Source organism: Pseudonaja textilis, chromosome 14 (genome assembly GCF_049901715.1).
Source record: "Pseudonaja textilis isolate UNSWEBS1 chromosome 14, rPseTex1.2, whole genome shotgun sequence".
Classification (NCBI taxonomy): Eukaryota; Metazoa; Chordata; class Lepidosauria; order Squamata; family Elapidae; genus Pseudonaja; species Pseudonaja textilis.
Window position 1 is genome coordinate 1868039 of NC_142003.1, and position 139418 is coordinate 2007456.

Here is a 139418-nt window from a genome sequence, read left to right on the forward strand (position 1 = left end):
CTAGAACTACGCCGCCTTCAGTCCGATCTAAATATAGCATATAAAATCATACATTGCAATGTCCTACCTGTCAATGAATACTTCAGCTTCAACCACAACAACACAAGAGCACACAATAGATACAAACTCAAGGTAAACCACATCAAATTGATTGCAGGAAATACGACTTCAGCAATAACAGAGTGGTCAATGTCTGGAATCCTCTACCTGACTCTGTGGTTTCTTCCCCAAACCCCAAAAACTTTAACCTTAGACAGTCTACTATTGACCTCACACACTTCCTAAGAGGCCTGTAGGGGGCGTGCATAAGCACACCATTTCGTGCCTACCGTCCCTGTCCTATGGTTTCTTTTATTTTTCTTATATGTATCCATTTCACGTATTCATAACTATGTTTATACTTATACCTATTATCTTGTAAGCGATTGACAAATCCAATAAATAAAATAAATAAATAAAAATAAACCTTCTCACACCTGGTTTTCACTGCAGGGTTTAACGCCGCCGCCGTTCCATCCACCTTCTCGTCCTCATTAAAAGGGGCGCTTTGGCACAGTCGGAAAAGAATCTCCTTTCCAACCCTGGCTCCAAGGAGTTGCAGACCGGCCAGGCCACGGAAACTCAACGGGGAGGCCCGTCTCCTTCTCCAGGACATTCCATTCCTCCGGCCCTCGACCCACGCACAGAGACTATGGGTGGTCCAGGCCTCCTTCCTTCTCACAAACACATCTGGGAGCCTTTTGCTTCCCCACAACAATCGCCTTTCCCAGGCACTCCGCGCTCCAGGATCTCAGGTTTCCAAAACCAGAGTAAGGAAGGGGGACGGAGGAGGGTCTGATTTCCAGACATGTATTTCAGGAGGCAGCCGTATCCGGACAAGGGAGCCCAACAGACTGGAGAGAAGCCAGGGGTGAAAGGACGGGGAATCTACAGAAATCCAATCTTTGGTTTTTCAAGGAGGACCCTTGGATCATTGGAAATCTGACCTGCTTCTGGGGAGAAGAGCAGAAGGGGATGGAGATGGAGAGATGGTGACGGAGACAGAGATGGAGAGATGTACAGAGAGGGAGGGAGAGGGAAAAACAGGAGATGGGAGAAGAATGGAAGATGATGAGATGGGGATGGAGAAACCGAGGCATCGACCGAGAAAGAAAAAAGGGAGGGAAATGGATAGATGGAAATAAAGAGAGAAAGAAATGGATAGAGAAATAGATGAAGATGGATAAATAGATAGATGGAGGGAGGGAGAGGCAGGGAGAGGGAGAGATATGCATCAAGACTCTCTCCCCTTGTAAAACCTGCATTCAAGAATTTAAACTTCCATAAATCTGTACCTGTATTCGTATCATGTTTCACAACGTTCCCCTCCACCCCAAATTACATCTCTCTCTCTCTCTCTCTCTCTCTATCTATCTATCTCTATCTATCTCTATCTATCTATCTATCATCTCTCTCTCTCTCTCTCTCTCTCTCTCTCTCTCTATCTATCTATCTATCTACCTACCTCTCTCTCTCTCTCTCAGCAGTTTGTGGGCCACATGGATGGAGCAAGGCTACCCTGCAGAACCACAAAACGCAGGCGCAGAACCCAAGACTAAGCTAGCATAAGTTAAGTCACCAGCCATTGTTCCACCTCAACTTGGTCCGATCCAGATCAATCAGCAACCCCAGCAGCCATGCTGTTGCCAAAATGGGGCTCAGGAGGGCAGCTGCTGTTGGTGCTTTGGGCGGTGCAGACGTTGATCGAAAGGTCCTCAATCCTATAGCACAACTTTCCCTCCGTGCAAATCGAGGGTGCTGGAAATCTTGCCAAACCGGTTTTTCTAGACTCTGCCTTGAACCGAAGGCAAAAGTGAGTCCACTTTCAAGATTAACCCACCAGATCTGCCCCTTATTTGCAAGATTTGACCTCTTCCAGGTAGTCTTTGGGGTTCCCTTCAGGCCTCCAACCTGGAGCCCATCCATATCCATAGTGTCTCAAGGGCCCCAAACCAGATATTTAACCTGCTCCACCAACTCAGCTCATGAACGTTGCAAACAAACAGAAAGGGCCCAGGGAAAAATTGAGTAATTCTATTATTAAGGAAAGTTAAAGGTGTTGAGTATTTGTTTTATGATCTGTTTGTTCTGATCAAATCTACCTGAGGTCAAGGTGCGCGGGAAAAAGAGACGGGAGGGGAAAATGGCCTTGAGGGAAATGAAGAGGAAGTGAAAGAGAAGAAAAAAAAAACACCTTACCAGAGCATTATTCTCAAAGACGTTTTCCTTGCTCAGGGAAGTGAAATCTCTGAAATAGAAAAAAGCAAAAGCAAAAGTTATAGAGAAACAAGTAACAACAAGCCAGGATTCCTTGCTGGACCATGGTGCCTGCCAGGCCAAACTTTCTCCCTAACAGCTCACAAGCCAGCTTTTCCACCATCGAAGCATGCAGCATATTCTTAATTTTAGGATGTTTTCCCCTAACATTCTCCTTGAATCTTCCTTTCCTGGAACTTAGATTCCTTATGATGATGGAAGACAAACTTTGTCAATAAAGACGATTAGGGGGCTGGAGACTAAAACATACGATGGACAGTTGCAGGAACCGGGCATGGCTAGTCTAGGGAAGAGAAGGACCAGGGGAGACAGGAGAGCAGTCTTCCAATATTTGAGGGGCTGCCACAGAGAGGAGGAGGGGGTCAAGCTATTCTCCAAGGCACCCAAAGGCCAGACAAGGAACAACAGATGGAAGGAAAAAAATCCAACCTAGAATTAAGGAGGGATTTCCTGACTGTGAGAACAATGAATCCATTTGCCTCCAGAAGTTGTGGGTGTGTTGTCACTGGAGGCTTTTAAGAGATTGGACAGAAATTTGTTCAGAATGGTCTATGGTTTCCTGCTTGAGCATTGGGTTGGACTAGGAGATCTCTAAGGCCCCTTCCAACTCTGTTATTCTGTAAGTCTGAATGTTTTTGAAGTTGAGACACAACTCAGCAGTCTTTGCAACCACGTGGAAAATTTCTCCTGTAACGATCATGACTCAGTTCAAATATCTGCAGGAATCTACCTGCCCTTACACGGCTATTTAAAAAGAAAAAAGATCCAGTGTCAACTTCTAATTAACAATTTCCACATGCCTGCTGAAGGTTTCTAAGATCCAGATCTACCTTCTGGGAAATCTCATCCATCCACAAAGCAATCAGGGGGTTTGGAAGCTAATTGTACCCATATTCACGGCTGCCTCAAAGGGGTGCTTTTGCGAGTATCCTAAACCCCGTCATGCAGAGAGGAACTGAACTAGCTGGCTTTCTCCCTAGCATGCATTGAGTTATTAAAACCACCTGGAACCCAGAAAAATCCGCCTCCTGTGTCATTACGATCTCCTTGTTGTTAATAGAAGAAAAACTAAAGATCCAACTTCGAAGATTTGGACAATACAGGCTTGTTTGTTTGTTTGTTTGCTGCAACAGCATTCATGCAAATAAAAATTAAACACAGGCTGTGAAGAGGGCAAAAAACAATTCAACAGAATTTAAATCAAATGCCCGCAGGAGGTTTGAACAGTCAGATCTCTTGGGTAACAACCAGGAAGATACACCTGGAAGACGTATGAGAAGGAATTTGGAGGGAATTTCCAGTCTCATTTTTGGCAATGTGAACAAGAAACCTAAAGAGACGGGGAATAAACGTATATATATATTCATGTGTATGTATGTGTGTGTGTGTGTGTGTGTGTGTGTGTGTGTGTGTGTGTGTGTGTATACACACACACACACACACACACACACACACACACACGAAAGAACATCTTATGGAATTCTTGGAGCTCCGGATTTTACAGGGAGCCCCAGCCCAAATGTGACTAATATTCTGATTTACAACCATAGTCCCAGACTCAGGGCCGTTCTGCCAATACAGAAAGAGTAAGCCAGCTACTCTTTTGAAAGGAGTTGGCACATTATTTTTATTATGACTTGACAATGAGCCAAGTGGGCCATGAAGTCCTGATTTAAATCTCACATCTGCCAGAAATTCGCCAGAAACAATTTGGAGGATTGACACTGACGCTCCTTCGGTCTCCTAGAACAGGGGTCTCCAACCTTTGCTGGCTGAGGAATTCTGGGAGATGAAGTCCAAAAGTCTTAAAGTTGCCAAAAGTTGGGAGAGCCCTGTTCTAGAACAACCTCAGCTTGCTCCACGTAAGGAAAACCAGGAGAACAGACCTGAAGTTCTTGAGCTCCTTCTTCTACCAACCTCAAGTTGCTTCAGGTAAGGAAAACCCAGGAAAGCAAACTCAACATTCTTGAGCTACTTAGGCACATGCCTGCAACTTCCCAACACCAAGGAGCTGATTATGAAATGGTGACACCCCAACATCCAACAAGTGTTGGCACCACAACATTATCTTCACAACCAGGACTTCTGCTCATTGGAGCTTCAGCCTAGGACAGTGATGACTAATCTTTTCAGCACCAAGCACCAAAGCGCATGCGCCGCACCCAGAAAATGCAACATGTGCATTTGTGCAACATGTGCACGCATGCCCTCTGTGCATGTGCCCCACCCACCCCTTTGCATGTGCATGCACCCCCAGGCATGCATACACAACTCCCACGCATGCACCCTGCCCCTGAGCAGGCATGCATGCCCGTCCAAATGTGCACTGCCCCCTGGGTAGAAATCTGAAGACCAGCTGGCTGGTGAGAGGTGGTGCACACATGCGTGGAGAGGCTGAGCTGGGACGACGGTTCATGTGCCCACAGAGAATGCTGTGTGTGCCATCTCTGGCACGTGTGCCATAGGTTCCCCATCATAGGTTTAGGAGATGTCTGACCTCCAAATGCAGTGTTGCATGGGGCAGCCCAGGGGTGAGATTCTACCAGTTCGCACCTATTTGCTAGAACCTGTTGTTAACATTCTAAGCAGTTCAGAGAACCGGTTGTTAGAAGAAATTACTGGCCTAATCCTGTAAGGAAGGCAGGAAGGAAACATTCTGGTGTTGCTGACAGAAACTGCCTCTCCGTTAACCCTTATTACATTCTTGGCAGGACTAGACTTCCTGTCTCTGGAACGTCTCTGGAGCTTTTCCCCCCTCCTTTGCTGGTACTTTGCTTGTGTGGAGTGACCATTCAAAGTTACAATGGCACTGAAAAAAGTGACTGATGACCATTTTTCACACTTAAAGACTGTTGCAGCTTCCCCACAGTCACGAGAGGCCAGGCGAGGAGATGCGTGCCTCGATGTGAGTGGCCAATAACATGACCACCAAGCCATGTCCACCCAGTCACATGACCACCAAGCCATGCCAACTAAGCCACGCCCACAGAACTGGCTGTTAAAAAATTTGAATCCCACCCCTGGGGCAGCCCCATTGTGCTGAGACCTGAACCGGATGCTGAAAATTCCGCTCCGGTTTGATGCACAGCTCTGGGGAAGACACGAGGGGGGTGGGCTCCCTCCAGCCATGCTCACCCCAGACACGACAGCGATGAGAGTTTAAGGAGAGGAGGGACTCTCCCCTCCCCACTGATCAGCTCCATTCCTCCATTCCACCCTCTCCCTCGCCTGCTTTGCTCACAAACCCCGTCACATCTAAATGTAAACAGCCAACAGTTGTCAGGCCTGTTAGCGGAAGACATCTAAACATCAGCTGGGAGAGGCAGAGCGTTTCCATCCCCGACAAACCCTTGTTTGTTTTAAACCCGCCTTTCCAAGTGTCATTGCAAACATCTGTTCTGAAATAGATGTGTGTGTGTTTTTTATTTTATTATTATTTCAAGACAAAACAAGAAAAAAGGGGCTTCCCAGTTATTTTTCACTGAGCCGAGACAGATTTCCGTGCAGGCAGCGATGGTCTGGAGCACTAAGGACTGGGTGGCCTATCAAGGCAGGGCCCAGAGGTCAAAAACTTCAAGATGGTGCCTGCAAAGCCCATAAAAAGTAGGTGGGACCGTTGTGGCATCCATGTTGAATTTATGGACCTCCTTGGGAGACCCTCCCGAAATCAGGGACAACCACAAAATAACATCAGAAGATCTGAGAAAATTCATTTTTATTCATTTATTCAACATCTAAAGCCACCCAATCAAGAGACTCTGGGCAGCTAATAATTCTAAAATAATAAAACAATTTAAAGATTTTTTAAAAATGCTGGTTGCCCCCTTTACGCTTTGGTTTCCTCTTATTTTCTCCCTTTCCCCCTCTCCATCTTCCCATTTCTGTAAGTTACTAGCTGAAGACAAGCTAGAAAAACTCACCATAGCTGAACCCAAAATTATATAGAAGGTGCCACATTTGATCAACAGGGCAACGGACTTTCTCCAGAATCACATTCTCAACCCAAATATTATGAATTGCATTTTGAAAAGTATCAGCAAGTCATCAGAGTTTAGTTTTCTGCCAACTTTCTAACCTTCCAGAAGTTTCATATGGGAGATACATTTTATTTATTTATATATTAAATTTCTTTGCTGCCTATCTTCCAATCCATCCCCATGTGCAGAAACCTAGCACATCAAGGGAAAACTTTCTGACAGAATTCTGCTGGGGATTTAATTTCATTTTAATCGATTTAGGCCCTGCCCAAGCCAGAGCCAGCTTTTTTTTTTTCCAAAGGTTGTTCTAGATAAGACCCATTCAACCACATCAGCTGTGATTAAATGTTATTTTATGGTGTCTGAGTTTAATGATTTCCCCATTGGTGAAATGTTATGTTCTTTTCCTGTAGTTAATGTGTGTTTTTGTGTTTTGGGTCTGTTTTTTTTTTCTTTTCTCTTATTCCTTTTTTGTATGAGAAAGAAAGAAACAAGAAGAAAAAAGAAAAATGGAAAGAAAGAGAGAGAGAGAGAAAGAAAAAGGAAAGAAAGAAAGAAAAAGGCAGAGAGAGGGAGAGAGAAAAAGAAAGCAGAGTAAGAAAGAAGGAAAGAAAGAGGAAGCAAGGAAGGAAGAAAAAAGAAAGAGACGGAAAGAAGGAGAGAGAGAGAGAGAGAAATGGCTTTCTTAAAGAGATACAAACCAGAGACAAGAATGATAGCTTTGTTCCCAGCGGTCTTAGCCTTCCATAGGGGATGGTCGTTTCTTCACTGGGGTCAGTCACATGGAAGGAAATGACACATATGTATCCAGCCACAGCGAGTTTGCCTGTTGCTCACAAACTCTTGACTCCGTGGTTGCACTGAGAATGACGTCAGATGGTGAAATTCGGTGGGGAAAATTGGGAAATAAATGAGTTTTCTGTCTGGTTCTCATTGCGAAGGGGACCCACGTAGAATGTGTAAAGAAGGGACAAATACTTGCTAGCTCTTTTTAACTGATTTTTAAAATTATTATTTAGGGGAAAATACTATTCCAGATAATGGGTGTTATTATATTGGACTTGGTTCTAACTGGGAAAATTCAAAGTTCACCCTGGATTCAGAGGAGATATTTGGATCAAGCAGTAATCTGATTGGTCTGTTTTACAAGATTTGTGTCAGAAGAGTTAAGATTCTATCTATCTATCCATCCATCCATCCATCCATCCATCCATCTCTTCATCTATCTACCTGTCTATCTATCTATCCTTCTATCTATCCATCTCTCTCTCCATCCATCTATTCATCCATCCCTCTATCTATCTATCCATCCATCATCCACCTATCCATCCATCCATCCATCCATCCATCCATCCATCTACCTACCTACCTATCATCCATCCATCCAATATAATCTTATTTTTATATGTATAAAATTCATGTGTGTGTGTGTGTGTGTGTGTGTGTGTATGTGCATGTATATATGTATATGTATATGTATGTATGTATGTATATATGTATATGTATATGTGTATGCATGTAGATATATATATGTGTATGTATGTATATATGTATGTGTATATATCAGAAAATAGAAACACATTTGAATATTTAATGGAATTTATATACTGTAAATAAACTGTTTATGGGACCTGGCTTTTGGTACGTCCTGTAATGTTTGAGCAGCTCCTTTCATCCTTGGCTGTTTTCAGAAAACAAAATAAAGCCAATACAGACATCCGGTGCCACACATAGAAATAAGGCCACACCAAAAGTGCCCTGCCAACCCTTTGAGGAAAATGTCTGGGCAAATCTTTTCAATGCAACCTTTTCAAAAAAATAATAATAATAAAGGCGAGACCCAAATAAAATGAAAGAAATGCACCAATCCAATGCAAACTCCTTCCTAAATACACCCTGCACCCCAAGACGGTTCTTTGTGGCACCTAAACATCAAACCACACCTAAACAAACACACACAGACACACCTCTTTCTGCAAAGGTTTATCCCAAACTGGGAGCTCCCCCCTCCACCCCGCTTAATTCCGAAAGGCAGAGGATGGGGCTGAGACTGCACCTTCTAGGAGATGCCCAACAGCCTGGGCATCGGTCCTGCCAAGAAAGCGCAAGAGCGACCAAGGATCTCCAGCTTTTGAGGTTTTTTAGGGGTAGACTGCCCGGGGAGCTGGAAGCTCCCCTTAAGTTCCGCGTGGGGAAAAACGAGCGGTCCTCCTTCCCCCTCCTTCCATGCTTCCCCCCTCCCCCTCCCAGGAAGGGGACACCCTCCCCCCCCCCCCCCCCGCGTTACTCACATGAGGTCCGGCCTGTGGCGGTGCAGAATGGCGCAAAAGGCCAGCCCGTCCCGGAACGAGGTGGTCATGTTGGTGACGGAGACGTCTTTGTAGCCTTCGCACTGTTGCTTGCACCAGAGTTGGAGGGCTTGGATGGGCGACATCCTGAATTGCGCGCGCGGGGCGGGGGGGGGAGCGCAAGAGGAGAGCGGGGCAAGGGGGGGGGAGGGAACGAGCAGGAAAGAGGGATGGGGAGAAAAGCAGGAAGGAGGAGTGGGGGAGGATCGAGCAGGCAAGAGGGATGGAAAGAAAAGAGGGAAGGAGGAACAGGAAAGAGGGATAGGGAGAAAAGCAGGAAAGGAGGAGTGGGAACAAGGCAGCGAGAGGCGCCGGGCTGTTCTTTCGGGAGAGGAAAAGGCTGAGTGGGAAAAGAGAGGAGGGGGCGGCGGCCTTTTCCCCCTTTCCAAGAGAAAGAAGAAGGAAAAGAAAAAAGGAAGGAAGGAAGGAAGGAAGGAACCAGAACTTTTCTCCGCGGACAGCGCGAACTTTACTTTCCCCCGGGACCTTCACGCCTCCTGCAAGTCGCCGCCCCCGCCTCGCCTCGCCTCCCGGCCGGAGGGGCCGCCTTGCAGCGGGGAGGCTCCCCCGGCCCAGCCCCGGCCGCCATCCAGCCGGCCAGCGCGCATCTCCCTCGGAGGATCCCCCGCAGCCCCGAGCAGGACCCAGGAGGCGGCGGCGTTGGCGGCGTGAAACGGAGCCGCGCGGAGCTCTCCCGACGCCCAGCCCGGCGCTGTCCAAGCGGAGCCCCGGAGGCTCCGGATCTGCTGACCGGCCGAGCCGGGAAGGGCGCGCCGCCAATGGCCGCGGCTGGGCGGGAGCGGCCGGGCCCGGCCGAGAAGCGCCGGCTCCGCCTTCCGACGCGGGGAAGGGCAGCCGAGCCGCGTTCCCACGACCCCGTTCCCAGCTTGGGTTTGCTAGAGGGGCTCCAGACGAGCCCCGTCCTCTCTGAAGCGAGGGGGGCTCGGGGGTGGGAGGGGGCTGATGGGGAGGGTCGATGCGGGGCTGGGAAGGGCGGGGCGGGCCAGTTTGGGCCAGTTTGCTGGAGCGCAGCTGTAAAAAAAACGGCACTGGGAGGTCCTGGGGCCAGAAGAGGCAGATGAGGGAGGGTCCGCCCCCGTCCACCCAGCTTGGCGAGCCCGCCCCGAGCGGAAGGCTTTGCAAAAGGGATCCCGGAGCGACTCCAGCCTCGCCGGTAGCTGCTGGCGCTGCTCTTCCCTCCCCAGTTGACTAGTTGAAAAACGTGCATGTAAGAACCCGCCCCGGGAAGCGGGGTCGCCGTTGGGATTCTGCATGAAAGCCCAGTTCTGACCCCAGGCCCTTTGGGGGCAGGGGGGAGGAGGAGGAGGAGAGGAAGAAGAGGAGGGGGGGGGGAATAATAATAATGAGGAGGAGGAGGAAGAAGAGGAGGAGGAAGGGGAGGAGGAGGAGGAGGAGAGGAGAGAAGAAGAGGGGGAGGGGGAATAATAATAATGAGGAGGAGGAGGAGGAGGAGGAAGGGGAGGGAGGAGGAGGAGGAGGAGGAGGAGAGGAAGAAGAGGGGGGAGGGGGGAATAATAATAATGAGGAGGAGGAGGAGGAGGAGGAGGAGGAAGGGGAGGAGGAGGAGGAGGAGGAGGAGGAGGAGAGAAGAAGAGGGGGGAGGGGGGAATAATAATAATGAGGAGGAGGAGGAGGAGGAGGAGGAGAGGAAGAAGAAGAGGAGGAGGAGGAGGAGGAGGAGGATACATCACACAGTCCTAAACGCTTGGGAAGGGTTCAACTAATGATTTGTGATACAAAACCCAGCATAGTCATCTTGTTTGCTGTGTACACTGTTGTTTTTGTGTATGATGATGGTGGTGGTGGTGATGTGGGGTCTTTGATGCTCTCTGAGTTTGGTTGTTTTCTTCCCAACGTTTCATGACCCAACTAGGTAACGCTATCAGTGCTAGAAGGGAATGGGGATTGTGGAGAGGAGGGTTGTTGTTTTTCTAAGAAGCGAAGGTATCTACCACGCTTTCCTCCTCCTCTTTTCTCCACAACAACCCTGGGAGGTAGTTTGGGAAGAGCGTGAGAGGTTGGCCCGAAGTCAGGCAGCTGTCTTTCAGGTCTAAGGCGGGACTAGAACTCACAGTCTCCAAATCTGATTGGCCCAAAGTCACCCAGCCAGATTTCATGTCCAGTCCAGGGCAGGACTAGAACTCGCATCCCCCTCCCTGCTTTCTAGTGCGGGGCCTTAACCTCTGGAGACGGGACAGGCTAATATAAGAGAGACGCGTGAAGCGCCCCACTCGGACCATGTTTCCTCGAAGGGGATCTTGTCAGTTGTTGCGTCCCAATCGCACAAGGAAGCAATGATGGCTGCTGTGAACAGGCCTCCACTGCAAACGCCCCCACCACCCCCCGCCCAGAACTTTGGGGGTGAAACGTTTTAGCGGAAAGTTCCTTGGCTGGAGCTGAAAATGGAAGAGCATCCGACGACTTATGACCATCGCAGGCAAGGAACCACACCAGCTCATGGTTGGAGACGGCGGTTCCTTATATTACACGCGGTGGTCGTAAGTGTGAGGACTGGATGTTGCCAGTGCTGCTCCATGTCTTACTATGGGGGGGTAAAAGAAGGAGGGAGAGAGAGGGAGGGAGGGGAGAGAGGGAGAGAAAGGGAGACAGGGAAGGAGGGAGAGGGAGAGAGAGAGGAAAAGTGAAGGAGGGAGAGAAAGGGAGTGGGAGAAAAAGAGAGAGAGGGAGAGAAAGGGAGGGAGAGGAGGAGGAGGAGAAGGGAGAGAGAAAGGGAGAGAAAGAGAGGGAAGGAGGGAGAGAGGAAAAGTGAAAGAGGGAGAGAAAGGGAGTGGGAGAAAAAGAGAGAGAGGAGGGAGAGGGAGGGAAGGAGGGAGAGAGGAAAAGTGAAAGAGGGAGGGAGAGAAAGGGGAGTGGGAGAAAAGGGAGAGAGGGAGGGAGAGAAAGGGAGACAGGGAAGGAGGGAGAGGGGGAGAGAGAGGAAAAGTGAAGGAGGGAGAGAAAGGGAGTGGGAGAAAAAGAGAGGGAGAGAAAGGGAGGGAGAGGAGGAGGAGGAGAAGGAAGAGAGAAAGGGAGAGAAAGAGAGGGAAGGAGGGAGAGAGGAAAAGTGAAAGAGGGAGGGAGAGAAAGGGAGTGGGAGAAAAAGGGAGACAGAGGGAGGGAGGGGGAGGCAGAGAGATGCCCATCATATAAATCAGCTACCCAGAGTTTCTTGACAGGCGGCATATAAATTTAAGTAATAAAATAAAACAAACTATAGGGCTTTCCTCTCCTCCCTTCCCTCTCAGGTCTGATTCTCTGCTCCCAGCCAAGGAGCCCAGAGCCACTTTTGGCCACTGCAGTGTGGAAGGAGAGAAAAGAAGGGCGGAAAAAAAAAAAAAACCGTCGGATTTTTGCAATTCCGAGAAAAGGTCAGGGGGAAAAAAAGGCCCAGCGGAAGAGGGTGGAAGGCCAGCCTCCTCGCCTCCTGCCTGGGCCGTGGCAGGCGGAATGACACCTTCCGAAGAGCGGCAGACTATAAATTGGCTGGAAAGGATTAATAATACATGCCATATAATATATTCATGATAGTTCTATGGGCATGCTATGGATAATATACATTAATATATAACCAGCCTTACAAATAATTCACAGTGTTGTCTCCCTTCTAATTACTGGACACCAGGCAGCCTATTTATTTTGTGGCAGGGATTAGAAAAGGCATTAATGACTGTCGGGCCTACCCCAAACTTCCTTCCTTTCCTTTCCTCCTTCCCTTCCTTCCTCTTTCCTCCCTTTCCTTCTTCTCTTCCCTTCCTCCCTTTCTATTCCTTCCTTCCTTCTCATATATTTTCTCTTCTCTCCCGTTTTCTCTTCCCTCCTTCCTTCTATTTCTTTTCCTCCTTCCCTTCCTCCTTCCCTCCCTTTTCTTCCTTTCCTTCTTTCCTTCCTTTCTACTCCTTCCTTCTTTCCTTCCTTCCTTCTCATATATCTTTTCTCTCTGTTTTTCTCTTCCCTCCCTCCATTTCTTTTCCTTCTTTCCTTCCCTTCTCCCTCCCTTTCTTTCTTTCCTTCCTTCCTCTCCCTTCATTTGTCTTTTTCTTTTTGTCTCTTTCTTTCTTTCTCTTTCCCCTCTCTCTCCTTCCTCCCTTCCTTCTTTTGTAAAGCAGCCCCGTTCATTGGATTATTAATGGATTCCCAAACAGTCCTGGCGCAAACAACGCGACATGAATATTTGATAGGCCATCCAGAGCCGGCCCATTCATCATTTATAACAGGCTGCAAAAACACGATAAAACATTTATTATGTGTTTATAGATCACTTCATACCAAAGCAAAGTTGTGTTATAAATGCATTATTAATCCTCCACGCCGTTTATAGGAATCTGTTGTAATAAGGATTTACCATATGTTGCTCTACAACGGGGATAATAAATAGGATGTCGGCAGCTGACGGAAAATAGATGGACACCCAAGACTTTTTTTCCTCTGCAGCCGGTTCTGGCGAGGTAAAGGAAGATAGTCACATCAGCCGACCTTGAGATAAAACTCGGAAACGCAGAGAAGAGGTGGGCAAAAGACCGGGAAGGAAAACTCACCAGAGTTTTTAGCTCAGGACTGGCCTTAAACCAATAAAACTTTGCAAGTTTTGGGCCACCTTAAAGGATCTGGTCCAGCCCAGCACTGGACCTGAGGCATTTAACAGATTAAAGGGACCTTGTAGGTCGTCTAGTCCAGTGGTCACCACTGGTAGTCCGCAAGAAAATCTTGGTGGTCCACAGAGAAATGTCACCCCCAAAGCAATTAATCCAAGCTGCGCGGGAACGCAAGGCTGAGCCACCCACAGGGCCCACGGGAACACAAGGCTTGCGTTGCTTGCATTGTGAACGAGGTAGTGAGGGGAGGGGGAAAGGGTGGAGTGGGGGAACTTGCCCCACACGCCTCACCTGGCCACTGGGCTGCTTCTTTCTGCCTCTTTCTTCTTCTGCTTTTGGCTGCATGCAAGGAAAGCAGCAGAAGTCTTTCTTTCTCTCCCCCAAACTCCGCCAGAAATGAGTCTTTGGGACCCCGCAAGGCCTCCTGCTCCAAGGGGCTGCGCCAGCAAAGACTCATTTCTGGTGGAGTTTGGGGGAGAGAAAGAAAGACTTCTGCGGCTTCTGCTGCTTTCCTTGCATTAAGCCAAAAGTCTCTCTCTCTCCCCCGCAGAGAACGGAGCTGGAGACGGTATCCTGCGATCCCCAATAAAGAACAATCGATCGATAGGAAAACGGGTGGGGAATTTTCCTGCAGACTTTTTGAGGGATTTTCCCAGGGTCTCTGGTCTGCGAGATTTAAAAGGATGCGTTGGGTGGTCCCTGAGGTCTAAAAGGTTGGCGAACCCTGATCTAGTCCAACCCGCTACCCGAGCGGGTGACCCTACACCATTTCTGACAAAATCAATTCCTCCCACCAGTCCTTGTAATAATGGCTTTCGCCTTCCTCCTTCAAGATCACCTCCCAGTCTTTGAAATTTGCCTCGCAAATCATGATCGAGGAAGTGGCAATTAAAAGCCTGTGTGTGTGTGTGTGTAATTGTGGGCCAGTAATAAACCAGAATTGTTATGTTTAGTGGCTGCTTGGCTTCAGATCACCCTCCAATATGAACCAATTAACCTCTTCTGCTCTGATGCAGGAGCTAAATTAATATGATGAGGTCAAGCTGGCTGGCAGCTGACGGCTTTTGCCAAAGACGAGCCAAGGCTTTGCAAAAGGAAAGATTTGCTTTGAGAGAAAATGTCACCCGGCTTGGCGGCCCATATTGAAGGTGCCACGGACAGGAGATTCTCCTTGGACCCTTTTTCTGAGCCCCTCCAAATAGGCCAAACTTAGTTCAATTTGTTGTTTTTTTTAATAAAGAGAAACCTCTCTCGGGTATGTCGATTTAACGTTAATAAATGGAGCCTCTTCCCTTTGATCCAGAATTTCCAAACTTTTAACTGGGCATCTGGTCTGGATTCCTCCAAATGGGATCTCTTTTACAAGGAGGATACATACATTCAGCACCACTTCCTGGTGAAAAGTAGATTAGGTTTCCAGGTACAATATTTTCAAAGACAAAGAAGGCTCCAGGCCAACAATTCCAAATTTCTGGGCTTTTAATTCTTACCGAGAAGGCTCAGTGTTTTGGGCTCCTTCAATTTGTTGGTTTTTAAAAAAAAATAAGAATAGCATCAACTAAAAAAATACTTCTTTGGTCTTTTTAGTTGCCAGCAGAAAAGCAGTGCATTCCTTAAATGCTTCAGATAATCGCCTTGGCAGCCGAAGCTGTTGGCACGCAAGATTATTACTGGAGAGCATGATTGATGACTCTTGGTTGTGGATGTGTCTCATTGGAGAATATACATCCAGGGGGTGGGGGAAGACAGAAGCTGACAGGTTAGAACAGCACAGAGAAAAAGTGACCGGCGACTCATTTTTTCACACTTACAACTGCTATAGGATCACAGTCACATGATCCAAATTCAGCTGCTTGGCCACTGACTCATATTTACGATGGTTTGCAGGATCCCGGGGTTGTGGGATCCCCTTTTGCGACCTTCTGATGAGCAAAGCCAAAGGGGCAGCCTAACAACCGTGTCACTAACTTAACACCTGCGGCGATTCGTTTAGCGACTGTGGGAAGAGGAGTCGTAAAATGGACCAAAGTTCGCTTAATAATGGTCTCACTTAGCCACGGAAATTTTAAGCTCAATTCTGGTTGTAACTTGAGGAATACCTGTATTATTTAGCTGCGATTCTACATGGAGCAAAACCTTTTCTTCAAACTTGGTGTCTAAGTTCGCTGCCCCTTTGCACTAAATTTATTGGCAAAAATCTCAATTCTTTCTTTTAGGCCGTTGTTTTTCTTCCCTTCCTTTTCACCCCCTTTTCTCTCTCTCTCTTCTTCCTTGGCTGTCCTTCCTTCTCTCTTTCTCTTGCTCCTCTTTCCAGGAAACCCGAGCCCTGCAAGAAAGAAACTCAGAAAAAAAAAGAAGTGCCTGGCAACAATTAAGAATTTCATTATGATACAATAGGACAGTTATTACACCAGCATAATTATTAAGCCATAATTGCTAATTGTCTTATTAGCATTTAACAATTATGCAAATAAGGGCAAACAGGCTGTAATAGCAATAAAATGACTCCTTTTATTTTTACACTAATAAAAAGAGATTGCAGATTGCGTTGGTGATGGCCGTTTTGCTCTTTGGGAGTTTTATTGGAAATGGCTAAGGAGCCAAACCAAGCACCGGAGCGATCCCAGGGGGCTCGGGGGGTGGTCAGGGGGCTTTGGGGGGGTGGGAGAGCCAGGGTAAAAGCAACCACATTAAACCTCAGATGATAATGTGCTTGGGATTCTCGCGGTGGGCCCAGAGGTGGCATTCAGCAGGTACTGACCGGTTTTGGAGAACCGGGAGCAGAAATTTTGAGTCGTTGGGAGAACCGGCCAATCCCGCCTCTGACTGGCCCCGCCAACCCCATCTCTTCTCCGACTCCCGTTGAGTCCCAGCTGATCGGGAGAGGCACTGATCTACCTATGTGGAACCTTCTGGTCAGCTGTACTGGCTTTCCTAGGATTCCTCTCTCAGCTTGGAAGCAGAAGGATCCGCCCAAGATGGTCAAAAAAGTCAAGATGGCAGCCCCAAGAATATAATCAAAGCTTCTGGCCTTGTTTTCACGCAACTCGCCAACGGTTGGACTGGGTTGAGGCAGCCTCTATGAGCCCCTCCAGATTCACTGGGGGCCCCGTTTCGCTTCAGCAAATAAATCAATAAATTTGCAAAATAAATGTGCTAATAAAAACCTGCGAGGAAGCCATCAAATGCAGAGAGAGAGAGAGAGAGAGAGACTCCTTTCGTGCAGGGCTTCGCAGATGCAAATTCTTGTGTGATGCGGGGGCCCAACACCCCACCCCCACCCCCACAAAAAACCCCATCATGGATGCAGTTCAAATCCTGGAAGACAAGTTCTGCAATTGGAATAAATTATGCCTGGGGAACTCTTGAAAGTGTTGTGCCTTATTTGAAATTCTACACTCTGATTCGTCTACAGAATCAAGAATATTATAAAGAATAAAGAATATGGCATTAATATTCTAAAAATATTCTAATCTGTTGTTCTATTTTATTCTGAATTCCATTCCATTTTCTATTCTAACCTTTTTTGTATTCTATTCTATTCCATTCCTATTCTATTCTTTCCTATTCTATTCTTTCCTATTCCATTCCATTCCTATTCTATTCTATTCTATTCCATTCCATTCCATTCCATTCCTATTCTATGCTATTCTATTCTAATTCTATTCTAATTCTATTCTATTCTAAATATTTTCCCTAGGAATCCTGCAAAGAAGGGAGACAAGATGGAAGGAATTAAATTCAGATTCCATCCCTGAAGGCCCATTTCTGCAATTGGAATCAATTAAGAAGCCCTGAATAATTTTGTTTTTACCATATTTGGACTTCTTCACTGATGCTTCCAACTTGGAACTATTTTCCCCAGGAATTCTTCAAAGGGGGGAGGGGGAGGCTGGGAGAGAGGAACGAAGCAGCTGAATTCCAGCTTTTTTTTTTCTCTCCCCCCGATTTTCTCGGAAAGCAAACCAAGCCAGGCGCCAAGACAGCAGCGCTCACAAATCTGGCCGGTCGTTGGCCCGAGTCAGCGCTTAAAAGCCACTCGGTGGCTGGTTAAGCCAAATTCATCATCCTTAAGCTGCCCGGGGAAAACCACTCCGTGATTAGCCTCGGATTTCATTTCAGGCCCTCTGTGGCCACTAAAGCCACGTGCCGAAGCCGAGGCGGCCGGATATAAACGGTCCGTTCCTTCTCTCTCCAGAGGTGGAAGCAATTTCCGAGGTGAGAAGCTGGTGGCTTGAGGGGGATTTTGAAGCTCTGGCCGAAGTGGAGACGGAGAGAGAGAGAGAGAAAAAGAGAGAGAGAGAGAGAAAGAGAGAGAGAGAGAGAGAGAGAGAAAGAGGCTGGGAAGGCAGGTACATCCTCCTGGGAGCCTCACCTGGTCCTCCCCAAGGTGCTTCAAGGGCAGCCGGAGGGGCCGTTGGCTTGCCCAGCGGAACCGACTGGAGATCCATTTGTTCTGAAATAGCAGCATAGGCTTAAAGCAGGGGGTTGGACTAGAAGATCTCCAAGGTCCCTTCTGACTCTGCAGCTCTATTCTAAGATAGAGTGCCCCTAAATAAAGGTGCTCCATCTGCTAGGGTGACGATTGGCTAATTCCATCTCTTGGGGGTGGTGGTGGGGCGGGCAGGTTTTAATTTTGGCACAATGGATTGTTACTAATAATTCTTCCCAATTTACTCCTTATACTGTCCTCGACTCACAACAGTTTCACTGAGTGACCGTGACTTAAAGTGACTTGGGACCGTTTCTCAGTTATGACCTTCGCGGCAGCCCCACGGTTTCACGTGATCAAAACTGACTGACTCATACTTACGACCGTTGCTATGCCCCAAGGTCACGCCATCCCTCTTTTGTGACCTCTGGCAAGCGAAGGTGGATGGGGGGAAAGCCCGATTTCGCTTAACAACCGGGTTATTGGCTTATCGAATGCTGCGATTCGCTTAACGACACGAGGCGAGGAAGGCCGTAAAAACGGGGCAAAACTCACTCAGCAAGTGTCTCACTTAACCACAGGTTGGTCTCAGTTGTGGTTGTAAGTTGAGGATGACGATCCGTATTATTTAGCCGCAATGGAGCAACCCGCCCCCCCAAAAAACCCAGCGGAAAATCAAAAGGAAGAGTTGTATATTTTTTGGAAAGAGCACGAAACACAATGTTTTAATTTTAAAAAGGGGTAAGAAAAGGAGACCGTTTGGACGTTCTACTGCCAAAGTTTCCAACCTTGGCCAACTTTGAAGTCTTGCGGGCTTCAATTTCCCCGAATTCTTGGAGTTGAAGCCCACAAGCCTTTAAAAAGCTGCCAAGGTTTGTCACCCCTGTTCTATGGGACGGAATCTGATCCCCAGGAAGGGTTTAACAAAGCACCCCCAATATCTGTTTTTTTTTTAAAGCTCTGTATCCTCAAAATCAAATCACTCCTCCTGCTCGGCCTGTGACCACCGTGGATGAAGGAATGTGAGGATGGGGAAACATCTTCCTTCTCGATCAAGCCAGGATCCAGAAGGGAAACCCATCCTGGGATCCTTCCAAGTCTCTTCTTCCGTCGGAAAACTTCCAGCTCGTGGATGTTGGCCTTGTCCACAGAAGGGCCAGCCGGCCACCTGAGACAACGTCCGCCTTTGGATCTGCTGCTCCACCCTTCACATCATGGCCTCCATGTGCAAAATCTTCAGGGCTTCTGAGATCTGGGTGCTGGTGTCCATCTGTCCGTACATGCCCACCAGGAAGGCCCTCTGCAGCAGGGCAGCCGCGTGTTCTGGGGCCGGGGGGCAGGGGGGGGAGGAGAAGAGGGGAAAGGAAAGGTTAGAGTGAAACGAGACACCTGAACGCTCCTCTTTAGCTCAAGGGTGTCTCTCCTTAGGATATTCCAAGGCGCCTGGGATGGTCCCCCCACAGGTGCAGCAGAAGCAGTTAGATGGCTACCTTCCGGAGGTAATGGAGTTGTAACGTGGGACACATTGCAATTCTATGGCTTCGTTTGGTGGTGGTTTTATTATGCTTTTATCTTCATTTAAAATTTTATCTCCTATATTGTATTAGCCACATATTATATACCTCTCTCTCTCTCCCCTTCTCCATTTATCTATCATCTACCTCTATTTCTATCTATCTCTCTATCTCTATCTATCATCTATATTTCTTTCTACCTATCTACCTATCATCCATCTATCTCTGCCATCTATCTACCTACCTACCTACCTATCATCTATCCATCCATCCATCCATCATCTACCTCTATTTCTCTCTCCCTATCATCTATTTCTCTCTCTCTCTACCTACCTGCCTACCTATCATCCATCTATCTACTTATCATCCATCTATTTACCTACCTATCATCTACCTCTATTTCTATCTATCTCTCTATCTCTACCTATCATCTATATTTCTCTCTCTACCTATCTACCTATCATCCATCTACCTCTGCCATCTATCTACCTACCTACCTATCATTTATCTATCCATCCATCATCCGGCTCTATTTCTCTCTCTCCCTATCATCTATCTCTTTCTACCTATCTACCTATCACCCATCTATCTACTTATCATCCATCTATCTCTGCCATCTATCTATCTACCTACCTATCATTTATCTATCCATCCATCCTATTTCTCTCTCTCCCTATCATCTATCTCTTTCTACCTATCTACCTATCACCCATCTATCTACTTATCATCCATCTATCTACCTAGCTACCTACCCACCTATCATTTACCTCCATTTCTCTCTCTCTCTCTACCTATCATCTATATTTCTACCTACCCACCTACCATCCATCTACCAATCATCTACCTACCTACCTAATCTATCATCTACATCTACTTCTCTCTCTCTACATACCTATCATCTACCTACCTACCTACCTGTCCGTTCATCCATCCATCTATCCTAATGCTTTATTTAAACTAACTTTGTGTATCAGTGATTGGATAACGTCCGTAAAGGCCGCACGCTAAATAAATAAATAACTCCTCCTTTTAAAACAAGAATCGTTTACGACCGATGGATCACAACCGTTCAATGTTACGACAGACCTGCCTTTATTAACGGATGCATGGTTTATCCCGATGCTGTATTTCAGCGTTTTCTCTCACCCACCTCAAGCCTTCCCATATTCTAGATAACAATTCCCATTACCCAGATGATCGATGGTGAGGAGTTATGGGACATTGTAGCTCAGCTCACCCAGGGAGCCACCTTCTCTTTAGGACCCCTTTGCAAGGCTGGGGCTTTGGGTGCCAGGTCAGATGAGAGTCTGGACTCACCTTGGCAGAGCAGGGTGTATTCGGGCAGGTTTCTCAGGGCGGTCTGGACAACTTCGAAGTCGCAGCTGCCAAGGCAGTACATGAAGGTGGGCAGGAAATCAGCTGCAATGCTGCAGGTTTGCAAAAAGGAAAGGAGGAGAGAAAAAAAGAGACGTACACACACAAAAAAGGAACGGAGGAGGGTAAGAATCGAAGGTAACCTTTGCTACCTCAGGCCGGCCAGACGGAGGGTTAGAGGTCTTTTCTGGGGCTGGGGGTTTCTCCTCAGAGCTGAGCCCTGACCTCCTCTTAGCCCCCTCCCCTCTGGGCCCCAGTACCTGGGATTATTCTGAATGGAGCGCAGAGCGAGGTTGAAAGCCAGATTCCGGCAAGCTTCCTCTTCGGAGTTCATCAGTTTTTGCAAGTGAGTCTGAGAAGGGAAGAAAAGGGAGGGAGGGAGGGGGGAAACACCTGGTGAGCATTGCCAAGCCCTTGTGCCGAGTTCGATTCTTGGGTTGTTTGCAGAAGTTTCACAAGACAACTAGGGATGATCATCAGTGCTTGACAGGAGGGGGATTTGCAGAGGGGAGGAGGAGGAGGAGGAGGAGGAGGAGGAGGAGGAGGAGGAGGAGGAGGAGGAAGCCTGCTGGAGTTTTGGTGGTCTTTGAGCTTTCTTGCAGATATTTCAGTACCCAACTAGGTAACATCATGTGCTAGAAGGGAGTGGGGTTTGCAGAAAGGAGGAGGAGGGGGAGGAAGAGGAAGAGGAGTGGGAGGAGGAAGAGGAAGAGGAGGGGGAGGAGGTGGTGGTGGAGGAGGAGGAGGAGGAGGGAGGAGGACTGTTGGGTCCTTAGTATTCTTTGAATTTGGCTATTTTCTTCATTATCCTGCTAGGTGACAACTTCAGTGCTAGAAAGGAGTGGGCTTTGCTCTCTTTTTACAAGCGGCTTGCCCTGTCAGAGTTGGGGGTGTGTGTGGTTTTCTCCTCGGTAGTTTTAGCAAATTCTATTTGAATGTAATATATTAAACAGACCCGTAAACTACATTTACACGCCATTCGGAAGAGACAATAAAAAGCTAAAAAGGGGACAACAAGACCAGAACGCATCTTATCCAGCAACCAACAGACAAGCAGGGATTAACCCCAGACAAACAACCAATCAAGCAGAATACGATACTCTAATCAAGGCGCCACCAAAGGGAAAATAGCACCCCTACCAAAACTGCCATGGACCCGGGGGGGGGGGAAATCCCACAGGAGAAACCCCCAACCAAAAACAGAGGAGGAGGAGGAGGAAGACGAGGAGAGTTGACCTACAGAGAAAAAAGCAAGGATTTCCGGCCTCCGCCGAGCCATCTCGTCGATGTCGGTCAGAACCTCCAAGATATCTAAGAAATGGAAGGGAAAGAAGGGAACAATTTGAAAGCGATAAAAAACCCAAAGAAAATGGCGGGGGGCGGGGGTGCTGTCGATTCACAGGCCTCTTTGGGATGCTCAAAAAAAAAAAAACAGTGCCAATTTACAACGGGCTGCCTCATCGGTTGGCAGCTTTTATTGGCTGTAGACAGACTTCATCAAGGCAGTGTTTGTCGGCCTTGGTTGTTTTAAGAGGTGTGGACTTCAACTCCCAGAATTCCCCAGCCAAGCGGGGCTCGCTTTCACTTACCCTCGACGTTCTGACCCCTGGACAGGCTCTTCATGTAGGGGGCCATTTCAGCCGGGGTGAGTGGCGTGAAGAGGGAGACGCTGACCAGGGGCAAAGATCCAGCTGCGGCCTCATCTGAAACCACACGACGGCGGTAGAGAAGTCTAAGTGCTACCGCCGGCTGACTCTGCCCACTGCCAGCAGTTTGATCCTGACTGGCTCAAGAGTGATTCAGCCTTCCGTCCTTCCAAGGTCGGTAAAATGAGGACCCAGATTGCTGGGGGCAAGAGGCTGACTCTGTAAACGGCTTAGAGGGGGCTGTAAAGCAGTATATAAGCCTTAGGGCTGTTGCCCTCCCTTCCTTCCTTCCCTTCCCTTCCCTCCCAGAGGTTAGAATGCAATATTACAGGCTAACTCTGCCCACCGCCAGAGGTTCGATCCTGACTGGCTCAAGGTTGACTCAGCCTTCCGTCCTTCCAAGATTGGTAAAATGAGGACCCAGATTGCTGGGGGCAAGAGGCCGACTCTGTAAACCGCTTAGGGAGAACTGCAAAGAACTGGGAAGCGATATATAAGTCTATGGGCTATTGCTAGGTACTTCCTAGAGCAACTAACTTCCACTCCATTGTACTGGTGAGGGATCTGGTTTGTACACAAACCAAGTGTCCTTCGATCACTCAAGAGCTCCACTGGCAAATCCACCAGGGTTATGTGCTTTAGAACCAATGAGGTGACTCACCTCCCAACCATCTGCCCACAAAGACCCCGAGACTCACCGTTCTTTTCATCTTCAGCTCCCCGATCCGAAGCGCCAGCCCGACTGGGCAGGCTGAGACCAGCCAGAAGAGATTTCAGCATCGCCAGGTCGTTGTTGTCCGAGGAAAGGTCACTGCAGAGAAGCCAAAGGTAAGTGTGGAGGCCTTGAGCAAAACTGCCCCAGCTCTTGGGCTTAGCCTGTCAGCTTTGGGAGCCGTATTGAGACCAGAGGCTCCCACACTGCCACATTTTGAGCATAGGAAAATGGGAAGGGGGAATTTCTTGGACTGTATGTGGTTAGACGTAATAGCATTCTTTTTCTAAGTCAAGGTCATGTTATTTCTGCACCTGGGTGAGGGGAAGTCTCATTGGGATGGATGGTGAATTGGCGCATGTGATGTGATGATGGGGGCAGGGGGTGGATTTATAGTGTTTTTTTTTTCTTATTGCAAGGAAACCCAGAACTTTCAGATTTGGGATTCCCCAGATGTGCCAGTTTTCTATCCAAATAAAAAAAAAAGAACTTTTGAGAAGATGCCTGTCTCGGAGTTATTGGTTGGAGTGGAGGTTTTCTGGAATGCGGACACAGCCATCAACGCCCAACTGGGACCCAGACAGGAGACTTACTGGAGGGGACTGGAGTGCTTCTGCAGGAAGGAGACGGCGGCCGGAGCATTGGAAGTGATGTACTTGTGAATGAACTGCACGAATTTGGTGATGAAGCAGGCCAGGTGGCGAGAAGACTTCCGGTAGCTCTGAAGCAAAAAAAGAAAGACCGAGCACAGGTGAGGGGCCTCTGAAGCAACCTGGGGAGAACTAGGATCTTCTCAGGACTGTCCCACACAGACAGACAACCTGGGTTTGGCCTGGACCACTTCTGAGGAGCCTTGGTTGTGTGCAGAATGTTCGCCTTTTTAAGAATGAAACCCGTTTCTCCAAAGAGAGATGTCCCAAGTCCTGCTCAGAAGTAACCAGGATTCCCGGCTTCTATGAACTTTGCCTAGGAAATGAGAAGAACTGTGGGAGGTCAGGCCAGGTGCCCTTCTGGGGAGGCCTTGGTGCTATCTCAGCTTGGCTCATGTGATTTCTATGGTTTATGGTGTTGCTTAGTTGGGTCATGGAAGGTCTGCAAGAAAACCACCAAGCTCAGAGAGGACTAAGGACCCCATAGCCCTCCTCCTCCTATCCTCCTCCTCTTCCTCTCCTTTTCCTCTCCTCCTCCTCCTTTCTCTTCTCCTTCTCCATCCGCAAGCCCACTCCTCTCTAGCACTGATAACATTCCCTAGTTGGATCATGAAAACCACCAAACTCAAGAGAGCACTAAGGACCCCATAGTCCTCCTCCTCCTCCTCCCCTTTTCCTCCTCCTCTCCTCCTCCTCTTCCTCTCCTTTTCCTCTCCTCCTCCTCCTTTCTCTTTTCCTTCTCCATCCGCAAGCCCACTCCTCTCTAGCACTGATAACATTCCCTAGTTGGACCATGAAAACCGCCAAGCTCAGAGAGCACCAAGACCCCCACAATTCGACCTTGAGCCCCAGAGATTCTCTTCCAAATGTCGTCCTAGAACGGCAGGCAGACAGTCTGCCCCCGGACCTGCTCGGAGCTATCACCCAACCCTGCTGGAGACGATGCCGCCACCTTCCGGGTGATTGTCCTTCTCTGAAGTGGGCTCCTGGGAAGGTGCGCTCTGCTATCCTGGCGCAGGTGTTGGTGTCTGTCTGTCTGTCTGTCTGTCTGCAGGATGTAGCCCCCCCCCCTCCCAAAGCCGCAGCCCCTCCCCTACCAGAAGCAACTGAATGAAGGAAAGGAGACAGTCCCACATCGCCCCCTGGTGCTCGTTCTGGAAAACTTGAGGCTGCAGGAGCTCCAGGATGCCCAACACGTGGAGGAAGAAGGCGAGGTGCTTCTGCTGGCGGAATTCCTGGAAATTGAGGTGGATCCGGCCATGCAGCAGAGCGGCAATCATCGGCAGGTGCCTGGGGAGGGACACGGGAGGAAGAGGAGCCACCTTAGGAGGGCTTTCTGGCAGGGGGGTGGTAGGGCACACTGTGCCGTGGAGTCGGGTGGCTGAATAAGTTTGATAATAACTTTTTTAAAAAACCCACTGCAATCTTAAAAATATCTGGAGTGCCACTTGAACGAAACCCCCATCGGTATTTTGTTGACATTGACAAAACCGTCCTCGGTCAATTGCAAAAGGCAGCTTGGCTCGGAACAGCTTACATCCTGCGATGAGACCCTGGATCCCATCAAACATCCAGACCTGCCTGGCATCCCAGTTCCTGGGAGGGCCTTTGTAGGTGGACCAAAGTGCCAAATCCAGTCTAAACGTCTGGCTGGCTGTGTGACAAACCGTAACGATAGACGACTGACACCCTCGGCATTGACAAAAACCCCCATCGGTCAATCGCAAAAGGCAGCTTGAACAGCTTACATCCTGCGACGAGACTCTTAATTCCATCGAACGCCCACATCGGCCTATCCCAGGCCCTTGGCAAGGACTCGATACGTGGATAAAACGATGCAAAATCCAGTTTAAACATCTGACTGGCTGTGCGACCAGTCATAATAAAAACATGTGTGGGGGGGGAGGAGCTCCTTTTTTTGAGCTTTCCTGCTCTTTCACACATTCCAAGATCCAAAGAAAGGGGAAAAGGGAGGGCTCCGGCTTGGAGCAGAAAGGACAAAGTCACACAATCACACCCACGCCCACAAACACACCTGCAACCTGAAGATGCTAACAAGGCTGAGTGGGGGGTTGCGACAGAGGTAACGCCTCCCGGTCTTTGTGTGGCCAAAAACCTCTTGAAAAAAAAACAACCCCCCCACGTGCCAAGGGGCCACGCACCTGAGCAGGAGGATGGGGTGAGCCACGGCCAGCTTCCGACATGCCATATTGGCGTCCCAGAGCCGGCCTTCGCTCATCTTCACATCGCCGGCATCGGCCAGGAGGGTGATGAACCGGTGGATCAGGCTGTCCAGCTGCAAAGACACGGGCGCATTAAACAGGTAACAGGTAAGAACAAAGTGGAACAACGACTGATGGGCTCCTTTTACTGGCCCACAATAGAAAGCGTCCTCCCACGGCGGTGTGGTATACTGGCTTGAGAGCCGCAGACGGAAAGACTCTACAGAGGGCGGTGAGCACAGCACAAAACACTGTGCGCTGTTCCCTGACACCGCTAGATGACCTCGCTGGGGCTCACTGCCTTAGAAGAGGGAGGAAAATCCTCAGGGACCACTCACACCCTGGTCAGCCCTTCTTCACTCTCCTACCATCGGGTGGGAGATAGAGAAGCCAGCCACACCAACAGGCTGAAGGAGAGTTTCTACCCGTGGCGGTCAAGACTCCTGGATGGAAAATAACTTCCTGTCAACATAGTAAGACAGACTTGCCCAGGGCGTTGTGCAATAAATTCACACGATGCAATAAGATTGTGTTTTTGTTAGGGAGATTCACTGGGTTAGGGACTTTCTGTCTTCGCTGTGAGTTGTGTTGGGTGTGTGTGTGTGTGCACGAAGGGAGGCTCAGCCAATCTCATTGTACACGTTGTACTCTGTCAATAAAGGTTGATTGATTGATTAACCCAGGGCTGTCCAACCTTGGCGACTTTTACTATTATTACCTTTATTGTCAGAGTTAAGGGTGGTGAGCTTCACCTCCCAGAATTCCCCAGGGTCTGTAGATATTCTCACAGCCCCCTTTTTGACTTTCACAGCCCTCCTGGGAAGGAGACATTGGCTTCTAAACTTGGGGAGAGCAACACAAAAACCCCTGCAGGACTCCGCTGCAAACTTCTGTGCCCAACCGGAGCAACGTTACCTTGCAGGGGCTGCTGTCGGTGGCCCCTTCGCAGGACAAGAGAGTCTCGGGCCTCGGTACCAAGAGCTCCGGCAGCTGAAGGTACATTTGTAGCAGGAGGTCTTGGCAGTGTCTTCCCATGGAGCTGAAACGAGAGGGGAGGATTGGAGGGCGGCGCTTCCGGCAAATCAACACGGAGCTTGCAGATTTTAGCAGCGCTGCCCCTCCCGTCCAAGGCCGAGTTCAGCTGCTGGGCTTTGCAAAAAAGACATGACATTTATTCCCTTGGAGGCCAAGCACATCTGGACGAAGGACCGCAGAAGGATCAGAAAGCAGTTTGGGGATTAATCAGCTGCGGCCCAGAATAGGCCGCCTCGGAGAGGATTTCAGAGAGACAAGAGATAGGTAGAGAGTCACTAAAGTCCAGATAACATTCAGAAGACTCGGGTAGATAGGAGGAGGAGGAGGAGGAGGAGGAGGAAGGGGAGAAGAAGGGGAGAAGGGAGAGGAGAAGGAAGAAGAGGAGGAGGAGAAGGGGAGAAGAGGGAGAGGAGGAAGACGAGAGGGGAAGGGGAGGAAGAGGAGAAGGGGAGGAAGAGAAGGCAGGGGAGGGGAGGAGGAGGAGGGGAGAAGAAGGGGAGGAGGGAGAGGAGGAAGGAAGGAGGAGGAGGAGAAGGGAGGAGAAGAGGGAGAGGGGGAAGAAAAAGGGGAGGAGGAGGAGTAGGAAGAGAAGAGGGGAGGAGGAAGGGGAGGAGAAGGGGGGCGGAGGAAGAGGAGAGGGGAAGGGGAGGAAGGAGGAGGAGAAGGGGAGGAAGAGGAGAGGGCAGGGGGAGGGGAGGAGGAAGGGGAGGAGGAGGAGGAAGGGGAGAAGAAGGGAGGAGGGAGAGGTCAAGGAAGAAGAGGAGGAGGAGAAGGGGAGGAGAAGAGGGAGAGGAGGAAGACGAGAGGGGAAGGGGAGGAAGAGGAGAAGGGGAGGAAGAGAAGGCAGGGGAGGGGGAGGAGGAAGGGGAGAAGAAGGGGAGGAGGGAGAGGAGAAGGAAGGAGGAGGAGGAGAAGGGGAGGAGAAGAGGGAGAGGGGGAAGAAAAAGGGGAGGAGGAGGAGTAGGAAGAGAAGAGTGGGAGGAGGAAGGGGAGGCGAAGGGGGAGCGGAGGAAGAGGAGAGGGGAAGGGGAGGAAGAGGAGGAGAAAGGGAGGAAGAGGAGAGGGCAGGGGGAGGGGGAGGAGGAAGGGGAGGAGGAGGAGGAGGAGGAGATTCAGCTCAATCAGACTTGCAAGACTCACTTACTGTTGCCCATCTCAAAAGTGGCCAACCTTCCGCAGGAAGGATTTCCTGTTCTGGTCTCCCGACACGCCAGTCGAAAGAGCCCACTCCCCTTTTTTTACTTATGGGGTCTCCCTTCAAGGCAGGCCCACCTCTTTCCCCACTTCTGGATGGAGGAGATCAGGTGCTCGGTGACTTTCTGGATCCTCTGCGTGTTCCCATGGCAGCAACTCAGGAGCAGCGGCAGCCGGGACTGGGTGACGGAGCAGCCGGTCTCCTTGGGGTTCGTGGACCGGCTTTCCGATTCCGCCAGGATGAGCTCCACCAAGCTCAGCAGTTCGGGGCTCTTCAGGCGCAGCACGAACTCTTCTCGGCGTTTCTACCCCGCGGCCAGAAGGGACGGATCAGGCCGGATCGGTGCGGAAGATCCAAACGGATCCAATGAAGACTCCGTTCGGACCAAAACAAAGTCAACGAACTGGATCCGGGTCTTTAAAAAGTAGGGCGGGGGTCCCCAAACTTGGCCACTTTTAAGACTTGTGGACTTCAACTCCCAGAATTCTCCAGCACGCCAGCACCCAGAAGGCAATGCGCCCCCCCCACACACCCCGCGCATGCGTGCGCAATCCCCCCTCCACCGCCCTCTTACCTGCACTGCGCCTCACAGCTGATTTTCAGCTGGTTTGAGGCCTTTTTCGGCCTCCCGGAGGGTTGAAAAAAGCCTCTGCAGGCTTTGCAGGCCAACTAATAGGCCCGTTTCGTCACTTACGGTGTTTACAGGCGCACACACGTACCTGTGGGATCCTTTGGTCTCTCCCTTGCCAGATCCGGGGCATATGAATGCAGGCCCACAAGAAATCCAAGGAAGCCGTTGGGTCAAAACTGTTTGGAGAGATCAACGTGAGGATCCAGCACCCAAAAGGGCTGCTCATTAAACAATGGTCTCTTTTGCCCAAGTCTCACTTCCCAGACCCAACCGCGCACTGCACCGCCTTTCGCTTGGGAGGCTGTTTTCTAAACCAGAACATGAGCCAGCGGTGTGCTGCAGCTGACAAAAAGCCCAACGCCATCCTAAGCTGCATGGAGGAAGGATAGAATCAAGATCATGGGAAGTGATTCTACTGCTTTATAACGCCTTGGTATGGCCACACTTGGAATACAGCATCCAGTTTTGGTCTCCACAATATAAGAAAAGATGTTGAGACTCAGGAAAAAGCGCAGAGAAAAGCGACAAACACAATTAGCGGGCTGGAGGCTAAAACATATAAAGAACGGTTGCAGGAACTGGGTATGTCTAGTTTAATGAAAAGATGGACTGGGGTGATAAGACAGCAGACTTTCAATATTTGAGGGGCTGCCCCAAATAAGACGGCGGTCAAGCTATTCCTCAAAGCACCTGAAGGCAACACAAGAAGCAACGGATAGAAACTAATCAAGGAGAGAAGCAACCTAGAACTAAGGAGGAATTTACTCAAAGTGAGAACAATAAACCAGTGGAACTGCTTCCCTTCAGACGTTGCGGGTGATTCAACACTGGAGGTTTTCAGGAAGAGGCTGGGCAGCCATTTGTGTGAAATGTTACCTATTTGGAGTTGCACTAGAAGACTTCCTAGACCCCTTCCGACTCTGTTCTTGTTTAAGAAAACCACGGAAGGGGAGCTGGGTTGGCGGAAACCCAATCCCACCCATGAAATCCACATCCGCCTGTTTGCTCTCTCCCTCACCCTCTTGTTAACCTGTCTTTCCAAAAGACCAGCCGTAGCTAAGTTGGAGAAAACAATCGAAGATCTGCTGGCACCTTCAGGGTTAAGGCAAGGATTGTGGCCTAAAGTCATGCCTGCCACGGGGTTGTAAATCACCAAAGCTGAGGCAGCAACACACACACAAGAGTTTTCTCACGACTTTGGGGAATCAAAGGCCAACTTGGACGATGAAATAGAAGAATGTTCAGAAACCGCCCGCTTTCCAACCTGCAACAAGGCCCTTCTTGACGGTTCCACCATAGAGCGAATGCCGGCTTCTTCTACCAAGTAGAACTTTCTACCAGCTCACTGGATCAGACTGTGGATTATTGGCCGGGTCCTCTACACAGGGGCGATCCTGGCAGCCTTACCTGCACTCTTGGCTTCTGCAGAGCAGAGTCCTGATGCAACAGTGAAGCGTGGTCCAGCTGGACTGGTGCGTCAGGAGCGCCAGAAGGTACGGACGGAAGGAGAGGGGCTCCGATTCAGAGGAATCTTTACCCTGCGGAGGGAAAAGGAAAGGCTAGAAAAGGGGCACCGACAAGCCAGCAGAAGCGTCCATCGGGCAAAGCAAAGATCCCATCTCTGGAACGGATCCCAATTCAACACCCCAAATGGTTCCTGCACCTTCAGTTCTGGGTCCATGCGTGGAACCAAGTTTCTTTCTATGTTTTCTGAAAAGAATCTGCATCGGGCTGCCCAGTTCTTCCTTCTGTCAACTCATAAAACATTCCTAGGCCTGTTTTAGCAGTTGCCGTAAAAAAGTGGGGGGAGGAAGGAACTCTTGGAAGAGCAGCTGAAAGCGAAAGTACATTCCAACTCTTCTCTTTAAAAGACTGTAGCTAAACTCCCGGAGCTTTTGCCCGCAAACATATTGAATTGGAGAACGTGAAAGATGACACCCAGCCTGTGAACGTGCTCAACTGGAGAATCTGGTTTGTGAGGCACCCGGCGGGGAGGGGGGAAACAGGGTCACAGGGGACCGTAAATGACGTAGGCCAGAGTTGGCTTCATACAGGGCAGGGCCAGTAGGTCACCTCTAACGAATCCTTGGAAGTTTTTTGAAGTTTGGCTCGAGAATCATGATTTAATTAGAGCGATTGCTGGAATCCTGACACCTTCCTCAACTTGCTTCAGATCCAAAAGACATTCGCTTGTGAGAAAGTTAAGGATTCTAAACTGATGACTTGCTTGACTCCGCCCTCGGGATCTGCCTCTTCTCCGCCTACACTAATCTCTTGACAGATTTCTGCAGCATCTGCTCCCAGAGATGGTGGTCTGGACCAGGCAGATTCTGCTTACACATCCTCAAAATTGCAAGAAGCCCACATCCTGCACTTGAGGGACGGCCATTTCTCAACAGATGTTGACCGATGTTCCAGACCAATCCTCACCTTATCCCGGGAGAACAGCAGCTTCTGCTGGAGGTCAGGGCAGCTGCTGACAACTTCTGGATCCAGCAACTCCAACCAGTCGATGAAGAGACCAGAGGCGCTTTCCACACTGAAGGGAGAAAACAGCCGCAGGTGGAACGATGGAACAAAGTCCCCGGAGGAGACAGGAAGGAACTGAAGACCAAGAACCCAACCAGAAGAGTCAACCCAACCTGGAGTTCTCGGCTTCTTTCTTAAGGCAGCTTTCCTGTCTGCACTGGAGCAGTAGGGATGTCACCACCGAGATGGGCCCAGAAGTAGGGAAATGGGGCGTCATCTCCGTGGCCACGGAGAAGAGGGTCACCAGCAGCTCCTCCAGATATGGCGAGCGTGTTTTGGTCAGGCCTTCGAGGACTGGAAGGGAAGTAACAAAAGGGTTCTGAGACTCAAAAGGAGAAGGACAGGCAGGGCAGGAGAAATGGGAAGAGAGGGGCAACCCTACCTTTGCTGACAAGCTCTGGATCCACATTCCACCTTTTGCTGGACTTCAAGGTGCTCACGATGGCGCGGACGGTGGAGCCGATGACTTCAGAGTTGTGGCAGAAGGCCAGCGCGTCCGCCAGGTGCAAGAACCCCACCTGGGCTGTAGTTACAGAAAAGAAAGGGCTGTGAAGGGGCACGGAAGGAAGATGGGCTCCGCATGGCAAGGGCCCCTGGTTCCATGCCTGCTAAAAAGGCTCAGAGTTGTTAAATTCGTGTGGACTTCCAACTCCTGGCTGGCTGGGGAATTCTGGGAGTTGGAAGTCCACAGATCTTGATTTGGCCAAAGTTGAGAGAAACACTGTAGAACACGAATAAAATGCAGAGTCTGAACCGAGAGCCTGACTCAAGACTGTTGAGACAGGGCTCAGACGAGGATGTTTGTTCCCCTCTTGGCCAACTGGGTCTCTTTCAGATTCTGGTCTCCCACCTTATTCCTGTTTCAGGATGGTGCATGGACCCTGTCCCTTAGAGAGCCAGATTTAAGGGCTGCATTCACAAAACACCCAAAACTTCATTCAGATTTGGGTGGGTTTCCCCTTTGTGTGAAGCAGCCCGCTGGGTCAGGTCAATGTACCGCCTGAAGACAGAAAAGTAGTCAATGTAGTCCCTGGAGAGGCTCTGGAGAGTGACCACAGGGAAGATTCAAGAGTTGCCAACCAAAAGTATTTAAATGGAAAGTTATCCGCTACTCCCCGCCCCAAAATCCTTTCCATGTTCTTCCTACCGTCGCTGATCCTATGTTGGGATGAAAACTGAACCGCGAAGGACTTGAGCTGCGTCCGGAGAAGACTATCTTCCACCCCTGGGCTCTCCAGCCACTGCAACATCTGCATGAGGACTTTGAAAAACAGCGAGGAGAAGGCCTCGTCTTGGGGAGCGTGGCGCTGGCAGGAGGGAGAGGAAGAGGAGTTATACAGGTAGAACTGCTGAGCTCCAAAAGGGGCCTTCAAAAGGCCTGGGAAGAACGTCCTACTCCTTGGTAAGCCTTCCCCGGGCGAAGATCCCAAGTGCTGAAGTCCTCCACTACCAGGAGAGAATCGCCTTTACGGCCCAAGGGGCTTTGAAACGGGACGTTTGGCCACAGGAGCAGCACAGGGTCGCGTAGCCGTGAGAAGGATGGCATATACATTTAAAAAAAATAAAATAAAATCACAAAATAAAATACAATAAATACAATAAAATCATAAAATAAAATACAATAAATACAATAAAATCATAAAATAAAATAAATACAATAAAATCGTAAAATAAAATACAATAAATACAATAAATACAATAAAATCATAAAATAAAATACAATAAATACAATAAAATCATAAAATAAAATACAATAAAATCATAAAATAAAATACAATAAATACAATAAAATCATAAAATAAAATACAATAAAATCATAAAATAAAATACAATAAATACAATAAAATCATAAAATAAAATACAATATACAATAAAATCATAAAATACAATACAATCAAATCAAATCAAAAATCAAATCAAATCATCAGATCAAATCAAAAATCAAATAATAACACCCAATAATAAGATAAATCAAAGGAAATCAGGTCAGATTTAAATAATCAAATCAAAAATATCAAACCATTAAATCAAATAGAAAAAAACCAAATCAAATAATAACATCCAATTATAAAATAAAGCAAAGCAAAGCAAATCCGATTAAAATAATCAAATCAAACCACTGCGTGCCACTTCATTATGCCCCTTCCTGGCTGTGCCTGCCCCTCCTCTCCCCCCCCCTCGGCCTCCCCCCCCTCAGCCTTCCCCCCACCCCCCCCAGGCGTTATTCCAGACAAGGCTCACACAGACCCACTTCTTATATTCCGGATTATCCAAACTTTCCTACTCCTCATTCCTTTGGCAAGGGGTGTGTGTAGGGGGGGGGGAGAATCTCATTTGCCCCTTCCGATCCGTCAACCTTAGACCAGGAGCCCCTCCCAATACGAGCCCCTTCTCCCCGCCCCCTTAGGGAGGAGGGTCTTCCTGGCCCCTTATGGCCTCAACCGCAGGGCCACGAGACCAAACGAGAGCTCCCGAGAGCCCTTGCTCCTGTCCCGAAGGGCATCAAAAGTGACCCTGGGACGTGGCCACCGTCATAAATACAAGCCGGTGGCCGAGCGTCTGAATTTGGATCGCGCACGCAACCCTGGGGGATGCTGCGAGGGTCATAAGTGTGGGAAAACGGTCACAAATCCCCCTTTTTTTTTCAGTGCCACCATCGGAAGTTCCAACGGTTGAGAAGCCGAGGATATTTCGATGGACGGAAACCTCTTTCATCTCGGGGTCTTCTCCCCGCCCCGCCCAGGATCTGAGTTATTCCGGCCCCCGGCCGAGAGGGAGCCTCACCTGGTGCTGCCACAGCAGGCGCAGGAGTGGGCAGGCCACGACGTGGCTGTGGTGCATGGCCATCACCAGGGCTCCTCCGTGGGGCGAGTTCAAGAGGGCCGCCAGGGCCTTGAGAAGCCGCGCCGCCGTCGTCTTGGGCGAGACGCCTCCTCCCGGCCGCGGGGGAGCCAGCTCCTGGCCGAGGCTCTGCTGCAAAGCCAGGGCGAGGGGCCGCGGGTTCGAGTTCTGCCAGCGGGGGTCCGGAGCCAGCGGGAACAACTGAACAGGCCGGAGGAAAGAGAGACGGTCGGTAAAGGGAGGACGCTGTTTCGCTCACTGCTGAATTAGGGGTGCCTGTTCCTTAAAAGATTCCCATCACTCCAGAGGATAGTCTCTTTCAGGCCGTCCTCGACTTATGACCGTTAACGGAACCTGCCTTTTACGGTCAGAAGTGGCGACGGCTGTAAAGCAGGTGGCCCACGTGACTGGCCTGATTTTATTTGGGTTTTTTTTTTGCAGTAACTATTAAGCAAATCACCCCAAGTTCCTTAAGTGAATCCAGGGCCCATTAAGAGAAAAGGCCTGTGATGACATCAAAGGGGCGTGGCACAAAAGCAACAAAGTCCCAAAAGTAGGTCAAGTCCCTTGAATTCCTCCAACTTGGCCCCCAATGTCCAGTTATCATCGGCTGGAGAGAAAAAAACTCTCCCCAGAACAGTTTTTAAAGGGAAGAAATTCCATCCAAACCCAAAGTACGTATAGATTATAAATAAAAGCCAACGCAAACCACAACTGCAGCAATGAACGAGACAGGGCAGGATAAGGAATGGCACACTTCAAAAGATAACGAAACACACAACACACTTGGGAGGACGACAGAACCCAGATAAGACTTGACAAACCAAGATAATGCGCACTTTACTTCCAGCAAGGTGCTGTGCGCAATCGCCCTTTTTAAATCCTGTTTTCCCAGCTAATGAAAGGGGATCAGGGCCCTTTCCTCCCCCATAAAAAAAAAAAAAAACTTCCAAGGATTTGTTAGAGGCGACATCCTGGCCCTGCCCTGTATGAAGCCAACTCTGACCCACGTCATTTACAGTCCCCTGTGACCCTGTTTCCCCCTCCCCCCCCCAGGTGTCTCCTAAACCAGATTCTCCAACTGAGCACCTTCGCGGTGTCATCAATCACATTCTCCAATTAAATATATTCTCAGGCAAAATCTCTGGTAGTTTAGTTACACTCTTTTAAAGATAAAGAGTTGGAATGTATTTGCAATTTCAAACTGCTGCACTGCCCTTCCAGATTTCTTTCCTCCCCCCACCCCACCCTTTTATTTTTATGGCAACTACTAAAAGAAGCCTAGGAACGTTTGATGAGTTGACCCGCCCGTTACCTGGAGAAGGATACCCGCCAGGTCAGCTTCGGGATCGACGATCGGGAACTGGGCTAAGGCTCGGCTCCTTCCTTGCCCTTGGGGGACCTCAAGGCTGGATTTGATGCGTGGGGCATCGTCGCTCTCTGAACAGCGAGGTAGAGGAAACCTTGTCAGTGGGATGTATTCAAGGCCCTGGGGATCTAGAGCCCCTCTCCTCTCTATCTGTCTCTCTCTTTCTCTCCCTCTTTCTCTCTCTCTCTCTTTCTCTCTCTGTCTCTCTCTTTCTCTCCCTCTTTCTCTCTCTGTATCTGCCTCTCTCTCTCTCTCTCCCTCTCTCTCTCTTTCTCTCCCTCTTTCTCTCTCTGTATCTGCCTCTCTCTCTCTCTCTCTCTCTTTCTCTCCCTCTTTCTCTCTCTGTATCTGCCTCTCTCTCTCTCTCTGTCTCTCTCTTTCTCTCCCTCTCTCTCACACACACACAGAGTTCCCCCCAGAGCAATGTTTATGCAGATTCTCAACCATCCAGGTCATCGTTGTCCCAAAGGTGCTTTTTCAAGAGACAACTGGACTTTTCTTTTTCTTTGAAGATGTTTCCCTTCTCATCCAAGGAGCTTCTTCAGTTCATGAACAGTCCCAACCCTGTTTAGCTTTCCATAAAGATTTAAAAATGCCTTTGCTCCCAAATTTGGGGCATTGCATGAACCAAGGAACACCGCCACCCTCCCCCCGATCTCCTGGCTAGTTGGTTAACGGACCCGGTATCTTGTTTTCGTGCCTCCTTTGAATTAGGTGCCTTAATGCTGATGAGATAAGACCCAAATGGCTCTCAGAAGCCAAATACCGAACCTTGGTGAGATGGAAGGGAGGCGGTGAGGAGGGAGTGGAAGGTCTGCCCGCCGGTGGCTCCTCTTTCATGCTGCACTTCCACGAGATGGGCCATGTAGTCTGTAAGGGGGGAGAGAAGAAAGCTCCATCGGAGGTGTGTCCTATAGAGCTTGGGCCGAATCCCAGAAGAATGCCCGCAAGAGTCTCGCAGGGCGGGCGGGCGAAGGAAGGGAAAACCCAACCCGGGGTTACTCTTACTCTTGTCCATGATGTTCTGCTCCAGTGTCTGAGGGTCGTGAGACACAGCTTGGTCCAGATACTGCAGAAGTTTGCTCATGCTGGACACCGGGATGCCAAAGGACTGGACGAACAGCAGCAGTTGTTGGGGTTCGAGGTCTTGCAACGCTGGAATAAAAAAACACCCCCCCCAAATTCAACACACCCTCCAGGAGGAGATTTTCTTTCCATATCCGTATTTACGAAGCCATCCTGCCGCTGTTTCTTCAACCGTCATGCCAGGCAGACCGTTTAGATGCATAATTCTGCATTTGTTTATTTTTTCCGGTTATGCTGCGTGGTGCCCATGGGAGGTGGTGACCCTTCGAGAGCTGCGTGCGACGAAATTTCGTTCTGAGGCATTCCGATTAGGGGGACGTTCATAGTGACGATAAAACTGTGATTCTGTTCTTATCCTTACTCTATTCTTACCTGCATCCACCAAGCGAGGCACCTCCGAACGAATCATGCGCAGCTTCAGCCAATCCGGGAGGAGCAGGGCCTCTTCGGAGGTGTCCACCAGGAAAGCTGTGGGGAGAGACTTCTTCTCGGGGAACCAAATGTCCAGCAGGGTGTAGAAGTCGCTGTCGTCTGCTTTAAAAGCAACATGGAGAGAAGGGATGTCTAACCTTGGCAACTGGAAGACTTGTGGACTTCAACTCCCAGGATTGAAGATTTGAGGACTTCAACTCCCAGGATTGAAGACTTGTGGACTTCAACTCTCAGAATTAAAGATTTGTGGACTTCAACTCCCAGAATTGAAGACTTGAGGACTTCAACTCCCAGAATTGAAGACTTGTGGACTTCAACTCCCAGAATTGAAGACTTGTGGACTTCAACTCCCAGGACTGAAGATTTGAGGACTTCAACTCCCAGAATTGAAGACTTGTGGACTTCAACTCCCAGGACTGAAGATTTGAGGACTTCAACTCCCAGAATTGAAGACTTGTGGACTTCAACTCCCAGGACTGAAGATTTGAGGACTTCAACTCCCAGAATTAAAGACTTGTGGACTTCAACTCCCAGGACTGAAGATTTGAGGACTTCCAATTCCCAGAATTGAAGACTTGTGGACTTCAACTCCCAGGACTGAAGATTTGAGGACTTCAACTCCCAGAATTAAAGACTTGTGGACTTCAACTCCCAGGACTGAAGATTTGAGGACTTCCAATTCCCAGAATTGAAGACTTGTGGACTTCAACTCCAAGAATTTCCCAGCCAGCGCATCTTCACTTAACAACCATGGCAAGAAAAGTCATAAAAAGGGGAGAAAACTCACTGAACAAATATCTCACACAGGAACATCAACCCTGGGCTCAATTGTGGCCGTTAAGCTGAGGACTACCTCTACAACCAGCACCTGTGGGCTATAGAAACTCCCACCCTGTGGGTCGCTTGCACAGCAAGCCTTCCTTCACCTTGAGGGGGTCCGAGGGTCAGCAGAATCACCATGGCGTGGACCACCAGGATGTGCATCGTGGCGGTTTCTCCTCCACTCCAGCGAAGGAAGACTTGATCTTGGGACTCCGACTAGAACAGAAACGGACAGCAACTTTAAGAAGGGTGGACTCCAACTCCCAGAATTCTCCATTCAACTAAGACGGTATGGACTTCAACTCCCAGAGTTCCTGAAGTAGCCGGGGAATTCTGAGAGTTGAAGTCCACCCTTCTTCAAGTTGCAGAGGTAGAGAAACCCTGCCCTAGAAGGTGAAAGGAAAAATAGGACCAACGGCGGGGAGAGGAGAGAGGGACACTCACCCAGTTGTAAACCTCGTCGCCTTCTTTGGTCTGGCGCATGCGCTTGATGTAGCGCGAGAAGATGGAGAGCAGAGCCACCAACACGGAGTCGGACTCCAAGCAGTAGGAGAGCTTCGAGAAGAGGTGAGACATGATGGTGGAACGCTCCACTATCAGACGGGCCACGTCCTGCAGAGAAGAGGAGGAAGAAACATACAGCAGCTGCGCAACGAAGGCCTCGAACTCTTGAGGCCAACCAAAGACCAGCGGAACGCCGGTTTTCCCTCCGGCGGGTCTGAGCCCAACGTCATCTCGGGAGGCATGGACAGCCCACCCATCCTGGATCTTTTCTGGGGGAGACCTCCCGCTCTCTACCGCTGGTGGCACCAATTTAGAAAGGGAGTGAAGGTAAATTGAGAAGAGAAAGAGAAGGGGTAGATGAAGAGTTTGATCTGGCAGATAAGGCACCAGACTGGAAACCAGGAGATGGTGAGTTCTAGTCCCGACTTGGGCATGAAAACCGGCTGGGTGACTTTGGGTCAATAACCAGGAGAAGGTGAATTCTAGTCCCGTCTTACACATAAAAGCCAGCTAGGTGACTTTGGGTTAATAACCAGGAGAAGGTGAATTCTAGTCCCGTCTTACACATAAAAGCCAGCTAGGTGACTTTGGGTTAATAACCAGGAGATGGTGAGTTCTAGTCCTGTCTTAAGGCATGAAAACCGACTGAGTGACTTTGGGCCAATCACTAGGAGACGGTGAGTTCTAGTCCTGTCTTAAGGCATGAAAACTGACTGGGTGACTTCGGGCCAATCACTAGGAGACGGTGAGTTCTAGTTCTGCCTTAGGCATGAAAACCAGCGAGGTGACTTTGGGCCAATCATGAGGAGAAGGTGAATTCTAGTCCTGCCTTAGGAACGAAAACCGACTGGGTGACTTTGGGCCAATCATGAGGAGACTGTGAGTTCTAGTCCTGTCTTAAGGCATGAAAACCAGCTGGCCGATTTTGGGCAAATCCCTCTCTCTCAGCCCGACCCACCTCACAGGGTTGTTGCTTTGGGGAAAACAGGAGGAGGAAGGAGGATTAAGTGTGTCTGCCACCTTGAGTTATTGATTAAAATGAATAAAGAGGGGTGTGTGTGTGTGTGGATTTTAAGAATCAACCAATTTTGGAGCCCCGAGAGGAATGCTTTGCGACCTGCAGGGAGGCAGACTTTGCTTTGGTTGCTAAACGAGGAGGGGTCTCGTGGACCTTCGCCTTCTCCTCCCGCGCCCAGCCGGTAGATTTCTCTCACCAAAGCCAAGTTGTTATGCTGGCCTTGTTCCTCCACGGGGGCATGCTGAGAAAGGTACACCAAGTAAGCACTGATGGTCTGGGGGTCTGTCTCCATGTGGACGGCCTGGAACGGGAAGCAAAGGGAACGCAACGTTACGCCGCCTGGGTCCTGGGTCGGGAGAGCCTTCCAGGGCCGCGCCACGCCGTTCACCTGCTGCAGAGCCACCGCCGTGGTGGTCCGGACGCTGTCGAACAAGGGCAGCTTGGGCAGGTCTCGCAGAAGCCACTGGTAGCTTTGAAGCAGCTTGAAGTCCCAGGGGTCTTCTTCCATCGGGTGCTCCTTCTCCTCCTTCTCGGGGAGGGCCCCTCAGAAAGCACCAAGGACAGGCCCTGCAGGGGGAGGGAGGAGGACACGGGGGGTGGGGGGGGGGCCTCGCATCCAGCCTGAGCCAGGCGTTCAAAAAGCCCGCTTCTGACCGACTGGGTGGCTGGCAGCCCCCACGGGGGAATTCTTTTCCCCTCTTACAAAAAGTTATCGCATTGCAAATATGTACGTATAAAAGACAAGCGAGCGGAGAGGGGGGAAAAAAGGGAGTTGAAAAGAAAGGAAAAAGGCTGCGGGGGAAACGGGCAACTAGAAACAACAAGAAAATAAATGACGGGGAAAAAAAGCATCAGGCTTTTTTGGCTACAGATAAAAGTCTAAACACCAGAATAAGTAGCAGTGTTTTGCTTATTCTGGGTGGGGGAGGAGGAGGAGGAAAAAGAGGAGGAGGAGGAGGAGGAGGAAGAGGAGGAGGAGGAAAAGGAGGAGGAAAAGGAGAAGGAGGAGGAGGAAGAGGAGGAGGAGAAGGAAAAGGAGGAGGAGGAGGAGGAGGAGGAGGAGGAGGAAAAGGAGGAGGAGGGAGGAGGAGGAGGAGGAGGAGGAGGAGGAGGAGGAGGAGGAGGAGGAGGAGGAGGAGAAGGAAAAGAAGGAGGGGAGGAGGAGAAGAAGGAAAAGGAGGAGGAGGAGGAAGAAAAGGAGGAGGAGGAAGAGGAGAAGGAAAAGAAGGAAAAGGAGGAGGAGGAGGAGAAGGAAAAGAAGGAGGAGGAGGAGGAGGAGGAGAAGGAAAAGGAGGAGGAGGAGGAGGAGAAGAAGGAAAAGGAGGAGGAGGAGGAAGAAAAGGAGGAGGAGGAAGAGGAGAAGGAAAAGAAGGAAAAGGAGGAGGAGGAGGAGAAGGAAAAGAAGGAGGAGGAGGAGAAGCGGGGGGAGAGAGGGAGAGAGATTGACTGACTGACTGACTGACTTCTGGCACAGATGCCCTCTCTCAAATCTAGCACTCTGGGGCTTACGAGACGAATACGGATGTTTTCAAGCTTCAGCACTCCAAGAGTTGCAAGCAGGGAGCAGAAACTCCAGGCCGGAAGCCCCCAAAACTCATCACACACACACACACACACACACCCCTGAACAAAACCTTGATGGCCCCCTGGCAAAAGGACTGAAGGTGCACCAAACACGAGGCGGCACGTCAATATTTGATCCCTGTCCCACCTGGCAAGACTTGGAACGGCCTCCTTCTTCCCTGCTCTAAGCTGGGCACGGACTGGTGGGGTCTGGTGCTCCTTACCTTCATGGCCAGCACCCGCGAGGCCACCTGGGATGAGCTGAGGCGCCTCAGGAAGTAGTCCAGCACCTCGCACGTGGTCTGCTCGTCGGCGGTGGGTCCGAGGAGCATGTCTTGCAGGCGGCCGAGCAGCTGCCTCTGCTTCTGCTGCCTCTGCGGAGGAGCAGCACAAGCGTTAGGCGCTTCCCGCCTCCCCGCAAAAGTGCAGCCTGCCCTTTCAGGGAGGGCAGCCTTGGCGGGGTGGCGCAGTGGTTAGAACGGAGGCTGACTCGGCCCACGGCCAGGCGTTCGATCCTCACCAGGCTCCAGGCTGACTCAGCCTTCCACCCTTCCAAGGTCGTTAAAACGAGGACCCAGATTGTTGGGGGCGAGAGGCTGACTCTGTAAACAGCTTAAGAGAGGGCCGGAAAAGCCCTGGGAAGCGGTGGATTAAGGGCTATTGTTATTTCCTTCCTTCCTTCCTTCCTTCCTTCCTTCCTTCCTTCCTTCCTTCCTTCCTTCCTTCCTTCCTTCCTTCCCTTCCCTTCCCTTCCCTTCCCTTCCTTCCCTTTCCTTCCCATCCCATCCCATCCCATCCCATCCCATCCATGATGGCATGGTGGTGAGAATGCAGCAATGCAGGCTGACTCTGCCCACTGCCAGCAGTTCGATCCTTACCGGCTCAAGGTTTGACTCAGCTTTCTGTCCTTCTGAGGTTGGTAAAGTGAGGACTCCGATTGTTGGGGGTCAATAGGCTGTAAACCACTTAGGGAGGGCTGTGTGAAGCACTAGGAAGTGGTATATAAACACTATGATCTATCTATCATCTATCTATCTACCTACCTACCAGTTGTGGTGGCACAGTGGTTCGCGTGCAGTATTGCAGGCTAATTCTGCTTGACTGCCAGCAGTTCGATCCTGACCAGCTCAAGGTTCACTCAACCTTCCCTCCTTCCAAGGTGGGTAAAATGAGGAGCCAGATTGTTGGGGACAAGAGAATGACTCTGTAAACTGCTTAGAGAGGGCTGGAAAAGCCCTGTGAAGCGGCAGAAGTGCTACTGCTAAGTGCTGTCCTTGTAGGAAGGATGAAACTCCTGTTCTTCAACACACAGGTAATCCTCGACTTACAACAGGTGTTGTGTTCCACCCCATTTTACGACCTTTCTTGCCGCAGTGAAGTGAATCCCTGCATTCAGTGACATGGTAGTGAAGTGAATCTGGCTTCTCCCTCGATTTGGCATGTCGGAAAGTTGCCAAAGGGGAATCTCATGACTCGGGGGAACGCTACCACCGTTGTAAATACGAGTCAGTGGCCAAGCCCTCTGAATTTTGATCACCTGACCCCTGGGGATGCTGTGACGGTTGTTAAATGGGAAAGACGGCCGTAAGTCGCTTGGTGAGTGCCGTTGTAATTCCAGTCACTAACCAAAGGGTCGCCGATCCAGACCTACCTGCCGCGTTTGGGCCGGGATGAAATTCTTGGCGGGCGACGAATACTCCGTCCACCCGCTTCCTAAGCCGGCCGTTGTGCTTTTCAAGGAATGGGGAAACCCGAAGAACCGCCTACCTGCCGCTTCTTGGCCCGCTGCTCTTTGCTTTCTCCTTCCTCTTCCTCCTCTCCAGAGGCCGACTCATCCGCCGCGTCGTGCAGGAGGAACTCGCAAAGGCACTGGACTGGGAGGACGTCCAGCGAGCCCTCGCTGGACTGGACGAGGTCTGCCAGCCACGGCATGGACTGCGAAGAAGCCTAACCAACGAGGAAGAAGCAAGAATCGCGTCGAGCAGGAAAGAAGCAGAACGCAGGTCACAGTTTGGAAAACGAGGGAGGGCGCGGCGAATTCAAAGGATGCCCCGGGAGTGGGGTAGGGGAGGTTGCAATTTGAGGGGGGGGGGTGCAGTTTGCAGAAAGGAGGGGCTCTTTCCCAGAGGCCCCAAAACCATCAGCAGAGTTTGGAATGTCTGGTGGGCAGGAAGAGAGCAAGGCCGGACTCTCCTTAGCCGTTTGCAGAATAAGATCTATAATTATTGCGGAGAACTGCTTCAGTCCGGCAAGATTCCGTCTGCAGGCGAAGGGCAAGCAAGAAACTACTCAGAAGTAACTCCACAACTTGGTTCTTTGGCTCAAGGTCGACTTAGCCTTCCATCCTTCCGAGGTGGGTAAAAGGAAGACCCAGATGGTGGTGGGGGCAATAGGGTGACTGTATAAACCGCTGAGGGCGGGCTGTGAAAGCACTGTAAAGCGGTATATAAGTCTTAAGGGCTGTGGCTATTGCAGGTGGACTCTGCCTACTGCTTGGAGTTCGATCCTGACCAGGTCAAGCTTGATTCAGCCTCCCGTCCTTTCCAAGATGGGTAAAATGAGGACCCAGATTGTTGGGGGGGAGGAGGCAAGAGGCTGACTCTGTAAAACCGCCCAGAGAGGGCTGTGAAGCACCGTGAAGCGATATATAAGTCTGCGGGCTACGGCTATTGCTACTCACCTGCCTCTGGATGATGTTGAGCAGGAAGTCGGGGTGCCGGCTACGACACAAGAGGTGCCCCAGGCGCAGGGACTGATTGAGGCTTTTCACCTGGTCCAGGACAGGCTGAGGCGGCCTGCGAGGAGGTCCCCTGCGAAAGGAACAAAAGCGGTGAAGACGGAGGAGGAGGACGACGGGACAGACTCTTGCCCCAGCTTTCGGGGCCTCCAGCGGTGGGTGAGTCTCCCCCTCGGAAGAATCACCGGGGCTTCTTACTGGGGATCCAGGCTGGTCAGCTGGGACAGGAGGAGGCTGCTGCTCTCCGTGATGGTCTGCTTGGTGGAGGCCGCGGCCAGGTGGCCCTCGAAGGCCAGGATCTCCTGCTTCTCCCGCTGGGAGATCTGCAGTTCGCGGCTGATCATTTCCGTACGGGTCTCTTCGTCAGTCAAAGTGCAGGGAGGGTAGGAGTAGTTGCTGGCAGAAGGAAAGAAGGAAGGAAGGAAGGGGAGGCCGAGGCCGTTTTAAGAACTGGAGACGTTACGCCCGGAGGAAAAAAAAAAAAAAGCTCGGAATAACCTCCCGCCTTTTCATTTATTTCAGAACTAGCTCGATACCCACTATGAAACTACGTGGTTGGGCTTAGCAGGTGGGGAGGAAAATAAGGGAAAAATTGTGCCTCTGCCTACCAGCATCCGTCAGTATTCATCTGGCTAGTGTCCTCTCAGTGTGTGAGAGAGTTGAGGGCTGTTTGGAAACTGAAAGAGGATTTGCTGTGTGAACAAGAAGACAGCAAGGAGCCTGGGCGTGGCTTAGCTCAAGCGTTCTGGACTAAAGCTGCTTGGTGCAGCACCGGAAATGGAAACTCCTCTCCTCTATTTGGAACAGATTTCTTTTCAGGTGGGACTCCTTAGCATCGGAGGGTATTAATAATAATAATAATAATAATAATAATAATAATAATAATAATAATAATAATAATAATAATAATAATAATATACGAAACACTAATGCTCTGAGGGTCATTTCAAAAAATCCTTTCTTAGCGAGCACCTAGAAGCCAAGAGGAACATACGTGGCAAATTTCAAGTTCGTAGGCTTTACGGTTCGAGAGATTTTGTGACGACCCATGAGTGGTATTTTGCTTTTATATATAAAGAAAAAGATATTCATGAACTGGCAGAGACATGGGTAACAAGGTCAGGCAATGGGAGCCGAATTGGGGGCTGAGACTGGAAGGAACCTGGGCGTGGCTTAGCTCTATGCTCTCAGCTCCGAAGCTGCTGCTTGGGTTTTTACTTGTAACCCTTTACCGCGTTGACAGAATATATACCCTTGATATTGTAAACTTCACTTCAAATGTTATTATGTATATAAAGAAGTTAACGAATCCTGCTGAATCCGTCATCTGTGCGTGCTTTCTGGGTCTGAGTTTCTGCCGGAAACTCTAAAAACAATTTAAGACGGGAAAGAGAGAGAAATTTAGGGCGGACTCTCCCAAGTTGGAACCTACTTGGTCATCACCATCTCCATTAGCATCTTCAGTGTGGGATAGTCCTCCCAAGCCGTGAGACCTGCCAATCAAACCAGGGAAAAATCAGAAACGTTGCACGCAGCAACCAGAGTGCCGGCCACTCCTCAAACAAAACCTCCGCAAAATCACTGACGGATCATTAGGACCGTTTTAAAGGAAAAACAATTTTGAAAAGGGCCCTTTGTAAGACGAAAAAGTCTTATACCAGTAGAATGCAGGTAGTCCTTGACTTACAACAGTTCATTTAGTGTCCATTCCAAGTTACGACGACACTGGGGAGAAAGCGACTTACGGCTGTTTCTCACAGTTACGACCTTTGCAGCAAAGGTCCCAGGATCCCTGAGATGAAAATCCAGATGCTGGCAACTGACTCATTTTTATGACGGTTTGTCGGAGTATATTCATGAACTGGAACAGAGCTTGGTAACAAGGTCGGCCAACGAATAAGCATAGCAACTAAGTCAGCCAATGAAGACTGTTTGGAAACTGAAACTAGAAGTAGCCTAGGCGTGGCTCTATATATTAAGCTCGGCAAAGCTCTGAGTCTGTCTATTGAAAATGAAACGGCTTCTCTCCTCTGCTGTGTGTAATGCTTGACTGCTGAACTAAAGTGAAACTGACGTCTGTTTTCTGAGCTCCTGAGTTGCTACTGAAGTTACTTGCAAAATGTTTCTATCTGAGTTTGCTCCATGTTGGAGAAATCTACAACTGGTTTGTGAAATCTATGTTTATAAAGACATTAAATGACGCATCAGCCACCTGGGTTTATTTTTCTGGAGCTGGATTCACGCTGCAAAAACTTTGAATACGGGTGTCACGCGATCCCCTTCGGTGACGTCCTCACAAGGAAAATCAACGAGGAAACCAGGTTCACGTAATAACCAGGTTACTAATGTATCAGCTGCAGTGGTTCACTTAACAAACTGTGGCAAGGAAGGTTGTAAACTGGGGACGAGACTCGCTTAACAAATGTCCACACTGAGCAGAAGAAATCCGGGGCCCTGTTGTGGTCCTAAGTCCAGGGCCACCCATGCTACCCATAGCAAGAACGTTACGCAGAAGCTAAGAACGGCAATAATACGGTGCAAAATTCATTAAGTTCAAAGTTGAAAAAAAAATTGTCCCACCTCCTGCTTTGTATGCAAGTGTGTGTGTGTGTGTGCGCGCGCAGATGTTGTATCTGTGCAGACTCAGGAGGGGAAAACAGATACCTGCAGTCATGCCACACACACACACACACACACACCTTTGCAGGAAAGGATTCCTGCTGTAAGACTCACCGATGTTTTCCGGATTGAATGCAGCCACCACGAGCAACAGGGGCCAAGCCTTCCAGTAGAGGGTTGAAATAGCCAGATTTGGAGGGTGGTACCTGCAGGAGAGCCAAGGATACGCGGCAGGATCTTGTTACGTTTTAACGACATAACGCAACGCGCAAAAGAAAAACACAAAATAGCCTTTATTGTCCCGTGTTCGCCGTCCAAAAAGAGAATAACAAAACAACCCCCCCAAAAAGGAAGAATCTCTTCGCGATTACCCCGGAGGCAGCTGGATGTTCTCGGGATGGTGGTAAGTGCACAGGTTCAAGACGGCGTCGATCAGTTGAATCCGCTCCACCCTCAAGACTTCGAGATCTGGAACCCAAAAAAGGGAGCCAGGTATATATACCACGAAGAGGGCTGGCAAATAATTCGCGATCCGCGCACATTCATGAGGGCTGCAGCATCCCGGGGTCGTGGGGGGGGGGGGTCACCAACCAACGGTCCCAGGGAACTTGGAAGAAGCCGGGATCAGCCGTTGCTGCTGCTTCAGGGGTGGCAAAGAATGGCTCACCGTCCGCCTGCACGGCTGCTGCCCGTTTCACCAGGTGGTCGGCCAGCTCCATGGCGTCGGCGGGGCCGAGGGGAAGGTCCCGCGACAGACCGATGACCAGGATGCGCATCAGGGTGTCCTCAAGGATTGGCACTTCGGAGCAAAGGCGGAGGAAGAAGCTGCCCGGGAAAGAGAAGTGGGGGGGGGGGATGCTTAGCGGGTCGACACCCAGAACAACAGAGGAGAGACCCACTTCCCAACAGAATCATCATCTCCTTTGAATGATCCCCGTAACCCCTTGCAGGGCGGAGTCTGGGCAATTGAAAGGAACTGACTGTTTACTGGCCGGATGCCCTTCCTGTCACCAATGCGGAGTTTTGTTCAGCAGATAATATTCTCGCCCTGCCCAGAGAGAGACATATCTGCCTCTGCCTAGGATCGAACTCACAGTCTCCTGATTGGGAGAGCTCCCTCTCTTGGCCACCACACCACATCGCGCTTCCCAACAGAATAATAGAACTCGACTGGAATCGTCGCTTTAAATGTGCATTAATCGGTACACGTTAAAATGAGATTTCATCGCATTCAGCTCTCAAAAAAATAAACCACCATGCATACACCCACATACATGACAAGAGAGAAACATCACAGCCTAGTTCACATGTATCCATACACAGGGCAGAAAAAAAATAATAATATTGCGAGTTTACAAGACAGGAGGCCTAGAAAACAAAGCTGGCCCAGAATCTAGTAGTCCTGCTGTAGATTCTTTGAAACCTCCTCCCAGAGGGAAGCAACAGAAACAGACCCTGGAGTGGGGTCGCTAACATGGCTTCCAATGCTCTCAACAAACCACCAATGGTGGTTTGGGTACTGGGCAAAGCCGCTGGTTACGTTTTCCGAGTCACAAGGCTTGAGTTTCAGCAGCTGCGGGCAGCATAACTTGAGCCGGCTTACACTGTGTGGAATGATCTAGAAGCAGGAGAATTCTACCCCGAATCCTTGACGCAGCCAGACACACCCCACTCCCAACCCCACCACTGCAGGGTTCTAGGTTCAAATCCAGCTCCAGATTTACTTGCGGTCGCTCTCCGGGGGCCAATTATCCCATTTGTAGTAGGTCTCAGGTTGCTCTGTGAACAGGACTTTGTGCAGGCTGTTTTAAGAGAGAAGGGAGGGGGCAAACGTGGATCAAGTTCTCAGGGAGCCCCCTTGCAAAACAGGGGGTCCCTGACACGCACATGCACCCCAACGGGTCCCTTCCCTTACCAGTGTATGTATTCTTTCGGAGCCAGCTTGGTGATGGACGGCACCAGCATGTGCAACCACCACACAGCGTCCCGCTGGATGGCGGCGATCTGGTTCTGGAAAGCCCGCAGCCCTTCCAGATCTGGAAGGAAACCCCGGGGAGGGGAGTGGTGAGAAGGCAGCAATTGCAGGCTGACTCTGCCCGCTGTCGAGAGTTCGATCCCGACTTTGATTCAAACCTTCCGAGGTCGGTAAAACGAGGGCCTCGGATTGTCAGGGACAAACACGCGGACGCTGCAAACTGCCCAGAGAATGCTATATAGAGCGGGGGTCCCCCCAGGGATTCGCAGCCACGCCGCGGAAGCAGCCGGCCAGCGTGTGCGCGTTCATGCCATTGACGCGAGCCGCCGGCCCGGGTGGCCGCTGATTGTGCGAAAGGAGCTTGTGCACGCGCGTGTTGGCTGACCCATCCTCTCTCCCATCCGGGGGGGTCTCCGACCGTGTGTCCACTTTAAGACTTGTGCGCTTCCAACTCCCAGAGCTGGCTGAGGAATTCTGGGAGTTGAAGTCCGCAACTCTGCCAAGGTTGGAGACCCCTGCTCCTACCTCCCACCGGTGTGCAAAGCCAGAGAAAGCGTTGGGGAACTCAGGAGCACTACAGGGTAGCATGGGTGCCTAAGCGCCGTCGCTGTCCCCCGTCCCCACCCCACAGGTGAGGGTTGGGGACTCTCCACCCCCGAGTCATCAAGCGAAGCCTCACTTTTCTTCTCGCCTTTGTCCCAGGCCACGCCGGCTTCCTTCACCTGGGCGGTGATACCCAGCATCATGGAGACGGCCAGCAGGTCTGTGATGTGGATGACGAAGCGATCCTGAGGGAGCGAGAGGGTTAGAAACGCCCGCGGGAGGGAGGGAGGGAGGGCGGCGGGAGCGGATCTCGTGGGGGACATGGGAGACAGGCGGTCCTCGACTCAGGACCGCGGGGAGCGCCTCATCACCTTGAACTCCATGTCCGCGTACTGGGCCAACTTCCGCTCCTGCATGAGCCCCAGGCAGAAAGCCTGGAAGTTGATCTCGTGCTTGGTCTGCTTGATGATCTCCCGCAGGAGGGCCCGCGAGGCCCTCAGGTAGTCGTCCTTGTTGGTCAGCAAGTCTTGGAAGACCATGGCCAGGAACTGAGGAGGAAAGGAGAGGGAGCGGAGGAGGGGAGGAGGGAGAGGGAGGGAGAAAGGAGAGGGAGAAGAGGAAGAGAGAAGGGAAGAGAAGATGAGGAGAGAAAGCATACGAGGGGAGGAGGAAGAGAGAGGGAGAAAGAGGAGGAAAGAAGAGGAAGAGAGAAGGGAAGAGAAGATGAGGAGAGAAAGCATAGGAGGGGAGGAGGGAGAGAGAGGGAGAAAGAGGAGGAAAGAAGAGGAAGAAAGAAGAGAGAAGATGAGGAGAGAAAGCACAGGAGGGGAGGAGGGAGAGAGAGGGAGAAAGAGAGGAAGAAGGAAGAGAGAAGGGAAGAGAAGATGAGGAGAGAAAGCATAGGAGGGGAGGAGGGAGAGAGAGGAAGAAAGAGGAGGAAAGAAGAGGAAGAAAGAAGAGAGAAGATGAGGAGAGAAAGCATAGGAGGGGAGGAGGGAGAGAGAGGAAGAAAGAGGAGGAAAGAAGAGGAAGAAAGAAGAGAGAAGATGAGGAGAGAAAGCATAGGAGGGGAGGAGGGAGAGAGAGGAAGAAAGACATGACAATCAGCGCCAGGACAAAATTCCCCCTCAAGCGAGCTGATTTTCGATGACAGCGAGGGGTCCATGCAACGAAAACCACCCAGAAGGGCTTTCGAGAAAGTTTTCTTGCAGAAATTATCGCTCTCCTGATGACAAAGATTGACAGGTCCTCCAGAGGGGGGGTCAGCTGCTGGGACCCCCCCAAGGGGATAAACCTCCCCCCTTCCTCACAAGAACGGTGGCCCTGAGCTATCCCAAAATTCAGAGGAGCCGGGAACTCAGCTTGTCCCTCCATCGGCTCTCCCCAAATGGAGCGGTCAGGTGAGACGGGAGGAGCGCAAAGCCCCAGAAGTGCTGGGGGGGGGGGGAGGAGCAAGGAAGGGGAAGCCAGTGTGTGTGTGTGTGTGGGGGGTCTTCCCTTCTTTGGAGTCTCCCCCCCCGGCTGAAGCTGGGCCTGGACCCCCAACGTACCTTTGGCGCCAGTTCCGGGCTGTGCTGAAGGACCGTGTACAGGATCTGCATGTTGTTGGGGTTCCTGGCGTTGGACAGTTCGTTGAAAATCACCGACTTCACTACAGTTCCCAGGTTGTCTTGGTGGGCGTTCAGCAGCTCCCTGGAAGAGGCCGCCGTATCTAGAGGTGAGGCTTCTCCCCAGCCCCAGTCAGCCGCCGGGTGGAAGACGCGCCTCCCAATGGATTGTCCAACTTTAGCAACTTTTAAGACTTAGAATATAGAATAACAAGAGTTGGAAGGGACTTTGGAGGTCTTCCAGTCCAACCCCCTGCTTAGGCAGGTGACCCTGCACCCGCTTCAGACCAATGGCTGTCCAATCTCTTCTTAAAAACCTTCCGGTGTTGGAGCATTTACAACAAGTTGTTCCGCTGCTTAATGGATCTGTCAGGAAATTTCTCCTTTGTTCTAGGTTTTTCTCTCCTTGATTAGTTTCCACCCATTGCTTCTTGTCCTGCACTGGCGCTCTGGAGAATAGCTTGACTCCCTCTTCTTCGGGGCAGCCCCTCAAATACTGGAAGACTGCTATCATGTCACCCCCTAGTCCTTCTCTTCACTAAACTAGCCATGCCCAGTTCCAGCAACCGTTCTTTATAGGTTTTGGCCTCCAGTCCGCTAACCATCTTCATTGTTTTTCTCTGCACACCTAAGGATCACACCTAGAGTCCTGCATCCAGTTTTGGTCACATTATAAAAAAGATGTTGAGACTCTAGAAAAAGTGCAGAGAAGAGCAACCAGGATGATGAGGGGACTGGAGACTAAAACATGTGAAGAACGGTTGCAGGAACCGGGCCTGGCTAGTCTAGGGAAGACAAGGACCAGGGGAGACAGGAGAGCAGCCTTCCAATATTTGAGGGGCTGCCACAGGGAGGAGGAGGAGGGGGTCAAGCTATTTTCTAAAGCACCTTTGAAGGCCAGACAAGGAATAAAGGATGGAAACTGATCAAGGAGAGATTCAACCTGGGAATAAGGAGAAACTTTCTGACAGGAAGAACAATCAACCCATGGAACAGAAGTTGCCTTCAGAAGTTGTGGGAGCGCCATCACTGGAGACTTTCAAGAAGAGATTGGACTGCCGTTTGTCAGAAATGCTGTAGGGTCTCCTGCTTGGGTAGGGGAGGGGGTTGGACTAGATGACCTACAAGGTCCCTTCCAACTCTGCTTATCTGTTCAATCTGCACTCTTTCCAGAGTCTCAACATCTTTTGCTGTTGTGGGCTTCACTCCCAGAATCCCCTAACCAGCATGGTTGGCTGGGGAATTCTGGGAATCGAAACCCACGGGTCTTCCAAAGTTTTAAGATGGGACAATCCAGACCACCACCCACTAGGCCTTCTCCATTACGGAGGAGGGTCCCCCCCCGGCTTTGGCCTGGCCCGGATCATTCATTCCGTGATCCCGCTCTGCCCATTTCTCTCTGCCCACCTGACGCAGAGCATGTAGTGATTGAGGAGGACTTTGGGTTTCAGGCGGATCTTGATGAGGTTGGAGACCACCTCCACGTCCTCGGAGCTGTGAGTGTTGCAGTTCATGCAGACAGACATGAGCAAGTCCTGGGCTGGTCGAGTGAGCTGTAGAACAGAACAGAACAGAACAGAATAGCATTATTGGCCAAGTGTGATTGGACGCGCAAGGGATTTGTCTTTGGTGCAAGTGCTCTCGGTGTACATAAAAGAAAAGAGACCTGCGTCAACCCTCACCTGGTTCTCTGGACAAGATCCTTAGGCCCTCCTTACCTTGGGGTTCTGCAGCCACATTTCCAGCCTCTGCACAGCCATCTGCCGGATCTCCTTATAGCCACAGGTGGCGGTCAGAAGGCGCAAGAGATTCCGGGAGACGTTGTCCATCGGCTGGCGTCTGTTGAGCTGGTCCCGCAACATGTCCAGAACGTATTCTTCCACACTCTCCGCAAGGTCGTCATACCTGGGCCAAAAGAGAGGCACCTTTTGCAAATTGACCCGGTGCTCCTAGGAGGCGCTCCCACCTTAGTCCAGGACGTTGCAACCTAGAAACATGTTTTAATATCCGTATGTAACTTTCCCGGGGGATACAGGAACACAAGCAGCAAGAGAAGAAGGTGCTACCTGGGCATCAGGTGGGCTTCCTGCTCAGGGCTCATTTTGTCCTCGGCTATCAACAGTTCACTCTGACTGTCTTCTTCCTCTGGAACAGAAGGATGGGGGCTGTTTCCTAGTAAGCCACAAGCGAAAACCACGGTCATCTCAGAGAATCACAGTCTGCACTCAAAGGTCCCAGGGACCCATGGTTTACAGGGAACACAACTATCTTTAAACGGCTTTGAACCCCGGCCCACCCACTCTCTGCAGGTATGGCTGTAGGCTCCTGAAGGGTTTTGTCCCTGCCTCTTACTAACCACAGTTTAATGTTGCATCTATTTAATCAACCATAGCAAAGGGTTATGCACCACGGTTTCAACCTAATATCGTCAAATCCTAAAGCAGGTGAATCCTACAATCCAACTTCTTTCCTTCCCTTCCTCTTTCCCTCTCCTTCCCTTCATTCCTCTTTCATTCTCCTTCATCTCTCTCTCATTTTTACTTTCTCCTTCCTTTCTTCCTTCCCTCTTTCCTCCCCTCTCTACCTTTGCTCCTTTCACTCTCCTTCACCCCTCTCATTTTTACTTTCTCCTTCCTTCCTTCCTTTTCCTTCCCTCTCCTTCCCTCTCTCCTTTCGTTCCTCTTTCATTCTCCTTCATCTCTCTCTCATTTTTACTTTCTCCTTCCTTTCTTCCTTCCCTCTTTCCTCCCCTCTCTACCTTTGCTCCTTTCACTCTCCTTCACCTCTCTCATTTTTACTTTCTCCTTCCTTCCTTCCTTCCTTCCTTCCTTCCTTCCTTCCTTTCCTTCCTTCTCTTTCCTTCCCTCTCCCTTCGTTCCTCTTTCACTCTCCTTCATCTCATTTTTACTTTCTCCTTCCTTCCTTCCTTTTCCTTCCCTCTCTCCTTCCCTCCCTCCCTTCGTTCCTCTTTCACTCTCCTTCGTCTCTCTCATTTTTACTTCCTTTCTCCCTCCCTTCCCAAACCCTACTTTTATCTTCATCTGCTCCCAAGAAGTCCTCTTACCAGCACTGAGGTCTCCTCCACCGCGTCCAACCTCTCCGTGCGACATAATACTTTTCGGGGGCATCTTGGTGCCAAAAGCCGTCTGGATGTTTTCCACGAAGGTCTTGCAGTGAGGGCTGTCCACCCAGATCCGTTCCCCCAGCGAATCCTCCATGTAAACCTAGAGAAGGGGGAAGGCACCACCGTCTCTTCCATGAAGGGCCCCGCGTTCCCTTCGTCAGCCCTAGAAAAGCACGGCCTCCCCGTCGGCCCACCTTGACAAATATCTCAGGCCAGTTTTCGTCTTCCTCATAAGCCGCCATGAGAAGGTTGCAGGCCAAGACGGACACCAGGCTGTTCCCTTTGGCTTTGAAGTTGATGGAGGCATCTCGGCGGAGAAGGCTGCACAGCGCCTGGGGAAGCAAAAGGTTCCTGAGCATGAGAAAAAAGCCAGTCGGAATGCCCGTCCCGCTGGAGAACCTTCGCAACGGGCCTGGACAGGGAAGCAGAGCTGGGCCACTCTTGAACTGATAAGGGGAGGGTGTATCTCCATTTTGTTTAAAGAACCTGCCTGGGGATCAGGGATAAGACCCCTTGTGTAAGGTGGGGCTGCCCCGGAGAAGGAGAACATTTTGGTGGTCCCCAGAGAAATGTCGCCCCCAAAGCAATTAATCCAGGCTGTGCGGGAACACAAGGCTGCGCCACCCACAGGGCCCCCAACCTTCAGCCGAGTGCAACCCTTGAGCAGAGCCACACCAGCTAGAACTGGAAGGTAAGACCAACGGCAGGGGAGGGAAATCCGCCCCAGGGTGGCTTGCGGACGTCGGTGGGAAAGTCGGTCCCCTATTCCAGAGCTGCAATAGTCACAGGACTGACCCTTTGGTCATCCCAGAGCAGCTTCTCCAGTCCATAGCAGGCCGGTGCACCTGAGTGGAGGAATAGCTGCTCCGGGATGACCAAAGGGCCGGTCCTGTGACTCCTGCAGCTTTGGAATATGGAACCGACTTTCCCACCAAAGTCCGCAAGCCACCCCCAGTCAAAATCCGTATCAGTGGTCCAAGCGGGATTTAAAATGATGAGTGTGGTGGTCCCTGAGGTCCAAAAGGTTGGCGACCCCTGGACTAGATGACCTCCGAGGTGCCTCCCAATGCTGTTATTCCAGTTCTGCCTGCCCCTCACCTCAATCACGCCTTCCGTGGCGAAGATGTTTGGCTTGATTTTCGCCAGGTACATCAAAGTCAGGTAGAGGGTGATGTCAGGCTTGGCCCGATTCATTTTCAGCTGCTTCACGGCTCCGCATAACACCCCTTCGATGCGGTCATCGTTGCCTTCAGCTTCGGCGGACTCGATCTCGTCCAGCAGAGCGTTGGGGGCCACTGTCAGCAAAGGGAAATCGCGGCAGCTGCTGGGCAGCCCAAACTCCCACTAAAACACCCACCCACAGCTGGGTATTGTAAACGGCTACAATGGCAAGATTTACTGGGTTCCAGGCCCCAATATATTCCATTTTTTAAAATTCTGTTTAGCCAATGGGCATATCAAACTATCAGAAAAACCATTCAATACATCATCATCTTCTTTTAAAGACCCTGTAACCCCTTGCATCAGGGTGAAGTCTTGGCAACTGAATGGAGCTGAGTATTTACTGGCCGGTTGCCTCTCCTATCGCCAGTGCAGAGTTTTGTTCAGCAGATATATTCTCATTGTGAACACAGAGAGAGAAATATCTGCCTCTCTCTAGGATCAAACTCACAGCCCTCCTGATGGTGAGGAGACAATCGCTCAATACCTACCCGATAAAATACATTGATCAATATCTGCCGCTGCCCTAGAGTTTACCTTCGATAGGAATGACTGACGGTTCTTTGATGGAAGGCGAAATGGCTCGCTTCTCAGCCACGGCGGCCTCGGCCAAACGTCCCAGGGCGCTGAGAGGGGGCGTGGAGGAAAGTTTAGGGCGCTTGGCCAGCCCGGAGGTGCTGGACAAAGCAGATGTCGCCGACTCGCGCTTCCGCTCGGAGGGCAACCCGGACGATGTCGGCTTGAGCAAGGTGGCGGTCGCCTTGGACTCTCCCACCTGGCCTTTGGAGCCCAAAGCGATGAAGTCCCCCGGAGGAGGGTGGCCTAAGACGGGACAATGGGGGGGAGAAGAAGGAGGAAGAGATCAGGTAAGATTGTGGGGAGCCCCATGCCTCTTTCTTTATATTTATACGTGTGTGTGTGTGTGTGTGTGTGTGTGTATGTATATATGTATGAATGTATGCAGGTCTTGGCAAACACGCCAAGACCTGAATACCTGTACCCATGAAAATGTACGAAAACAAATATATATGTATGTATGTATGTATACGTACGTACGTGTATGTATATGTACGTATATACGTATATGTATGTATGTGTATATATATATGTGTATGTATGTATGTATGTATGCAGGTCTTGGCAAATACGTCAAGACCTCCATACCTGTACCCGTGAAAATCTACGAAAACAAATATATATGTATGTATGTATGTATGTATGTATGTATAGTAGTATATATAGTATGTATATACAGGTATACGTGTATATCTATGTATATATACATACACGTATGTATATTTCACCAGCTTCTCTTATTGCTTTATAACTACATCTAATCCATTTTAATTTTTGTTTTCTAGCCATTGACACACATATAGACGGGGGGGTGTAGGTGGGGGACCCCTCCCCTTTGGAGACCCCGCTATTTTTGCCCTTTCACACGTGCCCCCCCGACACGCGTCTTCTGGGGGGGATACCCCCCCCAAATCCTTCCTTTCCAGGCCTTTCCTCGCGAGGAGACCCCCCACCGCCACGAACGCCCACCCACCCACAGATGGGGAGCGACGGGGGGGACCCTTCCCCTCTTTCCCCAGCCCCCTTACCGGAGGGCTTGGAGACGGCGCTGGGGCGGCGCGCGGCCGCGGGCTTCGTCCGGTTCATCTTCGCGGCGGGGGAGGGGGGCGGTCCTCCCCCCAAAAGAGGGGGGATTTGTGGAGGGGGGGCGTCCCTGGAAGGGAGGGGAGGATCGCGGAGCTGCCGGTTTCTCCGCTTCGGACAGCCGAGATGGGAAGATAAACCGGAAGTCCCGCTGGTTGCGACCCGAAAGCGGCCCCTCTAGGAAGGAGAGCGTTTTCTTTTTCGGCTACCACCGGTGGCCAGGAGGTCGAACTGAAGCTTCTTCGCTTTAACGGAGCAGAATCGGACGAACAACCCGGGGCCTGTGGGGCAAAGGGACGAGCACAGCGACCCCGCGCGGCTGAGAGGGATAACTGCATGTTTTTAATGATAGCAATAGAACTTAAGACTTATATACAGCTTCATAGTGCTTTACAGCCCCCTCTAAGCGGTTTACAGAGTCAGCCTCTTGTCTCTAACAAACTGGGTCTGAATTTTACTGACCTCGGAGGGACAGAAGGCTGAGTCTACCTTGGGCTGGTCAGAATCGAATTCCTGGCATTGGGCAGATTCAGCCTGTAAATACTGCATTCTAACCAGTGCACAACCGCAGCTCTTAAAAATAGTTGCACTTATACACTACTTCACAGTGCTTTTACAACCCTATCCAAGTGGTTTACAAAGTCAGCCTCTTGCCCCCAACAATCTGGCTCCTCATTTGACCGACCTTGGAAAGGACAGAAGGCTGAATCAACCTGGAGCTGGTCAGGATCGAACCGCTGGCAGTGGGCAGAGTCAGCCTGCAATTCTGCATTCTAACCACTGCAGTACTATGGCCGTTAAAGATCCTGGATGTTTTTGTTGCAAACATTGGAATGCGTGGCCAATCGATGGAGGGTGTTTCGCAGTTGCAGATTGGACGAAATGCAGTGCTGGGAACTGTCTATGGCTGGAAAGGAGCTGATCTTCACCTGCCATGACTGGAGGGGTTGGTTTGGGATGCGTGGGGGAGGCGAAACAGCCAGACCACAGACAAAGAACACATCACATTGTATTTTATTTCTTTCTTGGTACCGAAACTCTGGGAAAAGAATCAAGCAGAATATAAATATATATATATATATATGTAAAATAAAGCAACTGCTCCAGAGAGATGAAGTTCACATTTCCTTTTTCTTCCAATGCACCACAAAATTACACAGCAGATGTTGATGTACAGCAGTGTAGGTGAAACTGGACAACTTGGAGACGTGTGGACTTCAACTTCCAAGCTGGGGAATTCTGGGAGTTGAAGTCCACATGTCTCCAACTTGTCGCACTTAATCAGCACTGCTATATATTATATTTGTTGATTTGTCTGGCTACCCCTGCCATTCTGGTACCCCCCACCCCAAAAGTCACAGGACAGCTAAATGAGGAATTCTGCTGGACATCTTTACGGTGATGGTCCATAGCTGGCTTCACAAAAAGTGGGTAGTCCAAAAAAAGGCTTAGCTAACCCCGTTGTGGTTTTACTGGCAGTAGCACTAAAAACCTGCTGTGGTTTTGAGCATTGCTAGGAATTTTCGACAGCTTTGAGCAAGGAGGGAAACCTCCCTGTTTTTTACTAAGGGGAAAACAAAATTCCCCAAACCCCAGCAGTTGGGAAAACTGTGGGTGGGAAAACTAGTGCAAATTGGATTTCCTGAAGTAGAAATCTGTGCATTTTAGTACAGTACATTCATTCATTCTGAGGGTGATACAGAGAGGGGCGAAATGCCCTCCCTAATTCGGAGTAATGCTGAGAAATACACCCCACGTTCTCACACTAATGTGGCAAGAGAATTAAACCTGCCCCATTAGCAAGGATTCTGCAGCAAACTCTTCTAAATCCCGAAATTTAAAAGCAGTGCAGCAGAATATTGCAAGGCTACCCTTGGTAAAGTTGCAAACTTGGTTAAATGACCAAAGCATCCAATGGTAGAGAGAATGAAGGATGGCTAATAATAATAAGGGCTGGGCATTTGGGCTCAGTTCTTGGTGCTTCGGAAGTGTTAATTTACCTGTAAGGAATGAAGCAGGTTTGTTACAAGGTGAAATATCACCCTTCACAATTGTGGGTTTTACCAACAATGCTAGCAAAATACTTTGACACGGAGGTAAGAATTCAGGACATCTGGCTTTGAGATGGAGTCTTAGGCCAGTAAGAGAACAGAGGTACACAAATTTCTGTATTTTAGAACCTCCATAGACGTTTTCCTTTCCTTCCTTTCTCCTTTGCTTTCCCTTCCTTTCTGTTCCCTTCTTTCCTTTTTTCCCTTCTCCTTCTGTCCTTTCGTTTCCTTCCTTTCTCCTTTCCTTCCTTTCTGTTCCTTTCCTTCCCCTTCTTTCCTTCTTTCCCCAACAGTGCTTTTTTTCCAAGAGGCAGGTGGACTTCCTGGTTTTTCTTGGAAGACATTTCACTTCTCCTCCAAGAAGCTTCTTCAGCTCTGATTGGATGGTGGATGGATGAACGGATCCAGACCGAGCTAAAGAAGCTCCTTGGAGGAGAAGCGAAACGTCTTCCAAGAAAAACCAGAAAGCCCACCTGCCTCTTGGAAAAAAAGCACCGTGGGGACAAAACCACGACTTGGAGGGCTGAGAATCTCCGTAGACGTCCCCTCTAGGCTACAACTGGGAGAGAGAGATCTGTGACGCTTCTCATTCAGAACGACCTGGCAGATACGCTCCCAGATTTTGATGGGAGGAATTCCTTCCGCCTCCAGCCTTCATCACCCAGGATATTAAACGGCGGAGAATTGAGAAGGTTCACCACGCCCACCGTCCAAGTTCACCCAACGGTGTAAGAGGGAATCTCAGTGAACCCCAGGCTGCTGACCCAAATGCCAGGGACTCCTCAAGAGGTCAGTTCCAGTGACTCCGACTCGAAGTTCTCCTTTTTTTTTTCCAGGAAAAGGTGCAAAGCGCCACTCGCAGGAGATGTTTGGCAACATGCAGCGGAGCAAAACACGGAAGACGATGAGAGGCCTGTGCCGAAAAGCATGGAGCGGAAGCTGTGGAAGAGAAGGCCTTTTCCAAGCAGGAGGAGGAGGAGGAGGAGGAGGAAGGAGCCATTGGCCAAGCAGGAGAAGGCTCTTGCCCGAGAAGATGCGAGGAGGAGGAGGCCACGGCACGGCTCAGCTGGGGAGGCACGTGAGGACCCCACGCCGAGGTTTCCCCCACAAGCGACGGCTCCGTTTCCTTGTGGCGGTGGGTTCGTCATGCAACTGGCGCAGAGGAAATCCTCCTGGTCTCACATCCACCGGACGGAGAAACCCTGGCTGAGGGGAAGCTGCAGGTTGCTCACGTGGAGTACCTTTGGGGGTGAACGCAAAAGATTGGGAAGTGGAGTGGACGGCCCCGTGGCTTTACGGCTGGGCCCTCCGACCTTGGCCACTTTTTAAGACTTGTGGACTTCAACTCCCCGAGTTCCTTAGCTAGCAAAGCTCTCTATGTTTACGGAGTTGTTCTCATTTGGGGCGTTTTCATGCTCTACTTTTTCTACTAGAGTAAACCTACGCCATCAGACGAGAAACTGGGAAAAGCAAGAAGCGAAACAATAAAAAGAACAAAGCTAACAACAGTTGAAGAGTATTTAAGTGGAGCATTGGAAGAATTGTGGCAACCCTTACTTTTGCAATAGTGGCGAATATCGGTAGCTCGGGGGTAGGAATAAGGTGATGGCTTGGTGAGAACGGAGCAGCGCTCCATGCGCCTTCAAAGGCATTTAGTCCTGCTGGCCACATGACCATGGAGATGTCTTCGGACAGCGCTGGCTCTTCTTCGGCTGTGTGATGGAGATGAGCACTGGTCCCCTAGAGCCGGAAATGACTAGCATGGATGTGCGAGGGGAACCTTTACCTTAAAAATTAGGCATAAGGCGTAAGTCGTTCATAAAAGTTACCTACTAGTAAACCGACTTGGGTCCATTTGCATGTAGCAAGAACCAAATAGATGGAGCCTTTCTCTCTGCTGGCTGAGCAATTCTGGGAACTGAAGTCCACAAGTCTGAAAGTTGCCACGTTCAGAGACCCCTGGTCTGAATAAGCAGTTGGTTAATTACCTGATTGGTCAAATAAGTGAAAGTCCAGTTTTTGCCACTGACGGTGACCGTTTTCGGCTCTTCGCGGACTCCGTAGACACTGAGTTTATCCACCGTGATGTAGGTGGCTTCGGTATTGGAATGCAGGACGGTGGAGATGAAAGTGTTCTGGAAGAAGGTGAAGAAGGTGAAGGAGGAGGAGGAGGAGGAGGAGGAGGAGGAGGAGGAGGAGGAGGAGGAGGAGGAGGAGGAGGAGGAGGAGGAGGAGGAGAGCTCATGTTTCCCAAACAGGGAGAGGTGATAAATGGCAGCTACAATGACCTCCCCTCACTGCTAACCTGCAGTTATAAAGACACGTGGATCAGTTTTCCCTCAAAACATTGAATTTTGTCAAGAAAGGAAGGGTTAAGATGTTGGCAGGATGGCACCCCTGGCAGGTATGCAGGTCTCCAGTTGAAAGATCCAATTCTGGCTGATGTTGCCTTCTAAAAATGTCCACTGTTTGATGCTGGACAACAACGGGACGTCTGGAGGGCCAAAAACTCTCTCTCTCTCTCTCTCTCTCTCACACACACACACACACACACACACCCTTAAACTGTGTAAATGCTGCACCCCCACAAGGAGATGCTGAGATAGACTTTTCCTGCACTTTTAAAATTCCAGGGAAGAAGGAACATCGGGTATCCTTCCTGTGTGCAATTTGACCAATCCTCATTCTCCCTTCTCTGATTTTCCCTGAAATGTACAGTCAAGCAAAGGATGGCAAAAAAAAACCTAAGCAGATCTGCTTTTAAATAGGGAAGTTATATTCTGCATCTATCTTTCCCTTTTCTTGTATTGGTACATCAAAAGACGGTGCAAAAGAAAGCAACCTTTTAAGAAGCAGCCTCTGTGTGGCTCTTTTAAAAGGGAGGTCTACGTGGTCGGCTGCGATTCACAGGAAGAGAAGAGAAGTTCACGCTGTGGGTGTCCAGGAGAAGTCCCACGTCCCCTTCGAGGGAGAGCTAATCCCAAAACATCTCTTCTTGGGTACAGCCAGGAAGGAGAACGGGGCAGAGGAAGCTCCCTCCTCCTCCTCATGGCTCGCAGGTGGGACCTTCTTACCTGTGTGACGTTGAACACCAGGTAGGAATAGTCGCCCTTTTCAAAGGTGTCCAGGCTGTCGCCGTCGTCCCAAAACAGGTCACCCCAGGCGGTGGAGGTCTGGGATAAGGCTGCGATCAGGGTCAGTGGGTTCCGGCGTGTCACCCAAGTGCTGCCTCCGGGTTTCTGAGACACATCAGCAGAGGAAGGGAGAGGAGAAGGTCACTTGGGGGACAGTCTTGAGTAAAAGGTTTTGTCTTTCCCTGATGTTTATCGCCCAGACTCCAAGGTCCCTTCCAGCTCTATTCTGATTTTGAAGTTAGAAGGTTGGGGCTGGGGAATTCTGGGAAATGAAGTCCACCATCTTAATGTGGCCGAGGCCGCGAAACACTGTTCCAAGCTGCTGTGGGAAATATCTCTGGGCTGAAAAGTCATCGTTACTGACATAACAAACGGCATTAAAACCTGAGGTAGGACAGAAATCAAGTTCTCTTTTAGGCCCAAGCTTTGGGATCCTATGGAGCGAGAGAGGACCAGGTTGCTCAGGTTGCCCTCGGCTCTCAGCAGCTTAACCCAAAAATCAGCGAGAGGCAGCGGAGGGTGAAAAGAGCATCTTGCGGTCTCACCTGAGTCGGCAGGATGGTGCCTTCTCGCAGGTGGACGTTGATGTGATCCAGAGGGGCCGCCATTTTCAAGCTCTCCCCGCTGCTGTTCACTGAAGAACCCTGAAGAGGGTGAGGAGAAGACTTCGGATGGTTGTGAAGCTTTGGAAGGACAAGGGTCTCCTGGGAGCCTCAGAAATGAGGCTCTCCTGGATTCCAGAGGGGTGGTGGAGCCATGACAGGAGCTATGGAGCCGGGCCCTTACCGTGTAGTAGTCGTACCAAATGCCTTTGGGGAAGTAACCGGTCACGGAATCTGCACCAGGTTCCAGAACGGGGGTCACCAGCAGGACTCGGCCCCAGAGGAATTGCTTCTCTACCGCGTAGGTGGCCTCATCCTTTGGGAACCTACCACAAGGGACAATCATTGTGTCAGGGCTCCATCAGTTACTTCAATTAAATTGTGAGTCTTGAGCCGCACTCCCAAAACTAAAGAGGATTTATCTGAAGGTAACATTCTATGTCCGGCACTAAACTGGGCGTAGCCAACTCTGAGATACGTAATTCACTGTCCCCCTTGATCCTACTTTTTCTCCCACCCCTCTGAGTGTATCATCCAATGAGAAAATGTCCATAGCCAAGAGCTACCCATTATCCACACAGTCTAGTATTTTTTTTTTTTAATTATATTTTCACCTGTAGGAGTTTCCTCATTTTTCCATTGTTTTATCAATGATTAGGCAATAAAGGTAGAAATTGGAAACCGGAAGAATACTATTATATGCAAGTAAAGAATATTATTATTATTACTAGAATTATGCCTATGTAAAAAGACCCAGACAATACACTGTTTACTAAATACTTATATACGTTAAGAAAAATGTATAAATAAAAATATAAAAAAGAAAAAGGATGACCGGGTTCGTTACAAATGGTATTTCCTCAAGGCACTTTCCCAAACTCCCTGCAAACTCCCGTTTCTGAAATGTTTTGCAGTACTGCCTTGCAGCTCACCCAAGAGCCCTCCCTCGAACGTAGCCGAGGACTTACTCAAAAAACAGAGGGCGGGCAACGGTGTCTCCCTGCAGGTGAGCCCGATGGAAGAGAGAATAGAGTAGGGGCAGCAGGGTGTAACGGAGTTCTAGAGCTGCCTTCATGGCCGTCCGGGCTGCTGGGCTAAAGGCCGGGGGATCCTGAGCCTTTGGGGAGGAGAAGGGAGAGAGCAAGAGCGAGAGTTGTAAGGGAAGGCTGGAGGGTAGAATGGAGGAACCAACAGTCCAGAAAGCATCAGTAGCAAATCGCTTTCCGGTGCTCTCAAAAATATTTACAGAGCTGCCCACGAGGTTTTTAGGAGTCAGTTGTAATGTCGGGGTTCTACCCCCATTTAAATCATGAGTCTTTAGCCAGATTTTCAATGCTCAAAGAAGATTTAATAGAAGACATGCCGGGTTACACCCAGGCAGCACCGGCAGGTCTTCTCCTAATAAATCTTCTCTGAGCTGTGAAAATCTGGCTAAAGACACATATATTGAAATGGGGGTAACTACCGGAGCCCCGACAGCTAGTTGACTCATCATTCATTGTCACCCTTGACCCTGGTTTCCCCCACCCCCTGGGTGTATCATAATTCATATTCTCCAATGGGTCACATCCATAGCCCAGAGTCGTCAATCATGCTCTCCAGTTAGAATTTCGCACGGCAGAAACTTTGGTCGCCTGGAAACTATCTATGAAAACATTGATGGAATGCAGTTTCGGTTTTGCAAGCTGCTACCGTACTCCCCCCTCCCTTTCTGTTGGCAACTCTAAAAAGACCACAGAAATATTTTATGAGTTGACATGTAACTCAAGAGGAGACGTTAATGTCTTCGACAAAGAATTAATAATCTGACCACAGCAAATCTTGTTTGGCGAGGAGAGCTGTATTGCAACAACCTTTAGGTACGTCCAGTGTAATAGAGCTCTTCAGAAGGATTCCTACAATCCTTTTTCTATCCCAGGGCAGTAACTATCCAATTCTACTGTATAGGGCAATATTAATGCAATATCAATTCAATGTATAGAATGTGAAGGATGTGTGTTTTATGTAGCAATTGTATGTTGAAAGCTACACCTGAGAAAATAAAGAACAGAAGAGATTCCATGTTTATCCGATATGTGACCTTTTACAGTTATATAACCATATCTAATAAACATGTAGTTTTGTAACTTGTTATGTTCTAAAGTAATGGCAAGTCTGTATTTTTTGGCATAAGGATATATGAGAAGGAGGTGCTAGGTTATCATGACCCAAAAGGAACTGGTTAATGATCTATTGTATTACAGAAGGACCATAACAGGAAGAAGCCATGAGAACGAGGGTAGTTTCCAAAGACAAGGAAACAGGTGCTACGCAACAGTAATATGGGTGTGGCGTAGGGAGTTACATAGCTTGGATAGATTGCGAACCCAGGAAAGGGGCAGAGACTGTATACTTGAACCTGTATATAAACCCCAGCCCTCCTGGGAACCGTGTCTTCTGCCATGAGCAGAATTCCCTTTTGCAAAAGCTTAATAATAAAGCTCTTGTTCCCGGTCTCCAATTGTTTTTGTGACTATTATCACAATATGTATTTGTGTTTCTTTTCAGTCATAATGTACACTGAAGATGGCATTTAATTTCGTTGTACGAGGTGTAATGACAACGACGTAGGCTAAATTCTGCATGAGCCACAACATGCTTAGGGAGAACGTTCAAGTCAGAGGCTCATATACTGAGATGCAAGAGCGGGCTCTTCTGAAGATAAATTAGTCCTTTGCTTTTCACATGGAAAGGAAAGCTTCCTTGCCTTAAGTCCGGCTCCAATTATGTCCTTTGATTTACAGAAGCAAGAGGTGGAGAAGCATAGCCTCCTGTTCTGGTCAGGAGGTGAAAGTAGAGTTTTGGGGAAACGTACGCGAGAAGCAGGGAAACCAGCCCCCCCCCCTCCAGCCACCCGTCCCCTCCAACTCACCTTCTCAAGTTGAGTGTTGTGATTGCGTGAAAAGGGATAGAAGGCTCCCAGCTGCATCCAGCGAATGCAGAGCTCTTCCGAGGTGGAGCCGGAGAAGCCGCAGATGTCGGCCCCGACCAACGGGACGCCGAAGAGGCTGAAGCTCAGCAGGCCTGGGGATTGGGACAGAGGCCCAATGAGAGGGGCAGGTTGCAGCACCTGGACTCGATCACGGGAGTGATCAGGGAGACCTGACTTGGGATGCAATCTAGGACAAGATCCCCCTAACTACGGAAGGACGTCCCAGGTATTGTGCTGAGCCATGTGTTTGTTGGTCAAAACACAACACCAAGGGCCTTGAATTGGGTTTGGAAATATTCAGAAGGCCAGTAGCTCCGATGTCAAGGCTCCGACAATGCACCCCCATTCAAATCATGAGTCTCTAGCCACATCCCTCAGATTTAAAAAAAAAAAAGATTTATTAAGAGTGAACATGTCGGTGCTACGTGGGTGCAGCCGACTCTGAGACACATCATTCGTTTCACCCTTAAACCCCTGGATGTATATTCTCCAATGGGACATATCCATAGCCCAAGCATCATCAATCATGCTCTCCGGTAATAATCTTGCGTGCCAGCAGCTTCGGCTGCCAAGGCGATTATCCGAAGCATTTAAGAAATGCACTGCTTTGCCCTCCACTCCCTTTCTGCTGGCAACTCAAAAGACCAGAGAAGAATTTTTATTTTGAGTTGACGCCTGACACGTTATCGCTCTACTGGTGAATTATCTGTAAGCGTGCAAGTCTTGGCCCCCACTTCCAGCCATGTGTGTGGGACAGCTTTGTACTGGCTTTATAAAGCACACACAGATAATAGATAGAGGGGTTTTAACGGTCTGCACCTGACAGGAGCAGCAGATATTCGAAATTACACCCAGAAGCAAGTGAGGGGTACCTGGAATGGACCAAAACATATCCTTCCATTCGCTCCGGTTGTCCCCCAGCCAGTGTCCGGAATACCTGCCCTGGCTTGGGAAAGTGGAACGTGAAATCACGAAGGGCCTCTTCCCTCGGAGTTCAACCAGAGCCCTGCGAGGAAAAAAAAACGAACGAACCTGGTCAAGAATAACGGATGTATTTGTAGGACTGATGAATCCTCAGCAATGGGAAGGAAGGAGGGAGGGAGGGAAGGAAGAAAGGAAGGAAGGAAGGAAAGAAGGAAGGAAGGAAGGAAGGAAGGAAGGAAGGAAGGAAGGAGGGAAGGAAGGAAGGAAAGAAGGAAGGAAGGAAGGAAAGAAGGAAGGAAGGAAGGAAGGAAAGAAAGAAAGAAGGAAGCAAGGAAGGAAAGAAGGAAGGAAGGAAGGAAGGAAGGAAGGAAGGAGGGAAGGAAGGAGGGAAGGAAGGAAGCAAGGAAGGAAAGAAGGAAGGAAGGAAGGAAGGAAGGAAGGAAGGAAGGAAGGAAGGAAGGAAAGAAGGAAGGAAAGAAGGAAGGAAGGAAGGAAGGAAGGTGAAGGAGAAGAAGAATGAAAGGAGGAGGAGGTGAAGGATGAAGGAGGAGAAGAGGAAGAAGAAGAATGAAGGGAGGAGGAGGTGAAAGATAAAGAATGAAGGAGGAGAAGGAGGAGGAAGAGGAGGGGGAGATGATGATGATGTTGGGCCTCCAATTGCTCTCACCCCCCCACCCCCCCAAAAAAAGCAATTCCCAAACGCAGGGGAGGCCTGGCCTACCTTGAGGTGGCCTTGGCTTCCATCAGCCCATAGAGGTTGTGGAGGTTGTAATGCACGGAGAGGTTCTGCTTGGCCGAAGCGCAAATCGTTTTTGCAGAGAGGGAGCCTCCCAGGATCCCTAACGGAGACGGAGAAAAGGAGGTGGAGGAGGAGAGAGACCCAGCCTGGATGTCTTCTCTGCAAGCCGCGTCTGCTCAGGTGTTGCACTTCCAAACCCAGCCAATGGGATGCTCGGTGCAGGAGTTTATCCTGGCACCGACACACGGATCTCTCGCTCCCTTCTTTTTATGGGGCCAAGCAATGTTATGCAAAGGGGTAAGAACTGAAAAGGAGGTTCTGGCACCGAGATCAGGAGTCGTGACCTTCTTATATGTTGCTGAGCTACAGCTCCCATCTCCCGTGGGTTTTTGCAAACTTCAGAAACCCAGATTTCCACCACCACCCCTTTCCAAGAAGGGCAAGATTTCGGAGCTTCGAAATAACACTTGGGCTGGTGACTCCCATCTTCTAGAAGCAGTTTTGGGACCTTCCCGAAGAAGCTCCCTCAACTTCTGAAGCCCTCGTTGGCACGTGAGGTCTCCAATGAGTCCCTTGCTAGCTTCAGCAGACCTGGAGGCTTCCCTGCACTCTTACCTGAAACTAGGAAATGCACAACAGTGATTCTGCTAGGAAATCCCGCGCTAGATTTGTAATAACTGCTGGTTGCCTTTGGGCTCCCACCAGGGCACAGCTAAAAACTCAGGAAACAAGCCCATCATCCAGCAGATCTTCTGAAGCAGCTTATATAGTACGGGCATTCGTGAACGGGTTGGTGTCAGCTTTGCTGTTGCAGACTGTTAAGCGATGGTGTGTCTTACCAGGCGTGTAAGGTGGGTTGTCTAGATCTCCTTTGGAGCACCCTTCTGTTGAGCCATCGATGAAGTTGGATGGTTCGTTCATGTCCTAAAAGCAAAGAGATCTGGATGGAGTTGAGAAGACCCGTTCAAATTCTGGCTGCTGAGCTCAATCTACACTGGACTTCTACAACCAGGAGGAATCTGTCAGGAATATTCTGTAGAGATTCCCAGTCATCCAGGTCATGGCTGTCCCCAAAGTGCTTTTTTTAGGGAGGCAACTGTTTTTTTCTGGGTTTTTTTCTTTGAAAACGTTTCACTGCTCATCCAAGAGGCTTGATGGATGACTGAGAATCTCTACAGACTTTTAACTATGCAATTTGGGATGAACTCCCTTGGAATGGTGGGCGAGTAGGAACGGATTTCCAGAGAGAGACAAATTGCAGACGACAGGAACCGTTTGCACTACTCAGGGTGACCCTGAGGACACAGATAAACCTCCAAGTGCTTCAATGTCCTCTAACAAGGATGCAAATAACCAACTGTCTGCAAGGAGTCTAAATCCTTCCATTCCCCACCGTTCGGTCAGAGCTGAAGAAGCTCCTTGGATGAGAAGTGAAACGTCTTCAGAGAAAAACCAGAAAGTCCAGTTGCCTCTTGAAAAAAATGTCAGGGATATTCTAAGCTTAACAATTATCCAGCCTATAGAAAACGGACTTCAAGGTCAAACTTGGGTGGAATTAAAATTCAATTCAATGCCTCACTCCCAAATTGTGGATAGAGAGCCGTGTTAGTCTATCTTAGCAAAAAACCCTCAGGAGTTTGGCAACACCTTTACTAACAAGTGTTTTTTTTTTTAACAATACATCAGTTTTTGTGAGCTAAATGGAGGCCGTGAATACACAATCGCATCAGATGAAGTATCTGGATCTCACAAAAAGCAGATGTTGTTAATAAAATATATATTCATCGGCTCAAGAAGTCTGATCTTTTTTAATAAAATGTGTTAATCATACACAGACACAAACCCAAACCCGATTTCTCTTCCTAATTGGAGTTCCTGACCTGGCAGGCGGAAACCCTCAACGTTATATCTGTGTTCCTGTTCTCTCTAAGGTCTAGTTCAGGGTCATCCAGGTCTTCCCACCCAGAAACCGAGAGGAGTTCAGAAGGAGACGTACGATCCAAAGGCCGTCGAAAGGAACTTGAGCGTGAAGATGCTTCAGATTTTCTAGCCACCATTCATCAGTGGTTGGGTTGGAAAAGTCAGGATACGCGGTGAAGCCGGGCCAGACCTGGTGGAAAAAAAATGAAAATTTAAAAAAATAATACTAGATTTATTTGGAAATAGCTAGGCCGGTGATAAGGACCCATGTAGAGTTTACGAAAGAAAAGCTTGCTGGAGAAAACGCATCCAATAAGTTTAGTTATTATTTTGTTTCGGGGCTAGAGAAAAAAAAAATCAAAATAGCACCTGTTCATTCATGTTTCAGGAAAACACAGTTACAGGCCGAAGGAATTCTAGCAATTCCTAGCCATTCTCTGCTTGGGGAACCTCAAGAGCTGAACAGCTGGGAGTTCTCGCCCTAAAGATGCTCCTTATCCAGCTATAATCCTGCTCCTTCTTGGGAGGGTGGATTGGGAGTGTGGATGATGGGCTTTAAAGAGACCCCCTTGGAGCGGAGCATCCATTCCACCTGAAAGAGGAGGGCAAACACTCACTTTTCCAATCAGAGGTTTCCCTTCGGTGTTGTTGATGAACACGCCCCGCTTCAGGCCTTCGTCGTAAGGCCAGTAAGAGCCAGGACGCTGAGTGCTACTGATTCCGGGGTCCTGGAAGAAAATAACATGAGAACCAGCTGTTTTACAGAGCAGTTTTCCCAGGCTGGGCAATTTCCAGATGTGCAGTTAGAATTCTTAGAAATGGCCACAGCAGCTGGCGTAAGCTGCAAGTTAAAGTCTACACATCTGGAGAGCAGACATTTGTAAGGTAGCATTTTCCAGGACCGGCTCAAAAGGATCCTTTACACATGACAGACGGGTTGTTTTTTTTGCTCATTCGAGCAGCTTTGGAAATAAGCCTATAAAAGTAGCCTGATAAACTGATAAAATAGGTCTGTCAAGGTTTGTGATGGGACTCTTGGAACTATCAGAAGAGGAACAGAGAACAACCTCCCTCTTGGAAGTGGCAGTATTTCTGTTCTGGCTCAAAATTTTGTTCTGGGAAGACTTGCCTATTTCTGAAGGATCTAGGATAACTCGCCGTGAAGCCACTCACATGTTGCTATTCAGTGCAGGACCCAAGAGAAGGACAAGTGAATTTCAAGGGGCCTTGTTATGCATTAAGTTTAGATTTAGGTCGCGGGTTTAGGTCAGGTTTATGCTAACTCAAGAGAAGGGCAATTGGCTTGTCCCTTTCTTGAGTTATTCCCCAGTGAATTGCCCAGGGCAAGATGACCAGGGAAGAGTCAGCTGCAGTGAATTGTCCCATCCTGACTTCAGAAGCAGAGGAATCTTTAGCCAGGTGCGTGTTTTGTTAGCAAAGCTGTTAACAGCTCTTGTCTAGCCCAGAAGCTATCTCACCTGCAGTTTGCTAGGACTGCCACTGCTCGTTCTAACCGCCTAAAAAGGTTGGTCTCTCCACGTGTTTATATTTATACGCAGCACAGAGACACGCTGGCTGGAAAGAGAAACCCACCTTACCTACAAACACAGACCCAGCCCCCACAAAAGCATTCATAGAAGGGAGGTTCCTACCAGGATCAACACATAATATTGTCCGTGCTTATGAAGATCTTCCACCATCTGGGGGAGACTGGCAAACTTCTCAGAGTCCACGGCGAAGTCTCGAGTGCTGTTCATATAATCAATGTCATTCCACTGGGCGTCCTGCAAGCGGAACCAAAGAGAGAGGATTAAAGGGGAAGCCTCCCCAAGTTGGTGGGTGTTGTGGTTCGCCGGCAGCAGGTGTGGACGGCTGAGATCTCAGAGAGTGAGGACTCGGATGAGGGGCCTGCGTGTGATGCAGGGATGGGGCCAGGACCATCAGGGAGTGGAGTGCGGCCTTCGGAGATTGTGGAGGCTGGCAGCAGTGAGGAAGAGTTCCCCGAGGAGCCTGTGCCCGGTGGGCATGCGCGCAGGGCTGCTCGAAGGAAAGAGCATCTGCAGCAGCACAGGAAACTCGGGAGTAAGGCTGCAAGGTGATAGCCCCTCCCTTAAGGGATAAAAGCCAGCCGAGAAACCGGAGTTCTGTGCAGGAAGCAAAGAAGTTTTTGTACTCAAGCCTGGTGGATGTATCTTGGTTGGTATTGGGAGACTCTTTGTGTTTGAAATATTTCTCAGTAACTTCATCTCATTTTCTTGGCAGCCTTGCGCAACCTTGGCAAGGCTCATTCTTATCAGAGACAATTAGTTTGTAACAGCCTTTTAACCGGGAAGGAACGGAATTCGTAAAGAATCATTAAAAGGTTTGGCTGTTACCTCTGTTTGGTGTTTGTTTCCTTGGAACAAGGTTTGGGTCAGAACAGTGGGGGAGTCCAAATCTGGTACAGAACAGAACCAGTTTGGAGAGGACCATTCTGTGGGCCTCGTTTGTTACGCAGTAGATTTGAGGTCTCATCATGAGACAGAGGAGACACAGCAATCCAGTTTTATGGGGCTACCATTGCCATCACCCCAAGCAGTGGCAGGGCAGACCAAGGAGAGGGCAGGCTGGATTCGCCTTCTCTTCCTTTTTGGTGGGCTCCTTTTTACCTGAGGGATCTGAAAATTCCGCATCGCTTTGACTGTCTCCCACGTCTTGTTGCTTGTCTCGTACCCCCAACGGCATAGATGGAACCCCAGTCCCCAAAAGGGGGGAATGGCCGGAAACCCTGAAATAGAAACGGGGGAAATTTAACACATCGGCCTTTCTAGTCGGAGCGGATTCTACCGGGCGTGACTATCTCTTTTATCATAAATCAATATTGTTTTCTTTCCAAGTGATTTTTTTTCTTTTCCTTTTCCTTTGACAATGCATGTATTTTTATCTTGGTGGAGCTTTTCCCCCTATTTCTCTGTCATTATTTTAAAAGTGACAAAAGAAGAAATAAAGAAGAAATGTCATTTATGAAGGTTCTCCTGGCAGAGAAACAAAGCCAGCAAAAACAGTGCAGTTGTTCCTGAACTGTCATCTCTGAATTGCATTTGCTTCGGAAGGTTTCTCAGATGAGAACCTCAAACCATGAATGAAATCAGAGCTGGAAGGCAGGGCTGGGCTCCAAGCATGAGTGAATAAACTTCTCCTTATGGGCATCAGGTGCTCCTGGGTTGCAAGGACACAGCCTTCCCCAACTGGGCGCCCGACATATTGTACGCTTCCACCCCCTCTCCCTCAAGCTTTCTTGGCTCCTGTCTGAAGTTTTCAGCCAGTTCTGAAGAGTTGAAAAAGTTTTCCCACCATGTTTCTGATTCTTAAGATGCTCACCGATCACTTGTTGGTACTGCTGGACCACCAAGTTGGGATCCGGTCCTAAAAAGATGTAAAAATCTAAAATTCCCCCCGTGGTCCTCCAGGTGAGGGCAGGAGCAGGCTGAAGGGCCACCTCTGGACCGTGGAAAAAGAAAGAAAGAAAAGAAGGAAACATCAAATCATGCCTTCCAGTAAACATTCTGGGGTGTGGCACCACGAGGAGGTAATTATTACTCCCTTCAGAAGCATCAGTAGTTTTCTCTCTCTCTCTACAATGCTATGGATTCCCAAAGGACTTGCTATCCCAGCACTTCTGCTTGGGGGACCACCATTCTCACATGCAAAAGCTGTCTGTGTTTTTATGAAGTGCACTCTTGTGGCTCTTATGGCTGCCTCAGAAGAGTGAAACTGAACCCAAAACCTTTTCCATTTTCATACATACCAAGAAAAAAATAAAATTAGACAGGCAAGCAGCTTTCAACTCTATCCTCTATCTAGCCTGTGGGATGTGAACTGGGCATGAAAGTAAAGCAATGGTCCAAAATAGGCTCGCATGGTAACTGCGTTTGTTCATCCAAGACATTTTTTGGGCCTCCTCTTAAAGGACCTCCAGAAGGGAATATAGGAAACACGCACCCATTAAGTTGCTGTTCAGGAGGAAAACCCCGTGGGCAGCTCCGCCTTTCTCCATGAGAAGATAGAACGGGTGGACGCCGTAGAGATTGTAAGACTCCTGAAAACAATAGAGAGGAAAAAAACCCATATCATCTTCATTTAGATTTTTTCTTCCCATAGCCAATCATCAGGGTGAGACAGAGACACGTAAGAACGGAGAAGAGCACTCTTGAATTAAATCCAGTGTAAAAGTTGCCTTCAGTCCAGCCCCTTGTGTTTCACAGCTGTGGATCAGAGGCCTCCAGGAAGGCTACTGACCTAAATGTGGGGAAACTCCAAGTTCTTACTGCAGTTTCATTATATGCGGAGACATGCTGGTTTGATCTGAACAAGCATACAATCGCTGTTGCAAGACACTGTAAGTCGTTACCACCCTGAGTGTCTGTTCTGGCACATGGAAATCCCGAGGAAGGGGGAACCAAGGAAAAAAAATGTAACCCCGCTGGAAATAAATCAACTCTTGAAACTGAAGTATATTATAATAGTAAAGATATATTATCATTGATTGTTTTTAAATACGTTATCCTATGAATATAATTTAGTAAGAATTGAGTTTTACTTTTAAAGACAGCCTGGAAATGAAACCAAAATTTAAATAATAGAATAATAATGAGATAATAGGATATGGAATGTTGATTAGAATATAATACGAATGTAAAGTTAGGAGGAAGGGATCATAAATATTGTGCACATGATATATATATATATATATATACCAAATTGACGCACTGTGTAACTGAAAGATGGTTTATTTGTTATGTTGTATATTATAAAAATAAAAAACTTTTTTTTTTTAAAAAAAGGAAATAAACCGACTCAACTCAAAACCAACTCATAAACCCAGCGTAAAAACCTACTGTAGGAGGGACGTCTCGGGCCCAGAGGGGCAGCGTGTTCCACTCCAGGTTATGTAGGAAGTTGCTCCGATGTTCTCCCAAGCCGTAAAGAAACGTGGAAGGCAGAAGGGTGGATATCTGGAGAAACTGGTCCGCGAAAAACAGGGGAGCCACCGTTGTGTTCAACCTACGAGAGGAAACATCCCAATTAAGGGAAAGATAGTGTATTTTGTTTTCTTCCTTTTTAAATTTTTTGTGGCTTTTGTGGTTTGTTTGGATTTTAAGTTACAGTTTGCACGTAGCTTGTTTTGAACTGAATTTTCTACAATTAAAGGCTGTTTCCTGGGAGAGTTTTTCTCTAGCCCGAAGGTAACCTGGACACTGGGGGCAAAGTTAGAGATAATAAAGGGACTTCTTCTTGCTTATCTGGCTGTGTTGTCTTTGTGCCACGCCCCTTTGGGTCATCACAGCTATTACTGATCGGACAAGGAGGACAACATCGTCTCTCTAGGAAGACAGCAGGAGGAGACAAGAAAGGCTCACAGAACGGTCCCTGAAAGTCTTCGCTTCACGATCAGGCCGAAAGGCTCCTTGCAGAACTCAACGGAATAGAGAGGATTCTCTGCCTTCTTGGTGGCTTGAGGAACGTCAAGAGGCACCTCGTACCGGGGACTGCTGGCATCGGTGATCTACAGAGAACAAGAGGAACACAAATTTGAATCGCATGGAAACAGAGACAAAGTTGTGAAAGGGCGGCAAGACCGTTTAACGAATGCCTCACCTTGACGCGCAACCGAGAATCTGTTTCGAACTCTACCCTGAGCTGCAGCTTCTCAATATCCTTCGGATAATAAGTCTTTGTTCCTCTGGTTAGAAAACCAACCAGCCCCAGGTCAGTCTCATTCATGCTCCCCAAGGAGTAGCTGGGGAAATCAGGGGGGTAAAAACACCACGGAACTCCGTTTATTCTAGCGAGGGGCGTCTCGCCGTCCACGAAACAGCAGCCCCGGCTCTCGCAAAGTTCTCGCGTCACGATCACACTTTTCTCCGGGTAACAGTCGAAGCGATGGTTCTCTGGCACGGAGGTGCATTTGGACCAGAAGGGAACCCCGTGCTGATCCCACCAAATCTGGCCCAGAACCCAAACGGTCACCCCGCTCAGAAGGGCGGCTACCGTCAAGAGGCCCCCACCTAGCCACCAAGCCGACAGCTTCTGATGGCACAGTGGCATTCCATCGCCATCTTCCTCCCCGGCCTCGCTGATCCCAGAGACATTCGTGGTCAGCTTCTGATAGGACTTCATGGTGGCAGTTGCTGTTGCGGAGGGAAAATAAAGAAATCCAACTTTAACAAAACAATTACTACCAACCGGCCTTCAATCGAGGACCTGTACGCTGCACCAGTCAAAAAGAGGGCTGTGAAAGTATTTACAGACCCCTCACATCCCAGACATAAACTGTTTCAACTCCCTCAAAACAGGGCACTGCACACCAGAACAACTAGATACAAGGAGAGTTTTTCCCAAATGCCATCACTCTGCTAAACAACTAATTCCCTCAACGCTGTCCAACTATTTACAAAGTCTGCACTACTATCACTATTAATCTTCTCATCACTCCTTATCGCCCATCCCCTCCCACTTGTGACTGTATGACTGTAACTCTGTCGCTCGTATCCTTACGATTTATATTGACTGTTTCCTAGTATGATTTGATTGCTTATTGTTCCCTATGGCTACCATTAAGTGTTGTACCTGATGATTCTTGATTCTTGACGACTATCTGTTTTCTTTTTATGTGCACTGAGAGCATTTGCACCAAAGACAAATTCCTTGTGTGTCCAATCACACTTGGCAAATAAAGAATTCTACTCTGTGCTATGCTATGCTATGCTATGCAACGCAACGCAACGCGATGCTATTTATCTGTGGTTCTTGGGACCATAATGACAGGAAGTGAGAACGAGCGGAGTTATTTACCCTGCAGGGATCACCATATCATGCTCCTGTCAGGTAGGGGATAACAGCCCCATCGGAAGGTGATACCAGGGGCTCCAACTGAGTGAACTCAACAGATGGAAGCGACGGAGAAGGTGACATAATTGCTTTGATGCCTCAACTGGCTACTATTTTAATCCAGGAGCCTGGAGGCTTTGAAGCACTGTTTGGCTGCAGCAGGGGTCCCCAAACTTGGCAACTTTTAAGACTTGTGGACTTCAGCTCCCAGAATTCTCCAACCAGCTAGAATTCTGGGAGTTGAAGTCCACAAGTCTTAAAGTTGCCAAGTTTGGAGACCTCTGGGCTACAGCTTCGCTAGCCTTCCAACTCTGTAAATCTGAGGTCATTGTCAGCTGTCTCCTGCTCTCTGCCCAACCCTGTGCTTTCTATACTCCTGCTAGACAGCCACCATAGCGGGGGCTGCTCATGAGGAGGGACAGAAAACCCCAACTCTCCCAGTGAAATGCAGCCCCTGGATTAGATGGCGGGTGGGTTGAGACAACCATGCGCAATCCTTGGGGCATCTAAGAAGCCCTTTGGGGTCACAATGGTTAGAAACTGAGGAAGAAGGGGCAGAGGAGAGAACCCCAAGAGAGAGTGGGTGCAGAAAGCAAAGTTTGGTCAAGCCACAAACAAACCTTTTTAGAGGGTTTTCTTTTTTTTTTGACACCTGACAAGTCAACCCTTCAGGGCTTACTAAGTTACCTTGGTGAGGTCAAGAAGGCGGCCAGCTCAGAACTGAAAAAAAGAGCAAAGCAAAGCAAAGCAAATCATACCTGTGTGTATCTCCTCTTGACAGACCAACAGCCGGAAGGGAAACAGAGCCACCCAGCGAGCGGCATTTGCAACACACAACAGTAAATCTTCTAGAATAAGCGCCCACTTAAAAGGAATTATTCATGCCCTCCAAACAGGGCATTGCAATCACTCTTAAGCTCTAAGGTTGTGGTTGTTTTTAAAGGGCATTCCAACCCCTTGTCTTCCCTGCTGTGCTTGGCCTTACCCAGCATGGACCAATTAATCTTGAATTTTTTCCTCAAGACTGGCAGAGGGTGCCCTTCATTTTACAGGCAGGAAGGGAACAGAGATCCCATGTGAAAAAATATATATGTAAAGGCCATTTGCAACTGGCCTCTGGGAATTTCAGGGTCTGTATTTTAGAAGGTCAGAAATATAAGGGAAGTTTGCTGCTCAAAATCTTTGGCCACCGGTTGTTTGTATGGGCTGTATTTATCAGTTTCCCTATACTTTAGTACTGTAACAGTTTATGCATAAATTAGAGCTCAAAACGATACTTTAATATATATATATATATAAAACGCGGAAATAATATGATTTCAATGATACATTGAAGCAATAGTCACATCACTTCTATGCATCAAGAAATACTGGATTGCTTGTTATGGTTTGAATTGGAACAAGCTTCGTTTCTTTATGCGTCCTTCCCCTTCCGGACACTCTTTTCTTCCAAGGTACGGAGGTGAAGGGGCGTCCTTTTTTTATTTTTTTTAAATCTGTGATGAACACAAAAGGTACCGAATTGATAAGTGCAATAGCAAAATGACATATTGCACCAAAACTGAGAAGATGGAGAGCAACAGAGGGTCTATTTGACTAGATTTAATATGTTCAAAGGATTGAGCTAGTGTCTGTATCTGTTTTTTTCAACTTCAGAAACTGGAATTCTGTGAGTTGGGAGTCCACACTTCTTAAAAGTTCCCGACGCTGGTCTTTATGAACATTTTAAGGGTATATGTTTCGTTTCTAAAAAACGTAAGATAGAATATTTTATTTGGCCAAGTGTGATTGGACACACAAGGAATTTGTCTTGGTGTAAATACTCTCAGTATACATAAAAGGAAGGATAGGTAACTTATCCATTCATTATTCTACCTATTTTTTTCTGACTTTGTTAGCACGGTTGTACCTGGTCATATCCTCGGATTTTTATGCATACCACTATATAAACATACGTAATTATTTTAAAAATAATAGCTGCAATAGACACTTGCCATCAATCAAAATCTGCAAGGAGCTGGACAAAACTCCCTGGTTTATCCGCCTTAAGGATGGGATCTAGGGCTCCAGGCAAGGTGGGCATCCAGAGAGAGAAAGAATCCCCCGCCCCGCTTTTTAAACAAACAAACAAACAAACCAGGGAGACCCTCCCAACTTCTTCATTCATGCCTTTCGACCACGCATTCCCGCGCTTTCTCTTTCCCCAAGAATTGAAGCGCTGGGGGCGTGGCCAGGACGTGGGCGCGGCTAAAAGTGAACGACTCTAGTGATGAAAGGGGCGTGGCGTCCTCTCTCTCTTTCTCCTCCTCCGACCTGAGGAATCTCAGAGAGAGAGAGGCATCCGATCCCGGAAACCAGACGGAGAGCTCCGATTGGCTGGAAGCGTTCAAAATCAAAGGCTGGGCGGGAAAAAAAAAAGCAGAGGAGGAGCTTTGTGCGCGCGTGCGATTGGTTCTTTTCTCCCCCTCCCTCTTCCCCCGCTTCTGTTGTGGCTCCTCCCCCTCCTCCTCCTCCGCTCATTCGCCGCCCGCGCGCCAAGGGAGGAGGCAGGAGGCGAGGCTGCTGCCCGAAAGGGAGGGGGGAAAAGGAGGAGGAGGAGGAGGCGGCGCGCGCAGCCCCCCCTCTCATTCCCCTCCCCCGCTGACTCGCCCGTTGGCGGGGGCTTTATCGCCTCAGAAACCCCGCCGGGCAACGGCTGGTCGCCGGCTGAGGAGCCGAGCGCTCCAGGTGAGGCGACGGCGGGGACGGGGAGGGGAAACCGGAGCGGCGGGAGGAAGAGGAGAGGGGAGTGGGGGAAAGAGAAGGAAAGTGAACACTCCTCTGAAGGGAAGCGAAGCGGCCTGGGCGGCGGCGCCTCTTTGGCTGCGCGCTTGCGCAGACGCGCGAGGGCGGGGCCTGAGGGGTGGGCGGGGCGGAGAGGGCGGGGTTTTCTCGTCCAGCACGTGGCGGAGGCTAAGTCGGGCTTGCGAGTTTTTATTTCCGCGTTGGTTTGTTTTTTTTTTTTAATTTCTCAATAGGATCGAATTAAACCACTTGCTTTGGAAGTGGGAGGCGGCCGGCTTCCTCCCCCCTCTTTCCCCGGGCTTAACGGGGGCTTGGTGTGTCCGACCTGCTGGAGGAAAAGTGGTGGGAATACGGCTTTCGCGTGTCAGGGAGGGCAGCTGCAACTCCCGTGTGTGGGGGCGGGGGGCGGCGTTGTGAGTATAGGGCTAGTTTGCAGGTGTGAAGATGACGTGGGGGACCTGGTATAGGGTGAATGGGGCTTTGGAGGGGGGCCGTCACGGGTGGGGAAAACAGCTTTTCCTGCAGAGTGGTGGAGGGGAGTTGTGTGAATGGGGCTCCTGAGGGTCAGCTCCCCCTTGGAAAGCAAGTTTTCTTTTGACGAGGGGCGAGGAAACTGCTCTTCTCTTTAATGGCTTTCCAAAGGGGTGACCCATGTGCCGAAGGAGACCCCCTGCTCCTGCCCCAAGGGCCAGCCCTGCAACTCCCCTCATTGAAGCATTAGAGGCAGTCCCCCCCACCCCCTCTGGTATCTACCTGGCATCAGTGACCTCTGAGGGTATTTCTGCATTTATATATAAATATATGCAACCCTGCTTTGTCTTGGGACATTGTGCAGGAAAATGCATCCTGGAACAAGCACCTAACTACAGGAAGTCGCTGACTTATAACCGTTAATTTAGCGACCGAATTTACAGCTGCACTGAAAAAAGTGACTTTTGACCACTTTTCACACTTGCAACTGTTGTAGCATCCCCACGGTCATGTGGTTTACATTTGGATGGTTGACAACTCATTCACATTTATGACCATTCCAGTGTCCTGGGATCCCGTGATCCCGTTTTGTAACCTTCTGACAAGCAGAGCCAATGGGGAAGCCAGGTTCACTTCACAACCCGGTTAACTAACTAACCGACGACAGTGGTTCACTTAGCAAATGTGGCAAGGAAGGTGGTTAAATGGGGCACTTGACAATTTTTTTCGCTTAGCGACAACATAAATTCTGGCCTCCGTTGTGGTCGTAAGTCGAGGACTACCTGTACTGCTGCAACCCTGTTCTTTTAGTCAACAGGTATTTTAAAGGAAGACTATAAACTCCCCTCTTGCTCTAAGCCAGGACGTTGATTTAATAAGCTACCAAGACGTGTCATAAAAACGTTCCGGCTTACTAGCCCACCAAGCCATAACCAAGGCACAGGGAAACTCAGCCGGTTGGCTGAAAGAAGGACTTCCCCTCCAGTAACAGTGTGGCTGAATTGGGCAGCCAGATCTGAGTTTGTGTTGTACCAGTCTGTGTTTTCGACGGTATACTACTTGGTGTCAGGATACTACATGCATCCATAAACAAACACTTAACTGTTGTTACTCCTTTTGTAGCCCATGAATCTAGACTGCTGGCTTTATTTTCCAAAGCAAGCCTAGGCCTGCATTTAAGAGCCACAAACTTAATTTATGCTTTTTTGCCCTTATCTGTTACTACTGGAATTTCCCCCTCCTCGGGGGAAGAAAATCAGTTAAAACCTGGGAAGCCCCTGGCTTCAAACCTCACCTCTGTCCTGCAAAAAAGTCAGCACCCAATGAAACCATCTCAAGAAATTGTTGTTACACGAATCTTATTTCTACTTTCAAAATGTGGAGGGGGGAATAACCACCTTCCCACAAAGGAGTCCATGGGGCTGGGGTTGTAATGGGATTCTTTATCCCATGTGGATAGGTAGTCTTTGACTTATTACCATGATTGAGCCCAGAATTTCTGTTGTTAAGTGAGTTTTGTTCCACTTCACGACCTTCGTCGCCACAGTTGTTAAATAGAATCACTGCAGTTGATAAGTTAGTAACCGAGTTATTAAGTGAAACTGGCTTCCCCTTTTGACTTTGCTTCTCAGAAGGTCACAAAAGAGGATCACATGATCCCAGGACACTGCAACAGTCATAAATACGAGTCAGTTGCTAAGCTTCTGGAATTTGGTCACATGACCATGGGGATGCTGCAAAGGTCATAGCATAAGTCACTTTTTTCGGAGCCATTGTAACTTTGAACGGTCATTAAATGGATGGTTTGTAAGTTGAGAGCTTCTTGTACTAGCTCCCAGATTCCCACCATTCCTGAGACTTCTGGGAATCTGGTGGGGGTGGGGGTGTTGTTTGGATAAGGCTGTGGTGGTTGCAACACTGCAAAGGCTGTGCGACCAGTGGCATGCTGAGCTAAGAAAGGTCTACCTCTAGAACAGGAGTCTCTAAACTTGGGCACTTGAAGACTCGTGGACCAACTCCCAGAATTCATAAGTGGCACCACCCTCTACAGTCCTGGGGTGCGCAGATCCATCGTCCAATCACGAGGCCAGAGACTTGTAGGGTGCCTGGATCCATAATTCATCCTATCATAGAGAATCATAGAGAAGAATCTTTGTAGTCCACCTCCTTCGCTTAAGGCCAGGAAGCCGTCTTGGTGTCCTTCAAATCAAAACATGGCTGCCTGAGGAATTCTGGGAGTTGAAGTCCACCAGCCTTAAAAATGGCCCAAGTTTGGAGAAGCTAGATAGACGTAGGTAGATCTATTCTAGGAGTCCTCAAATTGGTTGTTTTCTAGTTGTGTGTAGTTGGCTGGCACGATTTGAGTGATTGGGAATTGACTCAGAAAGTTTGAGGGGTTGTCCTCAGAAGGGAATTTTACCCACGTTGGATGAATCAGCATTCGAGGTGCCGTAGGAGACACTTCTGAGTGTCTGGCATTTTTACTTTTCGGCAAGGACGCGCGCATGCACGCTTCTGTCTATTCCCCCCCAACTGCTTCAAGAAGCCATTCAGTGCATTCGGCCTCCATGCTCCCTACTAACATGCATCAGAGGGCACCGGGCATTCGTGGAAGACATGCAGCAGGTATGGGGTTAGGTGTGGCCGGCGGGGGGCGGTGGGGGGAGGCAGTTGCTTGAACTAGATGCTGCAGCGGAGTGGCCGGTTGCAAAACTAACGGATTTTCCTGGCCTTCAAATCTATTTGTCTCTCTGTGGTCTACTCTCAATATTAGTAAGTGGAGGTACTTCCACAAGAACAGCTCAACTCTGAATTCTAAATGAGGAACCGATGCTTCATCCTCTCCTTCCATGTAACCCTCCATGCCGCGAGCCAAGTCCTCGCCAGGTCTTGATTTGACGTCTGTACGATGATGCTTCTGCAATCTTCTTGCATCTTTGGTTCACTGCTTAGGCTGGACTAGAGGTGGACATCTTAGTGACTCCCCTCCCCCCCCCAGAAGAGACCTGTCCGTGTCTAGTTTGTTCAAGGAGAACTGGCTTCCCATTGAAGACCCTCAGCAATTGGGAGGGAGTTGCTCTCCATAAGGAACTGAGACTGTCTGTCTGCAGTAATTTGGAGAATTGTGGGGGGAGGGGCGGGCTAAACCACAGTGTGCAAAAAATAACGATAATGCCATAAATGCCGAGTGACAAGGTGCCAGGAGAGGGAGGAATCCCCCAGTTTGCAAGAGCTTCCAGAGATGAAATCATTTCAGTTCTGGAAATGCTCTCAAGCGCTTCGTCTTTTCCTTCTCCCTCTTCCTCCGTCTCTCCTTTGAGATCTAAGAAAGGGGCCCTGGAGTAGAGAGGAGACTGTCTGAATATGTAATTAGCCCACCAAGCAAACTTCTCTATGGCAAGGACAAGCAGTAGATGCCAGAGAGAAATGCTGTGTTTTTGCTGCCTTACCGTCATAAATGGGGGCTCAGAAGAAGATAGAAGCAGAACTATCGAACCTTTCACAACCTCTCAGAATGGGAAGTTTGGAGCAGCTTCCTTTTCTTTTCTTATTTACATGAAAAAAGATTTTTTTTAAAGGTCCCCTGCAGTCCTATTCAAACAACTCCCCCAGCCAGCCTGCTGGGATGTAAGATGGAATTCATTTACCTTTCTTCCTTGGCACTGATGGAAGCCACAGCTCGCTCTGTGTGCGTGTGTGTTCTTTTTTTTTTCTCCCTTCGCGTCTCCAACACCCGAGAAATCTTCTTCCTCGCAGCCACTTCCTAAACACGACGGACCGGATGTTACCCAGCGGTAGCTGGCGGTATCAGCAGGGCTTTGCGCAAATTATAATTAACCCTGTTTTGTACTTTGGAGAGAGCCTGAGCAGAGAAAAGCGGAGCTCTGCTTGGAACAAAAATAACAATAATAAAACACTTCCCTTCGCCATAGATGGGAGCTCTGGGAAAAAGATGTTTTGGGAAGGCCTCTTGGCTGCGGGGCGAAGTGGACTTTGGTACAAGTACTTTCTCAGCTTTTCCCAGCTCGATGCATTTCGTAGTCTTTTAGGACTACAGTTCCCATTGGCCCCAGCTGGGAGCGAGAGTTGGTTCAAGTCAGCGTTGGTGTCTGAAAGATCCGGAAAAGCTCACTTAAAGCGGGAACGCCGGGAAAGTCTCAAACTACACAAAACGTGCTTTAGCTTTTCATCATTCGTCAACCTCAGCCGAGGATTTAGAGAGACGGAGTAGCCCCTCACTCCTGACAAGAGGTTACAAGAGATGAAGTCAACAGGAGCCTGCGTTATTGACGACACATTTGCTGGCAGGATTTCCTTTGGACATTTGTAGAATCTGCGGCGTGTTTCCCCTTTGGCAGAGCGAGCTTCGAAACACCTCCGTTGGTGGTGCAGACAACCCACCGTGCGTGGTTAATATGTCACTTTTGAATACAGGGAGTCAGGTAAATTGCCTAAACAATGGTTGTGGCATCTTGGGAACACAACCAGGTTCACTATAGTATCCTTCCCCGATCTCTGTTTGCCTGAAGCATAGCCTTGCCTCCCTCTTCCTTCTGTTGGAAGTTAGGATTCCGCTCTCTTCTAGGAAAACATTAGAAGGGGAAGGAAAATTCCCCTAAAAGAAAGGAGAGGTGAAAACACAAGGAGGGACAGCTCCATTAGCCCCCACCTTTGCACGGGACACACATCAGTTAGGATCCTTTCCCATTAGCAAGTTTCAAAAACCTTGTGAAAAGCAAACAGCATAACAGAAAACTCAGGATATTACAACCAGGTGCAAACTGGTAGCTACAAAGGATCAGGGAAAAACAGAGTTTGGACTATAAAAGAATTACTCCTACCAAGATCCCAGGAAGAGATCCCGATCTCACAGAGACAGGAATTCAACACACAAAAATCAAAGACTTCCCTTACAAATCAAAGAACCTGAAGTCTGTAAGAGAGAGGTTTTCCTCCTCACTTATTAGATTAAACCTAGGAACGCTGTGAGATTTCTTCTTATCTGCCTGCCTATTAATAAATGGATTCTGACTTTCAACACAGCTGACCAAATCATTTTGCATTAAAACCTCCCAGCCAGGAAATTTGAATCCACAAAAGGAAAGAACTTAGCCTTTTTCCTTAAAGGGCAAGGCTTCTTTTTTTTTTTTTCCTTTCCTCACTTCACTGCTTCATGGTCCTTGTTATCCAAAGCTGTCTGCAGCCTCAGCAGAGCTTTCCACCAGACCACGGAAGATTCTCTGGTCATTGTCCAGAAATCCCGAGAGAGAAAATTGCACCTTGGCAGAAGAAGAAGGAAGACTTCTGCTTCTGCTGCTTTCCTTGCATGAAGCCAAAAGTCTCTCTCTCTCTCTCTCTCTCTCTCTCTCTCTCTCTCTCTCTCCCCCTCCCCCTGAGAACGGAGCTGGAGACGGTATCCTGCGATCCAAATAAAGAATGATTGATTGGTAGGAAAACGGGGTGGGGAATTTTCCTGCAGACATTTTGGGGGGATTTTCCCAGGGTCTCTGGTCTGCAGCATTTAAAATGATGAGTTTGGTGGTCCCTGGGGTCCAAACGGTTGGCAACCCCTGCTATAGAACAGTGATGGCTAACCTTTTTGTCATTGCGGGCCAAAAGTGTGCATGTGTGTGCACACACGTGTGCCTGCACCCATAATGCAATGCGCATGCAACCCACCCACCCCCATGCTCCCCCATCCCCCCTGCACATACACACACGTGCACCTCTGCCCCCACGCATGCGCAGCAGATACCCCAAAACCAGCTGGCTGGCGGGAGGTGCACACGCATGCACAGTGGAACTGAGCTGGGCTGACGGCTCATGTGCCCACAGAGGTGCCACTTCTGGCACGCGTGCCAAAGGTTCGCCCTCACGGCTATAGAATGCTACAGAAACATGTATTAAGTGGAATAGAAACGCATAATACAAAGGGAAGCCAAATGCTTTGTTGCTTTGCGTTGCCCCGAAGCCAACCACATTCTTTCAGATTGGCCTTTTGTGAATGCCACCTGTAGATAGTTCTATTTCGGGGCAAAATTTGAGTAGATTTTGCTAGCAGAGAGGTCCTCCAAGCTTGGTAACTCCCAGAATTTCCTCAGCCAGCTGTGCTAGCAGGTAGGACAGCAAAAAAGCCGCCATAAAACCTGGGTGTGTAAAATTGCAACAGGTGGGACCCAAGATAGGGGATCGTTGTTAGAAGACCCTAGAAAAGTGAACAGGTGGGGGGGGGTGGGCAGGCACACACACTGCACTGGAGGCACCTTTCTCCCAGACGCCCAAGTGTGTTTGCACACAGCTTTTTCCATTGATTGGGTGTTACTCTGCTGCGGGGGGAGAGCCAGGCCTTTGAAGATTTCCCTGGTCAAAGATCAAGAGGCTTTAAAAAAGAAAGAAATCCTTGGGGACGGGATGGGGCCCGAATGTTGCTTCCATTTCCCCTCCCGCTTTTCAGCGCATTTCTTTTTTCAAACGTGTGTTTTTGAAGTTCCCTTTTCTGGCCTAACTGCCAAGTCGGTGGAGGAGCAGCAGCAGCAGCCAGCGGCCTCGGCGTCTTGCCTTTTGCCTTCTAGGGCTTGGGGAGGGGAGACTCGGTGGCCGGGCTGGGCAGGCCGACCAGGGGGAGGAGAAGGAAGTGTGGCTGGCTCTCTGGGAATGCGAGCGCTGTTCCCCCACTCTGTAAACAGCTGGTGACTCATCGCATAGCTATGGCTCTGGCGGGACGCGTATGCTGAGCCATGCTGCGTGTGTGCGCCTACCCCAGGATAGGGAGGAACGGCTTCCACTCGCCTTGCGCTCGGAAAGGATTCCCGGAGAGACCCCCACCCCCTCCGCCCGCCCGTCCCCCCTCGCCCCCGTGCCCTGGCCCCCCGCTGCCTGCAGGTGCCCCCTTCCTCCAAGGAGGGGTCCCAACACCTTGAGTGGGCTCCCGGGACGCCCGGCAACCGCTTCCAAGCATGAGGGCAGGAGAGGACAGCGGTAAAGGAATGAACAAGGCTCTGGGAAAAGCTTTGCAAGTCCGAGGTAATCCTTCTCTTGCTGCCTTGCTTCCTCTTCTTCTGCCTTGGAACTTTTGCACCCAGGGCCCTCGGCTCCTTTGCAGGAAGCCAAACCTGGCGTGCCTCCACCCCCCTATTCGCTGCCCCTTCCCCTCCCCATGCTCCCAGCTGTGCTTGCCCTGGTTGACCCCTCACCCCACCCCACCGGTCATTCCAGCCAGGGTTCTTCCACGTGTGAAGTTCAGGCTGTTTGTATTCTGGGAAGCGCCAAGCAGCTCCAGGCAGCCGTGGGCATCCTGACCGTTTTTAACACTTCTCTCTCCCCGCAGCGTCCTTGGTTCAGCTCTTCCTGCCTGCTCCAAACCTTGGTTAAGAATCCGGGGAGGGGAAAGTTGCTTCTGCCTTCCGTGCTGTTTCTGTACTGTTAAGCTTTGGAAGTTGAACAAGCCACCGTCTTAGAAGGCCGCCCTGAGATGGTTTGGTTTGGTTTAGTGTGTCGGGGATGCCTGCGGATAGGCGGCCTTTGCTAAGCAGGCAGAAGGAGGCAAGTTCTCCGGACACACCTTCCCTTCTCGGGTGGCCTTATTGCTTGTCTGTTTCTTTAAAAAAAAGGGGTGGGGGCCCCGGGGCATTGCAGAGGCGTGGTCTTCGGTGGGGCAGTTCTGAGGGGCCGAGGAGGAAGGGCTGGGCGAGGGGATGTCCAGTGCCCGTTAGAAAACTTGGCTTGCCCCTCCCAAGGCAAGAGCCACGGCGCTCCCGGTACCAGCTCTGTTTGCGCCCATCCTTTGGCCGTGACGGTGAACGGTGCTGCTTGGCACAAGGAGCCCCTGGGGCTGAGCCAGCCAACAACAGCCCCCTCCCAAGCCCTCCCCCCACATCCTCTCCCCCTACCTCTCTTCTCCTTCTCCCCCAGGCCTCCTGAAATGCATGGGGTTGTTGATTCTTCTCTCTCTTCTTTCTCTCTCTCTCTCCCCCCCAACGCCTTTGCACAGAGATGACCCCAAGTCATGATTTGCTTTTGGGCTTCTCTTGTTTCCATGGCTACCATCTCAGGGTTGGCGACTTTCCCAAGGTCACCATAGCAACTATCGGAAGGAAATCATGCTTGGGATGCTTTGGCTAGATGCCTTCGTCTTCTCCTCTTCTTTTATTTTTTATTTTTATTTATTTTTATTTATTATTTTTTATGTTTTGAAATGATTAGAATGTGTGACATCCTGTAGACGTGCGTGGAGAACCCGGGTTTGCCATCGCCACCAGCCCAGCCCCCGTTTGCTTCTTGGACGGGTGGGTGGCGGCCTGGTCCGAGGGGTCTCCCCATGTCTGGCACCGTTGCAGCCCACCCAAGCCTGGCGCTTCCCAGGCACGTCGGCTTTTCATGTTTGAGCCTGGCTGGGGCGGCCTAAGCTGGCGGGGAGAAGGAAGCCCCCTGTGATGTCACAGCTGCATTGCCCTCTCCATCGGTGGTAGGTACACGGCTCTCTGAAAACCGCTCCAAGGGTGTCATCCTTCCCTTCCTCCTCCTCCTCCTCCTCTGGGCTGTGCGATGCAGGTGAAGGCTCTGCGCCGAAGTCTAGACAGTCAGTCTCGGAAGGAGTTGAGAGTACCTGAGGTGAGAGTGAAGGGCAGCCGGAGTGCGCGGAGGGGCATTGCTGCTTGGTCAAATTCTCCCCGGGCTGGAAGACCAGGGGGGCTCCCTCCTCTTACAGCAGTGGGCTGAGACGATGCCAGCCCAGTAAGGAAAGCGGTGCCTTGTTTTCTCTGCTTATGAGACACCCCCGACTCCCCCGGTGCTCCATCCTTGTCTTCTCATCTGTCGATTCGTGCTGCCTTGCGAAGAAGAACAGGTCGCTTAACAGGTGGGGCTGGGAGAGGTAGGCGACTTTTCTGTCTTTGAAGAGCCAGGAAGAGAACGATCGCTCGGTGGATGGTTTTGTTTCTCGTTTCGTTTTGACTGGGGCATGGGACGAGGGTGGAAGTTGGGGTTGGGTTATTGGGGACGGGCTTTCTCCTGCTTTGGAGAAAAAGCACAGAAAGCGAACTTGGAGCTAGCTTTATAGAGGCTCGGAGGGGGGGGGGAAAAGGGGGTGGGAATTGGTTTTGGGGGGGCCGTTCCGAGCAAACCGAATCTCTGGATGAGCTGAATTCTTCTGGATCTAGAAATTCCATCTCTGGAAACTCGGGTCTGGCAAGGGATCAAGATTCAAACGGCCATCTGTTTTCAAAGCCAGGATGAGGAAACAGCCTTTTCTGGGTGGCTGGTGGTTAAAAGATGTGCTGTTACGCCGGGAAGTCATCTGAGGACTCTGGGTTTAACAGTGTGGAAAGTCTAGCCTGGCTTGCGATGTGAAAGTCAGGAGAGCTACAGGATCGCTGTAACCCCGGAGGATATGGGCAAAGCTCGCAGGAATCTCCTTCCACTCCTCCTGCCCGTTGTCCCTCTTTCCTCTTTTTCATGACGGCATTCCAAATTGGAGATAAGGAAGACGCTATTCTCCTAGCAGCTGCTTGAAAGAAAGGAAGGAAGGAAGACAAGGAAGGAAGAAAGAAAGAAAGAAAGAGAAAAGAAAAGCAGGCCAGTCATTCTTATGAGATGGTTGATGAAGTCTCTTGCTTGTTTGTATCTTGTAATACTTGACTTCATTTAGTGACCTCTCAAAGTCACAACATCCCTGGAAAAAAAGTGACTTATGAGTCTTTTTCACACATACGACCGTTGCAGCGTTCTCCTTGGCCATGTGGTCAAAATTCAGACGCTTGGCAAAGGTCTCATATTTATGACGGTCGCAGTGTCCTTGGAGGGTCACATGATCCCCTTTTGCGCCCTTCTGACAAAGTTGACGTGGAAGCCAGATTCACTTCACAACCGGGTGACAAACGACGGTGGCAAGACAAGTCATAAAATTGGGCACAACTCACGTAGCAACCTGAATTTGGGGGCTGCATTGCGGTCGTAAGTTGAGGACTACCAGTAGTACTAATGGATGAGCGTGTTCCTATGGAAGTCCAGGGATCCTGAGACGTTGAGGGTGGATTGAGCGGCTGGGGAAGTAAAATTTGGAAGGGACATTTCACAAAAGCAACCTCTAAGAACCATTGTGTGAAATAGCCCTGCCAGGACAGCTGCCTGTCTTGAGTTTCAACAAAAATGCGTTGTTCTTTTCTCTTAGCCTGTTTTCTCTCTCTTTCTCTTCCCTCTTTTTCTCCAGTTGCAATTTCTGAACAATTCTGTCCAGGTGACTGTGTCCAGGTTATGACGACTAATCCAAAGCCAAACAAAGCATTTAAGGTAAGGCTCGGTTGGATTTTTTTTTTAAAGTGGCATCTTCAGTGAACCGTTCAAGATGTCAACGTTTGGGTCCCCGTTGCCCTTTTCTGCCCCTTTTCCAAAAGTCAGTCTGTGCCCCAAAAGTAAAATATGAGGGTGTCTTTCTTGAAGACGAAAACTTCATCAGAAACCTTTATTTTTAAAAAAACCCAAGATAATTCTAACTTTGGTTTCGAATAATGAACAATATACTCACCTGAACTTTAGTAAAATTCATGGTTCAACCTATGTTCAACACAGCCGTAGAATAAATGGTGTCTCCCAAGTTTAACTTCCAGGTAGGAAAATAAGATTTAAGCCACTATAAAATTGCTTTCTGGCTGCTCGCATAGTACAGCAGTCAAAAAAAAAGCTTGGCCACTGATTGGTCTCATAGTGTCACATTCCAATGTTTTAAAGCATTACGGTTATACCAAATATTTTAAATACGGATTCCTCATCAGAGAGTTGGGGTACTATAACGTTACGTGGGGATTATCTTGGGGATCCAGGAGAGGAGAAAGAGATGCTACCTATGAAATGATTGGATAAGAGAGCGCAAAGCTGTGTAATGGCCAGAGAAAGAGACTCACAAAAGAATCTCCCTAACTTTTCTGGCTGAAAAAGAGATGGCGGGAGATTCGTACTTTTATACTTTCAAGATTCTGTTAACGTAGCCTTCCAATAAAACAAAATTAGCTCATGGGGTCATGTTTCCTGTCTGGTCTGTCAGAGAGTTGGCAGTTGGCTACTGGTACTAATTACAGAAGCAAGTCAGTTACAGAATAGCATTAACTTCTTCAAAAATCATAATAACGGTAACGTTGAGCAAAGAGGGAAATTGCAGGCACAAAATAGTTTGAGTCAAAGACAGTCACTGCATCTCCTGGACATAAAAATGTAAGTTCGCGTTTGTTTCCTTGGGATTCTCACTCAAAATTCTAAAAATAGCCAAATTCATTCCTACTGTCAGGGTTCCAAGTAATACACTCATGGGGAATAAAACCCCAGGGCAGGTAGATTCCTCAGAGAATAGTTTTATTTGATATGTCATGTTGGCACAGATCTGGTGAAAACCGATTGAAGGTTCCCGCGGTTCTTGCCTAATTAAAAGTAAAAGTTTTCCCCCTTCCCCAAACAGTCACATGGTCCAATCAGAGTGCCGTCTGGTCGCTTGGTAACCTCGCTCCTACTCACTCTGGCTAGGTGTGAGAACGTCCTTGGTTCCCAGGAGAAAGTATTTTATTTTGGCTACAAACCCCCAGCTATCTCTACTCCAGTGTGGCAGGTCAGCTTTAGGGTTGATACCTAATGGCTGGTCTTGACCGTTGAATTCTTGGGAGTTTTTGGAGATTTTTTGGAGCTGCCCACACAAAATACTTCCTAATTGATGATCTGGTGTTCACCACGTTGCAACCCTGATCTGGTAGTGCAGGAGCGGCCAAGGTTGGACACCCTTGACCTGGCACGACATCATCACAAGTTTTGTCCTGTTGTTGCCCTTTAGGTCAAGGAGGAGTCGGGAGAAAACGCCCCGGTGCTGAGCGATGATGAACTCGTGTCGATGTCTGTGCGGGAGTTGAACCAGCACCTGCGAGGTCTCACCAAAGAGGAGGTGATTCGCTTGAAGCAACGGCGGCGGACGCTCAAGAACCGGGGCTACGCGGCCAGCTGCCGGATCAAGCGGGTGACGCAGAAGGAGGAACTGGAGAGGCAGCGGGTGGAGCTGCAGCAGGAAGTGGAGAAGCTGGCTCGGGAGAACAGCAGCATGAAATTGGAGCTGGATGCCTTGCGCTCCAAGTACGAAGCCCTGCAGACCTTCGCGCGCACCGTGGCCCGCGGCCCCATCACCCCCACCAAAGTGGCCACCACCAGCGTCATCACCATCGTCAAGTCCGCCGAAATCTCCTCCAGCTCCGTGCCGTTCTCGGCGGCGTCCTAATGTCCAAGGAGAGAGAACTCGCTGCCTGGCTGGAGGAGGGGACTCGGCAGAGCCCGCTTCTCCTTCCCTCGAATCAGACGTCCGCCTTCCCCCTCCCCCCGAAAGGGAGCTGGCCAGCCACGTAGCGGCAGGCTCTCCGAAGGGGAAGTGAACTGGCGGCTTTACCTCTTGCTCAGTAAGCCCTTCGGGGGCTGAAATTGAAATTCCACGTCTAGCCCTGCCGGAATCCGACGGAGGCGCCTCGCACAGCTCTCTCTTCCTCGCTGGTCTTCGTTTAAGCCCCAGTCGACATGAGGTATCGAAGGAACGGGCGCTCGGCGAAAATTTCAAACGGATAACATGGTAGAATCGTCAGGCCACGGGATAAAAAAACAACCCCTCTTCCTCTAGTTAGGAAAGAAAAAGTAAAAGCAGCCCCATCGTAGCTGTCTTTATAGGTTGTGGGGGGGTGGGGATCAAGGTTTGGGGACAGTCCCTGCACCCCGATTTTCACACCACGAGGTGTTTTCTCTCCAAACCCAGACGGCCAGGGTGAGTGGATCTTCAGTTCATCCTCTGGTCCCTGCTGCTGCTCCATCCCGGCCGGAGGTCCTTTTGGTCAGGAGTCCAGCAAAATGGAAGAGCGTCTACAACGCAAAAACGCCGCTGAAGCTGCTTCCCGTGATGTGCCTGTGAATTGGGCCTCCTCTTTTGATGTGGTTGTGTGGTTTCCAAACAATACATCTCGGTCAGTGTCATCATCCCGGTTCTACAGCGTCGTAGGGTGAGGGGGGGCGGGACGGGAAATGTACGGTGAGCAGGCCATGTGGGGCTAGACTTGGTGGCTAGGTTGTGTGAGGAAAAAAAAGATAATTTACCAGAAGAGGAACTCGTGGAAAAGGATAGTGCGGTCAAATTGATGCCTTTTTGAATCAGCATGACTTAGAAAAGCGAAAGGTTTATAAGCCCAAGACACGCTGGGAAAAAACAGGGGGGGAATCTTTTGGGACAAGGAAGATTCAGAAAGAAATGTGAATTCAACCCACAGCCTTATCCATGATATCTCCTCTTGTTTGGGGGCTCTCGAACATCAAGAGAGGTCAAAAGCGAACGTGAAGTAAAAAGCAGAAAGAATTAGATCTAAACATCTACAGGGAATCGGGCTCCTCAGGATAGTGCTCAGCAAGCTTCGAAGATAACAAATGGCGCAGAGGAACCCAGGAAGATTTAGAAGTTGGTACCTTTCGGGGTTTTTTTTTTGGAGGCGAATTAAAGTGGGTCTTGTGGTTCTGAGAAGCAGGGAGAAAAATCAGAGCTCGCCAACAGGGCGAGAAGGAAGGATAGAGGCTGCCGTTTGTATGTGTGCAGAGAACGAGGCGAGTGCGTGGATGGAGTTTGCTCGGACTCGAGAAGATGGTATAGAGAGCAGAGCAGAGAGAAAGCAGTTTGTGGATTTACAGAGGAGGCAGAGGGATGAACCATGGTTAGAGTTGGGTTGTTGGTGAGGGATGATGATGAAGAGCAGGGAAAGAAGGCTTGGAACTGGGAGTTGCGAGGCGAGGAAGCGGCCCTTCCAAAGTCCTTCTGTGCTGTTTTTGTAAGGTTTCAAGAGTAAAGAGCTCTCAGACTTCCAGTGGGAGAACCGAAGCCTCAGATAAAGGTCTCTTCAGATGGGTCAGTAATAAAATTGCTGCCTCCTGCTTGGCTGAAGCCAACTCAGCAGAGAGAAAAATTCCAATTTTCTGTTGGAATCTGGGGAGGCAACATTTACATGGTGGCATCGTCCAAATGTTGTGCCTCACCCACATCATGTGGCGATCTAGGACTGATTCCAGTTGCCCCAGGCGTCTTACATGTTTGCATCCCCCGCCTTGTCAAACACATCCCCTCTGTTGTGGTTGGATTTGAGCTGAAGACCTGGCTTCCCCAAATCCTAGTTCCAGTGGTGTTTTCTTGGGCTGTCTCAAAGCTCCCACTTAACGCTCCGCTGCAGCTAATACCGGTAGATTGTGACCTCTCTTCTGTGGGTGCGTTCACAATTGAAAGCAAATAAGAAAGAGTTAAGAGTTAGCCCTTAACCTCTGTGTAGGTGAATCCTGGGTGGAGTTACTAACACTGTGAATGTAGCACTAGTGGTAGTTGGGTGCATGGACAGCACAGATCTTGTACCTCACCTTCAGCATATGTAGACTTGTTGGCACTTAATGCTCTTCTGTGCCATTCAGTAGTTTAGTGGTGAGGAGGGGGCTAATTTTGACTGCCCAGATCAGGAAGAACGAGCAAAGCTAATGGCTGTGTGTCCACTTATGTGTTGGCTTCAGATGAACTCACAAGTGGGGGGTCTCCCTCCGGCCTCCCCTAACCCTCTTGAAGACCAGTTAACACCTGGGGTTTATCCTTGCTGCTTTGGACTCCCTCACAAAAAGTTGGAGGAAGAACAGGAGTTGAGTTGCTTTGTGTTATTTTTCTCTGAAAATGTGCTTTGGGACACCCTGAGTTCTCTGCAAGCTTCCCGAATCCTTAAAAGCGGAGGGAGGAGTTAGATTGCACTGTCTGAGTTTCAGAAAAGAAACGCCAGTGGCCCGAGTGGGCATAAGAAGCTTGGATCCTCTCCTCTCCTCTCCCCTCCAGGGCCAGCTGAAAGCGGAGCCCTGGAAAACGAGGGACGAGTTAACTGGGCTCCACAAAGACGGAACAAATGTTTAGAGGTGCCTTCCCCAACCTGGTGTCCCCCCCAATACATCCCACTGCAGCTCTCCTGGGCTCTTAGTCAACAGAGGCCATGATGTTCCTAGCTCCTGGTTGAAAGCTGCTACATCTGAGGAAGACACGGACTATTGATGAAGGAAACCGCGCCATCCATCCTAAATTCTAATGGTGTTCTTTCTCGATTGGCCGAGAGTCGATTGCCCTGAGGCTCTTGACTCTAGCTTTGTCCTCCCCTTGTTCCTCTTCTCTCTGGTGCTGGATGGGGCGCCCTTGGTCAACTCCAGAAGAGGTCCTCCGTATTTGTGCGATGCTTCCTTGTGACTGAGAAGTCTTCCCTAGTTTTAGGAGATGGACAAGCGATTATGGACCTAGGCAGAAGTTGAAGGGAGATGCTCTGACAACCGTAAACCCACCGAAATTCTTGAGCGTATCCAAGGGAGGTCCAACCGTAGTTAAGACCATTGTGGTGGCCTTGACTTGGTAAAAGCTACGCATTGGGCTTATCCCTAGAGAGTTCCACCAGGGTTTTTTTTCTTCCCTGCTGTGGTTAGGGCCTCTCACCTTGTCCATTGACCAACCTCTGTGTACTTTCTTCCTAGCAGCTATGGGCTCCTCGGCCACCCCTGTCACATGTGGGTGGCGCATTGGAAGGGGAAGCCAACGGCTGATCAGATGAGGAGGCGGTTGTACAATATGAGAGGCTAGTTGGACTAACCCTCTGGTAGGGGAAAACACCTCTAAAGGAAGAAGTCTTTACTGCTTTTTTGGAGAACAGAGAGGAGCTTCCGTGGGGTAAAAGCTCCCCCCTTCTTCGGTCGGTGTCCATTTCCCTTGCAATCAGGCGTCAAAAGGCTTAAATCAGAATTAAAAGCTGTTGATACCATAGTCATGGTAGGTAATCCATATTGGATATCAATTTAAGGGCCACTTGGAAATATTTGAGAGACATATGCATATAGATACAGATATATGTGTGTGTGAGTGTGTCTGTATATATATATATGATTTATACACACATATATATAAAATAATTATATACATTTTACCATACAGGTTCTTTTTGTACGAGATACGTGTAATATTGTTCATATTTAAATCTATATACCAGTTTTCCAAAAAAAACCCAGGAGGGACCTAAGAATTGGTGCCCGCTTTCTATGCTCGGATCTCCAACCTTGGCCACTTTTAGGACTGATGGACTTCAACTCCCAGAATTCCCCAGCCCATGACTGGCTGGGGAATTCTGGGAGTTGAAGTCCACCAGGCATAAAGCGGCCAAAGCTGGAGATCCTTGCGTTGATGGATGCTTGGAGCCTGGAAGTGTTTTTCTCTCCACAATTCCCCTTCCAGAAGTCTGGAAGGACCGAAAAGGGATCAGAACATCCCATCCATCACCCCAAGATAATCCCCCCCCCTTTTTTCACCCTCCTCTTTTTTTTTCTCTTTCTTTCTTTCCTGTCTTTAGGGACTCTTCTCGCCACAAAGGTTTGGGAAGAAACACAGCCTTGCGTTGTGTGCAAAACCACTGCCGCCTGTAAGAAATGCACATTATTATTTTTTTTAAAAAAGCCATTTTCATTCAGCTGCCACTTTTCCCTTTCCTGCTTCTTAAATCCCTGGGAAGTTTTTCGGGGTTTTTGGGGGGGCAGAGGGAGGGGGGACACATCCCATTACCTACTGGGAAGACCAGCGTACTGTGGCTTCAAATTAGCATTTTTCAAAGTTGGCCACTTTAAGATTAGGGGGGACGGGGACTTTAACTCCCAGAATTCCCCATTTCTGGGGAATTCTGGGAATTGAAGTCCACCCATCTTAAAAGCTGCCAAATTTGAAAAACACTAATTTAAGCGATGCTAATGTGGAGATAAAGAAAAGCTTTCTGGCGTACCATAAATTAGCACATTAGATGCAAACAATGCTTGGCACTTCTGTTAGATGCTAGGTTTTTTTTGTTTTTTTTAAATAAGTAGAGATTATTATTATTTTATAACTCTCCCATGGATGATATAACTGCAAATTCTTGGGTTGGTTCAGCCTTTTATCTCACAAGACATGTGATCCATCCTTGGATAATTGAAAACTGATTTACTTTAGCTTACATGTTAGGGTGCGTTTGGATACCAAAAATGCACAGCACACAAGAGATGATTGTCCCTAATGGAGGGAATCCTTGCCTGCTTTTATTCCATTTTGTTTTTTGTTTTAAGTTATAAGCCGCCCAAGAGTTGATTTGGAATCGGGCAGCACCTCTGTCCAATCAAATAAGGGATTGCATCTTAATGGTGTATGTAAAAACCAAAGCACTCGCCTATATAAAAACCAGAGGAATTTAATTTTTTGTTAAGAAAAGAGGTTTTCTTGTAAGATGGATTTCTTTCCCCTATCACCCCTTCCCCCCCACCCCCCTTTTTCCTTTCGTTACTATTTGGAAATTTGGGTTTGGAAATTTAGCATGTTTTTTTGTTGTTGCTCCTCGCATTATAAAATTATACTTTTTCTTTTTAAATCACATATATGGCTCCAGATCAGGGCTGCAAAAAACAACAACAACCCCCACCTCAGATGGCAGCAAAGAATTTTATTTATCTCTTTTTTTTCCCCCCCCGTTGTCTGGATTTTTGCAGCTTAGATCCAGAAGCCTTTAATCACGAGACTGTTCTACTCTGTGGTTTCCGCAAACTTACTTTTGTTTCGGTATTTATTTTTGTGTTGCTTTTTTATTATGAAATAAATTATTGACATATCAAGTAATGTGGGTGCCTGTCCCATGAGGCCTATGATGTCCGTCTGTCTGTGTGTGTGCGTGCGTGTGTCCAATCTATTTTCATTTGACACCCTCTTCTCCCACCATGTTAATTTATTGCTGTAAATTTGAAGCTGCAACCGTTGTGGCTTTTTGGTAAACTTTCCAATAAAGCATCTTCTGGTTTCAGATTGGATCTTGTCTGTCATCAGAGTCTTTGATAGCCAGGTGGCATATTATTATTATTATTATTATTATTATTATTATTATTATTATTATTATTATTATTATTATTATTTTTCAAAGCTTTATCTAGTACAGGGCTTTCCAAACTTGGAAACTTTTAAGACTTGTGGGCTTAAAAGCTCCCAGAATTCCAGAAAGATAGCCCACAAAGTTGGAGTTTGGAGACCCTGATCTAGTACAGTGGTTCTTTTTTCTAACTTGGCAACTTTTAAGAGGACTGGACTCCCAATTCCCAGCATTCCCCTGCCAGCATGCTTTATGATGGGTGGACCTCATGGTAGCAGGGGAATTCTGGGAGTTGAAGTCCACACCTTCTTAAGGTTGCCCAGATCTAGTAGTAACCTGCAGCTTATAACCCTCTCTGGAGGAGGGTGACACAGAGGGAGCAATTTAATACAATTTTGCAGGTAGCAATAAGTGTCACATAACTGTGTGCCAATAAAAAGGGTATCGTGGGGTGATTATCAAACTCTGGTCAGCATCAAGGCAACCAATTTTAGAAGGGAAGGAAAAAACAGGGATTGATGTGGATGCTGATAATTTTGCTGTCTGTCAGAAGATGAAAGGCAGCCACAAATTCTGGGCTGTGCAAAACAAATCCTAAGATTACAAAAGACGAGAGAAACATGACGTGCCTTACATCAGGAATGCTGAATTACAAATAAGAGCTGCAAGCCAACTGCAGCCTAGACCAAAGTTTTTCATTGCTATTTTGCATTTGACGGCCATTAAAATCCTCTACTTTATAACATCAACGATGTGACACTTTTTTCGTTTTCAATCGTGAACTATAGCACCAATAATTAACCATGGGCCATCCCAGATTCAATCCAGCCCAAAACTCTCGGAATACTCACAAAGTAAATTTGTCGGCATTAGACAGCACTGGGAAAAAGTATTACAAATATTTTTATAATTTTTTTTGTTGTTGAAATGTACAGATTGACACGCAATTCATAGCCATCACACACAGGACCCTCCAGGTAGGAAGAAGCGCCTTATATCAACACGTTCACACTTTCAACGTAATGCAACGCCTCTTCTTCCACGATGAAGCCACAACTCCTCTGACATCCAAGGTGCGTTCTATGATCAGAAGCTTTGACAGCCTCAGTGCAACTTCATAAAGGAATCTGGCGCTATTAATTCCTCACCTTGCTGCAGCTCCTTGTGTTGGAAAGAAGAAACGTGCTTTTATTTCTCTGGGGCTCTGAGCTATTGTATTCCCATCCCGGTGGATTGGATCCACAAACAAGCAAACCAAAAAAGAACGACAATGGGAATCTAGTTCCAATGGGATTGAGCTGCAGTTGCAGAATGAAAGTGTCGATTCCATCCAATTTTATCCCTTCCTACGTTGCCTTGTTCCGTCTCTGCCAATAATCAGTATTATCTCCAGGGATAATTGGGAATGGGAGGACCTGTGTCCGTTGAGAAATTCTGTTTTCCTCAGGCTGCACCAGGACCAACAATAAGTACATCCTGAGTGTTTCTGCCACTCACCACAACACCACATAAGAAAAGGTAGATCCAGCTGTATTTAAGAAGTCAACCCAATATCTGGGGATCTTCCCTCAACAGCCCACTGAGAACAAGAATGAGACGCTTCTGTTGCTTCGTTCAACAATGTGGTCCGATTCGGTTGGCAGCTGCCGGTCTGGACCAAGGTGAGAAGACCCGATAAACACAAGTTCTCCTCTTCACAAGCGGCCTCTTCACAACTCCTCGTCGGAGACGATCAGCATCCGTTTCTCAAGGCTCCTCCTCTTCTTGCTCTGCGAGGCCTCCACCGGAGGACTCACGTGGCCGTTCTGCCCCAAACCCCCTTCCGTCTCCTGCATGGATTGCTGCGTGTATTGTTGGTAGGTCGGGGAGAAATTGTGGATGGCGTCTTGGACAATATCTTGAGGGCTCATCGTTTCCTTCAGCCCGCTGGAGATGCTTTGCAACGGGGCCACGCCTGCTAGAAGAAAAAGGGAAGAGACCAGAAGAGAAGAATCGATGGACGAGCAGGTGCTTTTTTCTTTTTTCAAGCAGGCCACTAAGAAGTCAGTTCACCTGCACAAACCAGCCTGCCGGGAAGGTGGAACCCAATGTTGCCTGAAGGCACCAGGGAAAAGAAAAATAAATTTGCCCTGAGGATTTCCGGCAGGTTGGTTTCTCCTGCTGACGTGTCTTTTCTACCACATCTCCCAATGACTTGAAAATTTCACATTTCTCTTGGGTTTGTTTGGAGCCGAACTCAGCTGGAGGTGGCCTAGGGTCCATGGCTACTATTTCCCGTCGTGCTGAAATATCCCTAATTACACCTTCCAGAATGGAACAGGCCTCAAAAGAGGGAACTACCCACTTGAACGGTTCTGTAGGAAGCTAAGGAGGCCCTTGGCTGTTGGGGAGAGCATCTAATGATGGAAGCAGGCCATTCTCACCTCCATCCTTTGGCTGTTCCCCCCCTTAAATAAGTTAGAAGATACTCCCAACTTGGTTCGTTTACCTGCTTTATCTTCTATTTGGGAAGAAACTGGGAGGAAATGTTTTTTTTTAATCAAGTTTGAGAAACAGAAGGGAGATAAACACAGAATTCTTGCTTATCGGCCCTAGGAAAAGAAGACACCAGCTTACCTTTCTGCTTGCTCGTCCCTTCCTTTCCCTGCCTACCTTCCGTATAACCGAAGGAGCAGGTTCTCTTGAAGCAAGTTACCTGTGGTGCTTTCCTTTTTCTCCTGGTACACCTGGCAGGTGAAAGCGTAACGGAGAGCGATGGAAGCAAACAGCATCTCGATACAGATGATGAAGTTCTGGTAGCCGGCTGCAACGGTGCCAGCTCCCACTGCCTTCCCGTCAATGATCTGAACTTCTGGGATGACCCCACATTTCTCCAAGATGGCCAGGAGCACCCCTGCAAAATAGGAATGGTTGCAAAACATCCGCAAAGGCTCTCAAGTAGGTTTTTCACAGGTCCAGGAAACGTCTGAAGGAACCTACGTAATTGTCCCATACCCGAATTCCTCAGAATTACAAGATCCCACCAAGACTTGGTTGTTGTTTTTTAAAAAATACTGACAAATTGACAAAACACACTAGCAAAATCTACATCTAGGGTTTGCTCCAGTCTAGGTTTCCTCTACTTTTGGGGTGGGAAGGATCCACAAATAAATAAATATATCTATATCTATATATCTATATCTATATCTATCTATCTGTCTGTCTGTCTGTCTGTCTGTCTGTCTGTCTGTCTGTCTGGGTCCTATTAGAACAAGCCAACATTTTTTGCAAGCTCATACTTCATGTAATATTTATTTTCCAAGGGATAGAGACTTCTCAAGGCTTTCTGTCCTGCATGTGTGGGTCTTCCAAAATTTGGAGCTCATCTAGGCCACTTGCATTGCTACAAATGAATTAACTCTCAATTGAAATACCAACTAGAGGGAGTTAAATTTCTTCAACTTTTTCCCTTCAACCACGGGTGGAGCATCTTCTCTTCCCCCCCCTGTGAAATGTTAGCCCAAACACGTTATATCGACAGAGCGGTGTTTCTCAACCTTAGCCATGTTTAAGAATGGGTGGACTTCAACTCCCAGAATTGCTGGGGGATTCTGGGAGTTGAAGTCCCCCCCCCCCTCTGAACATGGCTGAGGTTGAGAAACACTGGAGTTGGTCCAGGAGGGTGAATGGATTAATAGAGAACTGAAGTTTCCTATTTCAGGCCCTCCCCACCCACGACAGGAAGTAGAGTGACTCGCCTTGCCAAAAGGAGAGGAAGATGACCGCCTTGATGGTAAGAAACTTCAGGACTGGCTCAAAAGGCCTCAGGAAATCCATGGTGGCAAAGTAGAAGAGGAAGAGAGCGTAGAGGGCCAGGCTGACCGAGAAGTTGTTGATGATGGTGATGTAGAGATACCCGCTGTGGATGCTGGGAAGCAGAGCATTCAGACAGGCAGAATTCCTTGTTAGGGACCATTCCCTTTCCAAGCCCATCACAGTTGATCCCTCTTCCTCCCCATCCCTTTCATTCTCACTTGAAATCACCATCGTGGTACTTCCCAAATGCTTGGAGAATGATGGTGAGGATGGCCATGACCGGCTTGATGATGCAGAACTGCAGGGTGGCCTAGAAGGAAGCAAAGAAACGGCTCCATTGAAACCACCCAGCTTCTGTGCCTCTGTTGTCACCTAATCCCATCATCCGGACCTCACGTTTTGGGTCCAATCTAGGATGGACAATCCCCCAAAAACGCTCCAATCTACCACGGCTTCCACAAATGCCCCCATCACCCATGGCTGCCTCGCTAGGAGTGATGAAAGCTGGTTGGGTGTCCAGCAACCAGGAAAGCAACTGGATTCTCCCTGCTAAAATCTCATTTCCACAGTCTGAGTGTCTTTTTGGCAACGACTGTCTCCAATTTCCATCTATGCCTATAAAGGCGGAAGAAACGGAAATATTTCACAGTACAGACAACGGGAACCTGCAAGATTTTGCCTGGGAAAAATGAACCGAAACCGAAACAAGTTTTGAGGGGGAATAAATAAAGATAATGGCTTCCCTGGAAGTACCATGGATGATGGAGAACGGCTGTAGCTCTATTCTATGAGAGGCTCCTCACCTGTTTGCAGAACCGAAGGAACCCAATGGAGTAAGACATCCCTTGGAGACAGCAAGTTCCGTAGAGACAACTAGAACTAAGAAAAACCAGAGTCATAAATCGGCCCAAGCATGGGACCTTAAGACTATATGTTGAGTGTGAAATACTCCCAATTGTAAGCAAGAGATAGATACACCACAGTGATGGTCAACTTACACAATGGGCTTTCCTCGGATTTCCGCCATGATGGTACTTTCTCCTCCAAGATATTCGAAGCAGAGACTCAGGAAGCTGTAAATCACAAATGCTACCAAAAAAGGGTGGGGGAAGGGAGAGATTATTTGGTGATGTTCATCCCACCTTTATTACTCGATAAGTAACTCAAGACAGCAAAACTTACAGTATAATCCTCCTTCCTCTTTTCCCCATAACAACTCTGTAAGATGGGCTCAACTGAGAGAGGGACTGGCCCAAAGTCACCCAGCTGGCTTTCCTGTCTAAGGGGGGACTAGAACTCACGGCCTCCTGGTTTCCAGACTAGCGCCTTCACCCCCACACCAAACTGGCTGTCAGACATACACAGAGCTCAATCCGATGGCAGAAACCGTGACCAAGTCACCAGATTTTAAATATGGCGGCCTTTCCTCCACGCGTGTCCCTACAAATAGGCTGTCCTCCCTGGCCACGCTCTGGAGGAAGGATTGCATAGAACGTGGCCTTTGAACTTGGAACCTTCGGCTCAGTTTATGGCCGATTGCCTGCCTCCACGCCCGCGCATCTGGGATATGCCAAGTGCTCCAGGGCTAGCCGTGAATCCCAGCTCACCTTCGTAGCAGTCCCGCACTGAGTCAAAGTAAACATAGTACTGATGGCTGCCGATTAGCAGGAGGCTAAGCCAGGAGTCGAAGGCATAAATGGGGATGATAAAGAGAATCCGGATGATGTAACGCTGCTCGTTGGGAATGGTGTAGTTTTTCAGGTGCGAGTAGATCTGAGGGAAGAGGAAGAAGAGGAAGAACACGCAACACAGGATCAGAGGCAGCGTTCCCAGGGAGAAAAGGATCAATCAACAGCCGATAAGGATCAATGTGCTATAGCTAGACCATCTTAAGACCAATTAAAAAGAATTTTGGGAGCAAGGGGACGCAAATATCACACATATTTGCTTGCGTGGCCTTCATCCTGGCACTAATCCCAAAGGTGCTTTTTCAAGAGGCAACTGGGCTTTCTGGTTTTGGTTTGAAGACGTTTCGCTTCTCATCCAAGAAGCTTCTTCGGCACTGACTGGATGGTGGGAAACGGAAGGATTGATATTCCTTGCAGACAGCTGGTCATTTGCATCCTTTTAGAGGGCTGTTGAGGCCACTTGGAGGTTTATCTGTATCCTCGGGATCACCTGAGTAGCGCAAATGGTTCTTGTAGTCGGCAGTCATATTTCCTCTGGAAATCCGTCCATGCTCCCACTCCGTTCGAAGGGTTTTCATCCCAAATTGGACAGCTAAACCTCTGTAGAGATTCTCAAGCCACCCAATGCATGAGCTGAAGCAGAGCGGAAGAAGCTGCTTGGATGAGAAGCGAAACGTCTTCAAAGGGAAACCGGAAAGTCCAGTTGCCTCTTGAAAAAGCACCTTTGGCACCACCATGACCTGGATGACTAAGAATCTCCATAGACACAACCTGGTGTTAGGTGAAGCTTCAGGTCTCCCAAAGCAGCCAGGGGAAATCCGGCCTTCCAAAGATGCTTCAACCAGCACCGTCGGTGGTGCAATACTAGTTCTACGACTTCCTTCTTCTAAAGGGGAAACCACAAGTGAACAAGCAGCCAGCAACGATAAGAAGGTTAGATCTTGCCAGGGGGGTTGATGGACACAACTTCCATCATTTTTCTATAAAATATCAGAATTGAAAAGCAATAGAATGCCCTAGGCTATTACTGGCAGGCCTATAAAGACCATCTCCAGAGAAATCCCTACTAAACTGGGAAGGCCAAGCTGCCTTAGTTGGTGAGTCAAAAGCCCTGTGGGATATAATATCTTCTCCCTTCCCCAGGAAAAAGACTACATGAAAAGGCACAAAACCATCAAAACAGGGTCTCTCTTTCCAAATTGAAAACACTTTTCCCTTCTCTTTCTAAGCAAAACTAAATTAACCATCTTAACATAGAAACAATACCACCATTCAAGTCTTGCATGGCCACTAGAAGCGACAGAGAAGTTCTACACTGATATAACCTGGTGTGATGGCATAGGAAGCAAGATTCCACCTAACCAGATCAAACAGCCATGGCTTTTCCTCAAATTGATGCCTTGAAGGTGTGGACTTTCCCATCTCACACAGCCACATGGAAAGATGGAGTCCCAACAGGGCTGGGCAGCGCTACCACCCACCTGGTGGAAAGTAAGGATCAGGGCCGTCCAGACAAAGAGTCCCGAGATGGCTTTTGCTGTGGACGTGGTCAAAAAGAGGGTTTGGATCTCCTGGGAGTGATTCTGGTCAGCCCTTAGTTGGGAACCATCCTCCACAATTAAATGGCTGGAGACCATCGGTGGCGAGAAGAAATGGGCCAAGGTAGCAACCATGCTGGAGGTCAGGAGCGCTTCTGGGGCTGGAGAAGACCAGTTGGCGTGTATTGTCGTATTCATCTGCTGGAGAGGAGGGAGCAAAGGTGAATGTATTAGGGAGGAGCACCACATGAGGAAAAGTGCCCTGATTGGGAGGAAAGATCAAGGTGAATTGCTTGAAGAGAAGCCAGATTATTCATCACCTCCTTGTACATTCTTCTGTCAGGCTCAAGAGATCAGGAACAGGAGTTGAGTTCTTGATGGCTGCCCAACAACTCCAAACTGATGATGTGTTTTACCCCGCCCTCGGGCCCATCCTGCTCATTTCCTACATCCTCTTTTTCATCTATTTTGACCCCACCTGCTAGTGTCCTCTTCCTTCTCCAAGGAGTTCCATGGGGCAGTTCCAACCTAGAGTAGGCTGTTCCAAAAGAGATTCAACCAGCAAACTTCGCCAAGCAAAAGAGAATTGGAAATCCTACTCCAACTGGATGGCTTTGCTCACCCTCCTACATATGGCAAATTTCTTGGCTTTGAGTTACAGAAACAGATAGCCCTCACGATTGCAGAAGTAACAGCTGGAAGCTTAAAATTATCCCATCATCCAAAAACAAAAAAAACAAAACCTGTGTCTGGCAAAGATTTGAAGATATCTTTATCTTGTTAGAATACTTTGCCCATCTGATTATATTTGCTTTAGTTGAAACGCTCCTATTTGAACAGACTGCTGCGTCCTGTTTTTCTCGCTGTGCTGAAAGCTTTCACATACCTACCTTGAAGACTCTGAGCAAAACACAGCAAATATTTTACACACAACCTACTGTAGCTGCCAATGATGCAGCTGCTTTAAAGAGCCACGGACAAGGGCTCCAAAGCGTTTGCAGAGCCTTAATAGTACACTCTGTGTTTTAAATTAGAAAGTCAAGTGTTGCTCAAAAGTTTAGTAATTGCTGTTTATATTTCCCAACTGCTGGGGGTAAAAAAAGGGGGGGGAGGGAACCTTCTGTTCCTCTGAGTTTCGACAGAATAGAAACTACAATTTCTTGGTGTTTTTTTTTTTTTGACTTGATTATAGCCGTTCTTTCAACTCTGCACCTCTCATTTCTCTTCTTAGTGCCGGGAACGCTTTGTTTGCAAACTCCAAGCAAGGCAAAACAATTACGTGTCCAAGCTTCCAGAACTCAATGGGTGTGGAGTTTTGTCCGGGATATTCTGGACGTCTCTCTCCTAGCATCAAACTAATAATATACTTGTATTTTTAGGGAGCGTGTTCAGAGACCCCCCCCACCAGGTTGTCACGTTTCCCTCTTTAGTTTACCCATTCCTGACATTTCTCCCGCCTTCTATTCTAGGCATTGAGACACACAGATACACTCCATTTGTTTTTCCAAGAAAGGCACTCATTACAAACATAACTTTATGACAGGCAAGCAATTTAGGATGAAGACCAACTGCCCCATTTTTATTAATCTTTGCTTAGTTGAGCTGTAGGAAATTCTGCCTCCCCGTCTTAGCTGGCCAGTGACATCAGCCCCCTATACAGACATTCTGTAAATCTGAATAAATCTTTTCACAAGGGGCTTAGGGTTACTAGGCCACCTGCTTTTTCAGCCCAAACAGCCCCAAAGTATCATCTCTTCTCCCCAAACCTAATGTTTCTAACCTTTTCCACTGTCAACTGTCCCTACCATTCACTTTGGGGAAGCATTGGAATAGAATTACTTTTTATAACAATTCTGCAAGAAAAACAACTCGTTCACTGCAATCTTGGCACAGATCTAGAAAGAAGTTGCATCATTATAACATTTTCCCCCATCCAGTGACTGTGCTATAAATCTGGAAAGATTTGTGTGACTAAAACGAAGTCTTTTGAAAAGAAAAGGACAACTGTGCACCGAGATATTCCCTTGGAAAAACCTCTCCCTAATTTTCTTCTTCTCGTTGCAAGGGTGGCAAATTTACTTCTGAAAAGACGCGTCAGTACTACTATTTTAAGTCACCTGCCCCCATTTTAAAGACTTCTATTAAAAATAATTACATTTTTAATAAAGGGGCAAGGGCAACTTTTTTTAATTAAAAAGTTGCCCATTTCCCTACAGCGTAAGAATGATGAACAGATCAAGGTATTAAGAGCCAATTACAGCGTATCTGTAATTAAGAAATGCTTTGGTTAAGATTCATTTATTCATCCTAGAATCTAAAAGATAAAAGGAGCCTCATTCTCAACTCAAGGCAGGAAACAATTAAAACATCCCAGTCCAGCTTCTGTCTGAATTACTACTATAAAGATGGACCAGCCCATGACTGAATAAGGGGCTATTTATTTAATCTGGTGACATCACCACTACTCAAATCTCTTCCTAGTTTCTTCTTTAATTAAGGTTATCATAATAAACAAATGAAGATGAAGAAGGAAGGAGAAAGAGGGAAAGAAAAGTGTAGAATAAAGGAGGGGGGAAAAAAAACCACTGACTTCTAACTTTTTTTCCCAGTGCAGTAAAGTACAAAATAAAATTACAGCTTCAACTTTTTACTTTTACATATTTTGTATTTCTATACCAACATACTAATCAGCAAATCCTAGCCAAGATTTTTTTTTATGTCTCAAGTACAAATTTCAAAGCGATTTCCAGGTCGAAACAAAAGTAGATAGGTTTTCTCTGATTAAAACAATTCCTTTTGCCATCTCTACTAACCATCTTTTTTTTATTTTCCATCGTTTGTTTGTTTTTTAAATTTAATTCCCAACATTTAATTTGGCTTCAATGCAAGTGACATTAGGAGCCTAGAAAACTTACCATTTTCAAACGATGAAAGCAATTGCTTGTCTAAAAAAGAGAAAGTCTTCTTCTGGGCCAGCTGAAATGTCCACCACCTCCCTTGCTTACAACCTTATCCTTCTCTTTGCCAATTAACCAAGTTTTTAGATCTTCCGTTACCTATTCGATGGATCCAGGCTTCTAGCGTTCTTTTCAAACCAAAGGACGGGTTGATAAATTCCCACTCTCTTGAGCTTTCCAGACACACCAATCTGTGCTATGAATCCACCAGCTTTATTTATGCCCTGTTCAGCTACTGGGAGAAGACACCTTGGGGCAGGATGTATGCTTACTCACCCCCCCTGTGGTAGACGATGCAAGCAGTTCGGTGGTCTTATGCTTACAAGTACACCAGAGCTTAAAAATACACCGCTCCCTACTCCTAGGAGGAGGGAAAGAGAAGCAGAGGGTGGAAGGACCTGAGGAGCAACTCCGGCTGATGGGTGGGAGGTTGATTGGTTGGTTGAGCGGTTCCTCAACCAGAAGCTCTGAGCAAAACCCCGGTAACCACACACAACATTGGACGATGCAATGAGGGTATGCAGATTCTCCAGCCGTCAGCTGACCACCAGTGTCCTTCCCAGCCTCAGCTGTCCTGTTGAATCAACACTTGGGACTCTTCTCTGACGGTTGGGAGAGCCGGCCAAGGAAGGCGCTTTGGAGCAAGGTACACGCTGGTACTATCACAACATCAAACATTAACCAGAAAGTCAAGCTAGTAGGCAGGGAAAGGAAGTTACCAAGGACCTAGAGGAGCATTCCCTTCTTCCTTGTTTGCTTTCCAAGAACACAAGTCCTACCAGAGACCCAAAAGCTACTTTTAAAAGAATAAATAACCCCAAGAGACCCGCGCTAGAAGAAGTGGATGGAGAATGTTCTACGAAAAAAATTAGTTTTGAAAGACCCAGAAGATTCTCTGCCTTTTCTGCTATTAAAAAGGATTCTTATCTGTTCCCCTGAATCCCCAGTTTTGGGGTGGCAGGAGGTTCTAGACCAGACCAAGAAACCTAACTGGATAAAGAGAACTATTGAATTTACCTGGAAGAAACAGAAACAATTCTTTTAACGTGCATCTCCGGGGATCCTTTGGAAGATAACATGGTCCAGCAAGCTTTGGACTAGCTCAAAACTGCCTCTACAAACTTCCCTGTAATGTTTCTTAATCACAACCGGGCACCGACACACTCACTCGCAGCCGCCTTGCTTACCCATGGTGCCATTTGGGGGCCGTAAGCCGAGGACTTCCTGTATTCTGGACGTTATTCGTGCTGCCGAGGTAGCTGTGCTGCCTGTGCCAAGGTGGAGACGAACATCGGAGGGGTGTGCATCGCTCACCTCGGCTCCTGTTGTGTGGCTTTTGGCCGAGGTGTGTGGCTCTGTAGAAGAGCCTACTCAGCCTAGGAAGCTGTTTCTCACCTATTACTCTCAGCCGGATTCTGGCCCCCCGTGAGCAAAGCAGGTGGGGCCGAGCTCCACCCAGGGCCTCTGTTTATTCGGAGCGATAGGCTGAGCTCCCGTGGCTCACTGGCCAAACAAGCCAGCTCAGATGAACTTGCTTTAGCCCGAGGCAGGACGGGTGTTTCAGCACCTCCTTGCTTAATCAGCAGCAAGCAAACGCTTCAAAGTTTTTATGTGGGGCGGGCAAAGGGACTAGCCTCTTGGAGCCCTTATCGCAGAATTCTGTGTAGGCTGATATAAAATCCCTCCTTCCCGTTGGCTCGGGTGGGCTCTGTGGATTTCTTGGATCAGCAGCAGCGCCAATATCGTTTGCAGGGACTGTTGCTAGGAATCTGTATTTCCCACCTTAGATACCAGGAGACGGTGAGTTCTAGTCCTGCCTTAGGCAACGAAGCCAGCTGGATGGTCTTCGGACAATCACCAGGAGACGGTGAGTTCTAGTCCTGCCTTAGGCAACGAAGACAGCTAGATGGTCTTCGGACAATCACCAGGAGATGGTGAGTTCTAGTCCTGCCTTAGGCAACAAAGCCAGCTAGATGGTCTTCGGACAATCACCAGGAGACGGTGAGTTCTAGTCCTGCCTTAGGCAATGAAGCCAGCTAGATGGTCTTAGGACAATCACCAGGAGACAGTGAGTTCTAGTCCTGACTTAGGCAACGAAGCCAGCTAGATGGTCTTTGGACAATCACCAGGAGACAGTGAGTTCTAGTCCTGACTTAGGCAACGAAGCCAGCTAGATGGTCTTTGGACAATCACCAGGAGACAGTGAGTTCTAGTCCTGCCTTAGGCAACGAAGCCAGCTAGATGGTCTTCGGACAATCACCAGGAGACGGTGAGTTCTAGTCCTGCCTTAGACATGAAATCCAGCTGGGTGACTTTGGGCCAGTCTCTATCAGCCCACCTCATCCCACAGGGTTGTTGTTGTGGAGAAAATAGGAGGAGGCAGTGTTTGATAAGTTTGCTGCCTTGAGTTATTTCTAAAAATAATAAGGACGGGATACAAACAAGCAAAATCCTAAAATAGTCTAGAGGCCTCCCATTCGAGTGCTAACTCAGTTCAATCTGGCTTGACTTCTAAAATCAAACTGATGCCTGCTAAGCTCCAGATTTCAGGCCCCTTCCTCTTTAATTACACAACTACACAAACATTTAGGACTCCTTTGCTGGATTTCAAACTAAACTTAACACAGAGAGCCATGCAGATAAGGAGAATTTGCAGCATGATCTCCAACACCACCTTTACACAGAAGTAACTGCTAACAGTTCCCATTGGGCTTACGCTCAGGTAGGGGCAACCGAAGGTGCATGTAATTTTCTGTTTGATTTAATTTTCCAAAGCCTTTCTGTGGAACTTCAAATCAATGTTGTAGTGTTTTTTGTTTTTTTTTCATTTGACCGTTTCAGAATTAAATCTACAGGAATGCAGAGGTGGACAGACATCACTTAATATAAATATTTGCTCTTGTGTCCAGCAGGCACAGAATCAGAAGTCTGTTTAGAATATTGGGATTCAGTTTAATGCCATAATAATCCTCAGTACTTGTTTGGGACATACCTTATCAAATGCAGAGGAATTTACTTTACTCAAGTCTATTGTGTGAAGGCAGACAGTGGGATTATTTTATCTTTCCATCTGATCTGCTGCTAGGTTCATTCCATAGGGCATTTTTTAATTGTAAAAACAGGGCTAGGGTCCTTAACGCCACATTCTCATGTATGTCTACATCATGGTAGTTTTTCTTTGATATAGCCAGCCTCTCTCAAATAAGTGACTCAGGGCAACCCACCTAACAAAAAGAATTGAGTTAAAAATGGAATGCAAAGCCTGGCCGCTGTTTATTTTGCCATCTGAGATTTGAAAGCTGCAACCCTTTGCGACTTGGTCCACGGACCGGACTGTGCTACAAAACAACCGTAGGTCTGAATCAGGTGTGAACCTAATCTATAAACTGAATTGAGCTCAGCTTGTTGGGCAACCTCTACCTGAGTCTTCTACCTGTCCAAATTCAAGTCCTAGGCTTTGCAGATTGTGAAGAATAATGCTTTGAAAAAAAAAACTATGCAAGGAATTTTTTTTTAAAGTATTGCGCCTTGTTTGCCCTCTTGATAGCAAGATAAAATTTTTAATAAATCTATCCTCCTGTCTGTTTGTCTGTCTGTCTGTCTATGCATCATCTAACTATCTGCCTGTCTGTCAATATCTATCTATCTATCTATCTATCTATCTATCTATCTATCTATCTATCTATCTATCTATCTATCTATCTATCTATCTATCTATCTATCTATCTATCTATCTACCTACCTATCTCAGTTTTCTCTCTTCCTTAAAAGAGCATGCAGTACTTATGGCCTCATTCTGTCCTCCCTGTTACCAAGACTCGTTTCTCTTCGTGGTCAACGCCCACATTCCGGTAATAAATCAGATAAACTAAAAATAACAAAGTCCTTTAAAACTTTCAAACCTCGGGAAATCGGAACACAGATTAGCTTACCTCGGCGCTGGAGTTCTCTTTCCCTTCCTGGTTCTGAAAAGCAGACAAGGGTGGTGTGAGTCTTCCCTAAGTGGGCGAATTTACATTTCCTACGCGGTTGCTTCCCAGACCGGTAAAAATTCGATTCAAGGTTCTTGTTCGTCTGACCCAACCCGACGCCAACTTCCCCCCGTTGTCCGGCTTCGCTCCCTCCACCCACCCCGGACGTCCCGAGTTCGCCCCTCAGGCTCTTCCCCGTCCCAAGCCAAGCCTGGAACTCACCTGCCCAGCATCCCGAAGCCGGCCGGCGAGGGGTACGAACGCTGCGCCCCCCCGATTCCTCTTCTTCCCAGGGGGAACCCCGAGATTGGCGCCGGGAAAGGTAGCCGGGAAGTTTGCGCGAGCTCCTCCTCGGCTTTCCCCGGGCCGGAGCGCCTCGCAACGCCAACTTCTGCTCCCTTCTGCTGCCTGCCTGCCCCCCTTTTGCCTACCTGCGCCACCTGCCCGATCCCCGGCCCAGGAAGCGCCCGTTCCACCTGGGGCGCCGCCCGGCCGCTTCCTCTTGGCTTGCTCAGCCGGCTGCCCGGCAGCACCTTCCCCGGAGACTCCTCCTCTTCCCTCTCCCTGCCCAGCTCAGTGGGGTGGGGAGGCGGCCAGGCTTCCCTTACCGCCCCTTCGCCCCCCCCCTCCACCTCCACTCCGGGCCCTGGGACTCGTGCCAGGCGATCTCTGACCGGGCGGGGAGGATTTGCGCCGCTGGCCTGGCGCATCTCCCCTCTGTGGCTCAGCGCTAAGACAGGCGCGGGCGCTTTGGAGCACTTTCCCCGGGTGTGACTCCAACCCATCTCCCTTGCAAGCTTCAGTTCGTGCTCAGAATAACAGAGTTGGAAGGGACCTTGGAGGTCTTCTAGTCCAACCCCCTTGGAGCAGAGATCGTATCTGATTCTGAACAAATGGCTATGCCCAATCTTTCTCTCTCTGTATGTATGTATATATATATTCTCTCTCTGTGTGTGTGTGTGTGTATGTGTATATATTCTCTCTCTCTGTGTGTGTATGTATATGTATATATGTATGTGTGTGTGTGTGTGTATATATATACACATACACACACACACACACACACACACACATATATATATATATATATATATATATATATATATATATATATATATATATATATATATATATATATATATATATATATATATAAAGTTTTTGGGTACCTACATGCATGGTATTCAGCTTTGTTCGGGTATTTTCCCACGTCACTGTAGTTGTGCTTTTAAAGTTGTAGCAACGTTTCGGCAGAATCTCATCATCAGGCTTTAGACGAACACAATACAGAATCAGATGAACGCTATACAGAAGCCTGATGATAGCAGATGAGATTCTGCCAAAACGTTGCTACGACTTTAAAAGCACAACTATAATGACCTGGGAAAATACCAGAACAAAGCTGAATACCACACACACACACACACACACACACAATTTGTTTTCTTATGTTTTCGCGGGTATGGTATTTAGGTTTCTTTGGGAATTTTCCCACGTCTAAATATTTGTGCTTTTACTATAGCGACGTTTCGGCAGAATCTCATCGGCCATCTTCTGGCTTGTGTATTGGGTTCTTTTTAATCGTGTGTGTCAGGTCTGGCAGCCATTCAAATAAAGCAGAAAGCCAGCACCAAATTCAAACAAAAAACAACTGCCAAGCCTGACACACACGATTAAAAAGAACCCAATACAAAAGCCAGAAGATGGCAGATGAGAGTCTGCCCAGACGTCGCTATAATAAAAGCACAAATATTAAGACGTGGGAAAATTCCCGAAGAAACCTAAATACCATACAAATATATTCTTGTTTACATATAAAAATATCGAAGACAGCATGACCACCATCCTGGCATTTATTTCACCATACACACTAAAATAAAAAACCACATATATACTATTTATACATTGACATTTTTGTACAGTTATTCTTGACCAATTTCTCTTCTCAAAATCCTTCAGTGAGGATTTTGACCTCCTAACTTCTGGAAGCAAACTGTTCCACTAGTTAATTGTTCTCCCTGTTAGGAAATTCCTCCTTAGTTCTAAGTTGCTTCTCTCTTTGGTTAAATTCCATCCATTGCTTCTTGTCCTGCCTTTCAGTGCTTTGGAGAATAGCTTGACTCCCTCTTCTTTGGGGCAGCCCCTCAAATAGTTATTGGGTCACTCATAACCAAGAAAGCCATGAATTCCTTTACAGGGCAAAGGGTCGGAATAGAGCAGGGGGAGGATGATTATGACCACTTTTAGGCCCTGTGGACTTCCAGAATACCTGAGCCATTCTCGGAGTTGAAGTCCACAGGTTATTAAATTGCCATAATTGCCTGCCCCAGGAATACAATAGAGGCTTACGGGACTCAACGGTTTAAACCTAGAAAACCAGTTTAGGGTAGTGGTTAAGGCCAGAGGCTAGAAACCAGCTAGGTGACTTTGACTGGTTCCTCTCTCAGTTCTAGGAAGCAGGCGAGGGTCGATCATTTTGGAAATCTTGCCAAGAAAAACGGCGAGGATTTGTCCAGCTAAATCACCTCCCCTTCCCATTTTAATTTCTGAAATCAAAAGTCATCCTGTCAGTTTATGACATTTTCCATCTTTCACAGTCCGATCCAGACTTTGGCCCCTTTAAGACATGTGGACTTCAACTCCCAGAATTCCCCAGCCAGACATGATCACCATGGAAACAATCCTTTTTTTTACTTCCTTTTAAGGAGTCCTTCAGACAAAGATTACTGTAAACATATTGCAATTCCTTTATTGTTTTAGTCAAACGGAGACTGTCCTTTCAGAAGATGGCAGCAAAGCTATTCTGAATTTATTCGGGTTGCTTTCAGAATGAGAAAACATGGAGAGGAAATGCTCAATAGGATCGCTGAATGCTATTTGTGACCTGAACTACTTCTGATGTGCTATAAAACTGAAATGTAAGGGGAAAAGATGAAGGGGGCGGGGAGAAATTTAAACATTGCAACTGGGAAAAACCTGTTCAACGTTTGAAACTTCCTTGGGCTTCCTCAGAAAAGAATCCAATTAACTAGGAAAACTTGCTATAAAATTTGCTGGGGCTAATTCCTAGGCAAGTACAACATCAAACTTTTTAATGGTTACAGCAGGTTTCTGAACAGGTATTTGTGAATGTTTATGTAACATGAATTGACACCCGTTGTGTCAGCTTACCCACAAATGTTCATTGTCAAAGTTCAAAATAAGAGTTATGAACAGGAAAAAAAAGTTAGCGTGTACCCCAGGAGTCCCCAAACTTGGCAACTTGAAGACTTGTGGACTTCAACTCCCAGAATTCTCCAGCCAGCATAGCTGGGAATTCTGGGAGTTGAAGTCCACAAGTCTTAAAGTTGCCAAGTTTGGAGACCTCTGGTGTACACCAAGGGAGCCCAACCGTGGCAACTTTAAGACCCATGGGCTTCAAGACCTGATTTTAAGACCCATGGACTTCAACTCCCAGAATTCCCAGCTATGCTGGCTGGAGAATTCTGGGAGTTGAAGTCCACAAGTCTTCAAGTTGCCGAGTTTGGAGACCCCAATGTACACAATCAAGTTTGCATCCAAACCAACATTAACCTCAGGCAGCCGTCTCTGGCCTCCAAAGAATTCTTTGGGTCCCACCATCACCACACTCGGCATTGATGGATGAGTTCCTTCAACCTCCGGATGCCTTCGATGCTTTTGTCCTTCAGAGCCATTGCCAGCAGAACGGCCTTGTTGCCAGCTTCCTGAGACACCAAGGTCACCAGATGCTTGGCGGAGATGTGGACAAGAGGCTGAAAGCAAAGCAAGAAGATCTTAAGTGAAACCCATTTAAAAAGAAAAGAGCAAAATCCATCTTCCAAAACAATTTCTTTTATTTAGGGAAGGATCAAATTGGCAAAGTCCATTAAAATTCCAGATCCGACACAACCCGGAATTACCCCACATAATATTGGAAGTTAGAAACACACCCCCAAAGTCACATTCTCCAATCGAAGCAAATCAACGTTTGCCTGGTGTCCTCAGTCTCCACCTCCAGGTCTCAGCAGGGTCAGCTTTCGTTCCCACGGGAAGGAGAACCACCTAGCCTAAACAACTCTCTCTATCTCCACTCCTCCCACCTTAGGAATGTGGCAAGTCCGAAAACCTTCCCCCATAACCAGCAAAGAGAAAAAGAATAGATAATAAGGCTAAATAAAAGGGCTACGCATATGTCAACTTCGGGCTTGACATTCACCTTCTCCACCTCTTCCTCCACGGTGTGGCTATCTGGCTAAGCCATCAAGACAGCTGGTGGACTTCCAAAAGAAAACAAAGGAAGTGAAAAAAAGGAGAAAGGAAGATACTGGGAGGTTAAACGAAGATAGGGACGGGAGGAAGAATACCTCATCTTTGCCCAGGAGAACTTTCGTGGTCCACGAAGTTCTGTTGATCCCATCGGGTACTGCGTCAGGCTCCACTGAGACCAGAGTCCCCATCTTTCCATACTGGGTCACCACCACCAGGATCGTGGCTCCAAAGGAGGTGCACACCACCTCCGTTGGGATGCCACACACGGCTTCTCTGGTCTGCTTTGAGACTGGGATGGCCTGAGTCGCCATGGCAGGAATCGGTCCTTGCCTTAAAGGAAACCATCAGTAAGAAAGATGCAGCATCTCACGATGCTTTCAAGCCAGCTTCTCCACGAGGGAAGGCTCGGCTCTTGCCTCCTGAGAGGTGGCCCTTAATTTTGACCCTGGTTCTTCTCAGTTAATTTGCCCATAAGGAGACAAAGAAAAAGTTTGCTTGGCAAAGAATTCTGAACCTTAAGCCTGAACGGTTTTAAATATCCCTCTCTCAGTGGCACGGTGTGTCTGTCTATCTGGATTTCCTTCCTTCTTGTTTCCACCTATCACCTACCTCTCCTTCCTTTCCTTCCTCTCATTTCCATCTCCTTCCTTCCTTCCTTCCCTTTTCTTCCTTTCATTTCCATCTCCTTCCTTCCTTCCATCCATCCTTCCCTTTTCTTCCTTTCATTTCCATCTTCTTCCTTCCTTCCATTCCTTCCTTCCTTTCCCTCCTTCCTCTCATTTCCATCTCCTTCCTTCCATCCTTCCCTTCCTCTCATTTCCATCTCCTTCCTTCCTTCCTTCCTTCTCCTTCCTTCCTTCCATCCTTCCCTCCCTCTCATTTCCATCTCCTTCCTTCCTCCCATCTCCTTCCTTCCTCCCTCCCTCCCTCCCATCTCCTTCCTTCCTTCCTCTCAACAACAAAGCAAAAGCTACGACTAGGTAAAACCACTTTCACCATCGCTTGTACTGGAAACCTGCAGTCGCTCTTGCCTGCTGGGTCCCCCAAATCTGCGTTCGCTTTCTCTCCTTTGACAACGGACTCGGGTTCACCCTGGCTCGGCTCTTTACCCCAAACCACGACCGGCGCCTCCTGCCAACCCGGAACCCGCGCGCGGCGAGCCTTGCCAAGCCTGGGGGGGCGGCAAGGGGGCGCCTCAGCTTGCAGGCTGCCCTCTCCGGAGGAGCCGCGCCAGGAAGGCCCGAAAACCAAACCCTCCCAAGGCGCGCAGTGGAAGGCGGGTGGTCCGGCGTTTAGGGCCCCCTTTCCTGGAGGAGAAGAAGGGAGCGCGCAGCGCCTGCCCGCCGCCCGCCTGCCTCTCCAGCCAGCCGGGCTCGCGCGTAGGATGCGCGTGGGTGCAGCTGCGGCTCTCCAAAGCGCATGGCTAGGTTCGGTTCGGCTCTACGTGGCCGGTCCGGACCTAGAACCTAGCCTCCCCACTACAGCCCGGTTCCACCGACCGAGCCCTGCGCTTGCTTGCTTGCTTGCTTACCTTCCAAGCAATCGTTCCCTCCGCCTCCGCCGGTCTGGGCTGCTTCCGCACGCCTTCCTCCTCCCGGGAGGAGCGTAAAGATGGGCGGAGCGCATCCCCGAAGCCGGGAGTCTCTGGGCGTGTGCAGAGCGCCTCCCCTTGCTTGGCCCGGTGGAAGTGGACCCTTGGGGGTCGAAGCAAAGAGGGTCAACTTGGCCGCAATCGCTGCCCCGGGGAGGTTGGCATTGCAAAACTGGATGCCAAAGAAAGAACAGGGGCAGAGCGCTGGAGAAGGGGCAGAGGGGCCACTGCCTTAGGGAGCAGGAAGATCTTAGCCATGGTTTATTAACTAAGCCAGAATCAAACAGCCTATGCTAAACTCTAAACCAGAATGGCTGGGTTGATGATATATTAAGCAACTTGTGTGGGTTTCAATTCCCAGAATTCTCCAGCAAGGCTAGCTGGGGAATTCTGGGAATTGAAGTCGAACGAAGCTGGCTGGGGAATTCTGGGGCAGTTGGCATCCACGCAACCTTCAAGTTGCCAAAGTTGCAAGGTACCGATTTAGGCTAAAAGAGAAACAAACCAACAAACCACATCCTGGTTTATGGGTTGTGTGCATGCAGCTTGTGAGTTTAATTCTTCACCCCTCCATTGCTTCCAGCATGCATAACCAATCTGGGGTGTGTGTGTGTGTCCCTGAATGGAGAAGTGCGTCTTCCCCAAAACAGAACCATTCAGTCGAAGAATCCCTGTTCTAAAAAAAAACAACCCCAATCGTCTGTTAAAAGGGGGGCTTTTAATACATGGACCCAGTGATTAATTGGCAACATCTTTTTATAGTTGATCAAAATGTCCCTAATTAATTCAGCCGATTTGCCCAATATAGCAAATGTTCATTTAAACCTCATTGATTTAAGGAGCACGGATTCAGACTTGGAGGCATGTCGCTGAGATTAACGACCCTTATTTTCTGCAAGATCTTTAATTTCGATATGATTTATTTGCAAAGCTGATGGACTGGGGGGGTGGGGGGTGGGGTGGAGGGAGCCGGGTGGAAAGACAGAAATGAATGCAAAATCTAGATGAAGTGCTTTCGAACAGAAACAAGTCATGCGAGAAAAGAACCAGAAAACGTACAGGGTTTTTGGGAGGGAGAAAACAATCCTCAATTCAGAAATTATTATACAGAAAATTTCTGAGAAGCTTTCCTTCCAGCCGAAAAAAAAATGCTTGCAAACTATTCCACAGTTGCATTGAATTTATTTTTTTATTATTTTTTAAATCTTAGCCAACTTGTTCAAGACGAAACTGGAAAAAGCATGCTCAGGCGGGCATTTCCTCCTTTGCTGCCTTCTAGGGCTGTTTGGACTGCGTCTCCCAGAGTTCCACAGGAGTCAGGCTAGGAATCCTGGGAGTTGAAGTCCCTGCACATCTGGCTGGCGAGCCATTGAGGAAGCCTGGCGGGAGAATGTTGCCATGGTAATTCCCCTAGAGGGCAGCAGAGTTCCACAGAAAAGCTCACCCAGGAATGCCTTGTCTATCAGCATCCTCCTGGTGGCTGTGGATTATGGTTGTGAATCTCGGTTAGCAATCTTGGTTTGTCTTCACGCTTTCTGGAAGCGGGGTGGGGGGCTGAGGATTCCACCTCCTTTCTTTTTGTCACCGTCAAAGCCTTCCCTAATCCAGGGTTTCTTAACCTTGGGCCCTTTGAAGATGGCTGGGCTTCTTCAACTCCCAGAATTCCCCAGGCAGTTTGCTGGCTGGGGAATTCTGGGAGTTGAAGTCCACCCATCTTCAAGGAGCCACGGTTGAGAAACACTGCCATCGTGTTTATTTTGTCAGGGATGGTAACGTCAACCCATGGTCGTGTCATGGCTTGTCCACAAATCATGATCAAACCCATGTCGGTTTCTTTGATAAGCCACAGCTGAGCATCGTTGTAGAGATGCAACGGTTGGGGTAAAAGTCCCCCCCTTTCCCCCCTCCTCTTACAACAGAAATCATATTTTTTTTTGAAGATGAGGAGAAAGCTCACCCCTCAGTTTCTGAGCTCCAGTTAAACCAGAAGGTCCCCCCCCTCTCCCAGTCAGGAAGGCCAGATCTGAGGAGGGGTCTTCCTCCCTGAATTGGTGAGTCATGCTTCCTTTAATACAAGCCCCCCTCTTCTCTCCCCCTCCTCCTTTCTGTAGCCCTGGTTTGGCTGAGATGATCACGGAGGAGGGAAAAAAATATGTGCTAATGGGAAGTTGATCCTTCAGTGGCACCAAGAGTGAGTCACCCTGTGGGAGGGGGAATTAGAGGGGGGAGATACAGACCAGTTTTATTTTGCAAAAGCTTAGCTAGTGACAGAAGAGTGTTGGGGGGCACCTTGGAGGACTTCTAGTCTAACCCCCGCTCAAGCAGGAGACCCTATAATACCAACTGATGGCTAACCTTTTGGGGCTCCTGTGCTAAAAATTGTGCGTGCGCTTGCACACTTGCACTCGTGTGCCAGCACCCAGAAGGCAATGCGTGCCCCACCCGCGTCCCCTACGCAAGTGCGTGTAATCCCCACCCACCCAGCCCCGCTGCCCCCTTACCTGCACTGCCCCTCACAGCTGATTTTCGGCTAGTTTGAGGCCTTTTTCGGTCTCCCAAAGGCTTGAGGAAGGCTTCTGCAGGCTTCGCAGGCCGAAAACTAGCCCCGTTTCATCACGTCCGGTATTTTCAGAAAAACAGGAAGTGGTGAAACGGGGCTAGTTTTCGGCCTGCAAAGCCTGCAGAAGCCTCCCTCAAGCCTTTGGGAGACCGAAAAAGGCCTCAAACCGGCCAAAAATCAGCTGTGAGGCGCACACAGGCGCAGTGAGGTAAGCTGGCCTGCAGCTCGTGTGCCGGCACAAATGGCTCTGCGTGCCACCTGTGGCACACGCGGCATAGGTTCGCCGTCAGAGCCCTATCCCATTTCAGACAAGTGGCTGTCCAGTCTCTTCTTCAAAGCCTCCAAAGCACCCACAACTTCTGGTCCTTTGATCAAACGTTCGGATCGTTGGGAAATTTCTGCTTAGTTCCAGGTTGCTTCTTTCTTTGATTAATTTCCATCCGTTGCTCCTTGTGCTGCCTCAGGCAGGAGGAGAAAAAGGCACCAGCCCAACTTGGCCTGAAAAGCAAAGCCCGAGGGCCCATTTCTGAATTTCCTTCCCTCTCAGGGTGTTTTTTAAATAAGCCCTGGGGTGTAGCTTTCAGTATGTTTTGCAAACCCAAACTATGCGCCTCCTCCTTCCTGGGTAGAATCTGAGCCCCAAGTTATCCATGTGAGCACCAGCCAAACTTCCTTAATTTTGCCTCTGTAGAAAGTCCTCTCCTAGAAGAATGAAATATTCTAGGAAATATTCAAAGGGTAGGATATTTTCCCTAAAAGAGAAATAGAAATCTTTTTTTTTTAATAAATTTTATTGAATTTACAATTAAAAAAAAACATAACAACATTACATATGCAACAGAGAGAAAAAAGAAGAAAGAAAGAAGGGAAAGAGGAGAAAAAAAAAGCTCGGTCTTGCGACGAAAAAGGAGAAAAAGAAGTATAAAAGAAAGAAAAAAAAACAAAGAGACGGAAGAAAAAAGAGAATACGTTAAAAACAGACAGATATCCTTTATGACAGTCTGCAAGATCCAATTCTCCTACCTTACTTTAAATATACACATCTTATCACTTTTTATGCTTAAATTACCGATTATTCATTGAACAGTTTATCTCTGATATAACCAATTATACCACGCATTCCAATTATTATCAAATGCTGAAGACTCTTTATTTTTAAGAGCTATGGTTAAATTGTCCATTTCTGCACAGTCACATATTTTCTGAATGACCATTTGATCTGTAGGTAAATAGGATGATTTCCAGCACTGGGCAAATGCTAATCTGGCCGCAGTTAGGATATGAATTATTATATATTTCGTCTTTTTAGGAAAATGTTTATCAGAGATCCCTAGTAGGAAGAACTCTGGTTTGTATTCGATTTGTTCTTTGGTTATTTCCTCCAGCCATTTTCTAATTTTTTGCCAGTAGAGAAATAGAAATCTTAAGGGGCACAGAAACTCAGCCCCAGCTCCCTGCCCCCAGCCCCACGGGAGTCTGACAGCAACCAATAGAACACACTGCCCTTGCCACAGGGACAGCAAGCTCAAGGGCAAAGCCGAAGAGAAGGTATAAATACCCCTCCATCTCAACGCCATGTGGTCAGCTGCCCAGACCTCAAACCCATGTGGTTCTGTTTCAACATTAAACCGCCTTTCCAATCAGCCTCCATGTTTCCAGTGTCTTCCTCCCTACTTGGAACCGTGTCTTCCAACCTCTCTTTATCCTCATCCCTTCTGGTTTACAAAATCCAATGAGAACCCCTTCCCAACCGCGTCCACGGAGACCGAAATATTGGCAGAGATGGGCATCTGTGTGACAGTCTCCCCTCTTCCTTTCCCTCAAATTGCTGGGATCCCATTAGGAATATTGGTTAGCTTGGCTGGACTTCTGCTCAGCATTATTTTAGGCCCAGCGTGGGGTTGCTGCTGAACGCTGGGTGATTAACGACGGCATTAATCATCCCACCGGTTCTTGCCTGCCATATTTCAATTAAATTGTAAACTTGTGCTGGAGATCAGTCATTAACTCTCCAGGCGTGAGAAATGGTTGTTCGGGTCTATTCGGAACATCCCGTCACAGCGGCGTATTGGAAAGACGGCCTTTTCTCTCCCTGAACAAAATATTGCAACGGAGGGGAGGTTAGCATCCCCAGGGCTGTTCCAGCAAGGGGTTTTTCTTTCTCCGAAAGAGCCATTTGCCGTTAAAGGTAAGAATGAAAACAGTCATAGTTTGTTTGAGATCACGGTTTTCCAAACTTTAATTTGAATTTGAACTCTTTATTGTCATTGTACGTATATGCACAATATAAATACAACGAAATTCACATAACACCCAGATACACGCAACATGCACACACACACATGACAGTCCCCAAACACACCCCACCCACCAAAATTCCCCACCCCTAAAAACACACAAGCGCCCACTCAACAGACCAAGTAATACTGTCCAACAGCTCGCTTGATGGTGGCCCTTAAGTTCATCGTTAAGGTCAATTATAACTCTGGGATAAAAACTATTCAGAAAATGTGGGGTCCGAGTTTTAATTGTTTCTGTATCTTCTGCCAGAGGGCAACAGTTCACAAAGATTGTGAGTAGGGTGGGAAGAGTCTCTGAGAATGTTGTGCAACTTCCTTAAAAGCGAGGTGTGAAGATGTCGTCCCAGGACTGGTAGCTGGAGCCCAGTGATATTCTGGGCAGTTTGAATGATTCTCTGTAGAGCCTTTTTGTCCGCTAAGATGGGTGGATTTCAAATTGTGGTGCTGGAGAAGACTCTTGAGTAGAGTAGAGTAGAGTAGAGTAGAATAGAGTAGAGTAGAGTAGGAATAGACTAGACTAGAATAGAATAGACTAGAATAGAATAGAATATAGGAATAGAGTAGAGTAGAGTAGAGTAGAGTAGAGTAGAGTAGAGTAGAGTAGAATAGAATAGAATAGAATAGAATAGAATAGAAGAATAGGTTAGAGTACAAGAGTGGAAGAGTAGAGTAGAGTGGAAGAGAATAGACATCAGAATAGAATAGAATAGAATAGAATAGAATAGAATAGAATAGAATAGAATAGAATAGAATAGAATAGAATAGAATAGAATAGAATAGAATAGAATAGAATTAGATTAGAGTAGAGTAGAGTAGAATAGAATAGAATAGAATAGAATAGAATAGAATAGAATATAGGAATATATTCTATCCATCCTGCTTGGACTGAACATCTGGAACTGAATGGATTCCTTCCCCTATGGCAGTTGTCATTTCCCGAAGCCCCTCGTCCTTCTCTCTCCCCCATCCCCCCCCCCGGTTTGCTTCTATATTAAAAATAGGTTTGTGTCATTTTTATTTAATCAAAGAGTTCATTAAAACAGAATCAAAGCAGCGTGGAAAGAAAAAAAAACCAACCTCTAGAGGAAGAAAGTATGAAATCGTGGTTAGATACATCAGTCAAAGGCTTGCGGGAAGCCAAGCCTAACCGTTTCCCAATTAAAGGAGGGGAGAGAAACCAAGACGAACGAATAGGGAACGTCTCTTTTTTGTGTGTTTCTCCCACAGTCCCTCCGGAGCTGCACAACATCACACCCATGAGGGGCCCAGTGAACTTGTTTAATGCGCTTTCGCTTCTCCCCCACCCGCCACAGTTCTCTAAATTGCCATCATTTCATCTCCCAGCGTTGCATGGAGACTCCACTCGTGGCATCGCCCCGCTCCGCCCTGCCAAAAAGGAAGATAAAGAATGTTAATATTCTTCGTGGTGGTTCCTAACTCCTCCAGATCCCAAATTGTTTTCCCCAAGTGTTGGGCCATTTGCAAGTTTGCAGAGTCCTGAGGCTCTGCAGAAAACTTCTCTAATGATTCCTTGGGAGGGAGGGAGGGAAAGGAAGGAAGGAAGGAAGGAAGGAAGGAAGGAAGGAAGGAAGGAAGGAAGGAAGGAAGGAAGGAAGGAAGGAAGAAAGAAAGAAAGAAAGAAGGGCGGGCATGATGGAAAGCATCACGCTAGTCCTCAGTGACCAGGGTGAGGGGAGAAACCAACGGAAATGCAATTTGGGAAGAAAAGCTGTCCTGGCATTTTAATGTCAGGGTAGGAACAAGATCCTTCTTTGGGGGGTGGGGTGTTTTTATCTTGGGGTGATTAAAAGGAATTTCATGGAATCCCTCCCTCCCTCCCTGCCTTCCTTCCTTTCTTCCCACTTAGCACTTAGACTTATATACTGCTTTACAGTGCTTTTACAGCCCTCTCTAAGTGGTTGACAGAGTCAGCCTCTTGTCCCCAACAATCTGGGTCCTCATTTTACCCACCATGGAAGGATGGAAGGCTGAGTCAACCTGGAGCCTGGTGAGATTTGAACTGCAGGCAGCCGGCAGGCAGCAGAAGTAGCCTGCAGTACCGCACTCTGACCACTGCACCACCGCGGCTCATTTTGAAGTACAAATAAAAACTAATTTTGTTGTGGAATGGATTTATTCATCTTCAGCTCATGGTTTGCTGGAGATGCTTGACTGCCCTCCGTATAGGGAACCAGGAGCAGGAGTGGGTCTCCTGTTGGCCATCGTTCCTTCCCTCCCCGCCACCTGGAAATGGGCGGGCTGCTTCTTTCCTTCTTGTTATACTGCACCAAGCACCAATTAGACACCCTGTGCAATAAATAATAATAAATAAAGATAATGCCGGTAGCGCAGAGCAATTAGCCAAGTGTGTTTGGTTAAGCAATGTGAGTCAGCCCGGGAATCGTCTTTGGGATGTGCAATTATTTTGACTCACATCACAGGCCCGGAAGGGAGATTTTGTTTTCCTATTTCATGGCCCCTAATTGCTCAAATTGGAGGTGGGCTGGGCGTTGGGAGGGGAAAAGGAGGCAGAGGCCCCAAAGTGTATCTGTAGGAAAGAGGACTAGGGGGAAAATAGGAAGGGGAGGAAGGAGGAAGAGAATGGGGGAGGAAGGAGGAGGAGAAAGAAAGAAAGAAAGAAAGAAAGAAAGAAAGAAAGAAAGAAAGAAAGAAAGAAAGAAAGAAAGAAAGAAAGAAGGAAGGAAGGAAGGAAGGAAGGAAGGAAGGAAGGAAGGAAGGAAGGAAGGAAGGAAGGAAGGAAGGAAAGAAAGGAAGGAAGGAAGGGAAGGGAAGGAAAGAAAGGAAGAAAGAAAAGAGGAAGGGAGGAAGGAAGGAAAGAAGGAAGGAAGGAAGGAAGGAAGGAAAGAAAGAAAGAAAGAAAGAAAGAAAGAAAGAAAGAAAGAAAGATTTTCTAGAAAGCCAGAATGACTACAATCCTGAGATTAAAGGATGTGCAAATGAGGAGCAAGGGAAATGCTGCTTATTTAGCAGCTGATTGGACTCCGACTAGGAAGAGAAAGAAGCCATTTCACCAAAAGAGGAGCAAACGTGACCAGGGAGATCAGGACAAAGCCTTCCCAGCTTCCCTGGACACTCATGGCCGGCTGGGGTATTCTGAGAATGGAAGTCCACCCGTCTTAAAGCGGGGAAACCCTGGCATCTATGTTCCACCAACAGGGATGCCCCCTGCTTTAGAACCCACCCAGGTAAAAGGATCAGGCTCAGAACATCTGGCGAAGGAAGAACAAGCACCTGTCTCACCCCAGGTAGCGCCAGCCCCCATTTGCAAGAGATCCTCTCTTTACCCGCAGGGCGGAAGGCACCGAGCCAGGAAAACAGCAACAACAACAACAAAAATCGGAGGATGTGGACTCTCCGCTTAGCCCCTTGCAAGAGAAATCTTTCACCAAGAGCAGCAAGCAAGAGAGAGGAACAAGAGACGGAGCGATGGCAGTTGACCTGAGCATCAGGCCAAGTGCCAGCTTGGCATGGGAGCTGTTTGCAAGTCAGCTCTTAATTCAATAGCTGTCCCCTTTAAATTGACTTGAGGAGTCCTGGGCATCTGGACTGATGGGGACGACGTGGCTTGTTCCCTCCGACGATGCAGCTTCCCCGAATGAGAAAGTCCCGCCGGCTCCCAGGCCATAATTTATTTATTCGGAATTATTTCTCCCAAGCTCTCCTGTCTTGCCTGTTTGCTTTCTTCCAGCCCTTCCTGTCTCTGGAGGAAGAGAGAGAGCAGCAGCAGGAAAGATCTTTGCTCGCAAAGGATGGATAACATCAGATGCTTGCTAAATCGACTGGCCACCGAGAGATCTCGAGGGACTCTATGTAATCATGGCTGCGCCTGGGGAAGCAAGCATGCTGCTTGCAGACGGTCAAGAGATCCGCTGGTACCTTTGGAGGATGACCCATTTACACCGGCAGGCACAAAATGCTATCCCCGCACATGTTGAGTGCCCCTCCGGTACTGGAGTCGGTACATGCGTGCGGTGGCAGGGAAGACGGAGAAACAAGCAATTAAAATCAGAAGCCATAAAACGCAGGATGGAGAATCGGTTCTGGAAAAAGCTTAACTGGATGCACAATAAAATCATTAAGACAAAACAGGCTGGAAGCTACTGGGGAATGTCTGGGAAATTTGAGGTTGACTTGCAAAGATTTCTGCCTCCTCGCGGTTCCCTGTTGACAATAATAAAGTCCTCACCCCAGAATAAGACTTAAGCGTAAAATAAACCAAGATGGGAAAGGAAGATAACCAGCTTTTGCAAGCGAAAAGCAAGTCCTCCAGGTCCTGGTTGTCCCAAAGGTGCTTTTGTCAAGAGGCAACTGGACTTTCTGTCGTTGTTGGTTTTTTGAAGACATTTCGCTTTTCGTCCAAGAAGCTTCTTCAGATGAGAAATGAAACATCTTCAAAGGAAACCTAGAAAGTCCAGTTGCCTCTTGAAAAAGCATCTTTGGGACAACTGAAGAGTAATGCGTTCACATTTTAAAAAATCCTTGGGGTAGATAGAACATTTTGGCTTCCTTTTGAGTCTTTCGTTGGTCAAATCTGGCCCGATCAAGATTTGCAGTTCCACCAATTTCCTTGAAATCTGCCATCCTGTTGCATTCTTGTTGGCCCTTTGTCTTCTTGTCATCTGCCGGGACTTCCAGCTTCTGGGTGGTCTTATGGTTTGTTGTTGAGCTTTTAGGCGTCTCCTTAAGTTCTGTTGTCTTCTCCAGCTGCTTTGGATGGATCATCTAGTTCAGGGGTGGTTGACAAAAATCCCAGCTGCCTGGTTGCTGGGTGGCCGTGGCCATGGTGGCCGTGGCCTATCAGAACTCCCAGGAGGGCTATCTTTCACCTTCCCCAGGGTCTGGAGGCTTCCCTTGGGTCTCTGGGAGGGCGAAAATGGTCTCCCCCAACCTCTGGAGGCCTTCCAGAAGCTGGAAACAGGCCCATTTCTGGACTTCTGGAACGTCTGTTTTTGGCCTGCTTTTTGCCCTCCCAGAGCCTCCGCACGGACCCTGCATCCAAAATGGGCTGTATGCAGACTCCTGGGAGGGGTGGGAGGGGCCAGCTGGTCAGTTCAACTACCACGTCGGCAAACCAGATGTAAATTTAACACCCGGTTCGCATGAACCGGTGCGAACCGGTAGAATCCCAACCCTGATCTAGTTCTTCCTTGGTGGCTCCAGACTGATCCCTCAGGTCTGGCTCTCAGTGGCCGCTTCTCTGCAGGCTACTAAATCCATCTGCAAAATCTTTTTCCTCCTTCTTTTCAGGGCCTCCGCAAGTCAAGCGTGAACGAGCCGTGGAGACGTGGTCTCCAGGAAGTCCGGCTTAAAGGCTGAACAATAGAGAGGTTTTATTATTGGGCAACGAAAGCTCTGCGGTAAAACCACCAAGCTCAGAGAGCACCAGGGATCCCACAGTCCAACCCTGAGCTACAAAGCTCCCCTTGGTAAGATCTTGGAGCCCCTGCCCGCAAAATCATGGGGGTATCTTCCCCTGCAGTCGGCTCCTGTAGCATGTTTCTTCTTTCCTGCAGGAAAATCCACAGGGCAGGAGAAGAATGTTTGTAGAAGCCATTTGTGACTCTTGCGGGACTTTTCATTCCATGGTGAAGTCTCTGGCAGAATTTCTGGTGCTCAACAACCCGAAGGAAAAAAAAAAGGCACTTGGTTCAACTGATCCCTGATCTCCACGGCATGCGAGGCCCCTTTTCGCCTTTGAAAGGATGCCGCGTAAAGGCTCATTAGTTTTAAGACAAGCTCTTTTCTACAGCTATCATTTTTAATTAGGGGAGCCGTTGAGCTGGCAAAGTTCTCCTCTTCTGCTGCTAAAGACAGAAACGGATGGCATTTCTTCGCTGGCATCGCCTGCCGTGTCCTGCAGAGGATGACAGTCCTCTGATTTTCATGAAAGGAGGTCTGAGCCTGGGGATGAGAATGGACCTCTGCAAAAGGTTGCAACGGTCAGGACAGATGTCCGTTCCTCCACCCTGGTCAGGCAGCTAGGTCACCCCAGTATCTGGGGACACTGTAGAACAGACATTAATACAATTGAGCGAGTCCGGAGGTATTTCACGAGAAGAGCCGTCCACTCCTCGGCTCGCAATAGAATCTCTTATGCCACCAGGCTTGAAATTTTGGACCTGGACAACCTGGAACCGTAATGGTGGACCTGTGGCACACAGGTGGCATACAGAGCCATTTGTGTGGACACACGAGCCCCTGGCAAACTTACCTGACGGCACCTCACAGCTGATTTTTGGCTGGTTTGAGACCTTTTTCGGCCTCCCAGATTGAGGGAAGCCTCTGCAGCCTTTGTACGCCGAAAAACCAGGCCTGTTTAGTTACTTCCTGTATTTCCGGAAATACCAGAAGTGATGCAATGGGCCCATTTTTCAGCCTACAAAGGCTGCAGAGGCTTCCTTTGAGCCTCTAAGAGGCTGAAAAAGGCCTCAAACAGGCTGAAAATCAGCAGGGAGGCACAATGCAGGTAAGGGGGCCGCAGGGGGAGGGGTGAAGGGGGAATTTTGCACCCATGCTCAGGGGGCGTGGGGAAGGCCCATGCACAATGCTTTCTGGGTGCTGACATGCGAGCGCGTGCAATTTTTGGCACAGGAGCCCCCAATGGTTAGCCACCATTGACCTAGAACTATGCCACCTACGCTCTGACCTAAGTTAAGTTCACAAAATTGTCTGCTACAACATCTTACCTGTCAACGACTACTTCAGCTTCAACCGCAATAACACACGGGCAAACAATAGATGCAAACTCCAAGTAAACCGCTCCAAACTCGATTGCAGAAAATACGACTTCAGCAACAGAGTGGTCAATGCCTGGAACTCCCTGACTCTTTCATTACATCATCAAACCCCGCAAAACTTTAACCTCAAACTGTCTACCGTGGACCTCACTCCATTCCTAAGAGGTCCTTCAAGGGGACGTGCATAAGTGCACCAACGTGCCCACTGTCCCTGTCTTACTGTCCCCATTGATTTGTACTCATTTATTATGTATATACTTACACCTGTTTATGCTTATAGGTTTATAGGTTATGTTCATACTTATACTTGTTTTCTCATTCATGCTTGACAAACTAAACTAAATAAATAAAATAAATAATAAACAAACAAACAAACAGTCAGAAGGAGAATCAAAGGAGGCTCCAACCAAGAACACGTGAAGTGTTAATACCACCTTATAAGGCCTTGGCAAGACCCCACTTGGAATCCTGCATCCAGCTTTAGTCACCACAATGTAAAAAAGATATTGTGACTCTAGAAAGAGGGCAGAGAAGAGCCACAAAGAGGACCAGGAGCCTGGAGGATAAAACATCCGAAGAGCGGTTGCTGGAATTGGGTCGGTCTTGTTTAATGGGAAGAAGGACCAGGGGTGACATGAGAGCAGTCTTCCAATATTTGAGGGGCTGCCTCAAGGAATTGCGGGGGTGTGTGTCAACTTATTCCCCAAAGCACCAAAGAGCAGGACCAGAAGGAGGCAAGAAGGCAGGACAAGAAGCCACGGATAAAAACCAATTAAGGAAAGAAACAACCGAGAGCCGAGGAGAAATTTCCTGACAGAAGAATGAAGCAGTGAAACTGCTCGTCTTCAGAAGTTGCAGGTGCTCCGACATTGGAAGGTTTATAAGAAGAGATTGGACAACCACAGAGTCTCCCGCCTGAACAGAGGGTTGGACTAGAAGACCTCCAAGGTCCGTTCCAACCCTGTTATTCGTTTGTTCCACCTTAACACTGATGGATGGATGATGTGCCATTAAGCCCCTGTCAACTCTGAGCAGCCACATCGATAAATCTCTCCACCTTAACTGGTTGTTGATAATCGGCCGGGCTAAATTGCGCGTTTCCAAGAGTCCCTTTTTCCTGACTAAGGAGAATGTGGCCTTCTTGGCTGGGAGGAGCAGGTGCTGGAGCTTACCAGGTGGAGTGCTGAGACAAGCAAGCGGGTTCCTGGGTTCTTTCCAGAAGGAAGGTGAAAAGCACTGCGGAAACTTTCGCGAGAGGGAAGGACCCCTCCGGAGAAACCCTGCTCAATGGGCAAGCTGGGCCGTGGGTTCAGGAAGGGAAGAACTGGGCTGAGTTGGAGTACGGTAGTTGGAGAAAGGGAAGGAAGGAAGGATGGAAGGATGGATGGATGGAAAGAAGGAAGGAAGGAACGAAGGAAGGATGGCTGGATGGAAAGAAGGAAGGAAGGAGGGAAGAAAGGAAGAATGAATGGAAAGAAGGAAGGGAGGGGGGATGGAAGGATGGATGGATGGATGGATGGATGGATGAAAAGAAGAAAGGAGGGAAGAAAGGAAGGATGAATGGAAAAAAGGAAGGATGGAAGGAAGGATGGATGATGGTAAGAAGAAAGGAAGGAAGGAAGGAAGGAAGAAAGGAAGAATGAATGGAAAGAAGGAAGGAAGGATGGAAAGAAGGAAGGAAGGGAGAATGGAAGGAAGGAAGGATGGATGGATGGAAAGAAGGAAGGATGGAAGGAAGAATGGATGGTTGGAAAGAAGAAAGGATGAATGGAAAGAAGGAAAGAGAAGGAAGAAAGAGAAAGTCAGGGAAGGAAAGGGAAGGAAAAAGAACAGAGGAAAAAAGGGGGGATGAAGGGGGGAGAGGAAAGGAAAGGAGGTATGGATATAAGGAGGAAATGTGTAAAATCCAGGTATCTACAAACTCATTCTGTTACAAATGGCCAAAGGCCCTGTCAAGTCAAGCCTGAGTTTGGATGGCTTCAAGGAAGCAAGCACGCCATTTCCTCGGCATCTCCAGCACAATTAATTTTGCCACCATTTCCTTCCAAGCTGTTTCCCAAGCTCTCCCCTTCCAGCCCAAAGCTCTGATCTCGCTGCCTCCCCTTCAAAACCCTTCCAGTCCCACCCAACTTCGTTTCTTCTCTGGGGCCAGCCAAGGCCGACCAAAGATGGGACCTTTATGGTCATTTCCTTCTGGTAAAAGATGCCCCCTTCCTCCCACCATTTGGGGACGAAGTGCTGGCCTCTCTCAGTCCTCTCTCCTGAAGCTTCCAGATGGGACCTCTGCTAGGGGGAACATCTGGAGATGGAAGCAGCCCCCAAGCCCAGCCAAAACCAATGAATACTCATGAGCTCCTGGAAGACGTATGAGAAGATTTAGTAGGGAAGACCAGCGAAAACTGCTTCGTACAGCAGAGTCAGGGAGTTTGACTGCCAAGGGTATATTTAGAAAGCCTGAAATCAATATTAACTTAATGCAGTTTATTCTGCCAATAGCAACCTTGATCCATAAAAAGCTGGCCTCGCTCCCAAACTTGCCTGGGACCCGTTCGAAACCCACCCATCCACCACTGGATGTCATCCTTGCTCTAAACAAATGGCTTTCTCGATTCCCAGCATCCGACTGTAGCCGTTTTGAAATCCTTCTTGACAAGAAGGTTTGAGGCCCGTTTGATTATCTTTGTCCATCTATCCGTTCTCCTCTTCCTCCTTTTGAAGTTTGCATCAGAGCCAAGGGGATTCCAGGAATATATATATATATATATATATTTAAATGCAAAATGTCGGGAACCCGTGAGTCAGTTTCTTTGCTATGTTCAGTTAGAAAACCAGGGGAGTGAGGGGGGGGTGCATTATAAGGGGGTTTTCATAAACCGTCAAGGGCTCATGGATTTTGGGTAAGGAAGGAGTTGGAGTGAGCAAGATCAAGGACTGTAGAATCATTGAAATCACTCAAGCAAGTCAGCCCAGGAGCAGACTGCAAAACCGAGGTGCTAGAAGAAGGGAAGAACATGATTAAAAAGAAGCAAGCAAGCAAAAGTCCTTCTATGTGTGCCCCACCCACCCGCCCACCCACTATTGATCGTGGTGACAGATGGAATGTAGCTGTCATTGCCGGGTGGCCCTGGTTTGAAAAGTGGCAGAGAGATAGAAGCAGGGAGGAACAGGGACCCCTCCAGCCTTCTCACTCTTCTATCTTGTCTTCCTTTGTAAATTTAATGGTGTGGCTCAAATTGCTGAGATTCTTCCTTCTCTTCCTCCTCCTTCCAATCATCATCATCATCATCATCATCATTTCTTCTACTTCCTCTTTCTCTTCTTCTCCTCCTCCTCTTTCTCTCCTCCTCTTCCTCTCCTTGTTCTCTCCTCCTCTCCTCCTCCTCCTCTTTTTCTCCTCCTCTTCCTTTCCTTCTTCTCTCCTCCTCTCCTCCTCCTCCTTTTCCTCTCCTCCTCCTCCTCTTCCTCTCCTCCTCTTCCTCTCCTTCTTCTCTCCTCCTCTCCTCCTCCTCCTTTTCTTCTCCTCCTCCTTCTCCTCTCCCTCTCCCTTTCCTTCTTCTCTCCTCTCCTCCTCCTCCTTTTCCCCTCCTCCTCCTCCTTCTCCTCCTCCTCCTCCTCTTCCTCTCCTCCTCTTTCTCTCCTCCTCTTTCTCTCCTTCTTCTCCTCTCCTCCTCCTTTCCCTCTCCTCCTCCTCCTCTCCCTCTCCCTTTCCTTCTTCTCTCCTCTCCTCCTCCTCCTTTTCCCCTCCTCCTCCTCCTTCTCCTCCTTCTCCTCTTCCTCTCCTCCTCTTCCTCTCCTCCTCTTCCTCTCCTTCTTCTCTCCTCCTCTCCTCCTCCTCTTCTTCCTCTCCTCCTCTTCCTCTCCTCCTCCTCCTCCTTTTCCCAACATTTTCTGTTCCAGAATTAATGCATTGGGTTTTCCCCCCTCCCCCCCTCCCTCAAACATGCTTGGATTCTTGACCCATCCCATTGACCATCCAGCTGCCCAACCTTAACTCACTCAGAAAATTCGCTGGGGCTTAAACGCTGACCACCCCCAACCCTTTTGCAAAGAGCTTCTCTCTCTCTCTCTCTCTCTCCGTCGCTCCCTCCCAGATCCTCTGTCCATCTTTTCTGCCTTTCATAAACTTCAAAGAGGCCCCAAAATGCCTAATGCTGGTTTGAAGGGGTCAAAAGTAATTTAATATCAGAGGACACCTGGAAGGAGGGTGACTGGAGATGACAAAAGGGAAAAAAATCTGGCCTGAACTTTGGTCAGAGAAAATTTTTCCACCTTCTCTTTCATCTTTATGTGCTCGCCACTAAATTACTCTCTCTTTGTTATGTCTCCTTGGTTGTTTTTCATTGTTCTCCAGAAGAGCCATAAAAAAAAAAATCCAGGAAAGGTTGCCTGTTGCTGCCGTCGGAATGTAAAACAAAATGAAAACTAAGATAGAAAGAAAGAAAGAAAGAAGGAAAATAAATCACCCTTGAATGGCAGGGCTAGGTTTTGCTGAGCCACAACTCATATGTGGGGCTGCCTGGGGTCCCGCAAATATTGCAGGCAAGTGCTTTTGAGGTTCCCTCTGCATCCCTTGGACCCCATTTTCATTTTGTAACATGGAAAAGAAATTGCTCCAGCCCAAATTTCCTTTGTTTACAACTTTGTTGCCTGAATTTCACAGGAGGGATTAGAAGCAGCGGAAGGAGAAGGGGGCAGAACTTCGGCTGCGGTGCTTCAACCAAGCTCCAAAGCTCCACCTCAGTCCATTTTGCATTTGGGACCTCCTCCTCCTCCTCCTCCTCCTCCTCCTCCTCTCAGCAAACTCCTCTCTCTTCTAGCACTGATGATGCTACCTAGTTGGGCTATGAAACGTTTCCAAGAAAACAAGTAAGCTCAGAGAGCATCAAAGACCTCACAGTTCCTCCTCCTCCTCCTCCTCCTCCTCCTCCTCCTCCTCCTCCTCCTCCTCCTCCTCCTCCTCCTCCCTTTCCCCTTCCTCTCTGCAAGCTCCACTTTCTTCTAGCACTGATGATGCTACCTAGTTGGATCCTGAAATATTTTTCTTGATCACTTTCTTTCATCCCATGTTGGCTTAAATTTCCTCTTGGTAACCTAAAAATGTCTGAATGAAACCTACACTAGTTGTCATGGTTTTGTTTGGCTTGGCTGATAGGGAAGAAATGGCCACCTGGGAGAAATATTTTTATTCATTATATATCAAGCTTGTTTGTTGCCAACGTTCAGTCATGAATTTCTGCCTGGTTATGAACTCTTACAGGCAGGAGCTTCAAAGGTATCCTCGTAGGCTGAACTAAGAAGGTAACCCAGCCAACCACGCTGAGCGTTTGTGGATTCTTCAAGTTTCTGGATCCTTCAACAAGCAGAAGAGGACAAAATGATGTCCTTCAGGTCGCCAGCATTGAATTTCCAAGAATTAACTACAATACTGTTCTTGGAGTAGGTGGTAGAGTCGGTGGCACTGGTGACAACTCCCTCGCCTTGGATGGTAAAAGTCCATAATTGGTGTCACAGTTGCTTTCATCTGCTGGGTTGAAGTGCTTTCAAGTATTTCAGCCAGTTCTTTTCCAGGGGACCATTTGCAAATTCAGCTAGGAAATTCAATTCAATTGAATCTCTGAACTGGTGCGCTCTCTGTCTCTCTCTGTCTCTCTCTCTCCCCCAGATGAGAAAGCCGAACTGGACCCATGGATCAGATAAATGCTTTTTGCCTTTTTCAGACAGATTGGGTAATTAAAACCAACCCAACTCAGCTGGATTCTTCTAAGAGAAGAGCAACCAAGATGATTAGGGGACTGGAAGCTCAAACATACGATGAACGGTTGCAGGAACTGGGCCTGGCTAGTCTAGGGAAAAGAAGGACCAGGGGAGACAGGAGAGCAGCCTTCCAATATTTGAGGGGCTGCCACAGAGAGGAGGAAGGGGGTCAAGCAATTCTCCAAGTCACCCAAAGTCCAGACAAGGAATAATGGATGGAAACTGACCAAGGAGAGAGATTCATCCTGGAAATAAGGAGGAATTTCCTGAAAGTGAGAGCAATCAACCAACAGAACAGAAGTTGCCTTCGGAAGTTCAACCCTGGAGGCTTCCAAGAAGAGACTGGACTGCCATCGGTCAGAAATGGTGCAGGGTCTCCTGCTTGGGCAGGGGGTTGGACTAGATGACCTGCAAGGTACCTTCCAAATCTGCTAATCTGTTCAAGTCAAAAGCCTCCACCTTCAAATTCAGCAGAGTTGTGTTCTCCCTTCCCGCCTTAGCTAGGATAATAATGAGCAGAAGAAAGCTCAAAATTGCAGTGTCCTCTGCAAATTCTTCTATCAGGCAGGAGGCAATATTTTTTTTATTCTCCTGTTGCAGGCGGGAGTCCATCTAAGGAGCCTGTAGATGGACTTGAAGGAGGGTTTTTGAAGGAGCCTTAGCTACGGGGCTGCAAGGAAAGACTTCAGTCCAATGCTGGGCTCAGCTGAGATGTTCTTTTGACCTCAGAAAGCAAGGAAGAGTCAAGGAAGAGTCGAGGAAGACGGAGCAAGATGGATCCCAGAGGCAAACGCAGAGCAAAACAAAGAGAGAGACCACCCCTCAAACCTCCGGATTTCAGCCATTCCCACAAATGGACGCCGAAGCCTGTTGATAATAACATTTTCAGCCTTATCCAGGGTGCCTGGTGCAAAACTGTGGCACCAGCATTCTCATGGATAAGGTAATTATCCACTTATTTCAATCAAAAGGAGGTGAGAATTAAAGTGATGAGATGCCAGCCAAAGCCAGCTAACTATTTGCCTCTTGCTTTTTCCTGATGGATTTGAGTAATTTGCTCTGTTTTTAATCTTTTGGTCCCTGCTGTTTTTTTTTTATCAGCTTTGACATAGCGACAGAGAGGTGTGAACTCCAGAGTTTTCCTGCAAGATTTCTGTTTTGTTTTGAGAAAGGGATGGAGGCTGAATAGTTTCCCCTACAACAAGCTCAGCTTGCAAAGGAGAAATCCTAAAGAGTCACCTGGGTAAGATCAGGGGTGGGATTCTACAGGTTCACACCTATTCGCCAGAACCGCTTGTTAACGTTCTAAGCAGTTTGGAGAACCGCTTGTCAGAAGAAATTACAGGGCTAATCCTGTAAGGAAGGCAGGAAGGAAACATTCTGGTGTTGCTCACAGAAACTGTCTCTCCGTTAACCCTTATGACATTCTTGGCAGGACTAGACTTCCTGTCTCTGGAACGTCTCTGGAGTTTCTTTTCCCCTCCTTTGCTGGTACTTTGCTCGTGCGGAGTGACCATTCAAAGTTACAGTGGCACTGAAAAAAGTGACTTATGACCATTTTTCACACTTACAACTGTTGCAGCACCCCACAGTTTTTAAGAAGAGACTGGACATCCACTTGTCTGAAATGGTATATGGTCTCCTGCTCAGGCAAAGGGTTGGACTAGAAGACCTCCAAGAAGAAGAGGAAGAGGGAGAGGAGGAGGAGGAGGAGGAAGAGAAGAAGGAGGAGGAGGAGGAGGAAGAGGATGTGGGTTAGCTAGAGCACAAGCTTGTTTCAAATATCCCTGGCTTTTAAACAAGGATCAAACCCCGTCTACACCATTTAGCAGTCTGAAGTTCCCAAATTTAACTTCTCACAAGGCGAACCAATGCAAAGACGGGGTCTCCAAGCATAAAATAAAGATGGCGTTTATTTTTATGGACACCCACAGATTCACGAAAGATTCAATTATCTTCAGCTCTCGGCATAACACTTTCCACGTGGGCTCCCAGCCAAGAGAAACACATGGCAGAAAAGCATGAGGTTCGCCTTAGAAAGTGTCACAACACGTCTTGCCATTTTTACTGTCACCAACTTGGCTCCGTTCTGCGGCAGAATCCAAACGAGATGCAGCTTGAAAGGCAAATGAAAGCTGGGCTGCCCTTCCTGCCAGACACCGGGTTCACTGGCGTGATTCAAATTGCAAATTCGTTTTTAGAAAATCGATGTGTTTCCTCTTTAAAAATTAGCCGTGGTTTCCCAGCTTCTGTGAGGCACGTGGGAATCGGCATTTGCTCATTTCAAGGCCGTGGCGTTTCCTAAAGAGCTCGATCTGGATAGACGATCCACTTGGAGGAATTTCCTGATGGGGAGAACTACGAAGCCGTGCAACAGGTTGCCTTCTGGCGCTCCATCGTGCGAGTTGGTCAAGAAGAAGATTGGACAGGATGGGACAGGGTCTCCTGACGAAGCAGAGGGTTAATCGGGAGACCTTCCAAAGTCTCTTCCAGACTTATGATTCTCAGGAATGAAAACTCTGAAAAAAGGAATCGACTCGTGACTGGCTCTGAAACATGGACCTTTTTGAGGTCTTGGTCCTGCATTTCAAAGCTCAACCAGCTAATTACCTTTGATCCATGAGGACATGGTCCTTCAGATCTCAGAGAAGTGCACCCATCATGGCTGTAATTGAGTCCCTCCATTTTGCTAGGGTCCTTCTCTTCTCTTCTCTTCTCTTCTCTTCTCTTCTCTTCTCTTCTCTTCTCTTCTCTTCTCTTCTCTTCTCTTCTCTTCTCTTCTCTTCTCTTCCCTTCCCTTCCCTTCCCTTGACTTGACTTGACTTGACTTGACGTGACTTGACTTCATTTGACTTGACTTCTTTTTCTTTCCCTTCCCTTCCCTTCCCTTCCCATCCCATCCCATCCCATCCCATCCTATCCTATCCTATCCCTTCCCTTCCCTTCCGTTGACTTGACTTGACTTCATTTGACTTGACTTCTTTTTCTTTCCTTCCTTCCCTTCCCTTCCTTCCTTCCCTTCCCTTCCTTCCCTTCCTTTCCTTTCCCTTCCCATCCCATCCCATCCCATCCCATCCCATCCCATCCCATCCCATCCTATCCTATCCCTTCCCTTCCCTGCCCAATCCCATCCCATGTGCTAGTGAAGGTTTGAGATAAATCACACCAGGCCTCCACTCACCTCTAGGAAATCAGGCTGGGAAAGCACCAGGGGCCCCAAGAGCTTGCATTCAGAAGCAGATGATATATTCCTGGGCCATGAAGTCTGCATGGGGTTGTAGTGAAGGTACCAGACTCTTCAGGAGACTGAAGAGTTCTAGTCCTGCCTTAAGGATGATGGCAGCTGGGTGACCTTGGGCCAGTCCCTCTCAGTCAGCCCTGGGAAGCAGAAGATAATGACAAATCACTTCTGGAAATGTCTGTGGAAATTCTTGGTCATCCTGGTCATGTCCACATTCTGGACAGAGAGGACCATTGCTTTGAAAGAAGAGGGGTCAAAGGAGGCCATCTATGTCCAAACTGATCAGCCCTCCCACAACAGAGGGGGAGGGATCTGACATCCTCTATCTCCAGTCTACAACACGGTCCTTTCAGCAGTTCCAAGAAGGCTCCACACCCATTTGCACGCCTCAGGTGACCTTGAGGTCACAGACAAACCTCCAAGTGGCCTCAGCGACCCTCTAAAAGGATGTAAATGACCAGCTGTCTTCAAGGAATATAAATCCTTCCATTCCCTAACATTCAGTCAGAGCTGAAGAAGTTCCTTGGATGAGAAGCGAAATGTCGTCAAGGAAAAACAATGTCCAGTAGCCTTTTTTCTTTTTTTAAAACACCTTTGGGACACTTCTGAAAACCTTGCCATAGAAAGAGACATAGACCCATGCAGTCACCAGGAGCCAAAAATGACTCAGATTCAGACCAACAGAGACACTACATACAAGAACACCTATCCAGCAATGCTTGTTTGCAAAAAATGGTGCACATCTACTAAATAATTTGCTAAAAGACATTGCATGAATTAAAACGTCCTGCGTATTTTAATGCAGATTCTCTCTCTCTCTTATTCCTGATCCCTATCTTTTTCCTGAATTTTCTAAGTGATAAAAGTCCAAAATAAGGGTCTCTGTAGGTTGTAATTTTAAAAAAGGTTGTAATTTTTAAAAACCGTCCAGGCGATATAGTCATGACATTGCAATTAAAATTCACCCTGGTTTTTACATGCATTAAAAAAACAGTGTTTCCATCGCACCTTCTGGCTGCCATTTTGACTTTTTTAACCTGGGGTTACCCCTGCCTGAAAGACAAAAAAAAAAAGTACAAATATACCCATTGACTGTACAAATCATCTTCCTGAAAAACCCAACAATCTTCTTTTACTCATTCTCTCTCTCTCCCCCTCCCCATATCCTGGAATGAGATCACAAAATCTTTCGTGTTTTCCCTCTTCCTTATTATGGCCATCTGTCTGTTGGGGCTGCTGCCACTTTGCTGGATATATTATTTTTTTTACCAAAAGCAAAATGGCCCTTTATTTGCATACTATAAAACCAAGGCTGCGCAAAGTACTTCAGGGTATCATGGCTGTCACTCACCAGGATAATGGTCTCTGAAGTGGGGTGCGTCCACCCTAGGTGTGGATGTGTGGATGTGTGGATGTGTAAGATTATGCCCTAGGAGCCAGGGAGAAATTAGTACAGTGCCTAAAAAATATTTTTTTTCAGTTCAAAACTGCAATTAACTGCGGTTAAGCTGCGCTGATACGCATAATATTCTCCCCACTTTTCTTTCTCTTTAGGTAAAGGTTTTGTAATGTGCATAACATCTTAGCACCAGAGTACATGTGTGCCATTTATAGATAGATAGATAGATAGATAGATAGATAGATAGATAGATAGATAGATAGATAGATAGATAGATAGATAGATAATAGATAGATAGATAGATAGATAGATAGATAGATAGATAGATGATAGATAGATAGATAGATAGATAGATAGATAGATAGATAGATAGATAGAAAGAATTCTTTATTGGCCAAGTGTGATTGGACCCACAAGGAATTTGTCTTGGTGCAAACGCTCTCAGTGTCCATAAAAGAAAAGATACATTCATCAAGAGTCGAGAATCATCAGGTACAAAACTTAATAATAGTCCTAGGGTACAAATAAGCGATCAAATCATACTAAGAAACAGTCAATATAAATCGTTAGGCTACAAGCGACCAGGTTTTCATTAAACTAGATATACCCAAATCCTGCAACTGTTCTTCAGACGTTTTCGCCTCCAGCCCCCTAATCCTCTTGGTTGCTCTTCTCTGCCCTCTTTCTAGAGTCACAACATCTTTTTTGATAGTGTGGCGACCAAAACTGGATGCAGGATTCTAGATGTGGTCTTACTAGGTCTCCATCTTGACTTTCCGTCCTTGTTTGAAGGCGCTTTGACCCCTTCAAGGCTTCCAACCTCAGATCAATAACTCCCAGGGGTTGATTCAAATGTCTTTTCATGAACTTGTCATTGCCAAAAAAAC

At 48.4% G+C, this 139418-nt stretch overlaps 6 protein-coding genes across 28 annotated transcripts in view; 1 reads left to right on the forward strand and 5 right to left on the reverse strand.

The window, feature by feature from the left end:
• The window catches only part of MICALL2 (MICAL like 2), a 22039-nt gene extending 12579 nt beyond the window's left edge, over nucleotides 1-9460 (reverse strand). Inside the window, exons 1-2 of the mRNA XM_087912859.1 lie at nucleotides 8585-9460; nucleotides 2239-2287 (exon numbers count right to left, since the gene is read on the reverse strand). Coding sequence (XP_087768985.1) covers nucleotides 2239-2287; nucleotides 8585-8727 — 192 coding nt within the window. The 5' untranslated portion in view covers nucleotides 8728-9460. The remainder of the gene's footprint in view (nucleotides 1-2238; nucleotides 2288-8584) is intronic.
• Nucleotides 9461-18361: 8901 nt separating this feature from the next.
• Nucleotides 18362-56439, reverse strand: INTS1 (integrator complex subunit 1). The gene is given in 48 exon segments (XM_087912860.1): nucleotides 18362-19009; nucleotides 20518-20627; nucleotides 20835-20926; nucleotides 21815-21885; nucleotides 22164-22277; nucleotides 22919-23031; nucleotides 23526-23653; nucleotides 24680-24872; nucleotides 25745-25878; nucleotides 26720-26843; nucleotides 28112-28338; nucleotides 28754-28841; nucleotides 30073-30203; nucleotides 31096-31204; nucleotides 31308-31488; nucleotides 31577-31717; nucleotides 32342-32501; nucleotides 33979-34236; nucleotides 35351-35475; nucleotides 36176-36274; nucleotides 36413-36559; nucleotides 36863-37024; nucleotides 37849-37960; nucleotides 38189-38356; nucleotides 39463-39567; nucleotides 39655-39806; nucleotides 39809-39833; nucleotides 41054-41203; nucleotides 42597-42776; nucleotides 43510-43639; nucleotides 43765-43962; nucleotides 44999-45059; nucleotides 46300-46391; nucleotides 46557-46653; nucleotides 46853-47010; nucleotides 47910-47987; nucleotides 48101-48221; nucleotides 48840-48948; nucleotides 49075-49251; nucleotides 50254-50395; nucleotides 51718-51863; nucleotides 52029-52215; nucleotides 52377-52482; nucleotides 53375-53534; nucleotides 53629-53766; nucleotides 54533-54729; nucleotides 55193-55477; nucleotides 56260-56439. Coding segments are annotated over 48 exon segments (6555 nt in total). The 5' UTR covers nucleotides 56318-56439; the 3' UTR covers nucleotides 18362-18893.
• A 2758-nt stretch (nucleotides 56440-59197) lies between these two features.
• Nucleotides 59198-82548, reverse strand: LOC113438821 (lysosomal alpha-glucosidase-like). 2 transcript variants are annotated; one of them, XM_026704369.2, is made up of 20 exons: nucleotides 82428-82548; nucleotides 74293-74825; nucleotides 74055-74200; nucleotides 73533-73698; nucleotides 72637-72733; nucleotides 72016-72135; nucleotides 71304-71422; nucleotides 70308-70439; nucleotides 69273-69383; nucleotides 68732-68845; nucleotides 67575-67659; nucleotides 66718-66835; nucleotides 65945-66078; nucleotides 65013-65164; nucleotides 63070-63218; nucleotides 62286-62427; nucleotides 62045-62143; nucleotides 61440-61604; nucleotides 60354-60500; nucleotides 59198-59606 (listed from the first exon to the last, which is right to left on the reverse strand). In XM_026704369.2, exons 2-20 carry the CDS (start codon nucleotides 74812-74814, stop codon nucleotides 59544-59546), a joined length of 2781 nt encoding a protein of 926 aa, XP_026560154.1. In that variant the 5' UTR covers nucleotides 74815-74825; nucleotides 82428-82548; the 3' UTR covers nucleotides 59198-59543. The 2 variants fall into 2 exon arrangements, with proteins under 2 accessions (XP_026560154.1, XP_087768987.1); XM_087912861.1 differs by lacking the exon at nucleotides 82428-82548 and adding an exon at nucleotides 76284-76338.
• Nucleotides 78112-93454, forward strand: MAFK (MAF bZIP transcription factor K). Of its 3 annotated transcripts, none has more exons than XM_087912880.1 (3): nucleotides 78112-78252; nucleotides 88988-89067; nucleotides 90593-93454. In XM_087912880.1, the coding sequence occupies exons 2-3, from the start codon at nucleotides 89032-89034 to the stop codon at nucleotides 91025-91027; spliced, it is 471 nt and encodes a 156-aa protein (XP_087769006.1). In that variant the 5' UTR covers nucleotides 78112-78252; nucleotides 88988-89031; the 3' UTR covers nucleotides 91028-93454. The 3 variants fall into 3 exon arrangements, with proteins under 3 accessions (XP_087769006.1, XP_026560163.1, XP_087769007.1); XM_026704378.2 differs by lacking the exon at nucleotides 78112-78252 and adding an exon at nucleotides 85472-85803 and having other exon boundaries at nucleotides 90593-92125; XM_087912881.1 differs by lacking the exon at nucleotides 78112-78252 and adding an exon at nucleotides 87628-87652 and having other exon boundaries at nucleotides 90593-92119.
• A 4148-nt stretch (nucleotides 93455-97602) lies between these two features.
• TMEM184A (transmembrane protein 184A) lies at nucleotides 97603-111208 on the reverse strand. Of its 19 annotated transcripts, none has more exons than XM_087912876.1 (10): nucleotides 111100-111208; nucleotides 110621-110653; nucleotides 103675-103929; nucleotides 102113-102278; nucleotides 101504-101594; nucleotides 101309-101384; nucleotides 100724-100815; nucleotides 100448-100617; nucleotides 99406-99603; nucleotides 97603-98664 (listed from the first exon to the last, which is right to left on the reverse strand). In XM_087912876.1, exons 3-10 carry the CDS (start codon nucleotides 103927-103929, stop codon nucleotides 98420-98422), a joined length of 1293 nt encoding a protein of 430 aa, XP_087769002.1. In that variant the 5' UTR covers nucleotides 110621-110653; nucleotides 111100-111208; the 3' UTR covers nucleotides 97603-98419. The 19 variants fall into 19 exon arrangements, with proteins under 19 accessions (XP_087769002.1, XP_087769000.1, XP_087769001.1 ...); XM_087912874.1 differs by having other exon boundaries at nucleotides 103675-103932; XM_087912875.1 differs by having other exon boundaries at nucleotides 111091-111208.
• A 2174-nt stretch (nucleotides 111209-113382) lies between these two features.
• Nucleotides 113383-116510, reverse strand: PSMG3 (proteasome assembly chaperone 3). Of its 2 annotated transcripts, XM_087912888.1 has the most exons (4): nucleotides 116460-116510; nucleotides 115944-116099; nucleotides 115024-115258; nucleotides 113383-114432 (listed from the first exon to the last, which is right to left on the reverse strand). In XM_087912888.1, the coding sequence occupies exons 3-4, from the start codon at nucleotides 115237-115239 to the stop codon at nucleotides 114280-114282; spliced, it is 369 nt and encodes a 122-aa protein (XP_087769014.1). In that variant the 5' UTR covers nucleotides 115240-115258; nucleotides 115944-116099; nucleotides 116460-116510; the 3' UTR covers nucleotides 113383-114279. The 2 variants fall into 2 exon arrangements, with proteins under 2 accessions (XP_087769014.1, XP_026560152.1); XM_026704367.2 differs by lacking the exon at nucleotides 115944-116099.
• Between the last annotated feature and the right edge of the window lie 22908 nt (nucleotides 116511-139418).

Coding starts and splice junctions, on each gene's coding strand:
- LOC113438821 (XM_026704369.2), bottom strand. CDS start 74,814: ATGAAGTCCTATCAGAAGCTGACCACGAATGTCTCTGGGATCAGCGAG. Junction 74,201..74,292: donor ATTCTCGGTTGCGCGTCAAG/GTGAGGCATTCG, acceptor TGTTCTCTGTAG/ATCACCGATGCCAGCAGTCC. Junction 72,734..73,532: donor CCCGAGACGTCCCTCCTACA/GTAGGTTTTTAC, acceptor TATTGTTTTCAG/GAGTCTTACAATCTCTACGG.
- MAFK (XM_026704378.2), top strand. CDS start 85,737: ATGAGGGCAGGAGAGGACAGCGGTAAAGGAATGAACAAGGCTCTGGGA. Junction 85,804..88,987: donor AAAAGCTTTGCAAGTCCGAG/GTAATCCTTCTC, acceptor CTTTTTCTCCAG/TTGCAATTTCTGAACAATTC. Junction 89,068..90,592: donor AGCCAAACAAAGCATTTAAG/GTAAGGCTCGGT, acceptor GTTGCCCTTTAG/GTCAAGGAGGAGTCGGGAGA.
- TMEM184A (XM_026704370.2), bottom strand. Junction 101,595..102,112: donor AGTGCGGGACTGCTACGAAG/GTGAGCTGGGAT, acceptor CTTTTTTGGTAG/CATTTGTGATTTACAGCTTC. Junction 98,668..99,405: donor GAAAAAGGAAAGCACCACAG/GTAACTTGCTTC, acceptor TTTTTCTTCTAG/CAGGCGTGGCCCCGTTGCAA.
- PSMG3 (XM_026704367.2), bottom strand. CDS start 115,239: ATGGCGACTCAGGCCATCCCAGTCTCAAAGCAGACCAGAGAAGCCGTG. Junction 114,433..115,023: donor TTCTCCTGGGCAAAGATGAG/GTATTCTTCCTC, acceptor CTTTGCTTTCAG/CCTCTTGTCCACATCTCCGC.